The 121,896-nt window shown below is 55.0% G+C and overlaps 12 protein-coding genes across 30 annotated transcripts; 7 read left to right on the plus strand and 5 right to left on the minus strand.

Moving 5' to 3' along the window:
• Positions 1 to 13,878: 13,878 nt before the first annotated feature.
• Positions 13,879 to 24,638, plus strand: DNTTIP1 (deoxynucleotidyltransferase terminal interacting protein 1). 6 transcript variants are annotated; one of them, XM_065566382.1, is made up of 13 exons: positions 13,879 to 13,949; positions 14,791 to 14,861; positions 16,028 to 16,124; positions 16,648 to 16,746; positions 19,466 to 19,534; positions 20,076 to 20,132; positions 20,451 to 20,512; positions 21,725 to 21,770; positions 22,290 to 22,348; positions 22,599 to 22,659; positions 23,102 to 23,173; positions 23,710 to 23,765; positions 24,148 to 24,638. In XM_065566382.1, the coding sequence occupies exons 2-13, from the start codon at positions 14,806 to 14,808 to the stop codon at positions 24,284 to 24,286; spliced, it is 873 nt and encodes a 290-aa protein (XP_065422454.1). In that variant the 5' UTR covers positions 13,879 to 13,949; positions 14,791 to 14,805; the 3' UTR covers positions 24,287 to 24,638. The 6 variants fall into 6 exon arrangements, with proteins under 6 accessions (XP_065422454.1, XP_065422455.1, XP_023964648.1 ...); XM_065566383.1 differs by lacking the exon at positions 13,879 to 13,949 and adding an exon at positions 14,345 to 14,369; XM_024108880.3 differs by lacking the exon at positions 13,879 to 13,949 and adding an exon at positions 14,375 to 14,508.
• Positions 24,639 to 26,137: 1,499 nt separating this feature from the next.
• On the plus strand, positions 26,138 to 30,167 carry UBE2C (ubiquitin conjugating enzyme E2 C). 2 transcript variants are annotated; one of them, XM_005304850.4, is made up of 6 exons: positions 26,143 to 26,304; positions 26,569 to 26,596; positions 26,748 to 26,834; positions 26,952 to 27,156; positions 29,490 to 29,549; positions 29,945 to 30,167. In XM_005304850.4, exons 1-6 carry the CDS (start codon positions 26,207 to 26,209, stop codon positions 30,001 to 30,003), a joined length of 537 nt encoding a protein of 178 aa, XP_005304907.1. In that variant the 5' UTR covers positions 26,143 to 26,206; the 3' UTR covers positions 30,004 to 30,167. The 2 variants fall into 2 exon arrangements, with proteins under 2 accessions (XP_042698502.1, XP_005304907.1); XM_042842568.2 differs by lacking the exon at positions 26,748 to 26,834 and having other exon boundaries at positions 26,138 to 26,304.
• Positions 30,168 to 30,690: 523 nt separating this feature from the next.
• Positions 30,691 to 32,704, minus strand: LOC101938769 (regulator of G-protein signaling 9-binding protein-like). The gene is made up of 2 exons (XM_024108879.3): positions 32,175 to 32,704; positions 30,691 to 31,335 (listed from the first exon to the last, which is right to left on the minus strand). The coding sequence occupies exons 1-2, from the start codon at positions 32,413 to 32,415 to the stop codon at positions 30,821 to 30,823; spliced, it is 756 nt and encodes a 251-aa protein (XP_023964647.1). The 5' UTR covers positions 32,416 to 32,704; the 3' UTR covers positions 30,691 to 30,820.
• Positions 32,705 to 34,304: 1,600 nt separating this feature from the next.
• TNNC2 (troponin C2, fast skeletal type) lies at positions 34,305 to 38,126 on the minus strand. The gene is made up of 6 exons (XM_005304849.4): positions 37,990 to 38,126; positions 36,202 to 36,256; positions 35,707 to 35,850; positions 35,506 to 35,620; positions 34,981 to 35,117; positions 34,305 to 34,618 (listed from the first exon to the last, which is right to left on the minus strand). Exons 1-6 carry the CDS (start codon positions 37,990 to 37,992, stop codon positions 34,587 to 34,589), a joined length of 486 nt encoding a protein of 161 aa, XP_005304906.1. The 5' UTR covers positions 37,993 to 38,126; the 3' UTR covers positions 34,305 to 34,586.
• A 2,675-nt stretch (positions 38,127 to 40,801) lies between these two features.
• On the plus strand, positions 40,802 to 45,600 carry SNX21 (sorting nexin family member 21). 3 transcript variants are annotated; one of them, XM_005304847.5, is made up of 5 exons: positions 40,802 to 40,944; positions 41,410 to 41,595; positions 42,391 to 42,639; positions 43,257 to 43,414; positions 43,887 to 45,600. In XM_005304847.5, the coding sequence occupies exons 1-5, from the start codon at positions 40,887 to 40,889 to the stop codon at positions 44,556 to 44,558; spliced, it is 1,323 nt and encodes a 440-aa protein (XP_005304904.2). In that variant the 5' UTR covers positions 40,802 to 40,886; the 3' UTR covers positions 44,559 to 45,600. The 3 variants fall into 3 exon arrangements, with proteins under 3 accessions (XP_005304904.2, XP_023964646.1, XP_008170374.2); XM_024108878.3 differs by having other exon boundaries at positions 40,804 to 40,944; positions 42,391 to 42,684; XM_008172152.4 differs by lacking the exon at positions 40,802 to 40,944 and having other exon boundaries at positions 41,347 to 41,595; positions 42,391 to 42,684.
• On the minus strand, positions 45,490 to 51,553 carry ACOT8 (acyl-CoA thioesterase 8). Its single transcript, XM_005304933.4, has 6 exons — positions 51,342 to 51,553; positions 50,850 to 50,986; positions 48,279 to 48,504; positions 47,794 to 47,951; positions 45,949 to 46,140; positions 45,490 to 45,873 (listed from the first exon to the last, which is right to left on the minus strand). The coding sequence occupies exons 1-6, from the start codon at positions 51,515 to 51,517 to the stop codon at positions 45,755 to 45,757; spliced, it is 1,008 nt and encodes a 335-aa protein (XP_005304990.2). The 5' UTR covers positions 51,518 to 51,553; the 3' UTR covers positions 45,490 to 45,754.
• Positions 51,554 to 51,799: 246 nt separating this feature from the next.
• On the plus strand, positions 51,800 to 57,388 carry ZSWIM3 (zinc finger SWIM-type containing 3). Of its 2 annotated transcripts, none has more exons than XM_005304846.5 (2): positions 51,800 to 52,563; positions 54,531 to 57,388. In XM_005304846.5, the coding sequence occupies exons 1-2, from the start codon at positions 52,409 to 52,411 to the stop codon at positions 56,554 to 56,556; spliced, it is 2,181 nt and encodes a 726-aa protein (XP_005304903.2). In that variant the 5' UTR covers positions 51,800 to 52,408; the 3' UTR covers positions 56,557 to 57,388. The 2 variants fall into 2 exon arrangements, with proteins under 2 accessions (XP_005304903.2, XP_042698500.2); XM_042842566.2 differs by having other exon boundaries at positions 51,826 to 51,938.
• Positions 57,389 to 59,381: 1,993 nt separating this feature from the next.
• On the plus strand, positions 59,382 to 62,288 carry ZSWIM1 (zinc finger SWIM-type containing 1). Of its 3 annotated transcripts, none has more exons than XM_005304844.4 (2): positions 59,382 to 59,515; positions 60,119 to 62,288. In XM_005304844.4, the coding sequence occupies exon 2, from the start codon at positions 60,292 to 60,294 to the stop codon at positions 62,158 to 62,160; it is 1,869 nt and encodes a 622-aa protein (XP_005304901.2). In that variant the 5' UTR covers positions 59,382 to 59,515; positions 60,119 to 60,291; the 3' UTR covers positions 62,161 to 62,288. The 3 variants fall into 3 exon arrangements, with proteins under 3 accessions (XP_005304901.2, XP_065422449.1, XP_065422450.1); XM_065566377.1 differs by having other exon boundaries at positions 59,384 to 59,515; positions 60,116 to 62,288; XM_065566378.1 differs by lacking the exon at positions 59,382 to 59,515 and adding an exon at positions 59,770 to 59,831.
• A 4,101-nt stretch (positions 62,289 to 66,389) lies between these two features.
• NEURL2 (neuralized E3 ubiquitin protein ligase 2) lies at positions 66,390 to 70,966 on the minus strand. The gene is made up of 2 exons (XM_005304843.4): positions 69,834 to 70,966; positions 66,390 to 66,887 (listed from the first exon to the last, which is right to left on the minus strand). Exons 1-2 carry the CDS (start codon positions 70,615 to 70,617, stop codon positions 66,772 to 66,774), a joined length of 900 nt encoding a protein of 299 aa, XP_005304900.1. The 5' UTR covers positions 70,618 to 70,966; the 3' UTR covers positions 66,390 to 66,771.
• An 82-nt stretch (positions 70,967 to 71,048) lies between these two features.
• CTSA (cathepsin A) lies at positions 71,049 to 78,824 on the plus strand. Its single transcript, XM_005304842.3, has 15 exons — positions 71,049 to 71,183; positions 71,434 to 71,597; positions 72,784 to 72,895; positions 73,189 to 73,239; positions 73,706 to 73,792; positions 73,911 to 74,066; positions 74,512 to 74,603; positions 75,524 to 75,608; positions 75,928 to 76,019; positions 76,334 to 76,412; positions 76,686 to 76,834; positions 76,925 to 77,000; positions 77,203 to 77,292; positions 77,511 to 77,612; positions 78,038 to 78,824. The coding sequence occupies exons 2-15, from the start codon at positions 71,434 to 71,436 to the stop codon at positions 78,119 to 78,121; spliced, it is 1,419 nt and encodes a 472-aa protein (XP_005304899.1). The 5' UTR covers positions 71,049 to 71,183; the 3' UTR covers positions 78,122 to 78,824.
• A 1,234-nt stretch (positions 78,825 to 80,058) lies between these two features.
• PLTP (phospholipid transfer protein) lies at positions 80,059 to 92,915 on the minus strand. Of its 3 annotated transcripts, none has more exons than XM_005304840.5 (16): positions 92,654 to 92,915; positions 89,828 to 89,949; positions 89,362 to 89,461; positions 88,891 to 89,019; positions 87,923 to 88,078; positions 87,705 to 87,768; positions 86,636 to 86,699; positions 86,118 to 86,209; positions 85,717 to 85,887; positions 85,065 to 85,124; positions 84,696 to 84,860; positions 84,431 to 84,498; positions 84,260 to 84,302; positions 80,804 to 80,867; positions 80,649 to 80,725; positions 80,059 to 80,413 (listed from the first exon to the last, which is right to left on the minus strand). In XM_005304840.5, the coding sequence occupies exons 2-16, from the start codon at positions 89,934 to 89,936 to the stop codon at positions 80,168 to 80,170; spliced, it is 1,608 nt and encodes a 535-aa protein (XP_005304897.2). In that variant the 5' UTR covers positions 89,937 to 89,949; positions 92,654 to 92,915; the 3' UTR covers positions 80,059 to 80,167. The 3 variants fall into 3 exon arrangements, with proteins under 3 accessions (XP_005304897.2, XP_065422451.1, XP_005304898.2); XM_065566379.1 differs by lacking the exon at positions 92,654 to 92,915 and adding an exon at positions 90,734 to 90,918; XM_005304841.5 differs by lacking the exon at positions 92,654 to 92,915 and adding an exon at positions 90,450 to 90,671.
• Positions 92,916 to 101,874: 8,959 nt separating this feature from the next.
• On the plus strand, positions 101,875 to 121,222 carry PCIF1 (phosphorylated CTD interacting factor 1). 6 transcript variants are annotated; one of them, XM_005304838.5, is made up of 17 exons: positions 101,875 to 102,029; positions 102,378 to 102,781; positions 105,606 to 105,744; positions 105,988 to 106,112; positions 106,512 to 106,649; positions 108,554 to 108,684; positions 108,902 to 109,056; positions 109,988 to 110,135; positions 110,322 to 110,405; positions 111,801 to 111,900; positions 112,977 to 113,139; positions 114,299 to 114,471; positions 115,751 to 115,837; positions 116,336 to 116,520; positions 118,587 to 118,680; positions 118,911 to 119,086; positions 120,110 to 121,222. In XM_005304838.5, the coding sequence occupies exons 3-17, from the start codon at positions 105,621 to 105,623 to the stop codon at positions 120,363 to 120,365; spliced, it is 2,139 nt and encodes a 712-aa protein (XP_005304895.1). In that variant the 5' UTR covers positions 101,875 to 102,029; positions 102,378 to 102,781; positions 105,606 to 105,620; the 3' UTR covers positions 120,366 to 121,222. The 6 variants fall into 6 exon arrangements, with proteins under 6 accessions (XP_005304895.1, XP_005304896.1, XP_023964643.1 ...); XM_005304839.5 differs by having other exon boundaries at positions 102,378 to 102,744; XM_024108875.3 differs by having other exon boundaries at positions 102,378 to 102,490.
• Positions 121,223 to 121,896: the final 674 nt, after the last annotated feature.

The following is a 121,896-nucleotide window of genomic DNA, read 5'->3' on the forward strand; positions in this document are numbered from 1 at the left end:
AGCAAAACTCCAACTGAAGTCAATGGATAGAGAAAGAGCCAAGACAACATGGAAGGACATTCAGTAACAAGCATTATCCACATTCACCTCAGCAGGAGCCTACAGGAGATTAGATCACTCTGGCATGTACCAAATTGGTTTCTGCTAATAATTCCTGTCTCTGCAACCTCTTCCCTCCACCCAACCTTGCTTATGGTCTCTAGAGTTTTCCTGACAACTGAATTTAGATTCACAGACCTGTAGTTTCCTGGTTTATATTCTTTCCTTTTTTTAAATTGTGAGGCAATATGAGCCCTGCCCACATGTTTAGGTCTTGCACACAGCACACTGTACCAGGAACAGGCTTCCTACTACAAATGCGTCTAACAGAGGGGTCTGAAGACACTTGGATGGCAATAGGTGCACCATCAAACCTAGACCAACAGGGCCATTCATAGCGACTCTGCCTAGCATTCCATGGTGCACCCAGACAACCATGCAGGTCTCCGAGTTTTAGGTGTGTTTCTTCCACTCCCTGAGACCATTCGGGGACAGACGGGAGAGGTGACCCGTTCAGAGCATCCACAGACTTGACCTAACAGCGCAAAGAAAGTGGTATTAAAATACTAGGAAAGAAAAGTACTGAGAGAATCCAGAGGCCAGCCAGGTTAGACTAACCCCCAAAGCGGAGTCCCTCCTCAGCGCTGTCCTCCTGCAGTGGGAGAACGCAGTAATCAGCACTCAGACATGCACACACCTTGCCTCACCAGTTATGGTATGCGGTTGTATTTTAAAACAATATACAGAACTCTGAGGAAAACATCAGGAGTCCACGTCCCACAGAGAGCAGATGGTACCTCTCTTTCTCCAATCTGACCAGCTTCTTCTCTGTTGATCATGTTCACTCACTGCCTCAAAGTGGCTGCGAGCGTGGAGTGAGAGTCTGGTGTCTGGATAGAAACGTTGCGCACGTCCCCCAAGACCCGAGCTTGGAGTTGGGACATTCGAGGCAGACACCGTGTTTTCCAAAAGGAAATCCTAAAAGCAGACTTGCGGCTATGGGTAAAGTTAGCTGACTTCAAGTCATTCAAAGCTACTGGAGCCACTTAAGCTCTGACCCTACTTCCAGTGCGAAAGGTTCAAGCTGAAAACGCAGCTGTTCCTAGTTCCTGCAAGCAAGTTCCAAGTCCTCTGTCAAAGAAGCAAATCTCTCTCTTTCCATCGTCTTCTCACTTCTCCATTAAAGGCTTTCTCCTATTTTCTTCCTTCTCTTTCCTTGCAGAATGACGACAATCACCTAGAGAGAATCATTAAAGCCGAGAGGTTATTAGCTCCTGAAATGACAGCTTCAGCCTTAAAGGCTACACTTTCAGCTGGCCTCCACTCACCCTCAGATTATTTGCACATCAATGAGCATTTGCACAGGCAGATCCGGAAGCTGAAGCCTAATTCTCCAATTTGCAAATGCAAGTCCCCTTTGCATGTATGTCGTTGTTCCATATTCAAGCAGCTATTCGCATAGTTTTGCATTTACAATATTTTAAAGGACACTTTGGAAAACAGGGCTCTCCATCTGAGACTCGCCTCAGCCCATCCATACCCGGAGTACTCCAGGCTGGGTGATGCTTTGCTCCAGTGTGCTGTTGGAACCCACTGGGTTTTGGAGTCTGGATTAATGAGGGCAAAAGTTTCACTGCTGAGTGGGAGTCAAGATTATTCCACAGCACCCTGGACTCCCTCCCCACTTGTTCTCTCTCCTCTAGGCTTGTCCTCTGTCTGACCCGCCTTTGGCTGTAGTGTAACTCAAAGGGGATAGAGACCTTCTCACACAGAGGAAAGCAAACTGAATTCAGGATAGCCATTCTCCCACCCCTCTCCAGGAGGCACCATCTCTGGTTGGCTGAGCAGTTCGCTCTGAAGTTGCTCTTGGTCGATTCCAAGTGCAGCCTGTTTATTATTTTCTCAAATCCCATCAGTAAGCAGCTCCCCTTGCATCCTCCTCTTGCCCCAACCAACTAGTGCAGGGGGTCGGCAACCTTCGGCACGCGGCTCGCCAGGGTAAGCACCCTAGCGGGACGGGCCAGTTTATTTACCTGCTGACGCGGCAGGTTCGGCCGATCGCGGCCCCCACTGGCCACGGTTTGCCATCCCGGGCCAATGGAAGCAGCGAGAAGCCGCAGCCAGCACATCCCTCGGCCCGCACCGCTTCCCGCCGCCCCCATTGGCCCGGGACGGTGAACCGCGGCGAGTGGGGGCTGCGATCGACCGAACCTGCCACGTCAGCAGGTAAATAAACTGGCCCGCTAGCTAGGGTGCTTACCCTGGCGAGCTGCGTGCCGAAGGTTGCCGACCCCTGAACTAGAGACTCATTCCCAGGGGGGCTTCATGTCATTTGGCTGGGACTCCCTCTGAGAGGGGGTGAGATGAGCGCTCTCCCTCACAAATTGCAGCCTTGAACTCCCATCTTCACTCCCAGGCCAGCTGACCCTGTAAAACCCTCCTGGCTCCACAGAGACTCACCAGAGCAAAGGCAAGGCTGAGCAGCCCTTTCCCCAAGTTGAGAGCCAGCAGCCCCAGGACAGTAGCAAGGACAGGAACCGGTTTCCCCCAGCAGCAGGTGGAATTCGGGCTCACGCTGCTCCCGTGCTCTGAATCCAGCAGCAGAGTCCCCCTGGGTAATGTGACCGGCGGGAGAGTTGAGCACTCTGAGAAGACAAAAGGCCAGGGACAGGCAGTGCTAGCTCTACCCCAGGGCCGAGGTCAGACCAAAAGAAAGTGACCTTCTCCAGCCCCTACTACTGACAGCTGGACTTCACGCTGGGGGAGAAAAGGGGTCACAAAGCTGGGATCTATGTGGGGCTTCCACACTCAAGTTACAAACTGCCACAATTGGTATCTGCGGCCCCACCGCTGACTGCCGCGAGGGGATCTGGCGGGTTGTTATTCATGAGAAAATTAAAAATTAAATATATTGTCACCAAACTTACCCTCCTTTTCCTTGGGTGTGATTTCAGGCTGATGGACTGTCTCCAAGCTGCACCAGTTAGTGGGTCAGACCATGGCTTCCATTACTGGGACATTAACGGATTTACATGGAGTTACTCTGGATTTAGACAAGTGTGACTCAGGTCAGACTCTGGCCCAGAGCATTTGAGAGCAGACAAGTAGAGAAAACCTCCCTACTCAATTAACTGGCCAACAGGAGGGTGGGTGAGGGAATGGGGGTGAAGCATGGCAGGAGGTCCTCACGATCAGCCTGCACAGGACACAGCTGCACCAGGCACGAGGAGGAGAGGAGATACCAAGCCCAGAAATGGCTGAAGTTTGAAAGCTGCAGCTTGGCCGGGCCATAGTTCTTATTCCCCCGACCCCCGAGGAGCAAGGTATGGACCTGGACATTATTTCTATACCTCCGAACCAGTCTGTGGCTCTTCACAGGAAACCTAGAAAGACAAGATCCCTGCCTCAGAGTGCTTCCAGTCAGACGCAGTGAGAGAGACAGCGATTCAGCGTGGGAGGCTGCTGAGGAAATCTGTGTGGGAAGGCTCCTTGCAAGAAGCAGGTTTTAAGTACAGGTTTACTCCACTCTTCCCGGCTGTGGCTCAATTCTGATGCCAGCACTGAGTGATCCACCTTCTTCTATTGCATTTCCAGTATTCCACACCTCGCAGCTTCATGGCTTTCATCCCACAGTCAGTTGTTTATCCTGCATCGTTGTTAGACTGAAAACACCATTGAGTTAATTGCTCCATCTAGGTGGCTGGTGCCCTGGGAGGTGAGAACTGCAGCAAATAACAGCTCACTCTGGACACACCCAGCTATTGATCTGAAATATCAAACTACCCCAGCAATAGCACACAGTGATCAGGTTGCAATGTACTGAGACTTCCCAGCCCCAAGCCACACTACTGAGGCATGGTGTTAGATCTCAGAGCTAAGTAGGACCAGGCCAGGTCAATGCTTAGATGAGAGACCTCCAAGAGAAACCCAGGTGCTGCAGGCAATGGCACGGGTGATAATCTTCCTTCTGAGGCAGTTCAGAACCCATGCTCCATCCTTAGAGGTCCCCGGACCCTTTTCTCAAGAGCAGGGGTGTTTGCCTTGGTTTCTTGGCCAGATTCCAATGCAGGAAATCACAGTCTGGCTCCCTAAGTCCCCACCTGGATTTTCAGATGAATCCAATATTTGTTGTGCAGTGTCACTGGTGAATAGAAAGTTGTACAGATTTCTAACTCAGACATGGCTGCATATAGATCCTGGGGAAAGTGACATCTGTCTAAGTTCCTATACAGGCCTAATCTGTCCGTCAAGTATGTTGTCTGACAAATAGTATAGGAATTCAGGGACTGGTGGTAATAATTAGGCAATCATTTCCATAACCTGGAACCCAAATCCAATTCCTCCTGCCTGCCCCAGGGCACTTTCACAAGTTAGCAATGCAGCAAACAAACACACTGGGCCAAATTCAGCCCTAAGCACATGTGACTCACTGATTTCAATGACGTGGCACACACTTACAGCAGGGCTGCATTTGGTCGCTTGGTGGACAGTCCCACAAAGGAGTCCAAAAGGCCCTTCTCTGGGAGGGCACAGTCCTGCAGTGCTAGGAGCCAGTCACAGGCTTCTTGTGTTTGGCGACAACTCACCATCTCTAGCCTACATCCTTTTTCCACTTTTGTACATGTTAATAGTTTTGAACCTTTGTAAAATGCTTTTCTTAGTGTCAGTAACTCCATAATTTTAACAAACATTTCTTTATTGAAATGCACACACAGAGGTGAATCTAGCAGCACTTCGATTTCATAAACACAGGGCAAGATTGTACCCTGGTCCTGTGTGACTATGCAGGAGGGCAAGGCCTCACACCCTATGGGTGACCTTCTTGGGTCCAGGGCAGGGGCAGAGTAGAGGCAGCAGCCTCCCCCTGGGAGCAAGTGGGCAGAGTCATGGCTGGCCTGGCCAGGCATGAGGGGGGAAGTAAACTGCATGCTCAAAAGGTGTCACAGCTCACTTCCCCCGCCCAGGTGCAAGAGGGGGAGCAGGAGAGGAATGGTGACTCTCCAAATCACAAGTCCTTCCTGGGCAGGCACAGCTCTATACTGCCTCCTACTCAGGGCTGAGGTTAAAGGCTCAGTCCAGCCCTTGGGAATTACAATGAACTGAACAACGTACTTTCTGCCCCTGTATCTGGGTTATCACTCCAAATCTCACTAGTTTCTTTAGCCCATTGCCTTTTGCTGGAGGAGGCCAAAAGCTCTGTGCCACGTCTTTTTTGAAAGCTCATTTGTATCCCTGTGATGTTTGGCATTGGCTGTGATTCCAGCCCTATTAATATTGTGCTGCCAACTCACCTGATACCTGCAGGATAATGTCTGCCTGCTGATTGAAATGCCCAACTCTGGCCCACAGGGAACAGCGGTACACAGCAGAGTCCTCCAGCTGGACCTCAGGAATGACCAGGGATTGCTGCACATCCATCAGGAACTCCCTCTGGGTCCCTGAATACACATGCGTGCTGTTCTCATGTCTCCGAATCAGCCCCGTTTCATGACTCTCATTGGCTACCTGCAGTGCCCCAAAAGAAGCCCCATTAGCATGTCAGATGTTGAACAGGGATGAGCAGTTGCCAGAGATCTTAGATCCAAACATGCTGACTTCCATTTTTGTGCCAACATTTGCATGTACAGCTGACTGTGACCATAAAAGTGGGTGACGCCCCATTTGCTTGTATAAATTAGGTAGTAGGTCACCCAGCTAGCAGAGCTGCATGTGCAAATGAATGTTTCTTTCATATGAAACAGGTGCAGCCCAACTGAGACAACGTGCTAAAATGCCCCCTCCCCCCCAAACCTGGAAGCTGGACATGAAGATGAGGCCTTTAATATCACTGAAGGGAGAGCCCACAGCAGCTACATGGAGGAGCTACCACCTCCTCCAGGAGTCAGGAGGAATAAGACAGAAGGAGCACTGCCACAGTCCCTCTCTGGGTCTATTCTCCTATCTGCCCAACAATTCACGGCTTGTGAAATAATGTAGGGAGGGCAGGATCCCAGGGAGACATGCGCTGGGTTTGGTGGCCATGAGAAGCTTATAATGAAATTTGTTGTGGATCAGAAAGGTTGTGACTTTCCAGGATGGTTAATATGGTTACCTTGTACCAGCCAATGGCCCAGTAGTTGTGCAGCCCTCCAGCAGCAGTGGGACAGGGTAGGATTGCTGTTTCCCCACACTGGACTCTTATGGACCCAGCTGCCACAGCTGTTCTTTGCAGGAGAAGCCATAGGCAACAAAGAGCTAGAAATGAGAGGAGAGAATCAGGGGTATTAGCAGCCTGCTACCCCAGACTTAGATCCAGGAAAGGCCGCCAAAAAATCCGCTTCAGAATTCCTTATAGCAACATGAGCTGCTTCCACCGGGGCTGGAAACCAGGTCACTTTGGGAGGATTTCTTGTCAGTTCTGTGCCTGCCCACTCACATGCCTCTTGCACCTACTGGCGCTTACAGGTTCCAGCACACCTTCTCCATCTCTACGTGATACACGCCTTGTCCCCGAGTCCTTTAGCTGAGCTGTCCTAGGAGTTACAGAACGGTGACTGTTATTTCTCTGAGTTGCTATGAATTTATGTGAAAGAGACTTATGACATTTAAAGCACCTTGGTAACAGCAGAATGAGACCGAGGTCACTCAGTCGCCTTCAAAATGTGTTTTTAAATTTTACAACTATTACAAAAATCACTGTTTGCCTTTGTTTTACGTATTGATCAACATGTTCAAACCTGGCTGCCTAAAGGTAGGCCCCTACCTCCAAAATTAGCCACTTAAATTAATTCTAGAGGAACTGAGCACCTGCCATTCCCACTGGCTTCAAAACAAGTTGTGCATGATCAGTGCCTCTGAAAATCAGGCCAATTTTATTTAAGCGCCTAACTTGATTTTTGTTTTGTTTTCTTCCTTTTCTTACCTGTATCAAAATACTTATTAAAATGCTCTCAGCATGGCCAGTGTCCCATGGACACTTATTCACTTCTAGGTGGGCTAAGAGTTTGGGTCTCTTGACCCAGTCTAGTCTTCTATGTGGCAGCCACGAACAGCTGACATGTACTTAGGGCTGGTCTACACTTAAAAGTTTTGCTGCCTAACAGAACGTTGGGAATCATGAAGAGATAGATAGATAATAAGACAGAAAATATCATATTGCCTCTATATAAATCCATGGTACGCCCACATCTTGAATACTGTGTGCAGATGTGGTCGGCCCATCTCAAGAAAGACATTAAAATTGGAATTAGGGGTATGGAACGGCTTCCGTATAAGGAGAGATTAATAAGATTGGGACTTTTCAGCTTGGCCAAGAAATGACTAAGTGGTGATATGATAGAGGTGTGATGAAGTGGGAATGTTCTTAATGTTTTCTCTGAGTGCTGTGTGGGTGCCTCAGTTTCCCCTAGGCATTTCTTGCATGTCTAGGGGTGTGTGATTGTTGCAGAGCCCTAGGGGGCCAGTGTGATGCTGTCTGCACAGAGAATGGCCGACACCCTGTCTCCTGGCAACTGATGGCCTGGGCCCCTCCTCTGCAAAGGTGCCAACTGAAGGTGTTGGAGAACAAAAAGATCAGGTGACCTCCTGGCCCGGGAAAGAGACAAAGGGAGAGGAGGGGATGGAGAGTTTGCAGTTTGGAGCTGGCTGGTAACATGGAGGGGAGCCCAGACAGGGCTCTGGCCTCCCTGGCCCTCCAAGATCGACCTAACTGATCGGGTCCTGTTGTCTGTACCTGCAAGACCTGTCTTGGACTGTGTTCCTGTCGTCTAAATAAACCTTCTGCTTTACTAGCTGGTTGAGAGTCATGGTGAATTGCAGGAAGCCGGGGGTGCAGGGCCTTGTCTCCCGCAAACTCTGTGACAAGAGGTCTATAAAATCATGACTGGTGTGGAGAAAGTAAATAAGGAAGTGTTATTTACTCCTTCTCATAACACAAGAACTAGGGGTCACCAAATTAAATTAATAGGCAGCAGGTTTAAAACAAACAAAAGGAAGTATGTCTTCACACAATGCACAGTCAACCTGTGGAACTTGTTGCCAGAGGATGTTGTGAAGGCTAAGACTATAACAGGATTCAAAAAAGAACTAGATACATTCATGGAGGATAGGTCCATCAATGGCTATTAGCCAGGATGGGCAGGGATGATGTCCCTAGCCTCTGTTTGCCAGAAGTTGGGAATGAGTGACAGGGGATGGATCACTTGATGATTATCTGTTCTCTTCATTCCCTCTGGGGCACCTGGCACTGTCCACTGTCAGAAGACAGGATACTGGGCTAGATGGACCTTTGGTCTGACCCAGTACAGCCGTTCTTATGACATAGCTATGTCAGTTAGAATTGTGAAAAAAATCACACCTCTAACTGACATCGCTATGCGAGCAACAGCTCCAGACACAGTTATGCCAGCAAAAAAGTCATTTTGCTGATATAGCTTATTTTGTTCAGGGACTAAATACAAAGTATACTGGCAATATACTGGCTTATATCTTTTGCCAATATAAGCTGTATGTCCACTAGGAGGGTTTGCTGATATAGCTAAACTGGTATAGCTATACTACACACACCGTCTAGTGTAGACAAGGCCTTAGTAAAACAATAAACAAAAAGGTTCAAAACTAGTAGGAAAGAGAGCCGTTGCATCCTCTCAAGCCAGAGGTATGGAATTCTACATAGTCCTTCAGATGCTCTGCTTCAATGAATCTGTTTGAGTCACACTATAGGATCATAACACAGGAGTCTCAGATGCCGGGGAGAATGAGCGAGAAAGCAATCACTTCTCTGACAGCCCTTGGAAGCACTTCATAGAAGCGAGTATCTTCGATGGCCCCTATTGCCGTAGTCTCTGAGCACGTCTCAATCGTTAAGTGATTTATCCTCACAACATCCCTATGAGGTACGCAAGTACCATTATTCTCATTTCACAGAGACTATATGACATGCACAAGGTCACATAGGAAGTCTGTAGCAGAGCAAGGAATTGTGTCTTGGGTCTTGTCTACCAAGAGGCTTAGAGTATGTCTACACTTTGAGCTAGAGGTGTAAATTCCCAGCTCAAGGAGTCAGGCCTACACTAGCTCAGAGCGAGCTAGCGTATGAAAAATAGAGCGTAGCCACAGCGGAACAAGCAGGGAGTGGGGTTAGCTACTCGGAGTATGCACCTAGTGTCTCAGGAGGATCACATTCAGAGCAGCTAGCCCTTCCTGACGCTCACATTTGGTTTTAAGAATAAATTCCACTCCCAAATTACAGCCACTCAGACAAGTAATAACTTTCCCCCTGGAATGTACAAATAAGCCACCCGACTCACGATCCCGTAGGGCAGCGGTTCTCAAACTGTGGGTTGGGACCCCAAAGTGGGTCGCGGTGACCCCGTTTTAATGGGGTCACCGGGGCTGGCTTAGACTTGCTGGGGCCTGGGGCCAAAGCCCAAGTTCAACTGCCCGGGGCCAAAGCTGAAGCCCAGTGGCTTCAGCCCTGGGCAGCAGGGCTCAGGTTACAGGGCCCCCCTCCCCGGAGCTTCAGCCCTTGGGTTTCGGCTTTGCCCCTCCTTCCCCCGCCCCTGCCTGGGGCGGTGGGGCTCGGGCTTTGCCACCGCCACCCCCTTCCCACCCCCTGGGCAGCAGGGTTTGGGTGAGGGTCCCCCCTCCTGGAGCCATGGAGTCATTTTTGTTGTCAGAAGGTGGTCATGGTGCAATGAAGTTTGAGAAACCCTGCCCTAGGGAATTCTACCTAACATTGGCCTGGTCTGCTTCCCTGTCAGGCCCTCACGTTGCTGGAACACACAGCCTGTTGCGGGACACACTCCCCACCCTCCTGCGGGACACACCCCCACCCACGGAACACTGCCAACAAGAGAAAGAAATACGAAGGTGATGAATAAATACCTAACGAGGACTCACCTAAGTGCAGGACCTCCATGGTCTGGGCAGCTTGCAGTCGCAGGAGTACTTGTGCCCTCTAAGCTTCCTGTTCTAGTAAATGGAAACAAGTGGGCTTGGCTTTGCAGAAAATGAAAGCTGGCTCTTCATCAAACCCTGCTACACAATCTGACGTACTAGCTAGAACCCTAAATGCCACACTGCCTAAGCACAGGGGCAGAGGAATGAGTCACAAGTTCATCAGATTGTGATAAGGAATTTATTAAATTGTAACCGAGCATCTCCCCACTCACACTCCTAGGGCCATTATTTCGTCCTTTCAGACTTGGGCAGCCATTGCTCTGCTCCTCCCACGAAGGGTTTCATGCTCCCTCCATGTTGCTCACTACATACAGAACTGATCCGTAAGGCCAACACATTCTCCTCTCTCGGACTCCTCATCCACACTTCTGCTGGGATATCGTCCAGCAACCAGCCAGTCAACGATGACCATGTTGAAGGGTGCTTAGGAAGAGCTGATATTATTGACTGATTGAAATAATTAGAAAGTTTTCCCCCCACAAACAATCACATTACCCACGAAATGCCTAATCCTGACCCAGTTAAGTCAAGGACAACACTCCCATTGACTTCAATGGATACAGGCTCAAACCTCCAGTGAACCTATGTACCAGTATGAGCTTATTACTAGCCTTGGCTTTCCTTCCCACTTCTCTCCTCTTGTTCATCACACTCACTTCCTGTGTCTTGTCTTAGACTGTAAACTCTTCAGGGACAAAGACAGTTTTTTCCTGTATGTATGAAAAGCGCCACAGTACACGGGGGTGCCAATTCTGATTGATGTCTTTGGGTGCTATTTTAATGCATGCTGATAGATAAAATATAAGCATAGGCAGATAAAATCTGGCCACAAATTAGTAAATCTTTGTCAAACAATATAATACAATATAATACACGGTAATGTTCCTTTATATTGTAGGCTGGAGGCTTTGGAGAAGTCCACCATCTGTGAACTAGGCCTGAATGAAGAGTCTGAAAGAGAGAATCCTCCCATCACTTGGCTCACTTTACTAGAAGAAATGGTAAAGTTTCACCCAACCAAATCAATAGAAAGGGCTTTTGTTTGCCTATATCCAAACCTTTATTGAAGCAAAAAAGTTTAGTTCATAAATGCATATGTTGAACCCTTCTGACTGTGCTCCGCTTTGTAACTGATCAAGATGAAGTTTTAAATCAGATTACAAAACAGAAGAGAAACATCTTTCATGTTCATCCGGTTGGTGAGGGAGGTGCAGAAGAGATGACAAGCTCCAGCTCCCAATGGAGGATTGGAGCTGCAACAACTTTTTTTCCCAGTTAAATTCCAGCTTATTTTAGATGGAATGAGGGAAATATTTACTGATGATATGATGAAGCAAATGGGTTAATGTCTACAATTGTGGTCCCTCTGACATCCATAGGGTGAACTGAGTTAGATACCAAATCCAATCTTTACAAGATCCCTCTATTCCCGATTTGGAATTAATAGTACAATTTTTCTTGTATTTTTCAAGTTTAAAGCTATCTTAATGGGGAATATTTTACTAGACAAAACATCCCATTGTTCTTGTAAATTCAGCAGTTACAGCTGTGTACAATTTTGGACATCTAAGTTTTTTTCTTTGTATATACTTAAGTTTTTAAAGGTTTAGTACAAATGACCTTGTGGAGAAAGACTGTTTCTTCATGTAGTATAAGATTTAAAATATTTAAATAGTCAGGCAAGTTCTAAGGGCTGGACTTCCTCTTCATTAACTCCCCATGACATATTTTTGTTTCATCTGCACACTAAACTGCAGTTTCAATCCACTTTTCTCTCTTCTTGGTTTATTTATTTGTATTTTGCTGCTTTAGCAAATACATATTTCAAGGACAGTAAATGATTGTAAAGGTCTCTGCAGCTGCTCTAAATATGGGTTATACTATCATGCTCCTCTGAGCAAATCTATAGGCAGTTTAACACCTAGCTGCTTTATGGAACCAGCACCAGACAGGAAGTGGGAGAGATGACAAATAACCACAGCACACATTCTCCAGTTCATGTTGTCTTCTTTATAAGCCCCTTTTGGGTTGACAGAAAGAAGACCCTGGTAATTTGCTTGATTTAAAAATAATCTTATGTAAATTTCAAGTGCCAAATTTCCCCCAGACTGATCTGTGGGGAGCCTGTAAGGATGATCTTTGAATGGCACTGGATTCCAAGTGCAGCAGCTTACGCCGTGTCCAAAATCCTTCTTGTGTCCCAGGATAGATCTACAATATCTGCTGCCAAATGTGTGCCTGCAAATTCTGATGCAAAATCCTGGATTTTCATGCACACACGCATACAAAACAGGCAGTGCCGCACATACATTTGAAAATCAAGATCTGTGTTGTTTAAAGGGCATCCGGAGGGGTTGAGGTGGAGCCAGCTGCTTCTCATTAGCTGCCCAGCATGCTGGGCATGGGCCGTGGCACAGTAACACAGACTGCACCCTGGCTGCCTGCATTTCCAGATGTTAACAAGAAGTTAGTTAGTAGGAGCATTGCCAGCAGATCGAGGGAAGTGATTATTCCCCTCTATTCGGCACTGGTGAGGCCACACCTAGAGTATTGCGTCCAGTTTTGGTCCCGCCACTACAGAAGGGATGTGGATAAATTGAAGAGAGTCCAGCGGAGGGCAACAAAAATGATTAGGGGGCTGGAGCACATGACTTATGAGGAGAGGCTGAGGGAACTGGGGTTATTTAGTCTGCAGAAGAATGAGGGGGGATTTGACAGCAGCCTTCAACTACCTGAAGTGGGGGGTTCCAAAGAGGATGGAGATCAGCTGTTCTCAGTGGTTGCAGATGACAGAACAAGGAGCAATGGTCTCAAGTTGCAGTAGGGGAGGTCCAGGTTGGATATAAGGAAACACTATGTCACTAGGAGGGTGGTGAAGCACTGGAATGGGTTCCCTAGGGAGGTGGTGAAATCTCCATCCTTAGAGGTTTTTAAGGCCCGTCTTGACAAAGCCCTGGCTGGGATGATTTAGTTGGTGTTGGTCCTGCTTTGAGCAGGGGATTGGACTAGATACCTCCTGAGGTCTCTAATATTCTATTATTCTAAATCCAGCATAACATATGGATTGGTAACTGGTTAAAAGATAGGAAACAAAGGGTAGGAATCAATGGTGAGTTTTCAGAATGGAGAGAGGTAAATAGTGGTGTCCCGGAGGGATCTGTAGTGGGTTCAGTCCTATTCAATATATTCATAAGTGATCTGGAAAAAGGACTAAACAGTGAGGTGGCAAAATTTGCAGATGATACAAAACTACTGAAGATAGTTAAGTCCCAGGCAGACTGCGAAGAGCTACAAAGAGATCTCACAAAACTGGGTGACTGGGCAACAAAATGGCAGATGAAATTCAGTGTTGATAAATGCAAAGCAATGCACACTGGAAAACATAATCCCAACTATACATATAAAATGATGGGGTCTAAATTAGGGGTTACCACTCAAGAAAGAGATCTTGGAGTCATTGTGGGTAGTTCTCTGAAAACATCCATTGAATGTGCAGTGGCAGTCAAAAAAGCGAACAGAATGATTAAGAAAGGGACAGATAATAGGACAGAAAATATCATGTTGCCTCTATATAAATCCATGGTACACCCACATCTTGAATACTGTGTGCAGATGTGGTCGCCCCATCTCAAAAAAGAGATATTGGATTGGAAAAGGTTCAGAAAAGGGCAACAAAAATGATTAGGGATATGGAACAGCTTCTGTATGAGAGAAGATTAATAAGCCTGGGACTTTTCAGCTTGGAAAAGAGGCGACTAAGAGGGGATCTGAGAGAGGTCTATAAAATCATGAGTGCGGTGGAGAAAGTCAATAAGGGAGTGTTATTTACTCCTCCTCGTAACACAAGAACCGGGGTCACCCACTGAAAGGAACAGGCAGCAGGTTAAAGCAAACCAGAGGACAAGGCGCAGTCGCCCCGCGGAGCTCGTTGCCAGAGGCTGTTGTGAAGGCCAAGGCCGTGCCAGGGGTCGGTAAGGCCGGGATCAGGTCCTGGGGCCGGGCCCATCCATGGGCACTAGCCAGCTTGGCAGGGATGGTGCCCCGGCCTGTTGGCCAGACGCGGCGCCCGAACGGGCCACAGGCCCTCGGTCACTCCCAGCCTGTCCGAACAGGGGTCTAGGGGCCTTGCCCGGGCTCCCGCAGCGAGCACTGCGCTTCCCTAGCCGGGCTCCCGGTCCCCGCCACTAGCGGCGCGTTGGCCGGTCCGCGCTCGGACGGGCCGGGCCGGGCCGGGCGCCTCCGGCTCGCTGCCCCCGCGGGCCGGGGAATGGCCAGAGCCCCTCAGCCCTGACTGGGACTCAGCCCCTCCCCGAACAAGATGGCGGCCCGGTTGCCATAGCAGCCCGTCGCGCTTCCTACTGGCGAGTGCGTCGCAGGTGTGATGACGTCAGGTCAGTCCCGCTCCTTCCGGTGCGGCGGGTCGGGGGCGCTGCTCGAGCCGGGATGGGGGCCGCCCGGGATCCCGAGCAGCAGCCGGGGCCGCCGGGGGAAGGGGGCCCGGAGGAGGGGGACGGGCAGCTGGTGAGCACGGTGAGAGCCGGCGGGGCGGAGCCGCCCGGCCCGGCCCCGCTCCCGCCCGGTTGGCGCCGTAAGGCAGAGCCCGGGGCGCCCCGGGCCGGGCCGGGCGGGGCAGGCGCTGGGCGGCCCCCGCTCTCGGGGCGGCCTGTAGGATTTGCCTGACAGCCCAGAGCGCCCCCCCCCCGATCTAGGGGAGGCATCTGTGCCCCCCCCCGCCGGGGCCCTGAGGTGGGCGGGGGGCCCCTCTCTGGGCCCTGCTCGCTGCAACCCCCCCTCTGCTCCTCCTCCCTGCAGAGCCCCTGGAACATCATGATCAAGCACCGGCAGGTGCAGCGGCGGGGTCGGCGCTCGCAGATGACAACAAGGTACAAGCTGCGCCCAGAGCTGGGACCGTCACTTTGGGGTGCTGACAGGAGGTGCCCAGCCTTGCGCATCCAGACACAGGGCACTCCTGGCAGGCTGGCTGCTGCTGGAGATGCTTGGGCTCCCTGAAGGGTCTCTGGCGTGTCAAGTCACTGCATCCCGAGTTGTGCAGGCACTCGGGGATTATCTTGTCTCAGGCAGTTCAAAAGAGCCTCCTCTGACACCCACCAGACCCGCTAAACAATAGGATTAAACCCAAGCACATGGGGTTTAATACCAGGAAGAAGCAACATTGTCTAGAGGACTGAGCAAAGGCACAGGGTATAGGAACTCGGAAATTCTGATCCTGGCTCTGCCATTAACTCCCTGTGCGGTGCTGAGCAAGGCATTTTGCTGATCTCGGTCTTGGTTTCTCTGTCTGTACCCAGGGAAGTAATGTGCGTACAGTTCTTTGAAGACTGAAATGCTCTACAATTGCTAAGTGGTGGTGGTCACTGTGAGATGTCCTGGGGTCTAGTGGTAGCTCAGGTCACTGGCTCAGCAGCTTGTGCAATCCTGGTGAAGTAGAGGTTCAAAAGAGCATAAGAACGGTCGTACTGCGTCAAACCAATGGTCCATCTAGCCCATTATCCTGGCTTCCAACAGTGGCCGATACCTCTGGGGTACCTGGCAATGAACAGAGAAATCATCAAGTGATCCATCCTCGTCATCCAATCCCAGCTTCTGGCAATCAGAGGTTTAGGGATATGTGAAGTTGGGTCCCTGACCATCTTGGCTAATAGCCACTGATGGACATGTTCTCCAGGAACTTATCTAGTTCTTCTTTGAACCCAGTTATACTTTTACATCACTTGCAAACGACGCTCCTCTCTAGCTGATGCTTCAAGCAGTGATGAATTCAGAGGGGTATTGTATCCAGCACTTCTTTTCTGTTGGGAGATCTAGGTTTGGAGTCAGTGGGTAATTCTGCTGCTAGGTTTGGAGTGGAAATAAGCTTGCAGCCTGTGTTGTTAGAGTTGTGTCCTTTGTAGAGGTCTGTAAACTCTGGTGGACATCCATGTGGGTGAGAACATTTGGGACAGCATTGTCGAGTGGGATTCTGGGCCTGGGGATTTTCTGAGCTGGGTGTGGCAGTAAGGGTGGGTGGAGTAATTTATCTCGTGTTCAGTTTTACAGATCCTGCCGTCTCCATGGATTTGCTGCGAGCTGTTCTGCAGCCTAGTATCAACGAGGAGATCCAGATTGTCTTCAATAAATACATGAAGGTAAAAGCTCATTAGGAAAGGGAAATCTCTTGGGCGGACATCAGCCTTCTACCTCCAGCCTGTGCTGTTAGGCACTGACCCAGTGAAACCCCAGCCCTGTAGCCCTCTTTACATACACAACATAACCTTGTGAACTGGGTAAGAAGGGCAGGTGAGTGCTGCTCAGTCTAATCCTGAAAGGGTCACACTCGGAGAGCTCCCAGTCCCTTCTGGAGGAGTCGAAATGCACACAGGTAAGATGAAACTTTAAAAATGAGTTCTGCTGGACAACAGCGAGTGACCAGAGAGGATGGAGTCTGCTACCAAGGGGTATGGAACTTCCTAATGGGATTGCATCCCTTGTGCTCAGTGCTGACCCTGATGACCATACGGTATTTGGTTGTAGCATGAGCAGAGGTGGCTCCAGGAGTCACCAGCCCCTGACTTTGTGCAGATGAGAGCCTAGTTCCAAGGAGGCAGCCCCCTGTGGAAAGAGGTTAGAGCAGCCAGCATCATTCTAACCGTCTCTTGGGCCCCTTTCCAGTTTTTCCAGAAGGCAGCAGTTAACGTGAGAGAGAACGTCGGGGAGGAGGTGGACCCAGAGCAGCTCATCCAGGAAACATGTCGGAGCTGCCTAGAACAGGTAGGGATGTGCAATTGCCACACGCAGCTGGGGTCACCGCCCTCTGGGAGTAGCCTTGTAAGAAAGAACCCAGGGATGGAAATATCTGCCCCACAATCTCCTGAGGATACAGAGCATCGCAGGCTGGGTGCCCAAAACCTCACAGGACAAAATGTCCTTGCTAACATGCCTTTGTATCTAGGTCAGTGATACTCAGATTGCGGCTCGCCAGTCACCAGTGGCTCCTTAATGCGTCTCCTGCAGCTCTTTGCAGTACGTGATATTAAGACGTGTGTGATTTAATTATTAACCAATCAGGGTGCTTTTACTGTGTTGTTAAGCAGTTGTAGTTAATAAAATAATAATACATGGTCAGTCATTTTGCTCTGAGAATTATACAGTAAATGAAACAATGAATTCACACTCCTGTGGCTCTTTTGGGTAATGTTGATCGCTAATTTGGCTCCTGAACCACTGAGGTCTGAGTATCCCTGACCTAGGGAGAGCTGGTTGTATGGATCAGCCAGCAGAGGGCTCTGGTGGAAGGAACTTCATGCTCTTCTCCAGCTCATGCACACTGTGGTGATGTTGGCCTCATAAGCATGACCTGGATGAGGAGCCAGGGGTATGGAGCCAGCTCTGAGCTGCTTCTCCTTTCCCTAGTTCTGGCTGATGCAAAGCCAACTGACAAGGAATTTCAGGGGTGATTCTAGGCCCCCAGCAGCGTTGGGATGATCCCATCACTGCTGTAACCCAGTCAGCCTGGCCTGGAGGTTGGGACCTTCCCTTTCCCGTCCCAACCGTGACACTGTTCTCCAGGCCTGGGGCACCTGCAGGTCAGACTATTGCCGTGTGCTCTGCATGGGGCTGCCCCTTACGGCCAGCCAGAGTCTGGCGCTGGTGCAGAACGCAGCACTCGCTTACTGAGCGGGGCACTTCTCTGGGAGCACATGACCCCATGCGCCGGGATCGGCACTGGCTGCCCATTGGTTTCTGCAGCCCTAAATAGCCTGGGACTGGCCTTACCTCAGAGATCAACACCTCTCTCCCTGGCCAGGCCTCCACTGCCTCTGTTGGAGAGGCACTCAAATTGGATCCCTTAGTTGTAGAACAGAGAGGGTGGCTGGCAGGGCACTCCTCTGTGAGGGCCCCAGGACTCTGGAACTTGCTCTTCCTGGGCTGAAATACCCAAATGTGGTGACCTGGGCACAGTGCCCAGTCCTCTGTTTGATGCAGGTTTGGAGGGGCTGAGGTTTTGCGGCTCAGAATGAGGAAGTGGCAGGGAGGAGCCCATTGTGTAGGTGGCTAACTGGCTGAGCTCCTGTCTGCAAGATTATTCTAATGCTGCTGGGGTTTGGTTGTAATACTAATGATCTGTTGGGGCACCTACATTCCGGGAGAGGCGTCTCTCATCTTAAATTGAAGTAAATAAACCTTAATTGAATTTCACAATTTTCTGCTCGTTAATAGAGAGGCGCTGCAAACTCCTAGTGAATGATCAGCTTCGCCTTTCCTCAGCCAGAGTTTGAACTATGGGAATGATTAAGGGATTGGAAAACCTGCCTTCAAGGAGCTCCATTTATTTAGCTTAAAGAGAAGGTTAAGGGGTGACTTGAGCCCAGTGTATAAGTACCCAACTGGGGCACAGAAATTTGATGGGGACTTTTCAGTCTAGCACAGGGGCGGGCAAACTTTTTGGCCTGAGGGCCGCATCGGGTTTTGGAAATTGTATGGAGGGCCGGTTAGGGTCCTCTCTGGTCACTCGCTGTGCCTCCCTAAACAGCCAGGCGTGGCCTGGCCCCCACCTCCTATCCACTCCCGGCCCCCCTCAGGACTCCTGACCCATTCAACACCCCCCCCCCCCGCCGCCCTCTGACCGCCCCGACCCCTATCCACACCCCTGACCGCCACCCCAAATTCCCCTGCCCTCTATCCAACCCCACCTGCTCCCTGCCTCCTTACTGTGCTGCCTGGAGCACCGGTGGCTGGCAGCGCTACAACCACGCCACCTGGCTGGAGCCAGCCAGTCCACCGCACAGCACAGAGCACCGGGGTGGCTGGGCTCTACAGCTGCGCTGCCCCAGGAGCTTGCAACCCCGCTGCCCAGAGCATTGCGCCAGTGGCACGGTGCGCTGACGCTGTGGGGGAGGGGAAGAGCAGGGGAGGGGCCAGGGGCTAGCCTCCCGGGCCAGGAGCTCAGGGGCCGTGCAGGAGGGTGCCGCGGGCCGTAGCTTGCCCACCCCTGGTCTAGCAGATGAAAGTCTAACACAATCCAACGGCTGGAAGTTGAAGCAAGACCAATTCAGACTGGAAATAGGGTGCAAATTATTAACAGCGAGAGTAATTCACTATTGTGACAATGTACCAAGGGTCATGGTGGATTCTCCATCACTAGACATTTTTAAATCATACGTGTGTGTTTTTCTGGAAGATCTGCTCCAGTTCAAACAGGAATTAATTCAGGGAAGTTCTCTGGCCTGTGTTATTTGGGGGGTCGGGGCAGTATCAAACTAGATGATCAGCCAGGTCCCTTCTGGCCTTTGTGACTCTGCGTTCATGTTAGTCCAGTGATCTGAGCCAGATATGCCGCGTGTAAAAGCTGTTATAGGAATCAAATTAATCTGTGAATGCCTCTTGGGGAGAGAACCTGTCCCACAGCTAGCCTCCTTCCTGGTCCTCTTGGGGCCCTGAAGTACAGCAGCTTCCTGGAGGCAGATAACCCTTTCCTCTCTCCCCACAGGCTAAGCTGCTGTTCTCTGATGGCAAGAAGGTGATACCCAGACTGATCCACGAACAGTCAGTGCCAAAGGTAGAGCTGAGCTTCAGGGACCTGGGCTGGGAGTCTGGGGTTGGGCTTCTAATTGCTTTTTCTGTAGCAGTGGCTTGGCAGAAGCTAGGAGAGACCCATAGCAGTATTCGATTCTTATCTGCTGATAGTGATGATCAAGAAATGGAACCAGAACCTGTAAGGGGGTGGAGCAGGGATCTCCTAGCCAGTCTGTCCTTTGTAAAGCCACCTGGCTGCAGAGGAGACCTCTGTGTAAGTGGATTTCTTGCCTCTCTGTCAGTCCTTCCGATGAGGAAATGGAATTGGGGAGAGTGAAGGCTGGGAGAGGAGAGGACTTGGACAGAGCAGTGAGGGGCCCAGACCTGGTCTCTGCCTTGGGCAGGTAGAACCCCATGTGCCCATCTCTAAGGATCAGGCTGGGGTGGCTCCACCTGCTTGAGTGGCACGCATTTCTAGGTGCAACGGAGAAGAGGGTAGTTGTCTGGGTGGCTAGAGTGCTTCCATGAGAGAGACTGGAGAGGGAGAAGGGCTGTGTTCATTCCATCACCAATTTCTTTGCCAGCGTGCCCGGCAGATGGAAGAGGAATCGAGTCGGCGAGGAAGCCCTGTTCCCAAAAAGGTAAGGACCATGCAAGGACTCCACCCCGACACACTGCCTCATGGGGAAGCTTGGCCCTCGTTTCTCGTGCAGGCCTCACTGGCTGCTCCCTCCCCATCCCTGAGAGAGGGTTAGGAAGGGGGCAGCCTCCAGGGCAGCCTGTGGCCCCCACTCTACTCAGCAATGCTAGCTCCTTTTGCCCAGTCTCAGCATTTCTTATAGCTGCTCTTAACCGTTTCATCATGTGGTTGGGAGAGCCGCCTTCCCAGCAGGGAATGCACGTGTGCTTCTCAGGTGAGTGCTGGATGAGTGAGCAAATGAGGGATTTCTCTCTTGCAGAGGAAGGGGCGACCTCCAGGGCAGAGCCTGCTGAATGATCGTGGAGCCCCAGGTGTGGCCACGTAAGTGTGGAGATAAAAGGGGGGAGACACAAGGCTGGCTGAGGAAGGGTAGGGCAGCCCAGCTATCTTTCTCCTGGTGTGTTTCTCACAAATGGATTGCCAAGTGGGCAAGATGCTTTCAGCTGAGGTTGACTCGTCCTCTCTCTGAGTCCAAGCCCTACAGGGAGGCAGTTCCAAACACGAGAGCTGCAGGGCAGAAGGTTTTTGGCTGTGGTGAGATTGTGCATTTGGGCAAACAGGAGGCTCAGGCGAGGGGAGTGAAGACACACGTGGTCGGCTGGAGCCTGGCCACGAAGGGGTTTAAATGCAAGCTCAAACAAGCGAATGAGGAACCTATAGATGGGAGTGCTGTGGCCCCACTCCCTGCCAGTGAGAAGGCAGAAGCATAGTGCATGTGCTGGAGACAGGAGGTCAGGGACTCAGAAGCCATAGAGAAGGAAATTGCAGTAACAGAGGTGACGAAGATCTGCCGAGAAGATGGAGACCTGTGTAGGATTTGGGCCAAGTCAAGGCAGCTGCACATAGGGGCAGTGAGCCACGCAGGTGGCAATGACAGATTTTCAGCCATATGGGATGTAGAGGAAAACTCATGGCCAAGCGTGGCATTCAGGGTAGGGCCTCTGGAGGGAAATGGAAGGTCTGAGTCAAGAAGGAAGAGGAGTGTCTGGAGCTCAACTTGGGGGCGCCTCCTGGCTAAGAGAAGCATTTCTCTGTGTGAGACCTGCACAGCTTTTCTTCAGCTAAATGAGCCTGGTCAGTGAGGCCGGGGGGAGGGTCACTGAAGGGCCTGAAATATGTGTGGCTGAGTATTGTCAGGGTAAGGTTCAAGGCAGGATCAGAGGAGCCAGGGGCCATCCAAGAGAGCAGAGGCCATGAGTCTTGTGGGACTCAGAGAGGAGGGGTTGATGTGGAAGAGGATCCAGCACCAGAGAAATGGGGGGGTGGGGGCGGAGGGATATTCAGGGGTGCTCTGTCTGTCTGGAGAGGGGGAGGGGATGTATGTCCTGATCAGGAGAGCAGAATCGTTTCAGGCTGTAAGCAGCTTGGATTAGTAAAATCTAGGGCTGGCAAGATGACCAGCCCTCCCCATGGGGTCTGCTCCTGACAGGCCCTTTCCTAGTGCTTTTTATCCAGTGTTGATTTAAATTCTTTTGTGGCTTCTTGGCATGAGTCCTCTGGGAATTCAGGCCTCTTCTGTGTTTTCCCCGTCAGGTGGAAGCTCAAATCCTGTGAGCCAGTGCGCCGGGAGGGACCGAAGGTACAGTGTGCAGCTGGCTGCCTTTCGCTGGGCTTGGCTCAGTAGTGCTCCACGCAGCCTCCCTTCTCCCCATTGCCTCTGGCAGTGATCGTCCTGCCACCCACAGGAACAGAGGCTGATTCTAGGCCAGGCTTTACCCAGCTCTGCCACCTCCCTGCAGTGGCAAAGTAGGGAGAGCAATGGGCTGGGTGGAGGCCCTCATCTCCTGCCTCCCTACCCACTCCCCGGTGCAGCCCAGCAGCTTGGAGGACATAGACTCCTCCTGGCTATGGATGATCTGTCCCAGGGCAGCACGTTCTGCTGGGAAGGCCAGAGAAACTCCACTGCCTGTTCGATCAGTCAAGGTATGAGACGTATTTTCCCCTCCATGGAGCCCACGAGCCTGCAGCTTGTCAGCCCCACCAGAGCCACTGGGGCCCCTGCAAGAGTTTGCCACAGAAATCTGAGGCTCAAAGGTGGGGTGCTGGATCTGGATCTGTTGGGTTTCTAATCTCTGCCCCTTTCCCAATCGCTCTGTAGTGGGATCCAGCCCGGCTGACTGAGTCCACAACCTTTGTGCTGGGATCTCGAGCAAACAAGTAAGGAATCGTCCTGTGGGGTGCTGGCTCTGTGCCCTGTAGTTCTGGGTGAGGGGAAGAAGGGGGCAGCGGCACTGTCTCTGGGGCTGGAGCCCATGGTTCTCCTCTCACTAGTTAAATATCTCTGCACTCTGAAGCAGAGTGGGAAGGGCACGGGCTCTGGGGACGGAAGGAAGCCTCCATACATCACACTTCAGCTGCCCCTGTGCACAGGCCTAACCCCCCTTCCCCCACCATGTTCCTGTTTCAGGGCTCTTGGAATGGGAGGAACCAGAGGGCGACTCTACATCAAACACCCCCATCTCTTTAAGGTCAGAAACCTCAGCACAATGCTTCCCTTTTTGGGGTTTGCTCAGAACTTGCTTGTGACGGGGGTGGGGAATATATCCTTGTGCTTGTATGTTCTGTCCCCTCTCACACCCTGCTGACGTTGCTTGTCGTCTCCTGGGGCAGGGATGTTACCTCACAATAGATTTAAAAATGCTGTTAAAGCTAATGTAATACACTAGACTTGCTTCCCGTGGGGTGATGAATTTGCCTGGCACAGGAGGCTTTGCCTTGAGGAGTAAGCAGGATGGGACTGAGTCCTCATTCATAGACGATCTCTTACTGGGAGACATGGGGTTACCCCTGGGTTTCCACAGAGGAGGACGGGCCTGGGCTCTGAGTCCACACCCAGAAGTTGCCCCATGATGGTGGCTACAGATGTTGGTATGTCGCTTGTGGTGTTCTCACCTTGCTGCTCTGTTGCAGTATGCGGCTGATCCTCAAGACAAGCACTGGCTGGCAGAACAGCAGCACATGAGGGCCACAGGGGGCAAGATGGTGAGTGTGGCCAGGCCTGGCTCCTGCCACAGCCTGGGATCTTGATGGGGACGGGGAGAGAATCGTAAAGTAAACTGGTTCAGAATTAAGTGTGCAAATAAGCAGAAGCCAGTGTAGTAAGCAACGGATTCCAGGGGCCCGGGTTTGCTCGTCCATACTGCAGCCCCTTCAGAGCACCGTCTGGCAGGCCGCTCTCTGCACCTCGTCACTTGGGGCTGAGATTTGGCAGCTGTTGCTTCAGCCTAGGAAGTCATCCGCTTTGATGCGACTGTTATGATGATGAGGGTTTGTAAGAGTGAGCAAGGTGGAACCGTGAGATACAGAAAACCACTTCCCCTGGACTCTCAGGAGCAATTCTGCTCACACCTGACCTGGTTTCTTTGAGGTATTGGGGGATGGGTGCTATTTACAAAGCTAGCACCGCTACTTCATGCCAGCAGATCTCATTTCTGAGTAGCCAAATGGAAAATCTTCTTAGCCTGTGTATGTTCAACCCGAATGGCTCCTAACCATCTCTCGTTTCCCAATTGCTGCAGGCGTACCTCCTCATAGAGGAGGATATTCAGGATCTGGCAGCCAGTGATGATTACAGGTGAGGCAAGGAACCAAGACTTCAGCTGTGCTGAAATCCCTGCCCTCTCCCCTTATAAAACAAGAAATGACTGGGGGAGGGGATGGGGGAGTCGTCATACCCACAGGGCGCAAGAGAGCGAGCAAGGTCAGGAGGCAGAGTGGGTCCTGCCTAGTATTGTGCTCTACCGATGATCTCAGCACCCACGACTGGGATGAGACTTCTCAGCACCCAGTGTGTGCCCACCATGCTGCACTCTCCTGAAAATCAGACTTCTCCTGGGAGCCCTGCTGTCTGGACAATCTTACCTCAGTCGTGGGTGCGGAGTTTTCCTGAAACTGTGACCAGACAGTGTCTGTGTCCCTCCCCACATGCTCACTCCTGTCTCCCACTTGCTCACCAGGGGCTCTCCTGATTTGAAGCTGGAAGAACTAAAACCTTTTATCCCACCTGCATGGATGACTGAAAAGATGCAGAAATATATGGAGACACTTCGCCATGAAGGGGACCCACAGCCTCCAGAGGGAACCCATGAAACATAAGAAACCTCACCCTCCCTGCCAAGTGGCGCCCAGTCACAGCCTGTCACAACATGGACTCTCACGGGAGTTTCCCTATCTTTCCTTCCTTTGTGTTTCACTGGACATGTTGGGGCTTGTGCTTTTGTTGGCCCAGGTACCAGAATGCTGCCCACAGGGAACAGCAGTGCAGAGCTGTGATTAAACCTCCTGAGAGTTGTTTGGGCCATTCCCCTTAGTCAGTGGTGGCTGGCAGTAAACAAAGTCACTGGCTGCTTCCTGCTTCTCTTCAGAGCTGCACTTTTCTATTTGTGTGAACTTCCTGTTTCAGATCCTCTGTGTACAAACAGATTTGTAATAAATGCTGCTGCCAGAACCCGCTGTGCCCATGCAAAGGCAGTTACCGTGGGGGGAAATAGCTGTAGTGGGAAAGAGGGATATGGAGCTGTTCCTTATACAGAGCTAATCAGGGAAGGAGTGAGAGTTTCTCCCACTTCTTGGGGCTAGGGAAAGAGGACATTTGAGCTGCTACTCCTGCCTCCTTATGGAGAAGGTTCTTTAGTAGTGCTCCCATTGCTGATAGGGCAGAGGGTCTAGAGTTTGAATTCCTGTGCTGCCATATTCCTCAGTGCTTTGGCCACAGCCAGCCTGCTGGCATCCATCAGCTGCTATCATTAAAGCTGGGCCCTGCTTCCTCTGTGGAGCTGTGATTTTACAGACAGAAGTGATGACTTATCCAGCACCCCAACCTGCACGTTGCTCCACAGAGCCAAGCTGGGTAAGTTACATCTTTAGTTGGAGGGGAGAGAGATAAGCTTTCAGCTACACCGAGCTCTCCTGCAGGTCCCTGCTAGGGTCACCATATGTTCTGATTTTATAGGGACAGTCCTGATTTTTGGGGTCTTTTTCTTATATAGGCTCCTATTACTCCCCCCCCCCCCCTGATTTTTTACATTTGCTGTCTGGTCACCCTCGTCCCTGCCCAGGCAGCGTGGGGGGTCTCTGCCTCGTGGAGCTTGCTACCGAATAGAGAACTTAAGGGCTGCCCTGGAAAACAAGCTGCTTGTGCCCCAGAGTCTGGGCTCCCTGGCACGCAGCACATGGTGTTCTGCTTGTTACATGTGTGTGTTCCCCAAGGCTGGGCTAGGCTGGCTGCACAGGGCGGGGGAGGCTGTGGGTGCAAAGGCCTGTGCAGCTGCCTAGGCCGGGTGGAGCAGGCCGGCTCTGCAATGCGGAGGCCCGGGCTGGCTTGACCCTCTCCCAGCAGCCGGGCCCGTCTGCCCTGGTCCCTAGGTAGGGTGACCAGCTGTCCTGATTTTATAGGGACAGTCCCAACATTTGGGGCTTTTTCTTATATAGGCTCCTATTACCCCCCACCCCTGTCCGGATTGCTGTCTGGTCAGCAAGTGTCGGGGGTAGCCGGGTTAGTCTGTACCTACAAAAACAACAAGGAGTCTGGGGGCACCATACAGACAAACAGATTGATGGGGGCAGAAGCTTCACTGTCAGTACAGAATGCCTGCCTCTGTCCCCTTCACTCCCTGCAGCTGCAGAAGTGGGGTTTTACCCACGACAGCTTCTGCCCCCATCAATCTGTTCGGCTGTAAGGGGCCCCCGGACTCCTCCTTGTTCTTGTCTGGGCACCGTATCGCTCGGCTGGGGCTGCCCCCAGAACTGCTGGTTACTGGTCCTTTAAGAGCCCTGCCCCGCCCTTCTCGGCCTCGGCCACCGTCACAGCCAATCCCGGGTAATTGACATTCCACCGGGCCAATCCTGAGGCCGATGGAGCCGGAGGCCGGTTGCCTGGCCGCCCCCGTCGAGCCGCGATTGGCTGGATCGAAACAAAACGGGCCGCTGATTGGCTGAGGAGGCGGAGGTCCGTTTCAAACGCCGGAGCGGGAGCGAGCGGCCGCGGGAGCGCGGGCGGGGCTAAGTAGCGCTGCGATGGCCTCGCAGAACGCGGACCCCGCCGCCCGGCCCAGCGCCGCCCGCAAGGGGACCGAGCCCGGCAGCAGCGCGGCCCGCGGCTCCGTGGGGAAGCGGTGAGCGGGCGGGAGGGTCCCGTCCGGGCCGGTCCGGTCCGGTCCGGTCCGGTCCGGCACCGGGCGGGCCGGGGAGCTGCGGGCCGGTGGGTTGGGGCGGACCGGCGGGAGAGGCCGGGCGGGAGGGACCGGCCAGTGGGTTGGGTGGACCGGCGGGAGGGGAGCTGGGGACCGGCGGGCGGACCGGCGGGAGGGACCGGGCCGGGCGGACCGACCGGGGAGCTGCGGGCCGCGCCCCCTGACCCTGTCCCCTCTGTCCCGCAGGCTGCAGCAGGAGCTGATGGCGCTGATGGTGAGTCGGGCCGCCGGGCGCTGGGGCCGGGCCGGGCCGGGGGATGCTCCCTGGGGCCGGGGCGGGTTGGCCCCGGGCCCGCCCTGGGGGCTGCGGCGGGGGGTGGCCGGGCCGGGCGCTCGCTCCTAACCCGTGTCCCGTCCCCGCTCAGATGGCCGGCGACAAAGGGATCTCCGCCTTCCCCGAGTCGGACAATCTCTTCCGCTGGATCGGGACCATCGACGGTGCCGCTGGGACGGTGAGCGAGGGGCCGAGCTGGGCTGGGGGGACTGGCGAGCCCGCGGCTCTGGGGAGCAGGGGGGCACGGAGGGGTCAGGGTCCGCCCGGCTAACGCCTCCCTGCCTGTCTCCCCCAGGTGTACGAGGAGCTGAGGTATAAGCTCTCCCTGGAGTTCCCCGACGGGTATCCCTACAACGCCCCCACCGTCAAGTTCCTCACCCCCTGCTACCACCCCAACGTGGACACGCAGGGCAACATCTGCTTGGACATCCTCAAGGACAAGTGGTCGGCGCTCTACGACGTCCGGACGATCCTGCTGTCCATTCAGAGCCTGCTGGGAGGTGAGGCTGCCTGGGCATCGCCCCCCGGTGTCCTGCGGCTCTGAGTTCCTGGGCTCCCCTTTCCCATCCCAGCCTCCTCCCGCTCCCCTTGCTTGCCCAAAGCATGTCCTTGCCTCCGAGTGTGCACCGTGATCAGCCCATCACGCTGACCAGTATTGCTTCATCATTCCCTTGTGCTCCTCCATCTGCTGTCTCATCCGATACTGGGACCGTCACGGCAGCTCTCTGGGGCAGGGACGGAGCTTTTGTTAGGTTTGTACAAGGCCTGGTACGATTGCGGCTTTGTCCGTGCCCGGGGTTCCTAGGTGCTACCATGATACAAATAGAATAACTGCTACAGCGGACAGCGATCAGGCTGGGGTGTGAGCCAGGGGAGGAAGGCATCATGGCGGGAAGCATGTGACCAGACGCTAAACAACCAGTGGGGCCAGGGGACGATGGAAGGGCCAAAGGAGCACTCAAGGAGATGAGGCCATTGCGGAGAAACTAAATGAATTCTTTGCATCAGTCTTCATGGCTGCGGATGTGAGGGAGATTCCCAAACCTGAGCCATTCTTTTTAGGTGACAGATCTGAGGAACTGTCCCAGATTGAGGTGTCATTAGAGGAGGTTTTGGAACAAATTGATAAACTAAATAGTAATAAGTCACCAGGACCAGATGGTATCACCCAAGAGTTCTGAAGGAACTCAGATGTGAAATTGCAGAACTACTAACTGTAGTCTGTAACCTATCACTTAAATCAACTGCTGTACCAAATGACTGGCAGATAGCTAATGTGACACCAATTTTTTAAAAGGATTCCTGAGGTGATCCCAGCAATTACAGGCCTGTAAGCCTGACTTCAGTACTGGGCAAACTGGTTGAAACTATAATAAAGAACAATATTGCCAGACATATAGATGAACCTAATTTGTTGAGGAAAAGTCAACATGGTTTTAGTAAAGGGAAATCATGCCTCATCAATCTACTAGAATTCTTTGAGGGGGTCAACAAGCATGTGGACCAAGGGGATCCACTGAATATAGTGTACTTAGGTGTTCAGAAAGCCTTTGACAAGGTCCCTCAAAGGGTCTTACGCAAAGTAAGCTGCCATGGGATAAGAGGGAAGGTCCTCTCATGGACTGGTAACTGTTTAAAAGACAGGAAACAAAGGGTAGGAATAAATGGTCAGTTTTCAGAATGGAGAGAGGTAAATGGTGGTGTCCCCCAGGGGTCTGTACTGGGCCCAGTCCTATTCAACATATTCATAAATGATCTGGAAAAAGGGGTAAACAGGTGGCAAAATTTGCAGATGATACAAAATTACTAAAGATCATTAAGTCCCAGGCAGACTGCAAAGAGCTACAAAAGGATCTCACAAAACTGGGTGACTGGGCAACAAAATGGCAGATGAAGTTTAATGTTGATAAATGCAAAGTAATGCACATTGGAAAACATAATCCCAACTATACATATAAAATGATGGGGTTTAAATTAGCGGTTACCACTCAAGAAAGAGATCTTGGTGTCATTGTGGATAGTTCTCTGAAAATATCCACTCAATGTGCAGCGGCAGTCAAAAAATGAACAGAATGCTGGGAATAATTAAGAAAGGGATAGATAATAGGACAGAAAATATCATGTTGTCTCTATATAAATCCATGGTACACCCACATCTTAAATACTGTGTGCAGATGTGGTTGCCCCATCTTTAAAAGATGTATTGGAATTGGAAAAGGTTCAGAAAAGGGCAACAAAAATGATTAGGGGTGTGGAAGGGTTTCCATATGAGGAGAGATTAATAAGACTAGCATTTTTCAGCTTGGAAAAGAGACAGCTAAAGGGAGATCTGATTGAGGTCTATAAAATCATGACTGGTGTAGAGAAAGTAGACAACACAAGAACTAAGGGTCACCAAATGAAATTAATAGGTAGCAGGTTTAAAACAAATAAAAGGAAGTATTTCTTCACACAACCTGTGGAACTCCTTGCCAGAGGATGTTGTGAAGGCCAAGACTGTAACAGGGTTCAAAAAAGAACTAGATAAATTCACGGATGGTAGGTCCATCAATGGCTATTAGCCAGGATGGGCAGGGATGGTGTTCCTAGCCTCTGTTTGCCAGAAGCTGGGAATGGGCAACAGGGGATGGATCACTTGGTGATTACCTGTTCTGTTCATTCCCTCTGGGGCACCTGGCATTGGCCACTGTCAGAAGACAGCATGCTGGGCTAGATGGACCCTCGGTCCTACCCAGTAGGGCCGTTCTTATGGAGTGGGGTGAGCGTGTTGCTGTGTAAGAAACAGGAAGCCTACTCTGTCCTCACACTGACCCTCCCGTCTCCCAATCCTCAGAGCCGAACGTTGAGAGCCCCCTGAACACACATGCGGCCGAACTCTGGAAGAACCAAGCAGGTGAGTGTCTCCCGTTGGGGTCCGTTAGGCACCGTGGCTCTGGGTTACTCCTGGCTGAGCTGCCTACAGGCCCAGCGCAGGGTTACAGCTGCCCTCCAGTGCCTGGGCATGGAGAGGAGGACAGCTGCCTTCAGACCTGTTTGGGTAACAATCCCCGTCCCCAGGGACGGTACCTGATTGGGGGGCCTGGGACTTGGGCACTCACTCGGCCTGGCTTCGTTGCCGAGCTCTGGCCCAGTAGAGGAGGGTGTCTTCCTTCCTAGCCTGTCCCAGGGTGACTTCCTCTCGCCAGCTGCAGGAGCTGGAATAGCCTGAGTGGAGAGAGCCCCGGGTGAACCCCCTGTGCTCCTCTGCGAAGTCTGCCCCTCTCCAACAGCTCTCCCCTCCCTCCCCAGCCTTCAAGAAATACCTGCAGGAAACGTACGCAAAGCAGGCCAAGAGCCAGGAGACCTGATGCCTGTCCAAGCCGCAGCTCTTTGTCTGTCTGTCCCTATCTGCTCTCTGGAACTGTCCTCTGACTGCTCTGTACAGGACTCTGTATCATACGCTGGTTTTAAATTAATTCTGCAGGTGGAACCCACGGTTACTGTATAAATAAACTCTCGTTTTTTAACTTTGGTTTTGCACAGATCATGGTACTTGCATTGGGCTGGGTGGTGTCTTGGGCCGCGGTGACCCCTTCTGGCCGGGCTGCCATGCACAGCAAGAACCGAGCCCAGGGCACTTGGAGCCAAGAGGGCCTGGCCTTGCCTTGAGGCAGCTCTCGGCTGCTGATCTGCCACCGCCTGGGGCCAGTCACCCCAGCAGATGGGGATTCAAGCACAGATCTCTGTGACCTCCACGCACCTCCATCACCACCACCACTGTGGGTGTGGAAATGGTTCCCTGGGGCAGGGGCACTTTGTAGGCTCTACAGGGAACGAACACAAGTGGGAGAACGACATTTATTAATCCCCCAGCAGTCTCCTCTGCCACGACTCCCTCCAGTGCCGGGGGGGTGGGGGCTCTTTGCCACCCTTCCCTTGGCCTGCAGTGCCCCCCCACCTTGCCACCGCTATCCCACATGCTCCCTGAGCTGAGTGCCCTGCTGGCAGGGGAGCCCTCAGCCAACCTGTTCCTACCCCAAGCCAGAGCACCTCTTCCTGCTTCTCCCAGCTGGGCGCCATGTGCTCAAAGAAACTTGCCTTTCTGGGCTGCTGTGGCCAAGGGTCCCTGTTCTGGGTTTTCTCCTGGGGGGAGCAAAGTCCTGCCCCTTTGCAGGGGGGCGCTAGTCATGACAATGTGCAGCAGAGTGCAGGCCAGCCCTGACGCTGCCCGCAGCACCCTGGGCCACCTGCCACCTCTGCAGCCTGTCTCTCGCTGCACGACCCCTCTGCCTCACAGGCCAAGCTGCTGCCCGGCCCGGCCTCTTCTGTGGCCTCCACTGTCCAGACAGGGACATTGACTCTGGTCTCCATCTCCAGCAGCATGGTCCCCACACGCTCAATCTGCTCCTCCAGGCTAGGGGCAGCACCCAGCTGCTCCGTGCTCCTGGCGCCCTTGCGGCTTGGCCTCCTCCACGGCTTGTGCCCTCCATCTGTGGCCTTCCCCGTGAGGCCAGTGCTCACCAGCGGCCCCCCCCGCCCCTGCAGGGGGAAGAGTTGGAGGAGATGATGGGCCCTGTGCAGGTCTTGGTGGAAGAGCTCCAGAGCGGACAGGGACAGCACCCACAGCCTCTCCAGCTCCTGCCGCTCCTCGGGGCTGGCCAGCGGCTGCCTCAGCCCGGCTAGGAGCACGTTCCGCAGCCCTGCAGGGAGACGTGCATCCAGTGTTACCAGCCCGGGGAGGGAAGCTAGCAGAGCACAGCACTGGGCGGGCTCGAGTGGAAGGTAATGGAACAGCTGCGCTAGCAATGAGCCAGCTGGGATGAAACAGCCTGGTGACGGAGGGCCAAACTGTGAGCCGCGCGCCAGCCGTGGGCTTGTCCAGCAGGCTTGCCCAAGACATCTGCCTGGTGTATTCTCACCCAGGGGTGGGGTCCCATGCACACCCTTGCAGGTGCAGAACTCTGCCCCCAGCGGCCAGGTCTAATGGGGCGAGGGGCAGTGGGAGGAGATTAAATATTAACTGTCCCAAGGGGTAGCAAGCAACCCCCTCCCCCCATGGCTCGCAGAGGGATGAGCCCTGGATCGATGCCCCACCTGAGCTCAAGTAGCTCCCTTACCTGGCAATGCGAGCGGGCTGTTACTCGCCATGGGGACAAGGCACTGGCGAGGGCTGCCAGCATTCGCTCTCAGAACTGCCCATTACTGCCGTGTGTCAGGCCTGGCTCTGGGCAGAAGACGCAGGACAGGAGGGAGGCGGACATGGGGAGCGGGCTCCCATTCGAATGCAGAGGAAAGCGGGAGCTGGCCGCGCGCGGGCAGGGTGGTCTGTGCGCTGTTAGACCAGCCCAGGCTGTGAGCGCTGTAGCCCCAAGCCTGGGGAAGAGCAGGTGCCCAGCGCACAGCCCCTGTGCAGTGAGCACCCAGGGGCTGGACTGAAGGGCATTGGCTGTGGGGCAGCCCCAGGCAGGGCAGCACAGCATCATCTCCCCCCCTCTCTAGCCCTGTTCCTGGCAATAACAGGCTGGGCTCAGTTCCTTACCCTTGCTGAGCTCGTGCACCTCCTTGCTCCGCTCCTGCAGCTCCTCCCGCAGCCGGGGTGAGTCAGCCGTGCCCCCCAGCTGCAGCGCCAGCTGTCTGTGCCACACAATGACTTTGCTCAGGGAGGTGTGGGCGGCTGCACACTCTCCTCTCACCTCCCCCATGTTGTGGGAGTCAGGCACATGGGACATCTGCCAGGGCAGGGACCCTGCTGCTGGGTGTTCCCTCTCCAGCGCCTGCATGCAGCCCAGGGCCTCAGCTGTGCGTGGCTTGCTCCAGTGCCTGCTGGTGGATGGGGAAGCGGCACCAGCCAGTGCGTTGGGGTGCACAGCAGGCTGGTGCTGGGGCCTGCTGTCGAGGTGGGGTCCTCCACACCTGGGTGTAGCCGGTGGGCTGTGCCACAAAGGGCTCTCACACCCACTTGGGGCCTCGTGCAGGCTGGGGCCTGCTGCTGTCCGTGATGCAGAACCCCTCTTATCAGCTCCAGCTGTTCTCCCAGAGGCAGGCACCAAGTGGGAAGGCGGCCTGGGCCGAAGCTGTCAGTGGAGTGACCTCCCCGGGGCAGCAGTCTGGAGGAGCCGGACTCTCCCACACGCCAGCACCGCCTCCCTGCTCCAGTCCTGTCACCGCAATGCTATGCAGTTCTCTTGGTGGGAACGGGCCTGAGCCGGCGCTGCCAGCCCTGCAAACTGGCTGTCGGAGCCCCTCGGCGTCCCGGTCCCGGGAGCGGCTCCCTCGCTCTCCTCTCCGCTGCTGGAGTCTCCGCTAGCCGGGCCGAGCCTGAGGCAGATTGTTAGGGGCGGGCTCTGGGGTCCCAGGGGAGCTGCGGCAGGTCTAGGCAGGCGCTGCCTCGCTATTTTCCGTGGGTGGGTTTAACCCATGAGGCCCGGGGGGGAGTCCTGGCCTGTGGGGATCCCAAAGTTGCATCTTCCCCCTAGCTGGAAATGTGTCTCCGGGTGCCATGGCCTGTGGTTGTGGCTCCGGGCTCCCCGGTTGTGGGATCCCACCTGCTGACGGGTCCGGGGGGCAGATCTATGGGCAGCAGGGGGTGATGACAGGCCCAGGGTCTGCCCCGGTCTGGCTGTCTCCCTCCCCACCTGAAATGATTACGGGGCTGTTTGAAAGTGATCCTCTAGCATGACCCCCCCGGGGGGGGGGGCAGTCCCCCGCTGGCGCTGCCTGGGCCACGGCCGTGGATGTGGCCCTGCATCCCAGGGGCTGGCCCAGGGCCCATTGGGGTGGGGCCGGCAGCCTGAGCTGTGATGGCTCTGGTGACTGGAGCAGAAGCGGTTCCTGGAAGGGAGAGCAGAGGGGGCCCTGACATGGGGTCACCATGCAGCCTCTCTGCTACGCCAGGCTGGTGATGGCTGCCAAGGTCCCTGGCTTGGAGGGGCTCAGTGTGACTCAGCCTCCCCAGAATAAGAGCACCCCCATATTCCCAGCCCCTGTGGCCTGTGGGCCAGCCCTGCCCTGAGGTAAAGGGATTCCTCAGTGGTGCCCTGGTCCCGGTCCCAGGCCCTGCCCCTCCAGCTGACCCTGCAACCCCACAAGGGAGGGCCTGGGTTGCTGCTTGGTTCCTGCACCACAGCCCCTGTGAGGTGCAGAGAGCTGCCAGCCAGCCAGCGAGCTCCTCCCCTGCGGAAAATCTGAGCTCACTGCTGGCCTGGTCCCCAGAGGCCATGTGGGAAAGGCAGCCCAGAGCCCAGAGTGCAGCCCCCTGGCCCCACCCAGTCGGCATCAGCCCAGCTGAGACCCATGCCTGCCTGGCACTATCCCAGGCTGTGAGCATGGGGGCAGGAGCTGCTCAGCCGTAGATGGCCCTGCTTGCTGAGTGGGGCACCAGGGGCTGCTCTGAGCAGTTACCAAGTGCTGTGAGCAGGGCTGGACCGGCCACATGTGGTCATACCCACCCCAGGCCCTGGCAACACTCCCCCCCTTCCCTGCCCCAACTCCAGTGACATGCGCCGAGGCCCGGGCACCTCCTTCAGTGTCATGCCCCTGGGAGGACCTCACATCCCCCCACCCGCTTCCTGCAGACTCCTCCCTGGTTGCCTGTGCTAGGGTCTCTGGCCAGAGGGTCCCCCACCCGCCCCACTCCCCATATCAGAGCCAGCTAGAATCCAGGCTCCGGCAGGTTCAAACTTTTGACCCTTTTAATGAGGCTTCAATACTATACACAGCGTTTACAGACGGGGGAAAGGCTCTTTCCAGCCGTGTGAGAGGTGAGTCCACAGCCCACCAGCCCCGGGGCGCGGCAACAAGGGAGCAGTGGAACTGTACAAAGCGAGCACTTCACGGGGCAGGGGAGGCCAGGCCCTCTGGCTGGAGGCTGCTCCCAGAGTGCGCTTGGCTTTGCTGTGCGGAGATGGAGCAGGGCTGGAAGCAGGGCCTGGCTCGCAGGAATGTCGGTCCTTTACTGCACACCTTCCATCATCTTCAGGAACTCTGCAGGCACAAGCAGCCAGACACCTGGTCAGTGCTGGGGGGCTGGGAGCTCAGGGGCGGGGTTGGGAATGGGGATGGGGATGGGGAGGGTGCACCACACCCGTCATGCAGCACAACTCTCACAGACACCCCCAGGCGCTGGGCTATCAGGGTTCCCTGGCCCCGGCACTCTGTACCAGGCATCCCTCAGCTCAGTGGAGAGGTTGGGAAGGTGGAGCTCTTGGGGCTTAGGAGAGCTCTGAGCACAGATCCTGCTGGGCTCAATGTGGAGTGGGGAGGGGAGGAGGCCGGCTAAGGGTGGGGGAGTGAGAGCTCCCCTGGGCAGCCCCACAAAGCCTGGGTGAGGGAGCCCTGGGCCTCACCATCAAAATCGATGCGTCCGTCATTGTTTTTGTCCCCGTCTTTCATGAGCTCCTCGATCTCCTCCTCAGTCACGCTCTCCCCAGAGGCTCGGAAAATCTCGGTCAGCTCCTCGGCGTCGATGTACCCATCCGCGTTCCTGTGGGGACAGGGCATGCGGCTCTGAGTGGGGCTGGCCGGGCGGGCGGAGAGCAGGGGCAGCAGGGGACTCTGGGCCCCCAGCCTGGCCCCTGCTCTAGCAGCCGACCCAGTTGGTGCAGCTGTTCGGGAGCCAACCCAGGAGCCTGGATGACTCAGGCTCAGAGGGAACTTGGGGAGAGACGGGCGTCCCCTGAGCTGAGAGGGAGGCAGCAACGTTACTCTGGGGACAGAGGTCTGTGGCCACGGGTGAGGCGGCCTGGTCAATGGCCACTGGGCCAAGGACCTTCCTGCAGCCCGGGGGGGCAGCGGGACTCAGAACCCCCCACGCTGAGCTGGGCTCCCCCGAGCCAGGCCGGCGGAGCTGAGCCCATGCCACGCTGACTCACTTGTCGAAGATGCGGAAGCACTCTGCCAGCTCCTCCTCCGACTTGCCCTTGGCATCCTCCTTCATCTGCCGCACCATCATGACCAGGAACTCTTCGAAGTCGATGGTGCCGCTGCCTGCGGGAAGAAGCCGCCCCGAGGTCAGGAACCGCCAGCCCCTGCCCCCTCCCCAGGGATTGTTCCAAGAGGAAGACGCTGCTCACCATCTTCATCCACCTCCTCGATGATGGCGTCCAGCTCCTCCTTGGTGGGAGTCTGCCCCAGCATGCGCATGACGGTGCCCAGCTCCTTGGTGCTGATGTCCCCGCCGCCGTCCGCGTCGAACATGTCGAAGGCGGCCTTGAACTCTGCAGGACAGGGCCGAGTTAGCAGGGAGCTGAGAACGCTCCTCAGCTCTGCCCAGCGCCCATCGGCATGGCCAGCGCTGCTTGGCTCTGAGCCCCGGCATCCCCCAGGTACCGAGGGGTGGGCACAGCCGTGCAGACAGCCCAGTGCCCTCCCAGGCTTGGGAGTAGGATGTGCTGGTCGGGTCTATCGCCCTCTTCCCTTCCCAGGAGAGAGCAGGTCCTGGGGGAGTCCTGGGGGCAGGTCCCCCTTCAGAGTCACCTTGGGCCAGCAGCTCCTGTCCTTTCCCCTCTCTGCGGGGAGCTCTGACAGCCCCTCCTGCCCTGTGCCCAGAGGGGCTCGGTTACACTCACCCGCAATCATTTCCTCGCTGAGGAAGGACCGCGCTTCCGCCTGCTGGTCCGTCGTCTGCAAGGCAAACAAAACAGCTGCTCACCCAGAGCTCCAGCCCGGGCCCTGCCGTCTCTTCTCGCAGCAGGCGGGGAGCGGCCAGCTCTGTCCCCTCTCTGCAGCAGGGTGTAGGTGAGGCGGGTCCCTGAGCCACCCAGACCCCAAGGCTGAGCACTGCCACCCCACCCCCAGCACAGCCCAGCACCTGAGCTCAGAGCCATGCAATTCTGGGCTCAGTCGCACGTCCCAGAGCCCTGCCCCCTGGGCCACTGCCCACCATGGCCCCTGGCCACTGCCCACCATGGCCCTGGGTGCAGGGCGTGCAGGGAAAGGCAGGCGTGGGCGAGTTACATATGTGATTTACACAGATTATCAGCACTTCACAAGCACTGTCGGCTGTGCACCGTCCTGGGAGGTCCCCAGCCAGACCTGCCAAGCGTCTTGTGAGCTCTGTGGCTGGCTCCGAGATCCTGCAGGCCACGGGGAGGCGCCTGTGTGAACAGACCACTCATGGCCAGTTGCTGCTGCTGGAACCCGGGTCCCTCCCTGCCATGACCTGCCCTCAGACTCAGCTCCCCCACTTCCCACAATCCTCTGCCCTGCTGGTGCACATGGTCATCCCCCCCCGGACGCCTCTCCCTCTCTGGGTCATTGGGATTGCGGGGCGCAGCCTTGAGGCTGGGCGTTAGCCTGAGCGGCCGGCTCCCAGCTCTGCTGGGTGCCCGGTCACTAGCCCAGGCCAGACTGCTCCATCGACACCTGCAGCAGGACCTGCGTGCTGGGCGTTCCCAGCCCCGGACGTGCGCGGCTATTCTTAGCAGAGACTCGGCTCCCTTGTAGGGGAGCAGCGGGACGCCAGGCCCACGCACCTGTTGGAATCGGATTGAGTTACTCCTTGAGGGCCAGGCCCACGCAGCTGGCGGGAGCTTGCGGGCCTGCAGACGGGTGTCTTATGACCCAGAGCTCAGCTTACTGGCCAGCCTGTGCTCAATGCTGCTCCTGAATCCCAGCCAGAGCTCCGCTTCCTTGGAGTCGAGACGCAGCCTCCTGCCCCCCAGTGCAGCACTGCCCCACCCCAGCGGATGCCAGGACACCAGGGTCCCTGTGCAGGACAGGGGCTGCCTCAGGGCTTCCTCTCCCAGCTGAGTGAGATGGGAGCAGCCCCTGCCCATTCCTCACCCAGCCCTCCTGGCCCCTTAGTACCTGTGCCCTGTTCTACACCCCTGGGTCGGCGCCATTCGGGGGCTGGGGGTGGGGGGTACAGTATGGGACAAATCTGCAAATCGCAACATCATCATCTTGTTTTCCTAAATGCCCCAACACCCCCCCACCACACCCCTCGCAGGGACCTTGGCCCTGCAGCCCCGATCCTCCTTCATCTCACACAACCAGCCCAACCGACTTCACCCCGCTAACGCTCTGATCAGGAGCCGCCCTGCGCTCGGCGCTGTCGCCCGCGTGCACGTTCCCATGGGCAGTGGCTCCTCCTGAAGCATAACCTCTGCCCTGCAGGACCTGACCGTCCCAGGGCTCCTGTACCAGCCTCTCCAATGGGCCTGAGCTGGTCATCTCCCACCGGGGGAACGCGCCTGCACCACGCACACGTGCCCCCCAGTCCAGCCGGCTCCTGCTCCCCGACGTCAGACTCTGCAAGCACAAGCCCTTGGCCACTGCTGTAGCGGGGGCCTCCGGCCGGCCCTGGCCCCAGGCCGCTCCATCTGCTGCCAGGCCGTTCTCGCACAGGCTCTTACCATGTTGGCTGGTCACCCCGCAGTGCCCACAGACCAGAGTCACCGTGACCTGCAACACACAGACCCCAGGAGCTTCCCCTCAGCCCCTGGCCCCCCTATTTGTACTGTCCTCGACCAGCACGCTGCAGCCAAGCACCACGCCATTGGGTGTCACCAGGTGCCGCTCTCGCAACAGCCTATCAGCTGCCTCCCGTTAGCCCTCGCCCCCTGATTGGTGGCAGGGCCATTTTACCTAATTTAGCAAAAGCTTTATTGGCCGAGCCGTGGGGATTACGAGCAGGTCAGGGAGTCGCGCGAGGAATTCGACCCCTCCAGGGAGCAGGACACTGGAGACACGGCTCCTCCCTCCCGCATCGGCTGAGCACCTGCCGGGGGCTGGCCCAGGAGGGAGAGGGCTCCAGCTAGAGCCAGCTGGCGTCTGGGGGCCGGGGCCGGCCGGCCAAGGAAGAGCCCACGGCCCCCGAGAAAGGGGGGCGAGGGGGGGACTGACCTATTGCCTTCAGCACGGCAAGGAGGGTGATTCCATCTGGCCCCCAGGCTGGGGCTGGGCTGGGGAGGACAGAGGGGTGGGGCAGGGGAAGGCGAGGTAGAGTGGGGGAAGGAGGATGGACAGTGTAGTCCCAGGCCGAGAACGGCTCCTGCTTTTGTGCTATAAGCTGAGGAACCTCTGTGAGCTCCAGGCCCCCGAGTGGCAGAAGCAGCCGTTCCGCACCAGGGCAAATCACGCCACACCATGCCACATGCTCTGCCCCTGCCCCTGCCCCTGCCCAGCCTTCAGCCCGCCTCCTTTCCCAGGTGCCACTGTCCCATGGCTGGCTCATCTCCAGCCCAGTTGGGACATGCGGCTCGGCGTGTTTATCTCTCTTTCCAGATGATCTGGGGTCCCTGCCAGCCAATGTCTACAGCTATTTGGGGGGCTGAGTTTATTCCTTGTTTCTAGCTCCAGGGGCGGCTCTAGCTTTTTTGCCATCCCAAGCACGGCAGGCAGGCTGCCTTCGGCGGTGCGCCTGCGGGAGGTCCCCGGTCCTACGGATTCGGTGTACCCGCTGCCGAATTGCCGCCGAATCCACGGGACTGGCGGACCTCCTGCAGGCATGCCGCCGAAGGCTGCCTGACTGCTGCCCTTGGAGGGCCCGGCAGGGCACCCCCCGCGGCTTGCCACCCCAGGCACGCACTTGGAGCACTGGTGCCTGGAGCCGCCGCTGTCTAGCCCCCTCACCCCCCAGTTCTCAGATGTCCCTGCATTGTCCTGTCTTTCCCCAGCTCCAGCACTTCCTCAGCCCCATGGCTCCCTTTCCTGCATTCCTGTAACTGGCCCCTCAGGCTGGGGCCAGAGCCCATCCTGACTGTCCGCCAAACATCTCACCCCAAGAAGCCTCCAGCCGGAGAGCACCAGGAGTAGCAGGGACTACCTGGCCCTGCGCCCGGGGAGTGGAACGCCCTGCACTGAGAAGACTGGCATGGAGAAAGAGGGGGTGGGACCAGCGCGACTCCAAGAGGCCCCAGCATGGTGGCCGAAGGGCCGGGCATGACACCTGCCTAGCACTGGATTCTGCCGGAGCACTAGCTGTGCCTGGAGGCACTGTCACAGCACCATGGATGGCAAGTGCCAGCAAAGTGCCCAGGGCTCAGTCCAAGGAGGGGAGGAGGGTGACATGGGACTACCAGATCCTAGGTTTGCTTCTGGCCTTGCCAAGCCCATCCACTCCACAGCTGAGCCTCGGAGCTGGGCACGGCCCTGGGGAGACGAGCCAGGCCTGGATTTTCTCATCCACGCAGGGAGCTGCATTCACAACATCTTCCCCATCCTTTCTCCATGAGGGGGCAGAGGCACAGGCCAGAGGGGAGGGCAGGACATGTCTCCCCATGTGCAGGTTTGCTGGGGGAGGGGAGCCGCTGGAGACAGGCTGGGAGCCCCGGCTAGATAGCCCTGTCCTGCATGGAGGCTCAGATTCCTGGCACCCTCTGGAGGTCTCCTGTCATCTCTCCTGTTTACATGGGGATCCTGTTCCCCACCCATCTGGGATCTAGGGAAGGGTGCTGTCCTTGGGAACACAGCAATAGCAAAAGAAGGGGAACCCCAGTCCCACTCCAGCCCTGGGGGCCCATGGGATTGCCCTAGCCAGGCCATTCCAGACCCTGGAGTGGATGCCATGTTTACAGCCACGACTGAGAGTGGAGTGGGCAGAAAGGGTCCGTGTGCTGGCTGAGGGGAACATCCAGGGGCATTGCAAGGCTGGGAACCGGCACAGTCAGTGTCCAGGTGTGTGACGCTTTGGGCATCAACAAGTATGTTACTCTGGAAGCAGGGTCGTCATCAGCGAGAGTCCATCCCCCTTCCCTCTGTTCCCGCTCCCCATTCCCCCTTTGCATGCACAAAGCCCCGTGGTTCCTGGGGGAGGGCACAGAGCTTCCCCCTGATGTAAATCAACCTGCGTCTGACATGGAACCTGGGCTTGATCCCTGCCGGGTTAGTGTAGCCGGGGCCAGTTTGCGCTGTCTCATTGCCTAGGGCCCCGCCCTGCTAAGGGCAGAGAAGGGCACGGCCTCCTTGTGGGAGGGAAAAGTGGCTCCACGACCTCTCAAACCAGCAGTGGTTCTCAGGCTTTAGGGTAGATGCTGCCTCAGGGCTGAGCCGCTGAAGCCAGAGCCCATAGCCCGAGGAGGCAGGAGTGGGGACAGAGCCCGGGGGCGCACTGGGCCCAGCTCCGACTGATGGGAGCAGCTGGTCTGGGCTCCCTCGGATATTAATAGACATTCCTAAGAAAAGCTGCGAGGAGGGAGCGGGCGCCTCTCTCTAAATAAGGAAGGGAAGCAGCCGGGCCCCGGCGGGAGCTGGGAAGGATGCCCAGGCTGTGGGAGACGCAGAGCCCTGGGGAGCCAGCAGCTTCTCACCCATGCCAGGGACAGGACCCAGGGGGCTCCTGAAGGCCTGTGAGCCCCAGGAATGGGGGGGTGAGTGTGGCCCCAGGACAGTATGTCTGCCTGACCCCTAGGCACTTGCCCTCACACTGCCAGCTGCTCATGCCAAGTACTGAAACATTCATGTCCCTGTGGGGAGAGTGGGGGGGGGGTGTCCCAGGGCTGAGACCCCGGTGTGTGGAGCTCCCTGAGATAAACCCACCCTGGGGGGCTACAGACCAGCTGGGCTGGTTCTGATTTGGTGCTGTGCGCTCAGGGATACTTTGATCCGGGTTAGGAGTATGTGTAGAGAGCCCCTGGGGCTGGATCCAGATCTTGGGCATGGAGCATTGAATCCACACACTGGGTTCGATCTGGATTGACTCTGGATTCGCTGGGTGGTCGGGGCCGGGGAGGAGAAGGCTGTTGCGGTTGGGTGCTCTGCGCACGGGGTTCCGGGACATCCGGAGTGGGAGAGAGGGATGGATCCGGATTGGTTGGGTGCTGCTGTGTGTTCAGGATTAACTCCGGATTGGGCGGCGGAGGCGGATCTAGACGAGGCACCGCGCACAGAAGGAGCCCGGTCGGGATCAGCCAGCCCGGGCTGGGCAGGATCCGGGTTCCCGGGCGGAGGCGGAGCTGCGCAGGGAGGCTCCAAGGAGGAGCCGCGGCCGAGCGGCCATCGCAGCCTGGACCGCGGCCCCGGTGAGCAGCTCGGGGGGCCGGGGAGCGGCTCCGGGATAGTGCGGCCCGGCCGGCCCTGCGCTCCCGCGGGCAGCCCGGCCCTACTGACCCCCAGCCCCCGCCCCACTGACCCCCAGCCGCCGCCCCCGCCCCACTAACCCCCAACCGCCGCCCCCGCCCCACTGACCCCCAGCCGCCGCCCCCGCCCCACTGACCCCCAGCCACCGCCCCCTTCCCATTGACCCCCAACCGCCGCCACCCCACTGACCTCCTGCCCCATTAACCCCCTAGTTGCCTCTGCCGTCTCTGATTGACCCCTGCCCCCTCCCCATTGGCCCCCGCTCCCTCCATGGGGCACTGAGCTCGCTGCCCCCGCAGCCTGGCAGCTCGTGGCGGGTGCCAGGCAAGCAGAGGGGGCAGCGACCCCGCTGGGGCTGGGGGCAGGCTCGGTGCCGCAGGGAGTGTCTGTGTCCTGGGGCCTCGTTTCCCTGCAAGTTTGTAGCGAAAACCACAAAGCCCTTGGAGCGGCTGAGTGGGAAGCTCCTGACTGCCCCTGTCCCCCTCCCGAACCCTGGCCTCAGCCTTGGCCCTACCCCCCCCCCCCATCGCTCAGCCTGTGCCCCCTCCTCTGGGGTCTCCCTGGACTGTGGCAGGTGCCCCCAGCTCTGACTGCTCACCCTGGTCTCAGCATCTAAAGCGCTATTTCCCTTCTCCCTGCCCGCCTCTGGGTGCAAGCGCCTGCTCCCACGCAGCGCCTGCTCGCTGGGCAAAACCAGGTTCATTGCCCCCCTTCCTGACCAGCCTCTCCTCCTGCAGCTGCTGAGCTGAGCCCGATGGCCTTCCGCTTCATGCACCGCCTGCGGCACGCCCTGGCTGGAGAGGGTGACCTGGAGGGACAGGGTGGAGGCGGCTCAGAGGTGGAGGAATTCCCGGAGAGCTCCGAACTGGAGGATGACACTGACGGGCTGTCCACGCGGCTCAGCGGCACCCTGAGCTTCACCAGTAACGAGGAGGAGGAGGAGGCAGAGAATGAGGAGGCCGCTAGCCAGGAGCTGGGGGATCTGGGTGAGCTGGGGCTGCCCAAGAACCCTGGAGCCATGGAGAATGGAGGCAGGTGCCGGGTCCCCCGTTTACTAGGGTCTGGGGTGGGGGTGCTGGCCCAGCCAAGATCCTTTTCTGCTGGGGTGGGGATGGAGGCTCTTTTATTCCAGTGGTGCTTGTGAGGCCCAGCCACGGCCCCCTGGTGCTAGGTGCTGTACAAACCCAGGGCAAAGGCAGCCCCAAGGAGCTTCCAGTCTGAGTGCAAGAGGAGACAGCAGCCGGCGGGGGAGCACAAGGAACCAATGAGACAATCCAGGCCAGCCTGATGGGCAGTGGGCTCAGGTTGGTTGTGGGCCTCACAGCAATGCACCTGGGAAGGAGGAAGGGAGGGGCTGCTCTGAAGGGTGAGGGCAGCATGGGAGAAAGCACCAATGTGACACGTATGTGATGTGGGTTGGCATGAGGGGCCAGGGCCAATGGACTGCACGCGCCTGCACCAAACAGGGAGCCCTGCACTCCCCAGGCCTCTCTCTGCAGGAGGAGAGCCTGGCCCACTGGAGGCGAGTTCTCTCCCTCCCTTAAGCAATGTGGCTGGCCTGCGCCGGCCTGCGCGGTGAGTGCTTGGCTTGTCTCCGGCGCAGATCCGAGCCCCGCTCCAGCTGAGCGCCAGGGCAGTAACCTCCTGACACGCCAGCTCCAGGACTTCTGGAGGAGATCGCGCAGCAGCGTCGTTCCCCAGCGGCTGCTCTTCGAGGTCACCAGCACCAGCGTGGTCAGTGAGCGCTCCTCCAAATATGTGGTGAGTGACATCTCCCGGGGGCCAGGCTGGGACTCTGGAGGGGCTGATGGGGTACAGGCTGCTCAATCCTGCGGGGTGCTGGATGCTTCCCGCTCCTCCCGCAAAGGGAGAAGTGCTGGGGTCCCAAGCCCCTTGGGAGTGTGCTGCCCTGGGGGCGGAGAGGGAGGGAGGGCGACCGGGGGGGCTGGAGCTGATTCTTGTCTCTGTCTCTCCTTGTGCTGCTCCGATGGCGCTGGTGGCTCAGACGAGCCTCAGGTAAGTATTGATGCTGTTCCCCAGCCTGCCCCCCTCCCCCTGCTTCTGCCCACCCTCCCCTGCCCCCCAGGCAGTGGGTCTCTGCTGCCTGTCCCCTTCCCCAGCATGTGCCCACAGGTGCGATCGGTTCGCTGAGCTGCTGTCCCCAGCATTCCCCTCCCTCGGGCCGAGTCCCGGGCAGACCCTGTGCACCCTCACCGCTCTGCTCCCCCCACAGCTCTACACCATCTACCTGATCCGCTCCGGCCAGTTCGACAAGGCCCCTGCTGCCATTGCCCGGCGCTACTCGGACTTTGAGAGACTGAACCGGCGCCTGCGCCACCAGTTCGGCTGCGACATGGCGGGCGTCTCCTTCCCCAGGAAGAGGCTGCGCAGGAACTTCACGGCAGAAACCATTGCCAAGCGGAGCCGGGCCTTTGAGCAGTTCCTGTCCCACCTGTACTCCATCGCCGAGATCCGCCGCTCCTCCGACTTCCTGGAGTTCTTCTTCCTGCGCGACCTGCAGGCAGCGCAGCGCCTCACCTGCACCGGCATGTACGGCGAGGCCCTGGCCACCTGGAGCAACGCCTACCGGCTCCAGGACAAGCTGGGCGTCTACAGCTCGGGCCGCTTCCTCCTCACTCTGGCTGGCCTGGTGGTTTGCCACCAGGAGCTGGATGAGCCGAGTGAGGCTCATCACTACTGCGAGCGGGCGCTGGTGCTCCTGGAGGCCCAACACAGCCACCCCTTGCTGGAGCCCTTCCTTCAGGCCCACATCCACCTGTCCTGGAAGGTGGGGAAAGACAAGCGCCAGTCGGAGGCCAGGCTGCAGGGGCTGCAAGGAACGGGGGTGGCTCTGCAGCAGCAGCCCACCCTGAAGGAGTTCTTGATCAAGGAGGCTTTGGACTGAGTGCCCAGACCCCCAGCACTGGGGCTGTGTGGGGACTGAGCAGCGTGGGTCTCAAGGAAGGAGGCTGCATTGTGCATTGGGACTGGAAGAGCAGCAGGGATGGGGTGTGTCTTGAGCCTAGGCCTAGAGGGAGAGCTGCAGGTCGGGCTAAGTGTGCAGTGGCAGGGCTGTGTCTGGAAGGCGCAGCGGGGAGAGCGGGACGCTGGTGGTGGGGTGGGGTCCTGCACTGGCCCAGCACCTGCCTGTCCTGGGAGCTGGTCTCTGTACTGCTGACCTGTTCTCTTGGCAACGGCTCGACTCCCGGGGCTGGGCACGCAGCCTCCCTCGTGCCAGGCCGACTCCCCGCAGCCCTTAGGGGAGGGAGCCGCTGGAACTCGCCAGGCCAGCCTGATACCGTACTAAAGGGATTCGCTGGCTCCAGGCAGAGTCTGGGGCTCTCGTTGGGAACTTCTAACAATACTTGAAGACTTGGTAGGAAAAGGGGCCGAGACCCCCCAGAGCGGGTTCAGATTAGCCCTCCCCGGCCCCACTGCAAGGAGGCAGCTCTCCAGCCTGGCCCAGGGCAACAGTGGGGGCTGGGAGGAGAGATCCCCAGGGTGCCCCCCCCCCCCCGTGCCTTGCACTTTGGCTGAGACGTGAAGACACCCAGTCTCTCCCCCTCCCCCTCTGCCAGGCCTTGCCGTGCTAGGCTACCGGGACTCCCCGGGGCCCCTCGTGGGCCTGCGGCTGGGGCGGGAGAACCGAGAAAGGGAAGCTGCAAGGGCTCTGGCTGCGCCAGGGAAGAAAGCTGCTGCAGAGACTCCCTGCAGCCTGAGCTCCAGCCCCTCTGGGTCTCCGCCCTCCTCCAGTCCCCCTGGGCGCCCCCTTCGGCATAGGTCATGGCCACCCCAGGGTGCGGCTGCAGGCAGAGGTATCAACGCCGTGGAGGGGCTGAGTCTCAGTGGGCCATGGAGGCTTTATTAGGGGTAGGTGGGGGAGGCTGAGGACAGCATCTGACAGGAGACTCTGTAACTAACAGTCAATAAAGCTGATATTCCCGCGGCTTGTGTGTGACTGCGTGATCCCAGCGCTCACAGGCTGTGCCGAGGCTCCCCACAGCACTGAGATCCTGCTGCCTTGAGGCTCCCAGAGCCTGCTCAAGCCCCTCTCTGCACCCCCAGAGCAGGGGGGGGATGTGCTGCTGTTGACTTGTCCAGCTACAGTTTGCTCTCAGCTGGGCTCTGCGTCACCCTGATGACTCCTTCCTGTGCGCAGGTGACAGCCAGGACTCCATCCCTGCGCCACAGCCGCCCATGCACCAGCCCTCGGCACCCACCTGCCCGGGAGAGAGAGCAGCCGTTACCCTGTGGCCCAGCAGCTCCCCAGCACCTGCAGCAGGGGGAGGACTTACCGGCCCAGGGGCTCTCACACTCGTACAGCATCCAGTGGTCAGCTCGGAAGGGGGCGTGGAACCACATGGAGTGGTCGAGGGACACCATGAACTTGACAGGATGCTGCCGGTGCGGGAGCAGAGCTGTGCCCAGGAAGGCGTAGTCGGAGATGTAGGCAGCCACGCAGCAGTGCAGCTTCATATCGCCCTCTCCTGCCAGGCAACCAGAACCACAGCCTTAGAGTTCAGAGGAGCCCTGTCGGGCCATGCTCCTCCTCGCGGAGCGGGGCCCTTGGGGACACAGCTGTGGAGCTGCTGGGGCCCAGCTCCCTGAGGAGAGTGGGCCAGGCCCCCCTCCGATGCTGCGCTATACCTGGCCGCTGAGCTGAAGAACATGGTGACTGAGCCAGCAGCTGCAAAAGGCGAGTCCCTGCTGCACCCTGAACTGTCGGCCTAGCCTGGGTTAGGGAGGCGGTGGGGATGTGCACACGTTTCTGCCCACGGGCCATCACTGGCTTGGGAGCGAGAGGTAGGAGATCACTGGCAGCTCCCCCCCCAGGACAGGGACTCAGCGGTGAGGCTGCACCCAACCCAGACACAGCGCAAGGACCGGGCCTGCCCCTCCATGCCAGGTGTGGCCAGGCAGGCTCAGCAAGGCAAGGGGGGGGGGGGGGGAATCCAAGTGTGGGTTGAGAGGGTTCTGTGGGGCAATCTGGGTGCGGGTGGCTCAGTGCGGGATCTGGATGCACAGGGGCTTGTTGAGGGGCTTTGAATGCAATGGGACTCTGCAGGGGGGGTCCAGGTGAAGGTAGTTAGGGCTCAGCGGGGGAAGGGGGGGTCTGGATGTAGGGGTGATAGAGCTGAGCAGTGGGGGGTCCAGGTGAAGGTAGTTAGGGCTCAGCGGGGGAAGGGGGGGTCTGGATGTAGGGGTGATAGAGCTGAGCAGTGGGGGGTCCAGGTGCTGGGGGTGTGGGGCTCTGAGTGGGGATCCAGGTGAAACTGACTGGGGCTTAGTGGGGTGGGAATCCGTGTGGCTCGTCAGGGTGGTCCAGGTGCATAAGGAGTGGGGCTCAGTGGGAGGGTCTGGCAATGAGGGGGTCTGGATGCACGGGGGTTGCGCGGATGCGTGAGTACCTCCTTGTACAGGGATCCCACCCCCTACAGCTGAGAAGCGAGGGGTGCAGGAAGCAGTGGGGGGAGTTTGTAGAGCTTCCTGCACCTGGGGGAGAAATCTGGGAGTGGGTCTGACCCGGCCCCAGATGCCCTGTAGGGGAAGAGGAAGTCCCGTCCTCCCCAGCCAGGACTAGGAGCTGAGCCCACCAGCTGGATCTTCCCTAGTCCTACCCTCTGCCCTACAGTGATTTACCTGGGCACTTGAAACATATGGCTGGGGAGAGTCACATGACCACTCTTGTGGCTTCCCTTTGCTTCCCCATCAGAAAGTCATTTTTCTGCAAGGAAACAAAGAAATCTGCAGGGAACATAAATTCTGCACCTGCGCAGTGGTGCAGAATTCCCCCAGGAGTAGGCTTCTCTGTAAAACTCTAGACCTACATCTTGGATATGTGGCCAAAGGGCTTCAGACCTCTGCCAAGGTAGCCGCAGTTACCAATTGCATTGCGGCACTTGGCCCTTAGGATGAAATCCAGGATCATTATTCCCACGTTACAAAGGGGGACACTGGCAAGTGTTGACTAGAACTTGCCCTCAGCCACAGAATGAGTCAGTGGTAGAGCTGGGCATAGGCCCCAGGAGTTCTTAGCTACCATTCCCGGCTCACCTTGCTGGGAGCCTGGAGTAGGTCATGGGGAATGCCCTGGGGGTGCATGCTGGAAGCAGTTACCTAGTCCTTGACACAGGACTTACCAATGTAGCCTCGTGCTCGAACCCAGAACAGCTGCTTGGGCTCCTGAGACAGCTGACAGAGTATCTCCGGTGGGTTCACAGGCTTGATCTCAATTGGCACCTCCTGGGCCAGAATCTTGTTGAGTCCCAGCCTGTATTTCTCCACCAAGTTGGGATCCCTTTAGAAAACAAACACAATGACACGAGTGCTAGATTCCCAGCAAGGGCTGCTGCTGTGAGGTCAGGGCTACAAGGGCAGCCCAGCTGCTTTGGCGGGGAATCCCCACATCAGCTGCAGTAGTGTCAGCTCACCGCCCCAGGACGCAGGTGCTCTGGCAGAGCTCTCAGGGAGCTCCCCATTGCCAGACAATCACAGTCGCTCTCCTCCGCTGCTGCTGGACCCCTCCCTCTGGGCTGAGTCCGCTTAGCAGGCTATGCGCTGCCTCTCCCCAACCATTCCCCAGCACAGCAAATGAGGGCAGAAACTGTCCTCTCCATTCACTCACTGCAGGTATTTCTGAATTAGCTCTTCTTGAGTCAGCAGCTCCTCCGGAGGCGGCACAGTGGGCATGGTGAACTGGTGCTGAACGGGGCTTTCCTGGGTCTGCTGGAAGGAGGCCTGGCAGATGAGGATTGGCTTCCCATGCTGAATTGCCTTCACTGAGCGAACAGAGAAGCTCTTCCCTGTGCGTGTGCGCTCCACCTGGTATAGAACCGGCACCGTGGGATCCCCTGGAACAGAGTAAGGCTGTGTGGCATGGAGCAACATCTCTGTCCTGGCTATCCAAGGGCAACCTTGAGAGAACTACCACCACATGACAACCACAGGGGAGAGGGATAGCTCAGTGGTTTGAGCCTTGGCCTGCTAAACCTAGGGTTGTGAGTTCAATCCTTGAAGGGGCCACTTAGGGATCTGGGGCAAAATCGGTACTCACTTCTGCTAGTGAAGGCAGGGGCTGGACTCTATGACCTTTCAAGGTCCCTTCCAGTTCTAGGAGATGGGATATCTTCATTTATTTATTGAATACAAGCACCTGAGCCCTGCCAGCTGCTGTCCGAAGGGGATTACATTTACAGGAGACAGGACCCTCTGCCTGGCCCCCTCATCTGCATTAAGGTCAGGATCTAATCCAGAGCTGCCCTGGAAGCTATCAGCTGATGCCTCCTCAGGTGAGTTTCCTACCCAAGGATCCCTCAGTGAGGAGTAGTTTCTATGAGGACTCTTTGCTGCCGCTTCTACAGAGGCAGCAATGTCTGCTTCAGGCTCGCAGTCCCTGGAGGGGACTAGCTTTGCTGGGTGACTAACACAGAGCAGTGCACTAATTCCCACCACCCCTGAGCTCAGGCACTTGACCCATTTTACAGCTGTGTAAAACAAGGCAGCGAAGTGCTGTGCAATATGAAATCCCAAACCCCCCACAGATAGGTGCTGTTCCTCCAGGCAGCAAAGGCCCCCAGATCTGGATGGCTCTGAAGATCATGCATCAACCTCAGCTTACTCTGCATGTACCAGCAAGAGAAGCTCCCTCACTTTACCCCAGCAACAGCTGGGCACTGCACCGTGATGGGAATATCCAGGGGACTCCACCAGCTCCTACTACAGACCAACATCCTCCCCACCACACTACAGAGACTCCGGGTGAAGTGTTGGCTGGAGCATCCTTGGCAGATTAACCAGGCAACCCTCTATTCTATGTAAATTCTTATACCGCGCTTGTCACCACAGTATCAGAGCACCTTCCAATCCTCCATTAAGTGACATGACTATTATGTCATGTGGTGGTAGTTCTCTCCTCCTCTGACCCAGGGGCGAAGTGTCTTGTTTCTGCAGCTACATACAGTAACTCCTCGCTTAATGTTGTAGTTATGTTCCTGAAAAATGTGACTTAAGCGAAACGATGTTAAGCAAATTGAATTCCTCCATAAGAATTAATGTAAATAGGGGGGTTAGGTTCCAGGGAAATTTTTTTTGCCAGACAAAATAAATATTTTTATATACACACACAGGAAGTTTTAAACAAACAACTGAATACTGTACACAGCAATGATGATTGTGAAGCTTGGGTGAGGTGGTGGAGTCAGAGGGTGGGATATTTCCCAGGGAATGCCTTACTGCTAAATGATGAACTAGCACTTGGCTGAGCCCTCAAGGGTTAACACATTGTGTTAATGTAGCCTCACACTCTACAAGGCAGCATGAATGGAGGGAGGAGATACAATAGACACATGGCAGTGGCTGCAAACATTCCCTGCGGAAACTGAACAGTGATGAAGAACCCATGTTATCCCACGGGAGCGCACCACTCCCTCCACTTTCCAAAGTGCCAGGGGGAGGGGGGCATATGTGTGAGAGACAGAGAGACACTATGTGTGTGAGAGAGAGACATGCATTGCCCCTTGAAGTACGGTGACCTCACTGTAAGTACATTGCCCTTTTAAGGAGATCAGCAAGTTGAGACAGCAGCTGCTGACAGCAAGCTCCCTCCCTCTTGAGCCCTGTTGTGTCCTCCCTCCCCCCTGCTCTGTGGAGATGGGGTACAGGAGCAGCAGGAGGGTGACACCCTGACATCAGCACCCTTCTCCCCCTGCTGCACAGCAAGCAGGAGGCTCCCAGGAGCCACTCCAAGGCAGAGGGCAGGAGCAGCACATGGCAGTAGGAGGAGGGACAGTGGGGGGAGGCCCAGCAAGTGATAGCCTGCTGGATGGCTGCCGCACAGGGTACTTAGGGGAGCTGATAGGGGGGCTGCCTGCCCACCGTGGTTCCAAGCCCCCACCACTAGCTCCAATGGGCTGCTCTTCCTGCAAGCAGTGGACAAAGCAGTGGCTGCCAAGTTATATGGGAGCATTGCACAACTTTAAATGAGCATGTTCTCTAATTGATCAGCGACAAGGAAACAACCTTAACCAGGACGACGTTAAGTGAGGAGTTACTGTATCCCACTCCATGCACGTCGCTCTTTGTGCTATGATAGCACAGTCAAGATCAAAGAAATGCCCCTTGGACCTGGGCCAGCACCAGCCCCCCCTCCAAACCACCCTCCTGCGGGGGGCGGGGGATTTCCTGACCTTGTGTTTACCTGCTCGCACAAAGTAACAGTGCAGGGAGTGCGCATGGACGTCCTCACTCACGGCCTTGGCAGCTGCCACCAGAGCCTGCCCCACTATCTGCCCGCCAAACAGCCTCCGGGTGACAGGGACCCAGTAGTGCCTCCCTCTGCAGGAAGAGGAAGGAGGCAGAGATCAGTCCGGGGGGCACTGGGACCACGGCATGACTCTGGCTTGGGGCTTCGCGGAGCGTCTCTCAGTGCCGGGGTCACTGACCTGCCGTCCACCCGGGGCGGGCGGGGGCGCGGGGATCCCCCCCACCCCCCGCTAACGAGCTTGTGCAAAGCGCAGCTCGACGCGAGCTCGGCGGGCGGGAGCCCCGGGGGAGACGCCGAACGGCGCCCCCGCTCCCCATGGCCCTGCCCCGGCAGCAGTGCGGCCTGCGCCCGGCCGGGGGCCCCGATCCCGCGGAGCTGCGGGGGGAGCCGGGCCCGGGGGCAGCGGGGAGCGGGGCCGCCCGGCACCTGAACAGATCCAGGTCCAGGGGCTCCAGGCTGAGGACGCTGGTGACCAGGACGCTGCGCAGGTCGCCGGGGGGCGCCGGCTGCTCCCCCTCGGGCAGGTCCCCGCTCCCGGGAGACTCGGCTCCCGCCCCCGCCGCTGGAACCCGCAACCCGCCGGCGCTCGTGGAGGCCGCCATCTTCTTTAGTCACGTGACGCACAGTCCACCAGTAATGGCCTCGCTACAAACCGGAAACGACCTCTAAGGCGGGCTACTAGAGGCTTTAACATTAACACACCCGCTGATTGGCTGTAGGTCCTGCCCATCATCCTGTACATCCGGTATCTTCTTGAAGAAGCAGGAAGTACCCGCCTAAGAGATGAGGGCGGGACGTGCGATCTGATTGGACTGATCAATTGTCCGTCACTAGTCACTTGATTCCCAACGTGTGTGTTGATTGGTGAGGCTGCTGTCAGTCCAGGATCATAGCCTCTGATTGGCCAATTAGCTGAGGAGGGCGGTGGCTGTGGCTGGGTTAATATGAGCTGAGCTGGCTCACGGACCGTCTCCATCTTCATCATCAGCCGTAGAGGCAGGTGGGGTTGGTCCCGTGCCCAGGGTGAGCCAGAGGCAGGAGCCCCAGTGGGGGGAGGAAGTAGAGGGGCCAATCTGCCTTCCCAGCCCTGGGCTGGTTCCAGGCAGGGGGGAGCAGGGCTGGTTGAACTGCAGTTGGCCTGGGGCCTGCCCTGGGAGCGGGTCTCCGAGGAGGAGCCCAGTGAAGGTGCTGCTGGGGTGGCAGGGGGAGCAGAAAGGGTTAAGTTCTGTTACAACTTGGGATGCCCTGTAAAGCTGGGGAAAAGATGGGGGTGGCTACTGGGGCCAAGTAGAAACCCAGGAATCTGCGATGGGGTTACAAAGGGCCTGGTTCTGAGACACGCAGGACGTTGCCTATAGAAGTTGAGGTGTGTGGAATGCTGTGCCACGAAGCTGGAGTTCTTCTATCCAAGTCGCATTCCAGCTCTAAACTCAGGGTGAGGCTCCAGAGAGCCTAGAAGTGGCAGTAGAGCACATGCAGGGGACTGAGTAGCCATGGAAGTTGGCTCATGCTTTAGAAACTATGATGACTTCAAGGAGTGTTTCAACACTTATAAGAAAGAGAACAAGTGCCACTATGGCTTAAAGAACTGCGTCTCTGTCCGCTTTTACAACCGGAAACATGGGACCAGCATCCGCGAGGACATCACGTAAGGCTGCTTGCGCTCTGGGGTGGGAGGGAAGAGGGCCTCAGGCACTTATGAAAATACTCTCCTGTTTCCTGAGGTACAACCAAGATCCTTCCTGACCACTTGTGGTCATTAAAGATCCTGGCCTTCTACCAGGGATAGGATATTAACCTTGGTGCCCGGCCAAGTCCCAGCATGGAGTCAGTCTGTGCTGCCTAACTAAATAGCTTCTGCAGTCTACATTGGAAATGGGGTTCTTTTCACTTTGTGTCTGAAACTGCCATGCAATGTTGCCATATGTAGTTAAATAGCTGCCTTGGTCCATCCCAGAGGTGGGTGTGCTTCACTGGGGAAGAAGTGGGTCCTTTGAGAGGTGTTTTGGGATAATGACAATACCAAACTGTTCTCTAGTGCTTATTAGTAGATCTCAACATGCTTTACAAAGGAGGTCAATGTCACTATCCCTGTTTTATAGAATGGGAAACTGAGGCACTGATCAAGAAGATATCCTACCCAAGGGTCAACCAGCAGGGGGGAGGGATAGCTCATGGTTTGAGCATTGGCCTGCTAAATCCAGGGTTGTGAGTTCAATCCTTGAGGGGGCCACTTAGGGATCTGGGGCAAAAATTGGTCCTGCTGTGAAGGCAGGGGACTGGACTTGACTTGATGACCTTTCAAGGTCCCTTCCAGTTCTATGAGTTAGGTATATCTCCATATTAAAAAAGCAGGCTATTGATAGAACCAAAAATGGAACCCAGGTCTCCTGAGTCCTAGTCGGTGCTCTAGCCACTAGGCATGAGAGTTATTTGTACCTCTTTGAAGTGATCAGTTGTGGCGGTCTCACTTCCTACTTAAAAATCATGGGCCAGACTTTCAAGTCAGATGGGTACGTTTGTGCGTGCCTAACTTAGATGCAAATACCTGGTATGCAGGCACTCATTGGGTATGTGTCACACTTGCCAGTTTCAAACTCATCCTGTTTGAGTCCATATTAATTTCACATCTTCACCTTTTACTAATGGCTAGTACCCATCTTCTCCCATAATGTACTCTCTCACTTTCCCCTTAGCTCCTCTGGTGGTAGTCCCTCATTTTGCATTTTTGTTGTTCATAATTCTTTCCCTGCTGCCTGAACTGACTGTTTATTAGTTTGAGGCCCTCTCCTTCCCCTGCCTACCTTTCATTTCCAGGACAGGTTTTTTAACCTTGATCGGTGAGCTGATGACTTGAGACCATACTTGCGAACTTTTATTTCTTGCAATATTCTTTTTCCAAGGAACTGTCTGTTGTGTGCCTTAATTAGTGTCTATTAGCATTCCGCAGTCACCTTCACACTAATGGATTTTAGTATTGCCTTCCATTGCACCTTACTTAAGATCTGATTATGCAGGTCTTACTTATTTGAGCAGCCCTATTGAAGTAATGGGCCCAACATGTGAGTAAAAGGCTGAAGGATCAGACTCCAGTTTTTTAATTCCTCCAAACTTGCATTCTTTAAACATAAATTCCTGGTGCATGATAGGAAATGCTTCCTTACTATGTTGAACTAAAGTAACTTGTCATCTGCTCCTCTTGATGCAGAAGACCGCTGTAGGAGTGATTTGGGCTGCAAAGGAATAGTATAATAGCAAATAAAATGTCCTGAAGTGATCGTGTCAGTGATATGCTTTGACCTTGCCACCTCTGAGGACTGGGAGGGTCTGAGACCAATTGCAGAGGCTTTGTCAGAGATGGAGATTTCAGTCCAACCTGACAGTGATCAAACATAAGTATCACGTTAGCCTCTTCTCTCTTGACTTGTGTGTAGAACATTTGCCATATTTGGTGAAATCTTTTCATCCTAACATCTCCTATTATGATGGTATGTGCTTGTCATGCAGTCCTTGGCTACAGTGTTGGCATGTCAGAGAGGGAGATGGCTCTTCACCAGTCCTGTTTGATCAGACTACATCCTGTTCCTTGTTAACTGTCTCTCTCCACTTCCCCAGGTTCATCCAGGTGAAGTTTGGCTGTGTGCGGACACGGGAATACAGTAAGAAGAGGAAACCACAGCCCAGCTTGTGCCCAGCTTTTTTTGTCCTGCAGTATAACGAGGAAATAGACCGGCTGGTGATTACTGAACTGAACAGTAATCACATCCATGTAGACCCGGGGGGAACGTCCTTGGCCCGTACTAGCTCTTCTCTAGTGACGAGAACCACACCCAAAACTGCAAGTTGCATGGCAGATGGCAGCAGCCCTGCAACAAAACTGCGTAGACAACAATCAAGAGAGGCAGAAGCCACTGTAACAGTCAGTGAGGAGTGTGTGATGGCTGACATGACTTTGAATGGATCACCTGCTCCACTCAACAAGGTTGCTGTGCAACCTGAGGCAGTGAAGGAAAGTGTCTCAACTTCAGCTTTAGTCAGAATTGCGGAGGTCATGAAAAACTTCCTGAGGGTGGACATGGGCTCATTGGCCTCTATTAGTGTGGGCAGCAACCAGGACCTAGACAGACTGAACTTCCAGACCAGCAAGATGAGGAGCCTGTTTGTCAAGTTCCCTGAGAGCCTGTTGCTGCACAGGGTGCAGAGTGAGAGAGGGCATGTACTTTATGCCTTCCTCGTGGAGAGTAAGGACCGAGTAGGGAAGATGGTGCACTTTGCTGTCCTGAAGGAGGACACTGGTGAGAATGTAAGCAAAATGCTGACTGTCTTCAAAGAGTTCAATCCTGAGTGGCAGAAGGTCAAGGTGGTCTTTGTGGACATGTCTTTCCTTCACAAAGCCACCATGCAGGAGCTCTTCCCCTCAACCCAGGTGCTTCTCTCTGTCTACCACACTGTCCGATTCCTTGAGAAGACAGTAAAGGAAACGGTGGCCACTGTTTCCTTCAAGCATAAACTGAAGTTGGCTTTGAGGGAGGTGGTTTTTTCCACCTCCAATGCAAATCTAGACATCTTGTCTCAGCTGGTAAAGCGCTTGGTGGACAAAGAGTTGTACGACTATCTTCAGGCCAACTGGTTCTCCTGTGAGATGCTGTGGTACATGCATGCAAAGAAGGGTCTCCATTCCTGCAGCACCTATGTAGACAGTCTGGATCTCATCACTCATAAAATATCCAGTCTCTTCAACAAGCAGCTGTCTCTGGAGACCAGCATCCTTCACTTTGTTGAATATGCCGATTGCTTCAATACCAAAGGTCTGGAAAACCTGAATCAGGGTTTCTCAAGTGTTGAAGAGGAGAATCAGAGCAAACATGTGGAAAAGCCTAAGGTGCGTACCCGTGCCTCCATGAAGCGTACCACTGTTGCTGCCTCACAGCCCCAAAACAAATGTCCTGAACTGCCCAATCAACTTGCCAAACAGAAACCTGCAAATCCCCCAGGCACCATGTTGGCAGCAATCAGAGAGAGTTGCACAGACCTAGGCTACCAGCTGTGTCTGAATGAGTGGGAGGTGGTGCAGAAGTCAACTCAGCTCATTAATGTCATGAAAGACAATATTGTGGTTCAGCTGCTAGAAGACACACACCAGGTCAGCAAAGACTGCAAGAGCTGCAGCTGTTACTTCCACTGCCGGTACCAGCTCCCCTGCAGGCACATCCTGTCTGTGCTGCATGCCAACAAGAAGGCTGTGGAGGAAGCTATGGTTTGCAAGCGTTGGCAGAAGAAGTACCAGCACCTTTCAGTCTTAGGAGATAACCTCCTAGATGATATTGGGCCCTCAATGGGTAACCAACCAGCAGCAGCAGAAGAAAGATATGACAAAATCCAGTCCCTCAGCAAGGAACTTGCTAATCTCCTGATGCAGTGTGATGGGGAGGAGCTAGAGGAGCGCAGCTCCACACTTAAAATGATTGTGGACATCTGGGCTAAATCCTCAGAGCCAGTGGAGGAGGCTGGGAAATGCTCTACCTTCAGAAATGTGGGGGACTTGCCATTTCTTTGGGTAAAGCAGGAGGAAATAGAAATGGAGGATGCAGGTGCAACCTCTGAAAGATCACTGACAGGTACCAACATGTTCCTGATTTGAAATGCCAGAGGTTCTGTAGTCAAACTTGGAGATTCGACAAGCTATTAATGGGAGCTGATGGTTTAATCCTCTCCCAGCCTCTTATGGTTCTCTCCCCATTCCCAGTCCCAGGAGACTCAGGGTTAACTGTTAACTTCCAAGACTGTTTTGATGATCTCAGTAATAAACTTGAGACTTTCCTGTGTGCTCATGTGTCTTCTCAGACTAGCCATGTTGTGGGGTGGGTTTTTGTTGTTTTTTTGGGGGGTAAGAGATTATAGGTGGTTAGAATATGGCAATTCCCACTTGCCAAGTACATGCTAGGTGCCTGTGTGAGAACCTCAGGGCTGCTGCTATCAGGCCAGTAATGCTCCCTGTGGGATGATCTCCTTAGCCCAGTCATCTGCCACAGAGGCCTGAAAACTCAGCTGAACCTGGTATAGAGGCTTTACACTCAAAACCTGGTTATAGTGATGAAGTTTCCTAACTCACTACTTTGGTTTCTGAAAACTAATTCTTGGTTTTTAAATTTGGAGTGAACTTGTTCTCATTGCTTGCTGTGGTAAGACTTTAAAAAAAAAAAAAAGTATTTGGCTTTGAACAGGCAGAGAGATGCAAGTCCAGCTGCCTTCCTCCCTACATTCTCTGTTGTGCACTATTTAAGGGCTGTGCCCTGCTCTCCTCTAAGTAGCAGCTGGAAGAAAGTGCAATAATGCGTTTATGGTTTGTACGTTGCTGTTTGTGCTGAGACCACTGCTAGCAGTGGTCAGTTTGCTGCTTTGTATTTAGACCAAATTAATTGTTAAAATATGGTTCTGACTTTGTTTTGTCATTAAATTTGTTTTCCATTTTGTCTTGGGCCATAGCCTGTCCTTCATGCTTGGCTTAAACTGCTTCTTTTGCTTATAGTCCCATAGTGGTTTCTAACCAAAAGCATGTGAAGTATTGCTGAGGCAGCTGTCCTCTGCAGTCTTTGAACTTCAGCCCTACAAACATGAAATATGTGCCTTCCTCAATTGTATTCAATGTGGAAGTGTCCTAAGGGGAAGTGGTTTGGGAGCTCTGAGTGGAAGGGTTGTTTTAATATTTTTGTATACAAATAACTCACTTAGCTGAGGATTTTTGTTTGCTGTAATAGAACCAATGTCCATCCTTGAAAGGAAAGATAAACAGGCCCTTTCTCTTCAGTTGATCAGGATTTCCTGCTTTCCTTTGCATACTGCCAGGGGCCTCTTTTCAACTGGGAAACTTGGAATAGCAGCGTGGGGCAATGCCACAGGAAGCAAAACTAAATCCCCAGCATGGACTCTTGTCTGCACTAAACTGCTGCTAAGCTATTATCACACTCCAGACCCTATGTTAGTCCATGGTGGCTTTAAGGAGAGCTTTCCCCATTGTGCAAGTGTGTGCATGCATAATAGAGGTTATTTTGCCTTTCTGAAAGATCAGCTAAGCTCAGTTTTTGTCCGCTGAAAGTAACAGAGGAGAGAGACCTAGCTGTGTCATTTGATCAGAGGAGCCCTATGAGTCATCTGTAATGACCCTAACATCAGACTGGGATATTGGGATGGAGTGGGCCAATGCTCTGAGGTGGTAGAGAGTTCTTTTTCCCAAGTGCTTGGCTCATGGGTCTTGCTGAGGGTATAACTGATTTCCCTATTCCAGAGTGGGAAGGAATTTTTTCCCCCAATCAGATTGGCAAGAAACGTGGGGGTGGGTGTCACCTTCCACTGCAGCATGGAGTGGGGGGTTGCTGGCTAGGCTCATCTGCATATATCAGTAAGTCAATTCCCTGCTATTTGCAAGGGCCTTGGCCAGTGGGGAGCCTCACTCCCTCCAGTTCTCTGTGGCACACTTTAGCTTAGTGTTCTGAGGGCTGCAATCCATGGGTCTCATCCTGTTGGTTGATTTGGGCTTGGTGCAGGGGGGGGCTGGGTGCTAGTGAGTAGCCTGTGGTATACAGGAGGTCAGACTAAATGATTGGGTGCTGCATGCTAACCTTAAACTGTGTGACCTTGAGGCCCATTTTAGGTCAGAGATGAGCTTGTGTGGAGGTGCCCAAATCCATGTGTCACGTGGCACCATATCTCTTGCACAGGGTCTAGTTTTGGGCCTCCCTGAAGCAGCAGCTGCATGGTAGGGGTTGAAGCAGGGCCAGTGCAGCCCAGGGCCATGCCTTGGTGGGACAGTAGCAGATCAGCTATTGGGATGACTGGGCCCAGGGCCTGGCCAATTGGGCCCCCTAATGCCCGGCAAGAGAGCTGGGCAGGAGTGGAGCAGAGAGAGCCCCCCATGCCCCACCCCTGCTTCCCAGCAGCAGCAGTCCCCAACTGGAGTGCTAGGTGGGCGGGGAAAGCCCCTGCTCGCCGGCAGAAGTACCGGTGGGGGGAGCCCTAGACCCAGGACTGGGGGAGCTCTAGCGCCCTGCGGGGGCCGCAGGACCAGGGCCGCTCTCGCAGCCCCCTGGGGGAGGGAATGACCGAGCTGCTCTGGGCTTGGAGCCATGGTGGGGGAAGGGGCGGAATGGAACGCTCTGGCCTCCCCAAAACCTGAACCCGCCTCCAGCCCCCCCTTCCCCAGCTCCCGGGGGGCGGGGCCTGGGCCTGCAGGCTGTCAACGCCTGGGGGGTCACATGACCCAGTCCACCATCGTCACGTGACCGCCCTGCGCTGCCGGAGCCCTCTTGCGCCGGATCCGGGAAACGTTGCTGGGACCTTCTCGGCCGCTCCCATTGGAAGACGTGTAACCATGGAGCCCAGACTTCCGCTCCCGGCCATGCTATACTCTGATTGGTTAATCTGTCCGTTCTCTCTGTACTGTGATTGGTGGATTAGCCAGCAGAGAGCGGGATCTCTTCTGATTGGCTGGGGGGGGGGGGGTCAGGAACAGCCGCTTTATGATTGGTGGTTTGGTTGGCAATCAGTCAGTCCCCCGGGCCAAGCGAAGATGGTGGCGATGACGGGCCAGGCGCCGCGTTAAGGTGAGAGGGGCCCGGACGGCTCCTCGCGCGGGGCGGGCCCGGGGAGTGGGGCACGCCGGGACCTTCTGTCCCCGTGCGGAGGCTCCTGCAGGGTCCGGGCTTGGCGGGCTGGAGCTGTGCATGCCGGGAGTGGGGGGCCGCCCACCCCCTCCACACACACTAGGGCGGGGCTGGAGCAGTGCATGCCGGGAGTGGGGGGCCGCCCACCCCCTCCACATACACTAGGGCGGGGCTGGAGCAGTGCATGCCGGGAGGTGGGGGGCCGCCCACCCCTCCACACACACTAGGGCGGGGCTGGAGCAGTGCATGCCGGGAGGTGGGGCCGCCCACACATCCACACACACTAGGGTGGGGCTGGAGTAGTGGGTGCTGGGACCTCTCCCTTCCCTTGGGCCCCACCTCACATAGTACAGCTCCGCGGGCTGCAATCTGTCCTTATGCCAGAGAAGTGCTGCCCCCTGCAGACTGCACCCACTCCGTTGGGCAAAGTTTGGGCATCGCTCTGTTAATCTCTAGTCTTGTGTCTGCTAGTGTGGGAAAGTGTTGCATTTCATTGCCCTGCCCGCTATCTAACTACTCATCCTTCTTCCTCCTTCCCAGTAGGTCCATCCCCATCCAGTACAGCATGAATCTGGCTGAGGCAGTGTGGATGTTGTGATGGTAACCAGGTCGCTGGCATTCCCAACGTGGCTGGATCATAGGGAATCGCCCAATCGCAAAGAGAATCAGGTGGTGAATGCTGTAACAAAAGGGGGAATAGACCCCTCATATTAACAATGGCCCTAGTTACTGTGAAGGAACTGCTGAGCTTTGATTGTGGTTCGCTGGTAGCTTACCAATTAGATAAAAACTCTCAGCTGGACTCTATCAGCTTCCAGACTGTCCTCATGAGAAACATATTTGTGCATTTTCCTGATGTCATATTCATCCACAGAACCCACAATCCCAGGGGCAAAGCTCTGTATATGTTCATGGTGGACAGACCTTTCCTGAAGCTGCAGGGTGAGATGACTAAGGTAATTCATTTTGCTGTCCCAGCTAAAGAATCTGCAGAAAGCCTGGCTCACATGTATAGGACCTTCAAGGCCTTCAACCCTGAGTGGAAGAAAATTAAGACCTTTCTGGTAGATCCACACTTTCGATTGTTGCAGACTCTTTCTGAAGCATTCCCATCTGCAGAGGTGCAGCTATCTGTTTTCCATGTATGCAAGCACCTGCAGCAGAAGATTCATCAGATGTCTTTGGAATGCATCTCAGAGAGACTGATCTTAAATGCCTTGAGGAACACTATGTGTGCAGCCACTGAAAGCAACCTGAGAATGATGCACACAATCCTGAGTGACTTTGTGAAACCAGACTTGCTTCCCCAGCTTCATACTCACTGGCTTCTCAATGACAAGATATGGGCTATGCATAGATGGAGGAATTGGATGGAATGCAATCAGTATTTTAAAGACTTGGAGATCATCACACGGGGCTTAAGCCAGGTCTTCTGCACTGGACTGTCTCTGGAGATCTGCATCACTTCTCTAGCGAAACACTACCAGAAGTGTGTTTCAAAGAGGCCCCCTGATGCTGTGTTGTTCTCTGTTAACCCTCTTAACAGTACCATGTCTACTGAGACAGTTTTTCAGAGCCTGCCAGCTCAGGACTCGCCACCAACCTCTCACAACCCCCAAATAGCTCTTCAGAATCAACCAGCTCAGAGTTCTCCACCAGTTTCTCCCAGTCTCACAGCAGCTCATCAGAAATGGCCAGGTCAGAATTCCCCTCTAAATCCCCTAGTGGTTCTTCCGCATCCCCTGCCAGCTCCTCCAAGCCCCCTGCTTCTTCAGAATCAGCTGGCAGCCCCTCAGATCTTCCCTTTTCAGAACCAGCCAGCTCAGTATTCTTCACCAGTTTCTCTCAATCTCACAGCAGCTCATCAGAAATGGCCAGGTCAGAATTCCCCTCCAAATCCCCTGGTTCTTCAGAATCCCTTGCCCGCCCCTCAGAGTCCTCTGCTTCCTCAGAACCAGCTAGCAAACCCTCAGAGCCCCTTGGATCCTTTCTCCCATGACATTAAACTGGAGATCATCACTGAAGACCCAAAGGGTGACCAAGATGTGGAGTGTAACCAAGAGACTGAAGACTGCATCAGGCAGTCACTGAGAGACATTTGCACAGAGCCGGCAGCCAGATTATGCTTGAACGAGTTTGCAGTGGCACAGAAGTCTGTGCAGCTAATAGGCACCAATGAAGACATAGTCAATATACAGATCCTCGAAGACACCCACAAAGTGAACCAAAGGGGCCTGAAAAGCTGCACATGCCACTTCAGTCAAGCTTTCCAGCTGCCCTGCAGGCACATCCTGGCTGTGTTGAACTCTGATAAGAAGATCTTACAGCCGGAGATGCTGAGCGAGCAATGGCAGAAGGAACCTAATATCTCTCAGGCAGGGCAAAATGGCACTGATGGCCTCTTGGAGGTTCTGAAAAGCTCCTGGAATGAGTCCCTGGATAAATCCTTAGCAGTGTCCTTTCTTACAGCGGAGATTAGCCGGCTTCTTACCCAGTGCAGCAGTGAGGAGTTTGATCGGAGATACAACACCCTCCGAGAATTGGCCGATAGCTGGATTGGACCTTATGTTCAGGTGAAGCTGTAGTTCAGAACTGAGAGCTCCGTGCCTCTGCTCTCAGCCTCTTCGAGGTGTGACTCTCCTGCTTTCTGGGCCTCTGGGAGAAGTGAGGTGTGAAATACTATAAAAACATCTGATTAAATGTAGTTCCTCCAGTGGTATGTCTTCCACTTTATTCTCCTTAGAAACTGTATAAATGTGGGCCTTAAATCTGCATCATGGTAGTTTCCCCTTTGGCTTCAGATCCTAAATGTCTATTGGGTGAACACTTCCTCTTGCTATGAGACCTAAGGAGGTGGACTTAGGTAGGAATTCTGTCTCTGACCCAGCCAACAGGAAACCCAGCTGGGAATGGAATGGGGGAGGAGGGTAATAACCTGGGACTAACTTGCCTGAACCATAGTTCATGCATTCAGACACTCATGGGATCCTTTTGCTATCTGTTGTTGCAGCTGGGTTCATGTGGGTTAGTCCCAGGATGTGTATCTGAGCCAGCCTGTGGTTCCCTTCCCTTTCCTGTCATGGTGACATGGGGCTTCCTACTAGTCTGGTAGAGCAGGATTTGCTCATGTGAAGTCAGACCTTTGTTTTGAAACCATGTCTTTTGTTTTTCTCTTCTCACTTCATTGCCTCTAATTATTTAACTGAACCTGGTTGTTAAGGAGCCACAAACCCCGGAGGGTAGCAACCCATGCTACCAGGGAGCTGCTGTCTGCAGCCTCTGCTAGGAGCACTGGAGTGGTTTGGCTGGTTATGGCAGCTCTTAATTCCACATAAACTTGCCCTCTATCGTCAACAGGCTTGTGTCACTGACATGGGAGGAGGGAACAAAACAGTGTTACCATAAATCTGTAAAAAGCAACAAAGAATCCTGTGGCACCAATACATCTGTTAGTCTATAAGGTGCCACAGGACTGTTTGTTGCTTTTTACAGATCCAGACTAACACGGCTCCCCTCTGAAACTAGAGTTACGGTAAGACAAACAGCGAAGTGGAGAAATCGGAGATTTAAATGTACTGTAGTGGGCATGCAGAGGAGAGAGCAGTCCCAGTCCCAGTCCCAGCCAGTAAGAGCTGCTGCACGACATGGGGATATATGGATGGGTTGGTGCGTGGACCCTCTCTGGCACCTTCAGGCAAGGAGACCCTGGGGGCAGGGAGATGTAGATATAATTTTCTGTACCAGTCAACAGGGAGTGGTGAGGGAATAGGACAGAAGGTGCTATTTAGGTCAGTAATTTGTTCCACCCTGGGTCAGCCTGGTTTATTCATGTCATGTCAAACTGTTTGTGGTTTGTTTTGTTTTGTTTTGGCTCAATGGTTCATTCACAGTTTTGTTAACATCAGAATCCACACTCCATTCACAGGAACAGAACTACTGTATGGTCAAAGATTTCCTTTTGTGCTAGAGTTCTGTAATATAAACTCCTTTATGTAAATATAGCATCAAATATTTTCCTAAAAGCCTTTTGCTTTGAATTGTGAATTTCTCCTTGGCTTTACTTCTCAAAGTGTGCTATGGAAGGGGGCTGGAAGCCTCTGTCTACTGGTCTCTTCCTCTGTCTGTCTGTCTTCCAGAACTGTGCATTCCCTGTCCTTTCTGGAGTTCTCTCCCCCTGTACACCTTGCTCTGGATTCTCTGCCATGAAGTTCTGTGCAGCTCTGATCAGATCCTCCTCTTTAATCCCTGGCACAGGCACTGTGGGGATGCCAGCTATCATCATGGCAAGAGTGAGGATGCAAATGTCTGGAGGAGGGTTCTGCACTGACTGTTGACCTCTGTTCTTACTGAGTTTTATGGGCATAAGAAAAGCACCTCTGGGAGGAAATCCAAAGGTAGCCAGTGGGAAGTCTCCCCCTGGGCTGCCCAGCTCACCAACGTGCTGCCCATTCCTTTGCTGGGTTGGAGGATATCCTTTCACAGAGGCACTTGGATACATGCCAGAGGGGCCACATGGCTGCTTGTCTCTGACCCATTCAGATGGATAATCCCATATAGAGATCTCATCCTGTTTATGCTGGGGAAACTTTCTAGAATACCTTCCACAATAGTGTCCACTATAAGGCTCCCACCTTATGTCCCTGTACCCTGATCTGCTACTGAGAGGGAACCTTGGACTCTGCTGGGCACCACTACAAGGCTGCTTTAGTGTCTTCTGATACACAAGGGTTGCTTCTACATGTGAAGGAGCTGCAATTTCCTGTGTTTTCCTTCTGAGCACTCCTGGAACCAAAACCCCAGCAGGAAGAGATGTCTCCCCACACTGATAAACACTTAGTGGATTGCTCTTTGCCACTTGGAGCTGTCTGCTGGCATCTGTGAGGGGGAAGGAAAAGAGAAAACGTAGGAGCAGACTGATTATTAATAGCAGATTGTGCTTCTGCCAATCCTCAATAGGTAGGCTCCAGGGCTAAGGCAGGTCTCTGCATAAACAGCCTTTCAACCACTGAAATCAAGGGGCCATGCTTTCAGAGGGGTCTTGCTGTGCTCTAACTGAGCACATTAACATTCTGTGGTGTGCCCCAGCACTGGGCATTGCAAATCTGAGGCCTAGGTTTGAAAATGTTGTCCTGCATGTTCCTAGATAGGTGCCCGAAGAGCAAGAAGTCAGTGTGTGGCAGAATTGATTTACAATCTACATAGTTTGTACCAGGGTTTCCGCTGCATTCATACCACATGGCTGTCCATTTCATCCACCTTTCCATGTGCAACACTGGAAATAAGTCACCACTATTTTTGAGTAAACATCTTTCCTAAGAGAAATTACACCAGTGGAATGAGAACTAGGCTGTAATTTTCATTCCAGGTGCAGGGCTCAGGAGAACTCTCCTCCTGCATCCCACTCCACCCTGTGAGCTGGAAGCCGCATGGGTTAGTGATAGCACGTTGCACTGGCAGCTGCATTCCAATCCCAGCTCTTCTGTACTTTTTCTTAGTGAGCTAGGGCCCGATTTTCAAAGAGAGGCTTGCTTTGTGTGTGCAAACACCTGCCCTGCCATTGGTGGGATTGACAGACATAGTCTGCAAAGAACTGATCCTCACATGATGCTGGCTCTTTGTTTCCAGCTAAAAGAAAGGAGTCCGGCTTGAGACCTTTAGCCTCTCTTTTCAGCCCCCTCTCTGTAGTGTGGTGAGAGTCAGTTCACATTTGATCAGTGCTTTGAACATGGAGAGCGTGCTCTTAATTCTAAGGAGTATGAGGCAGGCTTTCCTGCGGAATTGAATAAGGAAGGTCCTGCAGACTTGGACGTTGCTGCCCTACTATGGGACAGAGTGATGCTGACCCATCAAGAGTGTATTATCTGTAAAAATGGACCAGCTATACTACAGCTACGTTGGGGGCGGGGAAGGGGGGGGGGTGGAATCACCTCCCATCCAGATTGGGATGGAGGATTAGAGCTCAGTTACGGGGAGCTCCAACACTAACTGTTCCTGGACCATGAAAAGGCCTTGTACAGAGCACCGATTGTTGAGATAATTATGATCTAGTCGTGTCCTGTTTACGTGCCACCTCGGGATGGCATTTTATTTGGGCCTCCGTATGAAGTGTGGATTGTGATATAACAAGCCCTTAATCCTAAATCTCCTATTTGATGGGTAAATTTGCCATGCAGCAAACAGATCTTTGAGTCACCTTCCAATCACTTTCTGGTTTCTGTACAAAATGCTTCCCTATTGGAAGGAAAAGCAGTTACCTTGGATAGAAGTTAAAAAACCTGAAGACGCTTTTTCCTTCCCAAAATAAGACATTGCCAGTGTAGGAATCAGGCTGGTGCCTCTTCTCCCCATAATGTACCAGCACTGACCTCTCCCCATTCTAGAACCAGCATCACAGGCCCTGACCTTACCTCACACTGGAACCAGCAAGCCACTGACCTCCCTGCCTGCTTATGCCACAATTCTAACTCTGTCATCCCCCATTGAGATCCTACAAAGCAGGGAACTATCCCTCTGCTTCATCTATTCCGGGTCTAATAGCTCTGAGTCCCTCTGTGCCTGGAAGAAGCAGCCAGGCCTCCACGTTTACCTGGATTGTCCCTTCGGAACCTTCTTGTGCAGGATGCTGATGGGAAATGAACCTCCCCCAACCCCTTTGGTTAGGGCAAGTTTATCGTCACTGAATTATGTGACTCTGAAGTAGCTGACAGCAATTGACACAACCTCAGGGGGATATTCTGTGCTACCCTCTCTCCATTGCTATGTGGAGGAGTCTGAGACTAGGCCACACCAGTCAGTACTCCCAACAATTTGCTTCTGTTTTGAAGCACTTTATTATCCTCTCATTTCTACAACAATCTGGCACATGCACCAATCCCTCGGTGTCCCTTTGTGTGCAGGGAATCCCCCCATTGCTGCTATTGACTGTCTGTGCTGCAAGGCTCTGCCATTCCCGTGGTCTCTGTGCCATTTATGGCACTGCACACTTCCACGGCACAGTGGATGTCAGGATGGGTGTAACTGCTGAGGTTCCAGTCAGCTGCTGTGAAGTGGGGGGACCACCTCTGCTCCTGGGGCTCCTTGAGTGAAGATGGAAGAGCGGTTCTGGAAGCATGGATCCCTTTCTGGAAGGCCATTCTTGGTCACTCACAGGGGCTTCAAGTTTGAAGGGCCTGCCTGCTGAGGGAGATCTTGCCATCTCATTCATATTTGCAGAAGTTCTTCAGGAGCGGAGGCAGGTCCAGCCCATCAATGGCCAATCGGTGGACAATGTGCTTCTGGATGACCAGTCGACAGAGGGTCTGCAAGGAAGGGACTGAAAGAGGAAGGAAAGGAAAAAGCTGAGGTTGCTGCTCTGAGGCAACCTTAGGAGGCAGGTGGCTCTGTCACAGAAGAGAAGAGCCACTGGGCCAGTGGCTCCTGGAAGGCAGTTTGTTCTGGGACAGCAGCAGATTAATCTGCTTCAAGGACACCATTAATTCAGCCTCACAAAGATCTGCCTGCTGATTACGCTGGGGCAAGGCTCTCCTGCTTTCCTTGGGAGAGCTACTGCTGAGAAGCACAACATGAGAGTGAAGGATGGAAGTACTTACTTTTCTAGCCTCCCAGTAAAGGCTAGGAGAGCAGTTTATGTGCCTGTGCTGGTGCATTTGCATGATGGATTTTGAAAAGGCCCTATTAATTCATCTAAAGGCTGCGTGAACTTCCGATCCCCTGCCCTCCTCTCTATCTCTTCCTGTCCCTGAGTTAGCAGACACAGCAGGATTGAATGTTGGATCCCTCTGAGGTCTGGCTGGGGTTTCCCAGAGAGACTGGTTTCACAACAGTGTTACGATTAACTGGTTAGAGCTGGTTTAGTGAGTGAGTTCTCTGTTCCCTTGCAGCAGTGCTCCTGCTGGGCCGCAGGCTCTGATCCCACCCCCCACATTAGGGTGTCCAGACAGCAAATGTGAAAAATCAGGACAGGGGGTGGGGGGTAATAGGAGCCTATATAAGAAAAAGACCCAAAAATCGGGACTGTCCCTATAAAATCGGGACCTCTGGTCACCCTATCCCACATAGTCCCAGCGGATTTCTTGTAAGGCTCTCGACACTCAGCAGAAAAAATAAAATCTCCAGCGTGCTTCTAGACCTTTTCTTTCTGAATTCTTTGAGTTAGTGGGTGCTGGTAAAAGTCTCCAGAGAATCCTGGAGAGTGAATTCGCTATCCACCGTACAGCCCAGGCAGCAGCAGGGCCTGCTCCCCCCATGTTATCCTGCTACAGTGCCCCACCCCTGACTACCTCTCGGGGAGGAGCGATGGAGAGTTCAAAGGGTGGAATGGTCTGGCCATTGTGTCAGCCCTGTGGTTAAGAACCCGTCAGCTGTGATTAATCTGAACTCTTGCTCAATGTCTCTGTAAAATGGCTGCCTTAAGTGCTGGTGACTTCCAGGAATTTGAGGTGCAATCTGAGGCAGAGATAGAAGTAGAGCAGTACTGAGTCCAAACGTGTTACCACTGTTTAGAGGATGTGTCTGACCTTGGGAGTATTTTCAAGTAGTTTGTTTACCTTAACTTGGAGGCACTGGGCTCTCGGGTTGTTATGACCAGGGGACTAGGTAAGAAGTGTCCCTGTCGCTATCTGCAGCAATCTCTTCCTCCCCATGTCCACTTGCCCTGAATCTCCCTTGTGACCCACAAGCATCACCAGTGGCCGCAGCTTGTTCTATGTTTCCTCTGCAAACTGTCTCCTGGCCAATAAACAGTAAAACTTCTCTTTAGATGCTAAGAAAGCTTTGCAGAAATAGAAATCACTGAAGCCTTAAGTGAGAGAAGAGCCAGAGTCTGCCTCCTGCATCAGTTCCAGCCATCTTACGAAGCCCTAGTGAACATTCTGAGGCAACTTGCCTGGTACTGCAACTGCCCCCAACAGCTTCCAGCCTAGAGGGCCGACGGGGAAAAAGATATTGATTCACATTCTGAGCTGGACACAGGCCCTCCACAAAAGGTGTGGTCCAGTCCAGGAATAACATGAGAGGTTGCTTGCTACCAAAGTTGCTCATTAGAGCATTGGGGTCCTGTTAGATCAAAGTAGGTTTAATGATTGATAATTGCACATGCAAACACATGAGTCAGGTTCAAAATATCATCCTAGGACTGAAAAGCCTGCACAGCAGCGCGTATCTTATCTCCCTGTGTTTGGACATTCACAGAACTAACTCAAAACAACTAGCAGAGAAACCACTGGATTTTAGCCTTGGTACCAAAATAATCTGAACTTTAAGCCAGTGAAACAAGGGAAGGCTTCCCCTACATCGATAAGTCACTCTTCTGCCTGTTCCATAGTTACAGTTGTTCTTTGGTTTTACTGTAGTGCTGTACATGTGGCCTCACATCTAGAATCCAGGTATCAGCCAATAAGCACTGATCCATTACAACAAATGTGGCATGTTAGCCAGCATAGCAATTCTTATGTTACTAGCCATTAACATGTCAGGAGTTCTTCCACAGCCTCCTTGTCTCACTTAGTACTTCGCCTCTCTAAGGTAGTCAATGAGGTGACTAATTAGCGATGGTGGATTTTGTGACATGGCCACCTGTCCCATCAGGAATTTGACTGAGACACCAAACTGATTGCACACCTCGTCCACTGAACAGCTTTGCGATGGAAATGACTTTACCACTACTGGAGTGGGCTGGATGGCCCCATACCCACTATCCCTATCTATGAACATCTTCACCAGAGGCCGTAACACAGGAGTCCCTGGATGTTCTGCAGGACATAAATGGCAACACACTGTTTCTGCTCCCTGCACCCAAACCTCAGCCCAGAACTGCCTCTCCAAGCTGATCCCAACTTGGAAATGTCACAAAAATGAGAGCAGGCAGGAGCTCAGAGACGATAGGTGGGCAGGGCAGGGCAGGGAGGCAGAAACTAGAGCTATGGAGATCAGGACACAGAGGTGAGAGCCTCAGGAGTGTAGAGAAAAGAGGCTGGAAGGTCAGACAAATGAGTGTTGGGGAACCTGAGCTAGGTTCTGATTTTCAGGGCTGAAGCTGTATCCAGCAGGAAATGAGTGCTTTCTCCCGTCTAATCTGTCAGTCTTGTGCTCAGCACCATGGGAGCTGAGCTTGTGCCCCTGGGAGACTGTGACATTTAATCTTACTGGATTTAAGTAGTTTTTTTGAGCCCCACCGCACTCTGATCTCCCTGAGCTCTGATCCAGCCAGAGGGGCCTGTCCAGGATGGTTCTACAGGGAGGGGAGGAAACAGATACCTACAGCCATATTCCACTTGGATGACACGGACGCTCTTGGTTGAAGCAAAGACATCGATCACTGCATAGAGTGGGCGGGAGGCAGGGAGGCTCCTGGCACTCGGTCCCATGTCCTCTCCATTGATGATGATGTGCATGTCTGCCATCCCGTCAGACCGGACGGCATACAGCACCCCAATCCTGCTCCTCCGGGCTGTCGGGGGCAGCACATTTGTCTTGTACAAGTCATCCAGCATGTGGCTGTACTGGCTGGGCCTGCTTCGTCCCACCAGCTTGTCTCGGGGAATCCTGACTTGTTCTATGAGCAGGTAGGGGTCTGAGAGGAAGCCTTGGACCCGAGCCTCCGAGCCATCTGGAATAACACGGTTGTGATGCCTGGTGATGGCAAAAACCCAGGTGTCCCCCATATTGACCAGGTCTGGGAGCGAATACTCGGGCACCACATCCAGGCTTCTTGGGTCATGTGCTGTTAGCCCCACCCGCAAGTGGCCACACCAGCCCAGCTCCTTCTCCTCAATCTCCACTAGGAAGATCTGCCCAGGCTCCAGGGGCTCCTGGCTGAAACATAGCCCGTTGGCAAAGCTCTCCACCCGGGTGGCCTGAGTGTGCGAGGGGTCGATGCAGATGTTGGTGCCATGGACGTGGTGGAATCGGGTGGGTGGGTGGCAGGCAGCGGCAGCCATCTCTGTGGCATTCCCCCAGAGCACGGGGTTGTGGCTATTTTTAAGCAGGCCAGTCAGGCTCGAGCACCTGGCACTGTACAGCTGTTGTGGGGAGAGTGGTGACATTTGTACACTCCTAGTAGGGAACGCAGAGCCCCAGTGAAGCGCTCAAGGGTCCTAGTGCTAGTGAGAGCCTGAGCGAAGCTGGAGAAAATGAACCAGCCTCGTGTCCTGTCAGCCTGAGCAGGGGGGCGCTCACCTCCCTCCTGGGGCTGTGGGGGGCTCTGCCGGGCTCCGGGCTGGCCCAGGCTCGCTGCACCGGGGAGCTCAGCGTGGGGCCGGGCCTGGCGAGCTGTGCCCGGGAGCTTGGGGCACAGGCCCAGCCCCTTCTGCGGCCAGAGGGAGACCTGGGCAGGTTGCGCTGGGCCCCCCCCCCAGCCGCCCCGTGTGTCTACCCCGGCCAGCGCCTGACTCCTCCGCCAGGCGGCGCTGCTCCCGCAGGGCCTCGCGCGCCGGCCAGAAGCCGGAATTGAGGGTGGAGACTGGGAGCCGCTGGGCTCTGATTGGCTCTATTCGGGATTGGCCCCGCCCCTCCGCGATCAGCTGCGCCCAGCGTCACGTGACCGCCTTGGTTCATATGGACGGGAGTCACGTGCCTTGTTCCCTACTCAAGGGGAACCTGCTGCCGGGAGGTGAGAGCCGGGCGGGGCTGGGGAGCTCGGGCCGCGGCAGCCTGGGCTGGGGGGTCCTGGGCCGGGTCTGGCTGGGCCGCGCTGGGGGGTCCTGGGCCGGGCCGGTGGGAGCGGGTCTGGCTGGGCCGGGCCGGGCCGGGTCTGGCTGGGCCGGGGGGAGCGGGTCCTGGGCCGGGTCTGGCTGGGCCGCGCTGGGGGGGTGCCAGGCCGGGGCTCCCCCCGCCGGGCTGACTCTCGTCTCCGCCCGCAGATGGGGCCTGTCCTGCTCTGCGCGCTGCTGCTGGCGGCCCCCCGCGTGGGGGCTGCGCCCTCCGCCGACGAGGTGAGCTACCTGCCGGGGCTGGCCAAGCAGCCCTCCTTCCGGCACTACTCGGGCTACCTCCGCATCGACCCGCACAAGCGGCTGCACTACTGGTAGGTGCGGGGCGAGGGGCCGCCGCCCGCTGTGGGGCCCCGCTGGTCAGAGGGGTGCGTGGGTTGGGGCTGGGCTCAGGGGGACTCTGGCCATAGCAGCGCTACTCCACTGGGGCGGCTCTTTCCAGCCGCTGATCCTAAAACACTGCGGGATTTAACTACTAACTAACCAGGCTGCGTTTACTATGTTGTTAACGTGGGTGGCGCTACCCGTTGTTGGAGGCTAGCCCTTCTTTCCCCCCCCCCAATCTCCTGCTAGAGCCCAGAGCCCCCCACCCTGGCTGCTGGGGAGGGGGGAGCCGCCCCGAGTGCTGGGCCATGGGGGGCAAGAGCAGGAAGTAGGAGGGAGCCTTGGGGTGGAGTTTGGGCAGGACCTGGCCTGTGATACCTGCTGCCTGGGGTTGTTAGCCAGTTGATAAAATATGTGGTCAGTCATTTTGCTGTGAGAATAAGATCTATACAGAAAAGGGCAACTAAAATGATTAAGGGTTTGGAACAGGTCCCATATGAGGAGAGATTAAAGAGGCTAGGACTCTTCAGCTTGGAAAAGAGGAGACTAAGGGGGGATATGATAGAGGTTTATAAAATCATGAGTGATGTGGAGAAAGTGGACAAAGAAAAGTTATTTACTTATTCCCATAATACAAGAACTAGGGGCCACCAAATGAAATTAATGGGCAGCAGGTTTAAAACAAATAAAAAGAAGTTCTTCTTCACATGGCGCACAGTCAACCTGTGGAACTCCTTGCCTGAGGAGGTTGTGAAGGCTAGGACTATAACAGCGTTTAAAAGAGAACTGGATAAATTCATGGTGGTGAAGTCCATTAATGGTTATTAGCCAGGATGGGTAAGGAATGGTGTCCCTAGCCTCTGTCTGTCAGAGGGTGGAGATGGATGGCAGGAGAGAGATCACTTGATAATTGCCTGTTAGGTTCACTCCCTCTGGGGCACCTGGCATTGGCCACTGTCGGGAGACAGGATACTGGGCTGGATGGACCTTTGGTCTGACCCGGTACGGCTGTTCTTATGTTACATGAAATACTTCCATGTCCTACTGTTTCAATATGAATCGATAGTGCTCTAGTAAACGAAGCAATGAATTCCCACATCCTTGACTCTTTCGGGTAATGTTGATTGCTAATTTGACTCCTGAACCACTGAGGTCTGAGTATCACTGGGTCTCCAGGTTTACAGAGGCTCAGAACAACCCTGAGAGCAGCCCTCTGGTGCTGTGGCTGAACGGGGGACCTGGCTGCAGCTCCATGTCTGGCTTATTGACCGAGCATGGCCCCTTCACGGTAAGTCACCACCATCCCTCTCCTTGGCCTGAGCCACCCTAAGTCCCCCACCCCACCCTTGCCCTGGTTTGCTGGGAACAATGTCCCTCCAAGGGTTGGCAGTGGTGACTGGGCTGTAACTGCAGGGAGGGGGAGCCTCACAGTCTCCTGAACCTTGCTGGTTCAAGCCACCTAGGCACTGGGTTCAGGGATGGTTCCCCTGCTTCCTCCAAGGGGGACAGGCTGGCCAGCCTGACAGTGCATCTCCTGCATTGGCTCTTCTGTTACGGTAACTGAGGCTTCTCCTTTATTAGATCCAGCCGGATGGGACCACCCTGCAGTATAATGACTATTCCTGGAATAAGGTATGGACTCCACTTCCTGAAAGGGACAGTGTTCTCTACCCACCCCCACCCCCTTGCCAGGTGCACAGGGCAGGCCGTTCCAATGGCAACAGCTGTGCTGGGGTGTAGGCCAAGGAGGGTGCTGGGCCTTATATGCATTGGGGGGGGGGGGGGCACTAAGCCCTGCCTTCATTTTTCCCATAGAAATGAAGCCTCTGTCAGGCTTCTCCCTTATTTACCTCCATCTTGCCTCCTAGGCTGTCTAGACTAGGACGTGCTAGGGAGTTAGCCAGCGTATTGTAGCCAACACCGGAAACAAGTGAGACGGAGGTTTTAACCTGACCATGTTAGCAGGTGCTACAGTTAGATGCTGCCTTGTCCTGATTGGCTATCGAGCTAGTACCATGATCTGGCACCTTCGGGGCCTCAGAGTGGAGGGTCTTGGCTGTTACCTGTTCTCCCTGAGTGATCTGGGCTGTCTCTGCAGATTGCCAACATGCTGTACCTGGAGTCCCCAGCAGGTGTTGGCTTCTCCTACTCTGATGAGAAAGACTATGCCACTAATGACACCCAGGTGAGTGAGGTTCTGGGGCTGCTGGCAGTGACACCTGCCCGTCTCCAGCAGCAAGGAGTTGGTTCCAGAGCTGGGGTGCCTGCCACACAGCCTGCCTCAGCCTCCTCTCTGATTGCAGGTGGCCCACGATAATTACCTGGCGCTGAAGGAGTTCTTCCGCCTCTTCCCGGAGTACAGCAAGAACAAGCTCTTCCTCACTGGGGAGAGCTACGCTGGCATTTACATCCCCACGCTGGCTGAGTGGGTGATGCAGGACTCCAGCATCAACTTGAAGGTAAGGGACATGCAGGCTCTGACCCCTTCCCTGGAGCGTATGGTGAGGAGGGGGCAGCCATGTGAATCCTCCTAGCCCCACAGTTTCTTCCTGCTGCTGCACATTGTAACATGGGTTAGTCCTTGAGCTGATTGGGGGGGAGGGGTGGACGGGACACCAGGTGGCCTAAGGGGAGATGCCTTCTGGCAGAGGGAAGTGTGTGCCAAGGGGCCAGCTCTCTCCATATGGCTTTGCATCATACTACGTCCATGCTGGGGGGTGTTCAACTGTGCTCCGGGCTATCCATCTCCAGTGTGGGGTTTGTGGAGACCCCATTGTCCAGGCCAGCTCGCCCCCCCTTCCCCGCCCGAAGCAACTGCTTCCTGCTCAGCAGGTGCCTTGGTCCCTGCTCTGCCTGGCGTGGGGAATGCACCGTAAGTTCTGACTGCTGCGCCCTGTTTTCTAGGGACTCGCCGTGGGAAATGGCCTCTCCTCCTATGAGATCAATGACAACTCCCTGGTTTACTTTGCCTATTACCACGGCCTCCTGGGAACGGGGTAAGAATGTGCAGATACTGGGGCTGTGGACTATTGAGTTGCAGCTAGAGGGCGCTGGCCTCTAGCATGCAGGCTTGTGGACTGGGACTCGGGAGCAGAGTGCGGATGGGGGAGTTGGTGGCCATTCTCTGCTCTGGCCCAGCCTCCCTGGCCAGGGTGCTGCCCTTGAAGCTTGGCTACCCCAGCACAGCTGGGGCCCCAGCAGGCCAGTTCCTCGCTGTTGCTGGGGGGCTGCAGCCTTTCCAGGGAACGGGATCTGCTGCAAAAGGGTTTGGAGGACTGGCCCACGCCCCTCAAGACTGTGCTTGCTGGCTGGGAGTGGGAATTCCATTCTGTTCTACTTGGGGTCTCCTCCCACCCTCCTCTCTGCAGCATCTGAGCACTCTCCAGGCACACAGTGAGTGACAGATGTCAGTCACATGGGGCTTGTTCTTCCACTCCTCAGGGGGAGGGTTGTGCGCAGTGGAGGGGTGATTTGATTTCTGTGCTGGTGCTGCTCTGTTATACTGGAGAAGACTGGTTAGAGCAGCATGCCTGGCACTTGGTGCAGGAGGTCTGGAGGTTTGGGGTGGTCCCTTGTCCCACAGTCTAGAGCCACTCCTGAGGCAGGTCTGTCACCTGCTTTTCCCTAATCGGGACAGCTCCATTGTGCCTGAGGAGTGGAGTTACCCTTCATGATTGTCAGCCCAGAGCCTTAGGTTTGTAGGTGTTCTGCATGCAGGCCAGTGAGTGCCTTGAAGATAAGGACTCTCCTTGCTGTCCTGTGGGAGTAGAGGACAGGGGTGATGTGCCCATGGAGCCTGTGTAGCAGAGAAGTGCTACAGTGCTTGGTAGTCACTGGAGTTTCCTACGGGTTGGTGGCTTCATGTCCTGGCCTATTGCATTGCTGTTTCCTGCACTCACAAGGGTCTCTTGCTCAGGCTGTGGACAGATCTGCAGCGCTTCTGCTGCTCCCAGGGAAAATGCAACTTCCATAAAAACTCCAACCTGAACTGCACACTCAAGGTGAGTATGGGCCAGGGAGTGTTGGGGAGGCCCCTGTTGTAGCAGTGCTACGTTCCCTAGGGCAGAGCAGAGTCTGGCTGATCCCTGTACCTTGTGTTGGGTTCTGCACCAGCAGCAAGGTCCTTTCCCTGGCTGTTTGAACAGGTGTAGTTCCATGAGGGATTGGATCCAAGGGCAGGGTTTAAAGGGGCAGGTGGCTGAGCAGATGGGGGCCCATGGCAGCTCCTCGAATCAGTCAATGCCCTGCAGACCATGGTAGCCCCTGAGCCATGAGTTGCTGTAATGCCTGCTGGATTCCAACCCCCATGGCTTGTTCCAGATGCAAGAGATGATCCAGATCGTGGAGGAGTCGGGCCTGAACATCTACAATCTCTATGCCCCATGTGCGGGCGGTGTCCCTGGAAGCTACAGGTAGGAACAGCTGGCTCCAGCCCCTCCAGGTGGCTGACTTGAGGCTGGAGAGATCGGCACCACTCCAAAGTCCTGCGGCCCGGGAGCAGGTGGGAGGAGGGCAGCCAGCCTGTTGCAGATAGATCCTTGCTGGCCATCTCGGCAGGGGCCCTGGAGAGGATCCCTCCAGGAAGGGGCTTTGGGTTGGGGTTTCCCGGCTGCTGTCTGGGGCTCTCCTTCCTCAGCAGGATTCTGAGGCCAATGGGGGCAACCTGAGCAAGTGAGGGTTGGGGGTGGAGCCGCTTATTCTCAGGCTGCTCTCGCCCTGGCTGCAGGTATGATCAGGACCAGCTCATCAGCCATGACCTGGGCATCTCCTTCATCCAGCAGCCCCTGAAATACTCCTGGAGGCAGGTAAGAGTCAGGGCTCCGGCTCCTGGGGTGTGGGGAACGGGCACCTGCCTGCCCCTGTCCTGCTGTGCTACCCTGCTGTGACTGCAGGGGCAGGCAGTGTCTCTCAGGCTCTGGGGCTGGCTCTGGCTCTGGCCAGCCTGCAGTGCTGCCCATGGTGGGCCTGGGCAGAGGCGGTTAACTCTCCCTGCTGCATTGGGCAGGGGGCTTGAGGGAATCGGGTCTCTGCCCCACAGCCGCAGCTTTTCTCTCTCCTCATAACTCTTCCTCTCCCAGAATCTGCTCCGGATGCCAGCAGCCAAGAAAGGGGTTCGCCTGGAACCCCCCTGCACCAACTCCACAGCCTCCACCATCTACCTGAACACCCCCGAAGTGAGGCAGGCGCTGCACATCCCTCAAGAGGCGCCTGAGTGGCATATATGCAGGTGGGGAGGTTTCTGGCCTGGCGAGGACCCGGCCTCCTGGCCAGAACTGGGTGGGTCTCTGCCGGTGTAACTCTGCCTGTTCCTTCACAGTTCGGAGGTGAACCACAGCTACAAGCGGCAGTACATGACTGTGAACGACCAGTACCTGAAGCTGCTTGGCACCATGGTGAGTTTGGGGGATCCCAAACCCCAGTCTGGCCCCTTTGGGAGAAGTGATACCTGAGGCAGGGCACCCCACCAGCCTCACCTGACCTGTCAGCTGCTGAGCCCTCCCTGCCCTTGGCTGCCAGCTGCTCTGAGCAGATCCCGAGCTGAGGCGTGGAGCTGCTGCCCCTCCAGCCCAGGTGACTCCCTTGTGCTCTTGGCAGAAATACCGGATCCTGGTGTACAATGGTGACATCGACATGGCCTGCAACTTCCTGGGGGACGAGTGGTTCGTGGACTCCCTGGACCAGAAGGTAGGCAGGGGAGGGGGACTTGCTGGGCAGTGAGGTGCTGATGGGGCGCAGCCCCCTGGGACTGCTGCAGTGACAGGTGTCAGGGTAAAGACATAGCCAAAGAGCCAGTACTGGCGGGAGGAGGGTCAGGGAATGGCCTGCCCTGCCCAGAACTGTGGTCAGGTGACACCTGGAGAGAGCGAGGGGCCGGCTCTAAGGGTGTTGGGCTCTGGTTCCAGGTGCAAGTGGCTCGCAGGCCCTGGCTGTACAACGATGGGACTGAAGACCAGATCGGGGGCTTTGTGAAGGAATTCACCAACATCGCCTTCCTCACCATCAAGGTAACTAGCCCCCGGCATGGCAGGGTGGGAACCTGGGCTGCAGAAACGTGTTCATAGCAGCAGCCGGGAGCTGAGCAGCTCTACACGTTCCCCGACTGACAATGAGGGGGCAGGGCCCCTTCCTCCTCATGCCGGGGTGGGATTCAGCAGCTCCTCTGTACTTTGGCATGAGGCCACGCCATCCCGCAGAGCTGGCCTGGGAGCTGGAGCTGTGGCCTCTCTCTGGGACCTAGTGTCCTTCAGCCCTGCAGGCAGGAGGGAGGCTGGGCCAGTTGCAGAGAGTCAGGATCTCCTGTGTGGGGGTGGGACTGGCTGGGCTCTGGCCGAGGTTGCGAATCACTAGCCCACCCACTGAGGCTGCTTGGATGCTCCCTCCAGCCCTGCATGACTGGCCTTGACCTGGTGCCTTCCCCTGTCTTCTGCAGGGAGCTGGCCACATGGTGCCCACAGACCAACCGCAAGCCGCCTTCACCATGTTCAGACGCTTCATTCAACAGCAGCCCTACTGAGAGCCTGGCAGAGCAGGGCCTGCACTACTGCCTGGGGCAGCTCCCCACCCCTTCCCGGGCCACAGGCCACTGCCTGGCAGGACCAGGGCCTCTCACTGCTCAGCGACTGCACTAGATACGGGTTTTCCACAGTGCTGAGTGCACTGGGTGCTGGCACAGGCCAGTGGGTGTCCGACTGCTCCCTAGCTCCTCCAGCGGGGGAAAACTGACCTGGGTTTCCATGCTTCTGGGGGGGTGGGGGGTGCTGCCCTTCACCTCTAATGGGGACCCCTGCCTGTAGGCCGTGCAGGCTTGGTGTCAGTGCACTGCAGGGGTGGGGGCTAGAGCTGAGTGGCTGGGCAGCTGCTGGTTTTGCTCCTGCTGTGGCCTTTACCTCCTGGGGCTCTCCTGCCTCTTGCCCTGGGCCTTGGAGCTGCCATCTCACCTTGGGGTGGAACAGTACCCACCCCATGGCCTTGTTTTGCTCCGAGGCTCCCTGCACGTGTCCCCTGGGGCTGGCTTAGGCATCACCCTGTGCCTGCAACAGGCCTTGCTGTAGCCAGCAGCCACCTGTGCTGTGTCTCAGGTCTGCCCTGCGAAAGTTCTCAGGTGTCCTGATGAAGGAGGTGTGAAATGAAGACATTCCCAGCCCTGCCCCCACTCACTCCCTAGGGCATGGGCTGCTCCCTGGGCCTTGCAATAAAATGTCACAGCTGAACCTGGATCCTTGTGACTGTTGCTCATTTCCCCCCAGCTCATGGTGCCTGGGCTGGGAGCCTGGATGTTTAGGGGCCCCTGTGGCTGGGGGAGACCTTCCTGGTCCCCCACATTTGCCCTTCCGGGAGGGACTGTGCATGAGGAGGCTGGGAGGGCCTCACCTGTACCCCAGCTGGGCCCTGTCCTGCTACTAGCAGCCGGGCCATACAATGCAAGCCTCTGCAGCAGCCGAACGGCTCGGAGGGCCCCGGCGTGAAGGGGGCAGCCTGCAGCAGGGCTGGGGTGATGCCATTCCAGCCAGTGTGGGGAGGGAGCAGCTGGGCTCCTACTACTCACTGCCCAGAGCTAATCGCTCTTCCCTCCAGCTGGGATGGGGTGGCAATAGTAGGGTTACCATACGTCCGGATTTTCCCGGACATGTCCGGCTTTTGGGGGCTCAAATCCCCGTCCGGGGGGAAATCCCCAAAAGCCGGGCATGTCCGGAAAATCGGGAGGTCGGCCGGGCCCGCGGGGACCCCGGCCGGCGGGGAGCTGCGTCGGCCGGGCCCGCGGGGAGCTGGGGGTTTGCCGGGCCGCCGGGGGCCGGCAGTGCTGGGCGGGCCGGGGGTGGTCGGCCGGGGCCGGCACCCCAGGGCCCGAGCTGACCCAGGCTGGAAACGCCGGGGGCCCAGCCTGGGCCGCGCCTCCTCCCCCCACACCTCCCTTACCTGCTTCAGGCTTCCTGCGAATCAAATATTCGTGGGAAGCAGGGGAGGGGGCGGAGACTTTGGGGAGGGGGCGGGGTTGGGCAGGGGTGTGGGCGGGGCTGGGGGCGGGGCCGTGGGCCTTGGAGTGTCCTCCATTTGGAGGCACAAAATATGGTAACCCTAGGCAATAGGGGCTGGCTCCAGAGGCCCTGGGTTCAAAGGAACGCCTCCCTCTGGAATCTGAGAACTCCCCTGCCACTGCAGCTATGCTCCAGGGGGTCCTTGGGGCCAGCATGGAGCTGAGCTGGAAGGTTGGGGGGAGGGGAGGGAGGAGAGAAGAGCCCTCTGGGGAACTCTGGGTCTCCAGTCCCCAATCACAGGGGGGGGCTTGGTTACTGCAAGGGCTGCTTCAGCTGCTGGGGCCTGCAGGTGCACGGTCTCCCCCAGCTGGCTCTAGCACCAGTTCCCAGGCCCCCATCAGCTGTACGGGCAGGGGGAGCAGTCTGACAGCTGCTGGGAAAGGCCCCGTGGCCAGTGATGCCCAGACAGCCCAGGCAGTGTCTAACCCTGTTTATTAGTGTCACAGTGCAAGTGCTGCCATGCCTCCCCGAGCAGCTACAGCCAGGGGCTGGCTCCTGGCGCAGGCCGAGCAGGTGGGTGCTTTCTAGCGAAGGCTGGCCTGGGGCTCCGTAGTGTTGAAGGAACTCGGCAGGGGAGGGTCAGAGCCACTTGGCGCTGTTTCCGGGCTTGGCAGGCTCGTGTTAAAGGAACTCGGCAGGGGAGGGTCAGAGCCAGTTGGGGCTGTTGGTTGCGGGCTCGGCAGGCGGCTGGCCCGGGCAGGCTGGTATTTCTCAATCACCTCCCGAAGTCCCTGGGAGAAATGGAGATCTGCCCCCACCGTGATGAATCCCTGCAGAGTGAGAAGGGAAGGAGCGTTAGCCCAGCAGGGGCCTCACCTCTCCCCCCATCATCCCTGAGCCAAAGAGTTGCAGGGGCCTGGCCCTCTGCCACTTCAGTGCCTGAACTGGGCTGGCCTCGGGGGCTGCAGAGAGCTCAGGATAGCACTGTGGGGCCCTGAGCTCTGCATGGTAACTGGGTCCCCTGTCTGGGGCAGGTGCTGGGCCCCTCCTACAAGGCACACGTACCACATGGCTGGTGACTACCTCCTTGGTGAAGTCCATGCCCTCAGGCAGGGGGATCGGGACACCCTTCTTTGTCCTCTCTGCAGAAAAGAAAAGGGAGCGTTTGAGTGTGTGTCCTGGGCCAGTGCCCCACCCCCGCCTGCAGCACAAGTCCCTACCATTAAGGATGGGCATGATCATCAGCTGCAGCAGTGTCTTCAGGGGGGCCTGCAATGGGAAGAGCTGGGGGAGAGAGGAAGAAGCGTTAGAGCTGCGATGGGCCCCATGGCTCCCCCTGCATGCCCACCCCGGCCCCTGGGAAAGGCCAGCTGGTTTGGCCCAAGCCGAGTCTCCACAAAAACAGGAAACCCAAGAATAAGGGGGGATTTCAACTCTCCCCACAGTCCCGGGGAACATCTTGCCTCGGGGGGGGGGGATAGAGACCACATTTCTAGCCTACCGGCTAGTCCAAGAAGTCACAAGGGGGGGCAATTCCAGTAGTGCCCAGATCTAGTCCAAGAGGTGACTCTAACAGTTGCCCAGTAACAGCACTCCTCATGTCATTCAATTTATTATCCGGGGGGGGGGGGGTCAAAGAAACCCATCCCTGTAGCATTAACTTCAGAAAGGGGAACTACACCGAAATGAGGCAGCTCGTTCTATGGAAATTAGAAGTAACAGTCGGGCGTGAAACGACTGCAAGCTGCATAGAAACTCCATAATAGAGGCTCAAACGAACTGTAAATCCCAAATAAAAACAGGCAGAGGACCGAAAATGCCCCCTGGCTAACCAGAGGAAGACGGGGGGGTAGAGAGGAAAAGGCCCCTTTCAAAATTAGAAGTCAAATTCTCCTGAGGACCAGAGAAAGGAACAGAAACTCGGGCATGTCAAGCGTAAAAGTAGAATTAGGCAAAAAAGACTTTGATGAGGAACTAGCAAAAGCTGCCCAAGCTGACAGTTCAGTACATCAGAAAGGGGAAGCTGCCAACCGGCCCGCGGGACAGTCCAGGGCCTGACGACACGGCTGCTGCGGAGAAACGACATGAATTCTTTGCTGCAGAGCTGGGAGGAGATTCCCACACCTGAGAGAGTCTTTTGAGGTGACAGAGCTGAGGAACTGTCCCGTAGAGGAGCTTTTGGAACATATTTTTAAATTCAAGGGTAATAAGGCCTGGGACTGGTTGGCATTTACCCACGAGTTCTGAAGAAACTCAGCTATGAAATTGCAGAACTACTGACTGCTATGCAACCTGTTGCTTAATTCAGCCTCTGTACCCCTAGGCGCTGACTCCCCACTTTCCTGGGGGTGCTCAGCTCCCCCTCTCTGCCCCTGGCCCTGCCTCCACGCTACCCCTTCCATGAGGCCCGGCCCTGCCTCTTCCCACCCCTTCCCCAACTCTGCCCCCTCCCAGCCAATATTCCAAATCCCCGCCTCCTCCCCTGAGCGCACCACGTTCCCACTCCTCCCGCTCCCTCCCGGAGCCTGCTAACACAGGCGGGAAGCGCTGGGAGGTAGGCGGAGGAGCGGGGACGCAGCACGCTCAGGGGAGGAGGTGGGGTGGGGGTGAGGGGAGCTTGGCTGCCGGTGGGTGCAGAGCACCCACTAATTTTGCCCCATGGGTGCTCCAGCCCCGGAGTCAGCGCCTATGTCTGTACCAGATGATTGGTGGATAGCTAATTTTTTTTTAAAGGCTCCAGGGGTGATTCTGGCAATTACATGCTGGTGACCCTAATTTCAGTACCAGGCAAACTGGTTGAAACTACAGTAAAGAACAGAATTAGCAGACACATAAATTAATACAATATGTTGAAGAGGCACATGGATTTTGTAAAGGGAAATCATGCCTCCCCCATTCATTAGAATTCTTTGAGGGGTCCACAAATGTGGAAAAGGGTGACCCAGTGGATATAATGTACTTGGACCTTCTGAAAGCCTTTGACAAGGTCCCTCACTAAAGGCTCTTAAGCAAAGTCAGCAGTCATGGGAGAAGAGGGAAGGTTCTCTCATGGACTGGTAACTGGTTAAAAGATAGGAAACAAAGGATAGGAATAAATGGTCAGTTTTCACAGAAGAGGGGGGAAGGGAAAGTGAAACTAAACCCCACAGCGTGACGGAGGGGAAAGGGCTGGCGCAGGTGCCGCTTCCAAACGCCAACCCCCCTGGTGGCACTGTGCCAATGCGGGGAGCCGGCCCTGATCCCCAGGGAGATCCCTACCTGCTCCCTGGGAGAGCCCGGCTCTGCCCTCCTTGCCCCTGAATCCCTCCTGGAGGGCAAAGTACTCAGAGCCTGGGAATGTTTAGAGACCCTGCGCGCTGGGGGCATTCTCAGCCTCCTCCTTGCTCATAGGTTCCCCGGGCCAGAAGGGACCGTTGTGATCATCTCCTCTGACCCCCTTGTTCTAATGAACAATGCCACATTATGCAGTATGCATTTTTGAAAGTTTATAATAAGCGATGCTCTGGGGGGAAAGGAGGGTGGCACAAGGTGGAAATTTCGCCTCAGGTGCAAAATATCCCTGCACCGGCCCTGGTGGGAGGTCTAGGTTGGATATTAGGAAACACTATTTCACTAGGAGGGTGGTGAAGCACTGGAATGCGTTACCGAGGGAGGTGGTGGAATCTCCATCCTTAGAGGTTTTTAAGGTCAGGCTTGACAAAGCCCTGGCTGGGGTGATTTAGTTGGGAATTGGTCCTGCTTTGAGCAGGGGGTTGGACTAGATACCTCCTGAGGTCCCTTCCAACCCTGAGATTCTATGATTCTATGACTAGGACTGTTCAGCTTGGAAAAGAGACGACTAAGGGGGGATATGATAGAGATCTATAAAATCATGACTGGTGTGGAGAAAGTGACTAGGAAGCATTATTTACCCCTTCACATAACACAAGAACCAGGGGTCACCTGATGAAATTACTAGGCAGCAGGTTTAAAACAAGCACAAGGAAGTACCACATCACAGAGTCAGCCTGTGGAATGCGTTGCCAGGGGATGTTGTGAAGGCCAAAACTATAACTGGGTCCAAACAAGAACTGGATAAGTTCCTGGAGGACAGGTCCATCAACGGCTTTTAGCCCAGATTGTCAGGGATGCAACCCCATGCTCCGGGTGTCCCTAAGCCTCTGACTGCCAGGCGGGATGGATCACTCAGTAATTGCCTGTTCTGCTCATTCCCTTTGAAGCGCCCGGCGCTGGCCATTTGGCCAGGCAGACTGCTCTTGTGCCCTTTGTGCTTGGCCTGGGTAATAGGTTTGCTGGACCAAGGCCTGCGGTGGGGTCAGGGCACAAGACATAGCAGTTTAGGGCCAAGCAAGGGCAGCTGCAGGCCTTGGGCTGGGGGTTCTTTTTTTAAGTGAGAGCCCCCCCAATCTTTTCCACACGCTGCCCCATTTTAGGCATCCCCCCCACCCACACCTGGACGTTTCCCCACTCCCCCTTCTTTCCCCTCACCACCGCAGGGGCTTCCCATTGCTCTCCCCAAAGCCCTTGGTGGATTTTCCCTGGGGATGGAGGGAGAAGAGCTGGTCCCCTGTGGCTGTGCCACAAGGCCAGGGGCTCCCCGCCCAGCCCGGTTCTGCTGGATCGGGCCCATCTGTTTGATGCCCTGGGCTCCATGCAGGCTGTGTTGCCCCACTCACCGCCAGGGACTCCAGTGCCGACTGCTTGGAGTAGATCCGGAACCTGCCCGGGGGAGAGAGAGAGCACTGTGAGCACAGCTTCGAGGTCCAGCCCTGGGACGGCTCTGCAGTCTGGCCTTGGGATGCTGCCCAGACGCTCCAGCGAGGGGCTCCCAGGGACAGGGGAGTTACCTTCGCAGATCCAACTGCACCTGCAGCGCTTTCCCTCGCAAAGACATCTTGGCACTCAGCTTGGCATCCTGGAGGGGAGACAAGGCCACAGCCCCATTACTGCCTACCCCACAGAGCAGACAGCCCTGCCCCATGCCACCCTGCCGTTCTGCAACGGCAGGTTCGCTGCTGGCCATGGGCTCATGGGACCAGGTTCTGCACAGCTGCACGAACTGCAACAGGTGGGGCTGGGCTCCCTGCTGCGCCCGCCCGGGGAGCAGCTCACCATGGTCATGCTGGAGAGCTGGATGGCGGGATGGTCGACGGGCACCAGGGAGATGTTAAGGACGGCAATGACCGAGACGGAGGTGCCCGAGGGCTTGATTGTCCAGAGTGGAGGAGCCGACACCTGCAGCACCAGCTTCAGGGGCGCGTCCACCACAGCGGGGCTCTGCCGGGAGAGAGCAGGGTCAGGGGAGCAGGGGGCAGGCAGCACAGGGCTGAGCCGGGGCCCTGAAGGCAGACGGCTCTTCTCACTAGCAGCCCCATTGCCATCCTCCTGGGCCCACACTGGACCTCCGGTCCAAGGAGCTGCACCCCCTCCACGGAAACGGCCTCCTCCCAGGGTCGCCCGCCCCATGGCCACCGCTCTCACCAGCATGATGATGCTTCCGAAGAACGAGGCTCTCAGCAAAACCTCCAGATCCTTGGGCACCTGAAAAACATGCAACCGTCCTGGGTAAGGAGATTGCCCTGCAGTACACTGCTGTTACCCCGCCCCTCCCCCCACCTGCGCTCCTAGTGTCCCTGCCCCTCCTCCCCCCATCAGCCTGCCCCTCCCCCATCTGCATGCCCCTCCCCCCTCCACGCCTGCCACCTCTGCCTCTCCCCCATCTGCATTCCTAGTGTCCCTGCCCCTCCTCCCCCCATCAGCATGCCCCTCCCCTCTGCACACCCAGCACCCCTGCCCCTCCCCCATCTCCACACCCAGCACCCCTGCCCCTCCCCCATCTGCATGCCCCTCCCCCTCCACGCCCACTACCTCTGCCCCTCCCCCATCTGCATTCCTAGTGTCCCTGCCCCTCCTCCCCCCATCAGCATGCCCCTCCCCTCTGCACACCCAGCACCACTGCCCCTCACCCTCACCCGTCTCCACGCCCACCACCCCTGCCCCTTCCCCCATCTGCACTCCTAGTGTCCCTGCCCCTCCTCCCCCCATCAGCATGCCCCTCCCCCTCGCCCCGCTGCACACCCAGCACCCCTGCCCCTCCCCCCATCTGCACGCCCACCACCCCGTCCCTCCTCACCTCCTCCCCTGCAATCTCCATGCTCAGCACCCCCGCCTGGTAGTAGGCATCCATGGCAGAGTTGAAGAAGTACTCGGAGAAAGCCACGTAGACCATGCGCTCCGTCTCCTTGATCACTGGTGCCACCGCCTGGTTCGGCAGCGTCTCGTTCCACCGATAGTAGAACATGCCCTGGGCAGCACAGAGCTAGTGAGCGCCGGCCCCCGCCCCGGCCCCACAGAACAGGCTCCCCTGGGCACTCAGCCATTGCAGCCCCGGGCTGGGGCCCGGCGTCCCCACGCACTGGTATCCGCGTGCATGGTGGGCCGACCCCGCGCACCCCGGAGCCAGGGCATCACAGACGTGGCCCAGTGGCTCCCGCGGCCACGCTGGAGCTCCTACCCCCCCCCCCCCCCCGTTACCTTGAAGTCCAGATCGAGGGTGTCAGGGGAGACGACGGGGTTGCTGAGGAGGGAGTAATCGATGCTGATGTGCTCGTCCACCGGGCTGCGCACTGTGCCCAAGGAAGGCAGAGTCAGTCGCCCAGCGAGGCCTGAGCTTGGCCCAGCCAGGCTGACGCCCCCTCCGCCCCGTCTCTGGGCCCCTCAGTCCTGCCCCCGGCTTCTCGAGCAGAGCAGCCGCTGGGCCTAGTCTGTTACCACGGCTGCAGCCCACTGCCCCCCAGCGTGGACCTGCCCCCCAGCATGGACCTGACGCCCCCTCCGCCCCATCTCTGGGCCCCTCAGTCCTGCCCCCGGCTTCTCGCGCAGAGCAGCCGCTGGGCCTAGTCTGTTACCATGGCTGCAGCCCACTGCCCCCCCAGCACGGACCTGCCCCCCAGCACGGCAGCACAGTGCAGCTCTGCACCCAGGCTGAGCTGGGCCCAAGTCTGGTCTCGTCAGCCCAAGCCCCCGTGGCGGCCGCAGGGCCGCGGACTCACCCGACACGGTGTCCAGCAGCGAGTTCAGCTGCACAAGCCCCGCGTAGCGCAGCGCTGGGCAGATCTGAAACAGACACCACAGGCTGGGTCGGGGTCGGCGGGACGGGGGCCCCAGCACACAGCCAGGGAGCGGGATCGCCTGACGGGTGCCCCTGCAGCCTCCATGGGAGCCTCTCCCACTCCCGGGGCCCAGCCACCGACCCCCATGGGAACTGGGAACATCCTGCTCGTGGCTCCAGGAGCTGCTCGTCCTAGTGCGTCAAAGCCACAGCACAGGACAGGACTCGCTGCTGCCCCCCAGCACCAGCTCCTCTGAGGCTGCTCCGCCTGCGCCCCACCACCCCGACCCACAGCCCCCTCCCACCCCGACCTGCAGCCCCCTTCCCCCCCACCTGGCCCCCGCTTCACCTGCGCCCCACCACCCCGACCCGCAGCTCCCTCCCCGCCTGCGCCCCACCACCCCGACCCAGAGCCCCATTCCACCCCGCCTGGCCCCACTCCACCTGCGCCCCACCACCTCGACCCGCAGCCCCCTCCCACCCTGCCTGCCCCCGCTCCGCCTGTGCCCCACCACCCCGACCCATAGCCCCCTCCCACCCTGACCCACAGCCCCATTCCACCCTGCCTGACCCCTCCCCGCCTGCGCCCCACCACCCCGACCGGCAGCCCCCTTCCACTCCGCCTGGCCCTGACTCTGCCTGTGCCCCACCACCCCGACCCCAGTTCCCTTCCATCCCGTCTGGCCCCCGCTCTGCCTGTGCCCCACCACCCCGACCCGCAGCCCCCTTCCACTCCAACCCACAGCCCCATTCCACCCCGCCTGCCCCTGTTCTGCTGACACCCCACCACCCTGACCCCAGTCCCCTTTCACCCCGCCTGCCCCCGCTCCGCCTGCACCCCACCACCCCGATCTGCAGCTACTGCCCTCATGCTGACCACAGTTCATGATTTGGGGCTGGGGGCCTGCAAGGGGGAAGTACCCGCAGTTGATACCACTCCCTGCCTGCTGCAACCCCACTGTTTGACCCCTGTCCCGGCCCCAAGGGGGATGTCTCTGCCCACAGCGTACCTGCCGGTTGACAAGGAAGCGTATTCCTGTGGTGGCGAAGGTAGACAGGAATTCATAGACCTTCCTGTGGAGACAGAATCACAGTCCTCAACCCCCTGCCCTCCTGCTAGGGGACCCGAGAGCCTCCTGGCCTGGGAGCAAAGGTGGCCTGGGGGGCGATGGGGCTGCTGACCAGTGGTTGGGGGCAGGGCACCGTGGGGTGGTCCCCCAGGCAGTACCTGAGTGTGCCTGTGAAGCCAGTCTGCATCCTGGCAATGGAGGCGTTGCAGGAGATGTTGGAGATCTTGAGGCGCCCGACCTTGTTCATGGACAGCTTCAGCTGGGTGCGGATGTTGACGCCTTCGGCAGAGGCGTTGATGGAGCCAATATCGTAGCTGGGAAGCAAACGGTTAAAGCAGGTGAGCAGCACCCAAGCAAACAGGCACCTCCCCAGGGCGCCGCTGCCCCAGAGCCTGTGTGAGGGGGAGAGAGCTGAGGGGTGGGGGGCTGGCCCAGCCAGAGCCCAGTCACAGGCCCAGCACGGTGGGCATCGAGAACCTGAAGGCAAACGTCCGAGTGAGCGTCTGATCCCAACAAGGGGGAGGCCTGACCGCCCCTGGGGGGGAATGGGGAGAGGACCCAGGACCGAACCCCGCGCGGGGGGGGGAGTGGAGGTGGAGAGGCCTGACCCCGCGCTGGGGGGGCAGAGCGGAGGGGGGGGACCTGACCCCACGCTGGGGGGCAGAGCGGAGGGGGGGAGGGGACCTGACCCCGCGCTGGGGGGACGAGCGGAGGGGGAGGGGACCTGACCCCGCGCTGGGGGGGCAGAGCGGAGGGGGGGAGGGGACCTGACCCCGCGCTGGGGGGCAGAGCGGAGGGGGGGAGGGGACCTGACCCCGCGCTGGGGGGACGAGCGGAGGGGGAGGGGACCTGACCCCGCGCTGGGGGGCAGAGCGGAGGGGGAGGGGACCTGACCCCGCGCTGGGGGGGCAGAGCGGAGGGGGGGAGGGGACCTGACCCCACGCTGGGGGGCAGAGCGGAGGGGGGGGGGACCTGACCCCACGCTGGGGGGCAGAGTGGAGGGGGAGGGGACCTGACCCCGCGCTGGGGGGACAAGCAGAGGGGGAGGGGACCTGACCCCGCGCTGGGGGGGCAGAGCGGAGGGGGTGGGGACCTGACCCCGCGCTGGGGGGGCGAGGCAGCTCACAAGAACCAGTAGAGCAGCTGGCGCCGGAAGCGCAGGCTGATGGAGGCGTTGTTGATGTTGAAGGCGAGGTGCTGCGGGGACCGGAAGTGCAGGTTGGAGAGCGCCAGCTGCAGGTCCGTCACCTTCACCCTGCGGGGGCACAGGCAGCGTCAGGCCCACGCCCCAGCCCGGTCCCCAGCATCTCTAGCTCGTGCTGAGCCATGTCGGAGTCACTGCCGTGGGAGAGGCCCCTGCACCCCTGGGCGGTATCACGCCCTAGAGCCTGGCTCTTCAGGGCTGCACCTAGTCCAGTGCTACCAGCCCCTCCCTGGCACCTTCCCTCCACCCACCTCCGCCCATCCCGCGAGTCACACCCACCTGCCAGCTCCTTGCCCCTTGGCAGGCCCAGCCCGTTACACACGCTGCTGTCTCGGCCCCTCCAGCCCCAGGTCCTGCCTGTGCCTGCCCCCCCCCCCCCCCGCCCTCACTTACCCGCTGATGTTGTACTGGAACTGCCCTTCCTTCCCGTGCAGGTCAGGGATGCTGATGTGCTCCAGCTCCTGCTCCACAAAGCGCAGCCCTTCCTGCTTCACTGCAAAACAACAGCCCTGCTCTGCCCCGGCCTTGGCTCCACGGGGAGGAAAGGAGGCCCCGGCCCTTCCCCCCAACCCACCCTTCAATCCCAGGGCACTGGCCAGGCCAGGCAAGTCCTTTTCCTGGCAACCCGGATGTATGTAAACAGCCCAGACTTGCCCCAGCCCCGCTGGGCTCCTTCCCTCCCCAGGGCGGGTGGGCTAAGGACAGCGAACCATCCTGCTCCACCCCGCCGGCTCAGCACCAGCGGCAGGGAGCGTCAGAACAGGGGGCACGCCCTGATCTGCTGCCACCCGGGGGTGCTGCTCCGGCAGCTTGTGGTTCCTGACCAGGCCAATGGACTCGGGCTCCCCCAGCTCCTTACCCAGCTCCAGGCCCTTGGAGGTGATCCGGATCTTGCACCCAGGGGTAGCAGCTCGCCCTGCAGTGACCAGCCAGGGCAGCAGCAGGAGCAGGAGGCTGCACAGAGCCATGGCACGTCTGGTCCTGGGGGAGACCAGAGCAGGGCTGTGAGACCGGCTGAGCAGGCAGCCGGGCACCATTCTCAGGCGCCGCGTCACTGCACCTTCCCGCTGATGGGAGATGCCAGTGCGCCCGGCTCCCCAGTGGGCGCGGGCGGCCGGGGTGAAGGAGGCCTCCTAGCCCATTACCATCCATTGCTAACAGACTCTCGCCCAGGACCCTGGGAGCCCCCCAAGCGCCGTGGTTCCCTCCCCCTGGCAGGGAGCCTTGGCCAGACCCTCCGGCATCCTCCCTTGGTGCCCCCCTGTGACTGGCTCCCCTTCCTCCCATGCAGGTCACTTGGCTTCCCGGGCCGGGCCGGGCCCCCTGGGCCCCCTCGCCAGGGGTCTCAATGCGCAGCCCAAGAGGGGCCCGGGGAGGGACAAGGGCAGCCGCAGCGGGGCGGGGTGTGTGAGCTGCCCCGGGGGAGCCCGGCCGAGCTGGGGGGGGGGGGGTGCTGTGCGCCGCCGGCCCTGGTGCCGCACCCGAGTCCCGGGCACGGGGGTCCCCGCCTCTGGCTGCGGGCTCCGGCAGGACGAGCCGCGCTCAGCCGCTGCCCCGATCTCCCGGCCGCCTGCGCGGGGCGGGGGCTCGGCTCGCCGGCCCCTTCCCCGCCGCGGGGCCCGGCGCTGTGCCCCGGCGTCCTGCGCCCCCCACCCCGGCCTCGCGCCTGCCGCGGGGAGCCAGGGCCCGGGGCCGCGTCCAGCCCGCCCCCCCCGGCCGGCTGCAGCCCGCCCCTCCCGCGGCCTGCCCCCCCGCCCGCACTTGCCTCTGTCCCCAGGGGAACCGGCGCTGGGCTCGGAGCGCAAAACAAATGGCTGGTGCCAGCCAGCTCCCCGAAGCAGCGCCGGGAGGGCCACGGGCACCCCCGGGGGGGATGATGGGCACCCCATCCCACAGGGGGCTATGGCCATGCCCAGACCGGGAGGGAGAGGCCATGGGCACCCCACAGGGGGCTATGGCCATGCCCAGACCGGGAGGGGGAGGGTATGGGCACCCCACAGGGGGCTATGGCCATGCCCAGACCGGAAGGGGGAGGGTATGGGCACCCCACAGGGGGCTATGGCCATGCCCAGACCGGGAGGGGGAGGCCATGGGCACCCCACAGGGGGCTATGGCCATGCCCAGACCGGGAGGGGGAGGGCATGGGCACCCCCAGAGGGGGGAGGGGATGATGAGCACCCACAGCGGGCTATGGGCATGCCCAGACTGGGAGGGCATGGGCACCCCCAGAGGGGGGCCTGCTCTACCCACAGGTGTCCTGGATGCAATTGAATCAGGTTTAAAAGTGGAGCAGAGAGGGTGGGTTCCGCCCACCTGCGCCACCCAGTCCATTGGGCTTTGTTCCCGCGAGGGGCTGCGCATTGCGCTGTACGTATCTGGGGTCGATCAGGACTGCGCGGAGCAGCTTGGAGCTTTGCCCTGGCCAGAGCTTCCCACACTCTGCCCCAGCGCCCCACGCCTCCTCATTCCCTGTCCAAGCCGGCCCATCACCCCTGCCTCCCCCTTGCTGCCTCACGTGCTCCTGGCTTTAACGCCAGCGGATTTGGGCAGATTGACATTCTTTGAAAATCCCCTTGAATCCTTGGCCCCCTCTGGGGGCTGATTATCCACAGCTGCGACAGGCCAGAGTTGTGTCAGCCTGCCCCCCAGGCACTGTGGGCAGGTCGCTTGCTCTTCCACCAGAGCTGCCAGGTCCCTCCCCAGCCCCTGCACCCAGACGTGCTCTGGAAACCAGGCTGGGGCTGGAGCAGGGGCCCCGTCCTGTAGTGCTGGGCACACTCAGAAAGCAGAAACAGGGCAGGGGGAGCTGGCTGAGCTTGGTCTCCAGGCATAGCTGCTGCGTAACCCCTCTCCATGCCCGTTTGCTGGGCCGGGAGCAGCCAGCCAGTCCACACACGTGCTTGTGAATCTGCAGGATTCAGCACACGCCATGGCAAGCAGGAGAGTGCTGCAGCCATGGGTGCCGTCACCATACCCGGCACCGGCACCAGGCTGGGCTGGCCACTGGCAGCAGCGCAGAGAGATCCGTCCCATCCCCTGCCCCGTGCTGGACACCTGATGAACAAGTTCTCCCCCAGATCCGCCTTCTCACAGCCTCACCCCCACTCATTCCAACCCGCACCTTAGCAATCGCAGCCCCAGCCAGCGCTCTCACGTCGGGACGAGGTGAAAATCTCAGCTCTCCAATGAGGAATTCCCCCCATCCATCCAGACACCCCCGGCCGCACAGCCACCCTCCAACGGGGCGCCCTGTGCACACAGCACCTTCCACAAACACCCCCAGCTGCCCCTCTTGGGTTGTAACAGGAGCGGGGTCCTTAGCTAGCACTGGCCCTCGGGATCCCTGCAGGCACTGTACAGGGACCCCCCCTCTAGTGGGGCCCTCTCCCTCCTCTCTCTCTCACTGGTCTCTACAGCGTCTACTGGGCTCTGGCCATGGAAAGAACTTTGGGACACCCCTGTAGCCCACAAAAGCTTATGCTCTAATAAATGTGTTAGTCTCGAAGGTGCCACAAGTCCTCCTGGTCTTTTTGCGGATACCGACTAACACGGCTGCTCCTCTGAACCCCCCCCAGACACACACACTTCCCTATCTGCTTACAAAGGGCTGTCTGTGCCTGCCCCCTTTGTGTGGGCCTGGGGATTTGCCTGGCTGCACAATACCAGCTTAATTTCTTGTACTTACAGTCCCCTGGGGTTACTTTTTCCTGGCTCTCCCCGTGCTGGGAGGCTGAATCACGTGGAGGGAGGCAGGGCAGAAGAGAACCACTGGCTCCAACAGTTTCTCAGGGGCTGGCTGTGCTTCCCCTTCCTTTATATATCCCACTGTCTGCCACTCCTCGTGAGCCCAGGGCTGGGAGGAGACAGTGGCCTGGGAGGCAGTGAGAGGCTGAGAGGATGCAGGTCTCAGGCATGCCGAGACCAGACTCTGCAAAGCCACTTTCCCCTGCCCACGGGCTGCCTGCCCAGGGCACAACGGGCCTGGGCTCACAAACATCAGCTGCCTGAGCTGCACATGCAGCCGCCTGCCCTGCTCCTTGGGGCACACAATTGCTCAGCGTGTGTGTGCAATGGCTGTGAGCACGTGTGCAAACCACAGGGCGCGGGCTCCCGAGGCCACAGCAGCACTTGCTCTGGTGCAGGGGGTGTGAAGCAGCCGGGGGTGAGGGTGGGGGCTATGTCTGCACTTAGGGGTCAGACGCGCGTTACGCTCCCCTCTATTCGCGTGTCTGAAGCGAATTCAGTGCTGGGGCCGGGTCCCTCGAGCCTATCCCCAGAGCAGGCCCAGCACAATCAGCGTCCCACCTCCATGCATCAGGCCTGACCTGGGGCCACCTCCAGGGGCAGAGGCGACCACCGATGGGCTGGGCCCCGCTGAGGCCAGCTTGTGCTGCTCGCGAGGCAGGAGCCCGCTGGGAGCAGCCTGGTGCCCAGTCGATTGGAGCTACGCATTCAGCTCCCTAGGGGCTCTGGACACACTCCTCTGCCCAGCCCCACCCCTGCCTGTTCCCCGTGAGCCCAAAGGGAGGTGCCCAGGGCAGAGCTGAGGTTCTTAACCCCGCAGTCACCAGGGCTACCCCAGGAATGTCCATGCTCCATGCCAGAGCTGCCCCACACCCGGGTCTCACAGTCACAGGGAAAGACTCCCCAAGTGGGGTTTCCCTGGGATGGCTCCTGCTGGTTCCTTCAGTGACACTAGTGCAGATGCCACAGACTGTACGGAGAGAAACAACCTGTTGGGAGTTCTGCTCCTGGCCACACTCCTGTCCCTGCACTGCACACAGTCACAGACTGCCAGGCCCCCTGCTCTCTCGGCTCCGTACGGTCCCTGGAAGGAACCCCCCTCAGGGTGACAGCCCTCCGTGGGGGTTAGACCCTCTGCCCAGGCCACCTCCTGGGACTGCAGCACCTCTGAGCCTTCTGCACGCCCAGCTTTCTCTGTGGGCCTCCACGGGGAGTCCCTCACTCTGGGGCCTCCCCACCCAGGGGCAGCAATGCCCCCCCGCTCTCTAGCCTGCAGTGGCCCTCAGCCAGCGTAACACAGGAAGGTTTCTTGTACATCCGAACACAGCACAGGAAGTTCTTCGGGCCTAGAAACTCTCAGCACCATCCATCTGGGTCTGCCTCCATCCAGCAGCAACCTCCTTCCAACTGACCACCCTATATCCCCTTCCCTAGCCCCTCCTCCACCTGGGCCCGCTCTCTTCCCTCCTTTGTTCCCACTGGCCAGAACCAGCTGCCTTCCAGATCCCCAGGGTCCTCTCTCCTCAGCCCTTTGTCCTCCCACTGGCCAGAACCGGCTGGCTTCCAAGGGGGTGGGCCTCTGGGTCACCAGTTGCTACGTTCCACCCACCTGTCTAGGCCATTGTCCGGGGTCCAGGCTGCTAGGTGAGTCACAGCTGGTCCTCTGTAGCAACAAACACCCTCTCCCACCACCTCATTACACACACAGCACATGGGGCAAAGTGAGACACACACAATGTTCACGCAAAACACTAAGAAAATCCCCCTCCCTTCATCTCACACACACACAATTAGAACAATTGTGCAAGCAAATGTCCACATGGGTCTGTGTCTGATCTGCACACGATTATCACGTGCAGCTGGATAAGTGCAGGACTAATTACGAGTCTTTGTGGTAACATCACAGTAATTGCTTGTGCGTTAGCACAGCTCATGTTGCCTAAAATCTGATCCTAAGAGCCTAATAAACAAAAGGAGAATTAACAAATAAACAGCAAACTGCTATTTGCCAGGTCTGGTGCTGCAGGAAGAGCTCAGGGAATCCCATTCCCATGGAAAGCAGGAGGAAAACAGTGACTTCCCAGGTTGTTGCAAGGTAAATTTTACTAATTTCTGTTCAACTTTAGGTGCATTTGAAAGTAGCTAAACTGGGGAACCCACTGGGAAACACCACAAAAAGAGCAGTTCCCAGCGACAGGGCTGCCAGAAGTGCTGAGGGGTATTCGGAAAATCCCTTTAGGATATTTGTATGTAGAACGTCTGACTTTCCAGAGGGATGTAATGACCAGTGTGGGCATCCGAGGGCTCGGGAGATGCTGATGTGGTTTCCTGGCGCAACTTGGCCTAGCCAATGGTGGAAAGGCTGCCGTTTGGTGTGACCCAGAGGAGACCATTAACAGTGCTTTGTCTCACTCTCTCCATCTCCTTGGCTGGCAGCCCCAGCTCCCTCCTACAGGCTGGCTGTCAGGACTTCAAAGCTTCTTTGGTCAACTGGCTATTTGCAGACTAACCCTCTGTTTATGTGTGTGTGAGGGGAACCACCCATCCAGGCAGCAGGAGGCTGAGACATGTGATGAAGCCCAGCGGCTTTTGTGCAGAAAGTCCAGCGGAGCAGCAGCCATGGGTGGGCTCAGCCTCCCTCTGCAGGGAGACTCAAGGTGCGGGAGAGGACCACGTTTTAATTCTAGACGTTAAACTACCAGGGATCTAACAATTAAATCCCGAAAAGAAACCAGCCCATTGAATGTGACCACAGGGACGGAGCAAAGGGCGCTCGTTAGCTAAATGAGAGGTTCCACAACCCTAAATAGACTGGAGTGCTGCCGCAGGAGCAGCTGGCTGTGGGTTCCCCAAAGAACACCGCACTCTGCCCCCACCTGCAAAGTACATGCTGCAGTTCCCTCTAACCACGAGGGCAGGGCAGGCCCGTACTGGGGTGGCACTATAATCCCAGGTCCCCAGGGCCAGGTGCACACCAGCGTGTCCAAACTCTCCTTTGCTGTGAGGCCTACACAAAAATTCACAGAGGCTGGGCTGCTTGTGAGCTGAGCCCACTGCCCATCACGCAGCCCCATACTGTCTGTTTCCTTGGGCTCTCCCATCATTCTACTCAGGGTGTCTACACTTAAACTGCTGCAGCAGTGCCACTGTAGTGCTTCAGTGTAGACACTATGCGGATGGGAGGGCTTCTCCCATCGCTAGGTAACCACCTCCCTGAGGCGCAGCTAGGTCAGCGGAAGAATTCTTCCATGGACAGAACGCGATCTACATTAGGGCTAGATCACTCTAGCTGGGTCTCTGGTGTATGTGTGTGTGTGTGTATTTTTCACCCCCCCCCAGAGTTGTAGCTACACCAAGGTAAGTTCCTAGTGTAGACAGGCCTTAGATCGTAAGCTCTTTGCGTCAGGGACTGTCCTTTGTATTTGTACAGTACCTAGCCCCTGGGGGTGCTCTGATAATACAAATAAATAATACTGTCACCCAGCCAGCCCCACTCCTGGTTTTTTGGGTTGCTGAGCTAGCCTCACTCTGCACTATTGCATTAAAGTGAACCTTCATCTGCTTTAGTAAATGAGACACTGGAGAGGAAGGCCTCGTCCACACTAGGCATTTACTTTGGTATAGCTACATCTCTCAGGGGTGTGAAAAACGCAGCTATACCGACCTCATCCCCGGGGTAGCCCAACGCTAGGAGAATTCTCCTGTCAACCTAGCTACTTCCTCTCAGGGAGGAGAATTACCTACGCCGACGGGAGAACACCTCCTCGTGGTGTGGGGAGTGTCTACATTGAAGCTCTACATAGGGGAGTTGCACTGTTGCAACGTTTTAAGTGTAGACAAGCTCAAAGGGTGGGCTAGTGGTCCAGGCATGGGTCTGGGGTCAGGATGCCTCGGTTCCATTGGCAGGTTCAGGAGAAAAGTGAAGTAAAGTGTTTAGAGCAGGAGCACAGAGGCAGTTGACTGGGTTTCCCATCTGACAGGCTTGCTTGGGCATTTCACAACTCTTTGCCTCAGTTCCCCTCTCTCTGAAATGGGGCTGATGATACCACTTAAGGGTGGATTTATGGGATTAATTAATGTTTGGGACATGGGTTCTCAGGGTTGATTCTGGTGTACAAGGACCTTCACAGGGAGGAAATATTCAGTAGTAAAGGGCTCTGCAGTCTAACAGAGAAAGGTATAACAAGAACTAGGGGCCGGGAGATAAAGCTAGGCAAATTCAATTTAGAAATAAGGCACAGGTATTTAACAGTGAGGGGGATTAACCACCGGAACAAACTGTGACACTGTCAGACCAGGTGCCAGCTCAGGCCAAGGTCCCCATTCCTCAACTGAACCCTGACAGACACCTAGCTGGAGCCAGTCCGGCCCGCCTGGGTGTTAGTAATGTTAAAATAGGAAGTATAGGAACGTGTTGAGAGTTTAGTCTATTGAAGGCTGGAGCATTAATCTCACATGTAGCATCTGTATCCCATAGTGTAAGGAAATGCTTGAGCATTTGCATTGTAAGCCGTTGTAACTGTAACTCTCCAGGTAGGAGAGGGACAGGAACCAGTGTGAAATGCTGGTCTCCAACACGTGTTATGTCCTGCCTGACAGAGAAGGCCCAGTAACACCTAGGGTGACCAGACAGAAAGTGTGAAAAATCGGGACGGGTGGTAATAGGTGCCTATATAAAAGAAAGCCCCAACTATCGGGACTGTCCCTATAAAATCAGGACATCTGGTCACCCTAGCAACACCAGATGGACTGAAGTGGAATGTTAGAGAGGATACAGAGTTTGCTGTTTACTCTCCCCCTTCCCTCCCCCATGAAGATGAGTCTTGCAAGCACGGCTTAAATTCAGCCGGAGCCCACCGCAGCAGGAGCTCTGGTAAATATTTTCAAACTCCCAGGAGCCCTGGCACCTCCCACAGGGTTTCAGCCTGCAGAAGGCCCCAGGGCTTGTGGCCTCAGCCCTGCAGTGCGTGCTGGGACTCAGGGCTTCAGCCCCAATGTGAGCCCCCCCCCACTCCCCCCACGGGGCTCCAGTAAATAATTGTCGAGAACTTAAGCCCCACTTGCAAGTGAATTCCTCCCATCAACTGAGCTTGCAGTTCAAAGCAGAAGTGGAAAAGGGAATAAAAACCCCTGACAAGGAGTATCTTTATGCTGCTTGGACTGTGGGGACAAGATTTCTAGGCATAAGCAAAAAATTCCCAGTGCTTTGCTTGGGTTAGCCCTAAAGGACATCTAGAGCTTGCTTATTGTAGAAGTTTCTGTTATTTTTGAAGCTTGAGGTTTGTGTGTGTTTGCCTGCTTTAACCTTGTAAATATCTCCTATTTCCTTTTCCTAGTTAATAATCTTTAGCTAGGTTATTATAGTATTGACTACAAGCAATGTCTGTGGTGTGAGATCTAAAGTACAATTGACCTGGGTAAGTGACTGGTCCTTGAACCCAAATGTTGCTGTGATACTCAATGTAAGGGACCATGTCACAAAGGCAGGGTCCCCTGGGTGGCGAGACAGACCAGAGTGCCCACGGAGACGCTGTGATGCTCTGGTTAGGCTGTTACGGAGTTTGCACTTGATCGCTGGTTGGGAACAGTCTGCCCTGAGCTTAGTACTCACTCTCTTGAGCCTCTGCAGGACAGTTTGCCACAAACGACTAAGGGAAGTGCAGGATTCTCCACTTCCTGACACCTTCAGAGCCAGACTAGAGGCCTTTCGGGAAGATGCTTTAAGGTATGTCTCCGCTGCATGCCCAGCTAGCATGGCTATAAATAAATGCTAGAAATGGCAGTGTGAACAGGGAGGCTTAGCTTGGGCAAGTAGAGCACCCTACATGCTTGAACCCTAGTGTATACATCCCTACACGGCTCCCTGCACACCCACGCAGCACCTCCCATGGCTACACTGCTAGTGTTGGCAGCAGAGCATTCTGCTGCCAGGGCCTGACCCCGTGGCAGGGACGGGCAGAGGGGGGAGGCTCCGGTGGGTCCCTGCTGTGGAGCTTCTCACCACTGCATCCAGCCTCGTGTCCCACCCAGGCCAAGCCCCAGGGATGCACAAGTTCCCATGTGCCATGCAGGGGCGCAGGGATCCAGCTCCACGACCCAATGGGGCTTGCAACCTTCGACTCTACGAATCACTAGCCCAGAGGAGAACCCAGGAGTCCTGGGCAGTGCTTCTATATCCTGATGCCAACTTTTCCCAACCTAGCGCTCAAAATATCCTAAATCTGGTGAAAAATTCCCAGATAAAGTTTTTTATTTCAAAATGTGAAAGGAACGTAATATGTGTGTTTTTAATAACTATATAATATATATTATATCCAAATTCTTCCTATTCGTTCAAGATATTTCACATTTATTATAATTTTTATACAGATAGACGTGTTTTTAAATTTTAAACTTATAGAATTAGAATGAATGAAGATATCCCATCTCCTAGAACTGGAAGGGACCTTGAAAGGTCATCGAGTCCAGCCCCCTGCCTGCACTAGCAGGACCAAGTACTGATTTTGCCCCAGATCCCCAAGTGGCCCCCTCAAGGACTAAACTCACAACCCTAGGTTTAGCAGGTCAATGCTCAAACCACTGAGCTATCCCTCCCCCCATGTTACTTATACAGTAAATAAAATATTTAACACATGAGTAGGATTGAAATGATAGAAAACAATGTATTTTACACAAATTTCACAATTTTAAAAACAAAAGTATTAATAAGTACAGTATGTGCCCTACAGTGTACTGTACATCAAAGTTACTTTGAAAAAATAAAAAGTAAACATATGATTATAAAATAAGATAAAAAAGCAAACAGAACAAATAACACTCTTTTATATAATTTTCCTTATTATTATAATCTTTGAGTTTTATCCATTTTCTGACTCATGGTCTGAGTCGTCACTAGGAACATCATTACCATCATTAATATTTTTATCACTATCATTTTTACTGTACATATTTTTACAATGTAAATACAAGTGCTTAATAGTAATTACAAAATTAAAACATTGATCTTGCTTTGCTTTCCAAGCTGACCTTATAACTACACTAGAATTGAGTGTTTTGGTTGTCATACAGTTTCTTGTTGTGGTTTTTATGTCAGTTACCATGGAAAAAAATCTTTCACATGCTGCATTTGAATGCGGTAATGTGAAAACCTGTTTTAGCCAGTTCAGATATATTTGCAAACATGAATTGACCTGAATAATCTAAATTCATTAACTTTCAATTTTTCTACAAGTTCCTCAGTCTAAGTTTGCGCCAAAACATTGCTAATTATAGCAGTACATTTATCTTTCTTTAATGTTACAGCCTCAGCAATTTTGGAATCAGGGAAACATTTTTTAGCTACTTCAGTCAAGTGTTCTACAGATTGAACACTGACATTATGTTTGGCAAAGTAACAGGCCATTCTAATCTCTGCATTTTTAACTTGCTCTTCAAAGTTTTGTGCTTTTTTATTTTCACAATCTTGTTTATTAAACATATCATCAATTTTCTTTGTATTAGATACTGTCTCAACCTTTTGTTTATGTTTTTTACCATTAGCATGCTTATCTAACTCACTAGTACAGGGGTCGGCAACGTTTGGCACGTGGCTCGCAAGGGTAAGCACCCTAGCGGGCCGGGCCAGTTTATTTACCTGCTGACGCGGCAGGTTCGGCCGATTGCGGCCCCCACTCGCCGCGGTTCGCCGTCCTGGGCCAATGGGGGTGGTGGGAAGCGGCGCGGGACGAGGGATGTGCTGGCCGCGGCTTCCCACCGCCCCCATTGGCCCGGGACGGCGAACCGTGGCCAGTGGGGACCGCGATCGGCTGAACCTGCCGCATCAGCAGGTAAATAAACTGGCCCGGCCCGCTAGGGTGCTTACCCTGGCGAGCCGGGTGCCGAACGTTGCCGACCCCTGCACTAGTACCTGCCTGGATTTTTACATCACAACATTTGCAATAAGCTAAAAAACAATTGTTTTCTATTTTCTGCAGCCAGTCTTTGTATTTACCTTCTTGAAGCCACAAGTCTTGAAAGGCTTTTTTGAAAGTAGATGGCTTCTCTTCTGGTGTAAGTTCACCCCGAGTCCTCAATACGGGGGGGGGGGCTATCCCATTGTTTTCGTTTCGACGTGGACGGATCTTTGTCTACTCCTGCAGTCCTCTTCCTCTTCTCACCAGCCGTACTGGTCCCTTTAGTCATTTTTTATGTTAGATAAAAAATGGAAAGAGATCTCCGAAATAATGGAATGCGATAATTAGTATAATGTATATTTCAATTTATATTTAAATCAAAGAAGGGAACATATTATATATTATTACCCAACACAGTAGGCGAAGATATTTAATATTTGCCTGGAGGAAGGTGCTGTTACAAATTTATGAACAGCCGAACGCTCTGGTCCACATTCTCTATGCAACTGCAAGCACGAAATACAAAATTGTAGGGATTTAATGACAGATCAAGAAACTACTCATAATCAGTAAGTATTGCAATATATTTAATTATTGGAAGAAACCTTACCTAGAAGATAAATTTGATAACCATCGTCTCATTACCTGCCAGCCAGCTGTCGCTGAGGTTGGTTTGTTGCGAGTGCATGTGCGCACTTGTCACTTCACTTGTGCCGTCATGATATAGTACGTTGAAGCACCACCAATAGGAGAGCGGCACGGCCCGATTATGAATATCACGTGACAAATATTCACCAATCGAAGAACGTATTTGGGGGAAATTTAAAAGAAGTGCAAATATTTTACTTTTGATGAAAACTTCCCAGGATTGTTGAGATTTGGAAAGTTTTTTACTTTTTATGAAATTTTCCCAGGATTATTTAGGTTTTGAATGAAAATTCCCAATTTCCCAAGTTGAAACATTTTACTCAAAAATTCCCAGAGTTTGGGAAATTTCCCAGGCTATAGAAGCACTGGTCCTGGGGACTAGCGCTCCGCCCCCCAGCCGGCCTCTGTGCCTGGCCCCGCCCAGAGGGGAGGAGCCTCCCAGGAGTTCCAATAAGGCCACACTAAAGATGGCGCCAGGAAGGCAACAGGGCGCTGCTGGATTAGCGCATGCGTATTGTTGGCATCTGAAGCGCGAGTCTAGCTTCTACCCATGCGCATTGCCTGAGGCTGGGGCGTGGAGAAAGTCACGCCTGCGCAGTGTCTGAGTTCGACAGCGGCGCCTGCGCAGTACCCGGGGCGGGGCGGCCCAGCGGCTGCGCACTGGCTGCTCCGGGTCCCGACACAAGATGGCGGCGGAGGGGAGGGCGCGGTGGAGGCGGGACGGTAGCAGGAAGCGGAGCGCTCTCCGGTGCCCCCAGCCCCTGACCTCACACGCAGGTACCGGCCGCGCCCGGGTGGGCAGGGGCCGCGCCCCGGGAGATGAGGCGGGGCCGGGCCGCGCCGCCGGGAGGGGGGGGGTGAGGGACCCGCGCGGCTGAGGGGGAGGCGGCCCCGGGTCCTCGGCCGCCATCTTAGAGTCCTGCGCGCCCTGCCCCCGGCCGCCGCTGTCCGCGCGGGGCCCGGCCGCGGGCTCCCTCTGCCGCCGCGGCCTGGGGCCCGGGAGCGCGTCCCCGCGCCTGCGCACTCCGGGAGCCGGGCAGCAAGCGCGGGCGCGTGAGCAGGCCGCGGGCCCCCGGCGCGGGCAGGGGCGGGCGGGCACTAACGCGGCCTGTTCTCGCCCCGTAGCGCCCGCCGCGGGCCAGGCGCGCCCCCGCCCGCTGTGAAGATGCGGCCGCAGCCCCGCGCAGCGCACGGCGTCGCTGGAGAGGAGCGCGAGGCCCGCGACCCAACCCGCAATTGTAAGTAGCTCGGCGGCGCCCACGGAGCTCCGCGACCCCGGCCCGGCTGGAAGCCGCCCGGCAGCGGGGAGCCGGGCCCTGCTGCTCCGCGTGTCCTGGCCGGCGAGGGACGGCGCCTCCGAGCGCGGGATCTCCAGCCTGCTGCCTCCGCCTCCGGGTATCGCCGCCTCCGCCGCCGCCTGACCCTGCACCAGCCGCCCCGCGCCGCGCCGCCGGCGCGCACTGCCCCTGGCTGTAACGGGCCCTTTCAGACTGTACGTTAGGCTCGTGTCATTTCTGTTTGATGTTCATGTGAGTTAACACAAGCGCATTCTTCTGCTTCTTGCCAATGACCTTCCCATGTGTTACCCATTAAAAACAACAACCAAATCATTAGTTTGTCAGTGTCGTTCTCAATAGAAATAGCCCGGGGGCCAGGAGGTACACACTCTGGTATTGAGCAATTACAGTTCCATGGGCTGTGCGGCCAGACTGACACCCAAAAGCAGTGCAGGGATGAGTTGTGATGGTGTTCGACTTTCCCAGCCCCAGCGAGCAGCCCTGCCTTTGGGATGACAGGAAATATCTCCAAAATTTCTCCCCCCTCTGCTGCTCATTCCTAATGGTTGCATCCCTCCTGTCTGATTATAGAGCGAAACATGTAAAATCCCCTATTGATGAAGTGGAACAAATCATGCTCCTTCTGGCTGTACTCCCTTGCTGTGTGTCTTCTTCCACCTTACTGTACTCTGTTTTGGTAGTTACCACTTCCAGGTTATAAGTCTTTGGGGCAGGGACCAGATCTTATGTCTGTAAAGTACTGTACACAACACTGATAACATAACCAATATATAATGGTTATTTTGGATCCATTTTAAGTCCAAGCATTGGTGAGATACAGGCCAAAGTGCTCCTCCAAATATTCCCATCAGCATGGTCCACTGGAGAGAGAAGGGGACTGGGTATAAGGGACCTGGGTTTATAGTCTACTCAGCCACACTTTCTTCAGTGAGTTGGGAAGAATCACTCTCTCTGCTTCCATTTTCCTGTCTGTAAATGGAGATAGCACTTCATTTGTTAAGTACTTTAAACTCTATGGATGAAAAGCATTAGCTAAATATTATATACGCCACATTTCAAACCTTGCACCAACTTCTGTCATTTTATTGAACACTTTGTAGCCTGTAAATAGCTGTAGCTTCTTGAAGTCCACACCTGGTTTATTTTGGGCCTTACCCCACTACATTTAAGTATAATGCACACAATCTATAACCGAGGACACACCAGCAATCCTATTGAATAAGCATAGGCTTGGGTCTTTTACATATTTTTCTAAAGAGGAAGGATTAAAAGCTTTTAGAAGTCAGACAAGATGGGTGATTAATGTAATGGACGATGCAATGAAGCTTGTGAGGCCGGCGCCCTGTGAAACACAGATTCCAACTATGGGCTGGTGCATGAAAGTGACTTTAGCGCGGGGCTGAACTGTTGCTTTTCCAGTTTTGCAGCCTCTGCTCACTCCTGGTTAGGATGACTGTAGAGGTCACCCTGGGGTTAGAGTGGAGGAAACAGCACAGATATGCAAAATTAATAGAACTTCTCCACTTGCTGAAGGGTACAAATATTTGTATGTTGTGGTGCAGGCTAATAGGTGCTCTCGGATAATATACAGCCTTTCAGCTGTGGGCTTGTCTCTTGCCTGGCTCTGGAGAATCAAGACTTCTAGAAGACCTGCACACTTCCATTAACCCACTATATTGCCTTTACTGGGAGAAGGAAGGAGGGTGGTTCCCTCTTTGTGGCACCTCCCCCGCCAGGCATGCCTACCAATACACTTCAGTTCTGACCTGCACCACATTCTCCTTTTGTAGTTAGCACCACAGGCAGCCAGTGCTCATTCCTGATTCATAGAACTTCCTTCTATTCCACTTCTGCTGAACGTACTGCCTGTTGTGAAATGTGCAGGAAGGGAGTAGACTGAGTGACCACCAGATTTATCACGTGACCCAGGATTTTAACATGGATCTCTATAGATGAAAGATGAGAGCATGGCCACTTTGCACTATTATTTTATATTAGTGCCACTTAAATAAACTTCTTTAATGGCAAAGAGGTGCCACTGTCTTAGATACTGAATTGGGGGGGGGACAGAAGGGTGGTGAAATACAAAGGCACCTGCCCAGTTGGAGTTGGAAAAAGGGGGTAACTGCTGAAAACTCCTTAACATTCATCCCTTTTTCCTTGCTTCACTGTAGAGCCAGCATGTTTAGGTTTGATAGAGAAGCCATCTCTGATACTTGACCCAGGATAAGTGTTTTGATCGCTTCACAGGGAGGGTTGACTGAGAAGAGAAGAGCCTGTCTCTCCAACTGACAACATTTAATAATACTTACAGGATGCTTTAGCAGTATGACCTAATTAACCTCCACGTTCCCTTTTGTGGATAGAGATAGGAGTGTCACCCCCATTTTGCAGCTCAAGAAATTGAAGTACAGAGAGGTGCGGTAGCTTGTTCAAAGCCCTGGAGCAAGTCAGTGACAGGACCAAGGAGTTCTTGCCTCCCAGCCTGTGTTTGCTTGTGGATCTCACAGGTTGTTTTTCTAAGAGCACTGGAGTTATTTTATGTAGTACTTGAATGTTTAATAGATGCCTCAAGTTTAAAGCTAACAAAGTTTGTGTGTGTATGTATTGTTTTAAGCCAATGCTATCTTATAAAGATTACGGGAGCAGATGAGGGTGCACTCTGTTCCTGGTATGGTTGAGATAGGGGAGGGCTGCATATGTTCTCAGGTGAGAAGTGGTTTCTCTTCCAGGTAGGCCAGTAGGGTATCAGACACTTGACCTTTCTGATGAGGTCTAGTTGTAAGTTGTGTGTTTTTTAATGCTGCTAAGTGATTCCCCTCTTGTGTGCTGTTCAGAGTTAAAAGTTCCTATTAATCAGTGTGTAATTAGGTTAACAGCCATCTGTAACAGCGTTCTGCCGTGGAGTCAGGTGCTCCCCACCCCGTTTCAAGCCCTCTGTTGTTGCTGATACAGGATTGTATTGCTAGAGCTAAGCTGTTGATCTGGCTCTGGGCACAGGGCCAGCCTTGCACAAATCATATTTTGATGTGCTGTTTGTGTATATTTTCTCTAGTGCATGTTCTGAGAAATGGCCAATGAGAATCACGGTAGCCCTGGGGAGGAAGCTTCTCTGATGAGTCACTCACCTGGTACCTCTAACCAGAACCAGCCCAGCTCCCCGAAACCCATCCGACTGGTGCAGGACCTGCCAGGTACTTGTTCTGCTGTTTAGGGGGTCAGGGATATGATTCTGGAGCCCTGTGGCAGCAGAGAGGGAGAGGAGAAAGTTTAGGGTAAGGAGCCTCTCGGAGCGGTAGAGGGGATTTTGGGATGATATTTCCCCCTTCCCAGCCCCCCACCCCTAGTTTAGCATGTGCTGTGACAGTGATGGGGACTGGAGCAGCAGGGTTGCTGTCCAGGGCTGCTCTTGTGCTGATACTTTTCCTGTCTCCTAGATGAGCTGGTGCAGGCTGGCTGGGAGAAGTGCTGGAGCAAACGGGAGAATCGCCCTTACTACTTCAACCGTTTCACCAACCAGTCTCTGTGGGAGATGCCTGTCCTGGGACAGCACGATGTCATTGTGAGTAACTGTTTGCCTCAGGTGGTCATAGTGGTGCAGGGATGCCCTACTGGGATTTATATGGCACTCCTGTTGGAGTGGTATTATAGAGAGAGAGCTCCTCTTCTGAGGGTCTGCTCCTCTCTTGGGATGAAGGTGTCTGGTACTGGCAGGACACTGTGGGGAAGCAGCTTACCCTGCTACAGGTGTCTTTTCTGGCCTTGGCTAGGCATTTCTCTTTTTGGGGTGGGGACACTGCTGGAATTACCTACTCTCTTCATGTGTCAACCTATAATGCCCCAGTTTCTCTCCACTTGAGAGATTGGGGCAATGAAATGGGGAAGACGAGAGCTTGTTCTCTCCAGTTGGAGTTGTGGAAGGCTTGTGAACTAATGATTCTTGTTGTAACTATCCTCTTAGTCGGATCCTCTGGGATTGAATGCTGCTCCAATGCCTGCGGAAGGAGGAGTGTTGGAAACCACTCCGGAGAGCAAGCCAAGGAAGAGGAGACTCTCTGAGGAAGTTCAGCCCAGTGGTAACAGCGTGAAGAAAGCTAAGGTGGGTCCTAGTTCTCTGTAAGGTGTCCTTAAGCACATCCAGGTTGGACTAAACACTAGAATTAATGTCAAATATAGTTTAAGATTAGACAGAAGGAGGGCGGCTACTAAAGAATTGGCCAGCAGATGACAGAGCTGAGTTACTCATGGAAGCTCCTACAAGAACTGAAGATTCTGTGGCGACACATTTTGAATATTGAGGAAAAACCTGGGTTGCTGAGGGAAAAGGGAGTGGAACTGAGGCAGTCTGCACTGGGCTAAGGCTGCTGAATGCCTGGGGAGCAGAGAAACGCTTACAAAAGGGATTAAGGTGACAGGATGACTCCAAATTTCTGACTGTCTCATACCACAGATAATGTGTCTAAGTACAGTGCAGCAAGTGGGCAGAGCCGTGTGTATCAGCCTGCTGGGCCTGCGAGGGGCATGCTCAGGATCTAACTGATCCCCATATGTGGCATTGGGAAGGAATTTTCCCTCTAGTCATGTTAGCAGTGATCTTGGGGAGGGGTAGTTCGCCTTTTTCTGAAACATGTGGGTGTGGGTCACTTGCCAGGATTATCTGGATATATCTCACTTAATCATTTCTAAGCCATTGCAGAGGCCTGGGGCACTTGTGCCCCTAGTTCCCTCCTATTCTTTCCCCGTGCACAGAACAGTCTGGTCTCCTGTGGGCTGTGATACTTTAATCGAATTTTGGTTCCTGGGTTAGTGTGTGGGTGCTGACTGGTGTTGGTGGCCTGCGATGTACAGGTGGTCAGACTGGATGATCTGGTGGTTGTTTCTGGCCTTGCATGCTGTGCCTCTAAAGGGAAGGTTTCCTGTCAAACCAGCCTGAAAGTAACCACTCCTACCAAACCAGGAAGTCAACTGAAAGGTGCTTCCAGTAATGAAAGGCCAAAAATATCCGATTCCGTAGTGCACAGCAGATGGGAGGCTGTGTCCCAAGAGAGTGAGGCATTCGTTTGAGGGAGGTGATGAGGGCTGAAAAGCACAGGCCAAGGTGAGAGAGAGAGCACACAAATCTTGCTGCTGTTGATCAAAACTGCAGCAGCTGAATCTGGGAGCATTAGCAAGCACAAACCAGTTGGCAAAGAGAAGATTCTTCCTAGCTGTTGTTTTTGTGAGATGGTGACTGGGCTGTGAAAGAGAACCTGTCAGGGAGGTGTCCTGGAGGACTTTACAGCCAAGAATCTGTGAGTGAATCTCTGTGAATTGCAACATTCTCTGAGGATTGAGTAAATGGGAGGACTAAGGATAGGAATACGATGGGAGGATAAGCTGAAGGTAAGCTTTGAGATCATTGTGTTCAAGTGAAAGATGTTCAGTTGTTGCTGATGTTAAGAGTTAACGTTTCTGTTCAGAAGAGTTTTACAAAGTGGTGGTCGCGGCGCTGTGACAGGAAAATTCCTAGAGTGGCACAGAGTAAGTAACCCTAAAGGAATGGCTGTACAAAGGCACTGTCTTCACTGTGTGTCCCTTCCTTCCATGGGTGAGACTTGTATTAGAAACCGAAATCAAGGGGGCCTGGAACTTGATCTCAGAGTCACCTGAACTGTTCAAGGTCAGAGGACAGCCCCAGTTACTGTCTAGTAACTCAGCCCCATGTCGCTTGGCACCCAAAGAACAGGAAAATCGGACTCAGACCTATGCCCAATAGTTATTGTACTTGTGGCGGTGAAGGAATTGTGTGTGCCTCTGTGCTGGGAGCTGGGCTATGACTGAACAACGGGGTAATGTAGGTGCCCATATTTGTGTATGCCAGAGGCAACGTGAACATACTCTGTCTCTAGCCATCAGCTGGGCATCCTGAGTTCTGCACTGTTGAGGGAGTGATTTGGGGGATAATCGGCATGGTGCCCCAGTGCCTTATTTTCTAGGGTAATGACTGGCATTTCTCACTCTCAGGTGGATGTTCCAGCGACCCCTACTGCCCAGCCAGTCCCCAGTTCTCCCAGTATTCCGGGAACCCCTATTTTAAAGTTGTGTGGTATTACACCCGAAGATAAACAACAGGCAGCTCTTTTACGACCAACTGAGTGAGTTGTCTCCTCTTTGCTTCTGCTCTTTCCTTGTTACCAAGTTGGGGACAGCAGACTTCCCCCATGCCTGTGAAGGGGAACTTGGCAGGCTCCAGGTTGGGGAAGTCTGGGTGGTTCAGTCTTCCGACTGCTGGTACGTCCCAAGGTGACTTCTTTAAGGGGAGACAATTGGTTAAATATCTGACCATCCTGACGACCGTTCCTTCTGCCGCAGAGTATACTGGGACCTGGATATCCAAACAAATGCAGTGATTAAGCAAAGGGCACCCTCTGAAGTGCTGCCTCTGCACCCCGAGGTGGAACTGCTTCGATCCCAGCTCATACTGAAGCTGCGGCAGCATTACCGGGAACTCTGCCAGCAGCGAGAGGGTAAATTCTTGTCTCTCTCTCTCTCTCTCTCTTTCCCCTACCACTGCAGTGCCTTGTTTTCCTTCCTTCTGTCTCATCTTCATCTGCCCCTCTAGTCTGTCTCTCCTCTTCCCTGTTCTTTGCCTTCCTTATGTGGCTCTCTAAAATTGTGTCAAAGAGCATAAGATTGTAGACTCCTCAAGCAGAGCTTGCACGCAGCAGGATGAGACCCTGATCCAAGCATCTGGGCAGTGCCATAATTAGGGCTCTACCAAATTCATGGTCCATTTTGGTCAATTTCATGGCCGGAGGATTTTAAAAATCAAAATTTCATGATTTCTGCTATTTAAATCTGAAATTTCAGTGCGTTGTAATTGTAGGAGTCCTGACCCAAAAAGGAGTTGTGGGGGCAGTCGCAAGGTTATTGTAGGGGGGTTGCGGTACTGCTACCCTTACTTCTGTGCTGCTGCTGGTGGCGGCGCTGCCTTCAGAGCTGGGCAGCACGAGAGCGGTGGCAGCTGGCCAGGAGCCCAGCTCTGAAGGCAGAAGTAAGGATGGCATGTTGTGATATTGCCACCCTTGCTTCTGCGCTGCTGCTGTTGGGGCACTGTTTTCAGAGCTGGGTGCCCGGCCAACAGCCGCCGCTCGCCAGCCACCCAGCTCTGAAAGCAGTGCAGAAGTAAGGGTGGCAATACCGCAACCCCACTAAAATAACCCTGCGGCACCCCCCACCACACCCTTTTGGGTCAGCTCCCCCAATTTGAGAAATGCTGGTCTCCCACGTGAAATCTGTATAGTATAGGGTAAAAGTACACAAAAGACTAGATTTCATTGGGGGAAGACCAGATTTGACAGTCCGTGACGCGTTTTTCATGGCTGTGAATTTGGTAGGGCCCTAACCATAATACTAATATTAAATAGTAATAAGCAAACTTTTTTTCTTTTCCTCTAGGGATTGACCCTCCACGGGAATCATTTAATCGCTGGATGTTGGAGCGGAAGGTAGTGGATAAAGGGACAGACCCTCTGTTACCAAGCAACTGTGAGCCAGTAGTCTCTCCTTCCATGTTCAGAGAAATCATGAATGACATTCCCATCAGGTACTGCTCAAGCAAAGTGCACCTGTGGCGTTTCTGTTCTTAGGGGATTTTTTACTGCTGAGTTTCACTTTCCCCAGTGGAGAAGCAGCAAGCTTGAGTGAAGGGTGGGAGCTGGCCCTGATGCTTCCTGCTCGGCGTGGTAACTGGGAGCTGACTGGGATACGTGTGTATTTGTATTTGTTTCAGATTATCCCGAATCAAGTTCCGTGAGGAAGCCAAGCGACTGCTATTCAAATATGCCGAGGCTGCGAAACGGCTTATTGAATCCAGGTTGGGATTGTCTCTTGCAGTTTGTATTATTAGCTTCTGAGAGCAGAGAATATTCTAAAGCCTTTCTAGAAGTGGCAGTTGCATCCCCACCTTGAATTCTTCTCAGTATTGGTCACCTCTTCTCAGTAAGAACGAAGCAGGACTAGAAAAGACCCCCAAGAAAGGCAATGAAAATGATCGGCAGCATCCTGGGGGGAGCAGATCAGTAGGGCATGAGTTTGGAAAGATTTATGCTATTGAGATAGTGAGAATCTGTGAAATGCCTGGCACAGAGAAGGCCAACTGGGTGCTGTGTATCCTTGTGATAAGACAAGAACAGTAGCACCTATGGTAGGAAAAGGCAACCAATTTAAAATGGATAAAAGGTAATATTACACAGCGTGTGAATGCTCTGTGGAACTCTCCATTACAGGATAGTATTGCGACAAATAGGTCAATCCTTTATTTTTGCTAGGCTTTCTATTAATGAGGATAGTATGTGCACAAGTTAGGTTAAAAATGATAAGAGCTAAAGATACTTCAGGATCAGGAAGAAAGAACAAATTCCTGGCTGAGGTACAGAATGGCACAGTGAGATGCCATATTACTTTTCATTGAGCAGCATTGGTGGCTGAAGCAAGGCAGAGCCCTGCCCCAAGGAGCTCAAAATTTAAACCCTATACAGATAGTCCAGTCCAGACATGGTAGAACAGTGGTCCCCAATCTTTTTCGTCTGGCGGGTGCCAGACGAGCCACGGAGGACCATGGCGGCGGATGAACATCCGCCGAAATGCCGCTGACAAGCGGCAACATCAATAGGCGTCGCTGCCGAAATGCCACCAAGAAGCAGCGTCATCTAGAGGCATCACCGCCAAAATGCCACCGAAAATCGGCGGCATTTCGGCGGCGACGCCTCTGGATGACGCTGCTTCTCAGCGGCATTTCGGCGGATGCTTGTCCGTCGGCCAGTATGCTGGTGCTCTTAGATGCCCCAGCAGGTGCCATGGGGCCTGCGGGCACCGCGTTGGGGACCCCTGTGGTAGAAGGTTGCAGCTCCCATTGATTTAGTTTTAGTTCATTGGGGAGTGGAGGATTTTATGCCTTTCCTTGAAGCTTCCAGTAGTGGACACCTTTGGAGATGAAAGGACTATTAGTCAGTTAGGACAATTCCTTTACTTACCTCTCCTGTTGCAGAGAGGAGAGCAGCCATCTACATTGTCTTGGAGACAGCATGGCAGGTCCTGATCAGGCAGGCATCTGAGAAACTGCCCACAGGAATCCTGGATGGCAGTGAGAGGGCACTGCATTGTGGAAGACACGGCTGCCACATTTCCCCCACTGATAGGGGGGCCTGTGTTGGGAAGGGACATGTCACAGCAGCTGTGGGGTAAATTCCTATTTCCCCATTGTGTGCAGGAGTGCGTCACCAGACAGTAGGAAAGTTGTGAAATGGAATGTGGAGGACACCTTCAGCTGGCTGCGACGGGACCATTCAGCCTCTAAGGAGGACTACATGGTCAGTATCCCCTTTCCAGCTCGGTACAACTGAATGCACTGAATTGAAGAAAAGGTAGAGGGCAAGGAAAAGCCCCTCGTTGGATAGTTTGTGGTTGTCTTCTCACTTACAGCTGCTTTGTGAGATAGAAGTGTTACCTGCACAAAATTCTCTGTTACTCACATACTCTAGGGGCACTCACCCTTACCCTGTTCCTAGGGCTCTGGTGTAACCCTGCAGTCTGTGGGTTTGCAGGGTCTATTACCAGTGAAAGAGCCTTACACGGTAATATCCTGCTTAACCTCTATTTATTAACAGTCACCAAAATAGAATGCACCCGCTATGCAGACAGTGCTCACCACTCCCAATAAGGCAGATGATGGCCAGTCAGGATCAGGCCATCTAAGGGACTCCAGCTTCTGCACGGTGTGGTGGTTGGCAGCGTGTTGAGGTCTGGCAGCTGATCTTGGGACTGTGTCCCGGAGTTGCTCATTTTACTAAAATATTACTAAACAATTTTCTAACCAATCCTAACATATCAAAGAACTAGACACAGACCATACAGATTAAACCAGAGAAATAGGGGCCAAAAGGCAAAACAATAAAGTATAGATTTTACAATCACAACTGTTAAGTGATTTCTTGCCCGACAGAACGCCATCAAACCAAGTTTTCTGTAACCATCTGAAGCTCTGTTTCTGTATCTGGTGATGGTGGCGCTATTAGGACAGGAGCCTTCTTAGCAGCCCGGTATTACATTGATTTGAGGCCATTTAGATGGAATGTGAGGATGTGACTTTCTGCTTCTTGGCTAATGTCTGCTGCTCTCCTAATATGGCTGCAGACAAAGGCCTTGTCCGTACAGAGGAGAGAGCCTTGGGGGGGAGGGGGAGGAGCGTAACCCCGAGAGAGAGTGGACCCCCAGGAGAAGGACTGTCACAGTGAAAGGGGCACCCCCACACACCGCACGGGGCCAAGAATGGGTACGATCTGTGAGTCTGAGACACCTTGTTAGAAGCCCGTGTGAATTTGGTGAAAGGCTGGTGGAGAGGTGGTGATGGTGGTGTGTAAGGGCCTCTCTCTCTCTGACCCTGCAGGACCGCCTAGAGCACTTACGTAAGCAATGTGGGCCCCATGTGTCTGCTGCAGCCAAGGACTCTGTTGAAGGCATCTGCAGTAAGATTTACCACATATCGCTCGAGTATGTCAAGCGGATCCGGGAAAAGCATCTTGCCGTCCTCAAGGAGCACAATATATCTGGTAGGCAGCAAGCGCTGAAGAGGCACAGTACAGTGCAGCACATGACAACAGAATGATGGAATGCAACCTAGCCTGTCCTAGTCAAATGCAACTCGTTGTAGTGCGGGGCGGTGTGCTTTCTGAATCCTAGGGGCCATGTTCGATTAGGGTAGACCTGGTGGGTCCAGTGGTAGCTCAAGTGACAATAGCACAGTAGGAGAGCATTGTCTGGTTCTCCTTCCTTCCCCGCCACCTTCCACCTGCATCTTGAAGACTAGATGGCCAGTATCCTCTAATGCCTCCCAGATGTCTGCTTCCCGCTCCACCATTTCTCCATCCCCTCCTCCTGGCCCCTACTTCCTCCCTTACAAACCTGCTATCTTATTTCTGTTAGGCTATGTCGACACTAGTGATCTTACATGCGGCACAGCTGTACCGCTGCAGATGCACTGCTGTGGGGTCCCCCATGTAGCCGGTCTATGCCGACGGGATAATTAAACTACTCCCAATGAGTGACAGTAGCGATGCTGGCGGGACATGCTCTCCTGCCAAGTCACTCGGGTATGGGGTTTGTTTTTGTTTTTTTTCCCCACCCCTGAGCAATAAGTTTTTTGCTGACATAAGTGTTAGTGTAGACATGGCCTTAGACTCCAGTTTATAATCTTCCCTGGGCCCCACAGCAAATTAAGCAGCTGTTGCTGATCTGCGTAGACATCAGCAGGGGGCAATAGAGAGATTCTTCTTGCAGCACCAGCCTGGGGGCCTTGATTTTCCTCTTAATCTGGCTTGTCTAGTGTTCCAGTTTACATCAAAAGCCATAGCTTTGTGTCTATGGATGCCCAGAACATTCCCTGAAATCTTGGGATTGATTGGCTACAGTGTCTAGAGTTATTGTGTTACAGGCAGAGGAGTGCCATTGAGGTGAGTGTAGGGACTTGCTTCACTTGGCCAACAAGTATTTAAAATAAGCTGCAGGTTCAGCTCTTAAGTGGGTGCCTGAGTGGACTGCCTGGTTGACCTGTGATGTGGCCACCCCAGTCCTGTCTCCTTATGTGTTTGGAGTGGGGGCCTACTGCCGTCGCTCCAGACCCATCACTCCTGTCTTTGGGGTGGAGGTGGGGCCTGTCCCCTTAGTGTGCTTGGGTTCTAATGTGACTGTCTTTCTCTGTCTCCCATATAGCCGAGGTAGAAGCACCAGAGGTCCAGGACCGGCTTGTATACTGTTACCCAGTGAGACTGGCCATCCCTTCCCCACCAGTCCCCAATGTCGAAATGCACGTGGAGAACAATGTGGCATGTGTTCGGTACAAGGGGGAGATGGTGAAAGTGAGCCGCAACTACTTCAGCAAGCTGGTAAGGGCTGTACTTCAGTCCTGCTGAGCAAGAGAAACACTCACCCTTGTGAATTGCCTTTTAATGGGAGCGGTCTGCCTTCTCCTTGCCGTCTGAGAGGGACTCTGAAACAGCCTGGTCTCTTTCCACACTGCCAGGGGAATTCTGCCCAGTGGTGGTTGCTTGACTTTGAGAGAGAGTTTGAGAATTCAGAGATCCAGCGGGGAGTGGGGGGAAGAATGTAGAGGCCAGAGCAGGCCTCAGTGTATGACAAGGAACTACACAAACAATGAAGTATTTATGGACTGGCCTATGGGCTCCGAATGCCGAAGGGTCTAAGTGAAAACTGATCATTGCCTGCTGTTACCCAGCCCTTCAGTATTAGGCCACTCGTTAAAAGGCCATCCATTAAAACTTAGAGTGCAGGATATTTAGAGCCAATAAAAGGCAGCAATTCCTCCATGTGTAGGCATCCTGTGAAACACGTGTCATTACTGGTCACCGAGTGAAGGACCATGGCTAGGTCATTTTATGACCACTAACATGGAATAATGCAAACTAAAATCACAAGTTCACCCGTTTCAGGGTGTTAGCTGATCAGTGGTGGGGTCAGAAAGGAATCGCCCTCCCCATATGAGCAACGTTGCTCAGTTGGCCGGGTGCCTCATTAGCTTTTTGCCTTTGAAGCATCAGCTATTGGCTGCCTGTGCTGGACTCGACGGGCCAGTGGTCTGATTAGAGATGATCGGCCTGCACAAATGTATAATGAGGGACAGTCCATGCCCTGAGGGAGAAAAGAACCTGGAGCGGGGCCGGCTCTTCGTTACATGTTTGTCCAGTGCCTAGCGCAGTGGGCCCCTGACCTGGCAGAAGCCTCTAGCTGCTACTGCAACAGGAGTGTTAAATAATAATACCTGCTGAAGTCAGGACAGCTCCTACTGTCTGTGGGGAGGCTTATCTGAAGAGTGGTGTTAATAGGCCCCCAGGGTCCCGATTTGTGTCACATGCCCACCCCACAGCAAGCCCCACTCTGGATGTGGGGTCCGTGGTGAAAAGTAAGTTCCCTCTAGTGTCTAGCCTGCAGTGTGCCACATTAAAAGTTGGAGTTCCTGAAAAATGCTACAAAACTCTCTAACATCTCTACCTCTCCCATCACCTCAGTGTCTGCTTCGCTCAATGGATGGGATTGTACTAGCATCCACCATCTCTGATTCCTTATAACTTCAGTCAGCATCCTGTGGCTCTCTAACTCTCCTGCTTCCTTTACTGCTAGTTTTAATGACCTGGGTTTCTCTTCCAGTGGCTTCTCTATCGGTACAGTTGCATTGACGACTCTGGCTGTGAGAGGTTTCTGCCCAGGGTTTGGTGCCTTCTCCGTAGATATCAGGTACTGGTTCCTTCTCCGCTTTTGGGCAGCAGGCAGCTCTGGTGGAATTGTAATACTGACACTGTGAGCAGTGCTCTGGGAGACCCAGCAGAAAACTATGAACAATCGATCCAGAAGTGGAGCAGAGTTGGGCTAAAACAGTGTTTTCTCCGAGATTTTAGGGTAGGGTGCTACGCTGGGGAACAATCATGTTGTCTTGACATTAGCCCTCAAGCTTGGAGAAGTGCACACATTTACCAAATGAACCTGAGTTCCAGGTGAGGGGAGCTTCCTAGGAAGGAATGTGTGGTGATTGGTGATGTGTGATGGTGGGGCCCAGTTGGACGAAGTGTCTAGAGGGCAGTCTTGACTGGAGACTTGAGAGTGTGGGGCAAAGAAGGGGTGCTGTCAGCCTGGTGAAATGGGGTATGTGGCCCTGGGTCAGAGTGCAGTGAGAGGGAAGCAATGGTGGTGCTCAGCTCTTATGGGAATCACTCACAGAGGGTTTGCTCTCCTCAGATGATGTTTGGTGTTGGTCTGTATGAAGGAACTGGCCTGCAGGGGGCACTCCCGGTGCATGTCTTTGAAGCCCTCCACAAGCTCTTTGGAGTGAGTTTTGAATGCTTTGCCTCGCCCCTGAACTGCTATTTTAAACAGTACTGTTCGGCCTTCCTGGACACAGATGGGTATTTTGGATCCAGGGGGTGAGTCTTGCATTCTGTTGCCCTTGCCATATGTATACCTATGTGCATGCATTTTTGGCTGGGGTGGGAACTCTATCCTGAACTTAAATTCTCATTGATGACATCAAAAAGGCTGAGTTGTTCATTGCTATTTTGCTTCAGTCGTCACTTAAAAAGATGAGTGGTGACCAGATATTCAAATAGTTAATCTGGACAGCAAGAGGGGAAGAACACAAGCCAAAGTCTGGAAAGAAAAGGTAAAGAATCTGAAGCAATCTCAGAACTTTTAGCAGTTCTCTTTGAGAACTCATGGAGGACAAGTGAGGTATCACAGGACTAGAAAAGGGCAAACATTGAACCTGTCTTTAAAAAGGAGAACAAAGAGGACCTGGGAAACAGTGGATTGCTTACAATTTGATTAATAGTGTCAAAATTAGGCTATTAGACGATAATAGCAAATCTATAGGAATAGCTAGGATAGATTTGTCAAGAACAAATCATGTCAAACCAACCTAATTTCCTTCTTTGGCAGGATTACTGGCCTACTGGTTGTGGGTGGTGATATATGTTGATTTTTAGTAAGGCTTTTGGCACGGCCCCACATGACATTCTTATAAGCAAACCAGGGAAATGTGGTCTAGAGATGGAATTACTATAAGGTGGGTGCACAGCTGGTTGAAGGACTGTACTCAAAGAGTAGTTATCAATGGTTCGCTGTCAAACTGGGAGGATGTATCTAGTGAGTTCCCACAGGATTCAGTCCTGGGTCTGGTACTAGTCAATATTTTCATTAATGACTTGGATAATGGAATGGAGATGTGCTTATAAAATTTGCGGATGACTCTAAGATGGGAGGGGTGGCAAGCACTTTGGATGGCCAGGATTAGAATTCAAAATTAGCTTGATAAATTGGAGAATTGATCTGAATTCAGCAACATGAAATTCAGTAAAAACAAGTGCAAAGTACTTCTTTTAGGAAGGAAAAATCAAATGCACGGCTGCAAACTGGGGAATAACTGGCTAGCTGGTAGTACTGCTGAAAAGGTTCTGGAGGTTCTAGTGGATCACAGATTGAATGAGAGTCAGGAATGTGATGCAGTTGTGAAAAAGGCTAATATCCTTCTGGGGCGTATTAACAGGTGTGTCGTATGTAAGACACAGGAGGTAATTGTCCCGCTCTGCTCAACACTGGTGAGGGCTCAACTGGAGTCCTGTCCCCAGTTCTGGGCACCGCACTTTAGGAAAGATGTGGGCAAATTTAAGAGAGTCCAGAGGCAAGCAACAAAAATGATAAAAGGTTTTAGAAATCCTGTTGTATGATGAACGGTTAAAAAAAACTGGGCCTGTTTAGTCTTGAGAACAAACAACTGAGGGGGGACTTTTTAGAACAGCCCTTTACAGATGTGAATAATGTTATAGACGACGCTGACCAATTGTTCTCCATGTCCACTGGAGCTTGGACAGGAAGTATCTGCAGCCATGGAGAGTTAGGTTAAATACTTGGAAAAACGCTCTAATTCGAAGTGTAGTTAAACTCTGGAATTGGCTTCCAAGGGAGGTTGTCAAATCCTCATAACTGGAGGTTTTTAAGAACAGGTTTGACAAACACCTGTCAGGGATGGTCTAGGTTTACTTGGTCCTGCCTCAGTACAGGGGGCTGGATTTGATGACTTTTTGGGGTCCCTTCCAGGCCTACATTTCTGTGATTTACTCCAGGCCTGGTTGTGAGGGTATATGGGCATGGATTGGCTATGAAATGAACAGGACTGTGTTGCAGGCCCTGGATTTGGCTTGTTCATTAGGTCTGTGGATATATGCCCCTCTCGTTCTGAAGGAAGAGGGAGCCTCAAACAAGAGATTGAAAATAGTGAACTTGGAGCCAAGGAATGTCGGCCTACAGGTTCCCAGGTGAAGTCTCTCTCCTTGGTGACCGTTTGTGCCACAGGGGAAGTAAATGTGGCAGGCCCTGCCCTGCTAGGAAGTCAGGTTGCATGTGGCTGCCCTTTCACAGATGCTGATGGTTTCTAAGATGTTTGAATTAACAGTTGGTCCTCCCTAACTGGGATCTTTTCCCTTGTTCCCTTCAGCCCATTCCTGGATTTCATCCCCATAAGTGGCTCTTTTGAGGCAAATCCTCCATTCTGTGAGGAACTGATGGATGCCATGGTCTCTCACTTTGAGGTACGTTCACTTATCCCTGTCACTGTGCTTGGACTGGGACAGTCCTCTCTCTCCCCTCTGCTGCTATCCCGCATCCCCATGGCAGGGTTACAGATCAGCAGGCCACCGAGGACTGGGGCAGCTCTTATGCTGGTCTCAGAGAAGGGTGCGTTTCCTTCTCACAGAGCCTGTCGTGCTTGTCGTTACTTGATCAAAAATAAGAATCTTCTTTCCTTTTCCTTGTGGATTAGAAACTGCTGGAGAGCTCCAATGAGCCCCTCTCCTTCATTGTCTTCATCCCTGAGTGGAGGGACCCTCCGACACCAGCCCTGACCCGCATGGAGCAGAGCAAGTTCAAGCGGCACCAGCTCATCCTGCCAGCCTTCGATCATGAGTACCGCAGCGGGTCTCAGCATATCTGCAAAAAGTAGGTCTTTCTCGCAAGTCTGGGTTGGGATGCTCTTGAGATGTACTGCATTTTAGAGAGGCCCTTGGCAGGAATCCCCTTCTCCGAGGTGACATTGGTTGGGGTATGGAACAGGCTAAGAAAAAAGCAAAGTGATGTATCCAAAATGAACCTCGAGCACATCTCAGATTGGGCTCAACAGACAGTATCAAGGCTCACCGTATTTGTGTATATTTCCCAACTATTAAAAATTGACGTCAGCCTCTCCCTCAGGGACATGTCTCTGACCTGTGTATGTCAGATCGCACTGTGGAGAAGAGCCATGTGCCACTCGCCAGCATACAGTCTGAGGTGCGGCTGGCTGAGCAGAGTAACTTTCTGGGCTTGTCAAGGTCCTGTGGCCTCTGCCATTCAGTAACAGTTAAAAAGAAGCAGAAGCTTGGGCCAGTTTTCACTATTGGCGTCTGTATGGCAGGCTAACAGCTTGCTTGGTGGGCAGCAAGTTGGTTGGCCCAGGATGTCTGACAACATGATTTTTCGTAGCTGGGATGGTAGGAATTCCCAGCTGTGTATGTTGGAGTAGGAGCTGCGCTGCAAGATCTGTACAGTGTTCCCTCTTCTCTGACTTGTTGAGCTTCTTGCAATCTTCCTGTTCCCCAGGAGCTAATGGTACTGCAGTATGTAGTTAGCCAGAGCAGCCCTTGTAGTGTCCATGGGAAGTAACACACACTGATTCTCTGAGGTTCTCCTTTGGAAGCCTCTTGACCCCATGTGGGCACCACAGAGCTCGCAGTGGGGTCCTAGCTATAGAGCTGTATTGGCACGTCAGGACAGATACCTCCCAAGTGAGGGGCTGTGTGCTGCATCTTTGAATTTTAACTCACCGGTATGGCTTTCTTTTAAGAGAGAATGGCTGTTCCTCAGTACGACACAAGGGAAGGGAGATGGGGAGGACATTAGTGTGGGAGGATCCAGGTGCAGCTGAGCGACTGGTTGGACAGGCCCATGAAGCGAGAACTAAGCACCTGTCGTCTTCCCTTGCAGAGAGGAGATGTACTACAAAGCCGTGCACAACACTGCTATCATCTTCCTACAAAACAACGCAGGCTTCACCAAGTGGGAGCCCACGCCAGAGCGGCTGCAGGAGCTCGTCACAGCCTATAAGCACTCGGGACGGACCCTCAGTTCCACAGGTTCCTCCTCCACCTCCTCTTCCTCCTCCACCTCTTCCTCGACAGCAGAGAAAGATCGGGAGACGGGCGGAGAGCAAAGCACCAGCCGGGAGACCAATGCCAATTAATCTGCAGAGAGCAGTGTGTGGGGACAGACAGCAGGGGGCGAAGGGAACAGTGCTCCAGAGGAGGGGAGGTTTGATGTGGCAGGTGGAGAGACTGCTGGCTGTGTAGTGCCAGGCCTGGGGGACTCTCTTCAGGCAGCTCCACACTGCTTGCTTTCCTCTGTAAACCTGCAAGGCCACTTTCCTCACCCGAGTGGAGGGAGATTCCCTCGCCTTATGCCCCGTGGGAAGAAGATCGGCTGCTGCCCTAGACGAGGGGCAAAGAAGCCAAACGTCGCAGTCATAGGAAGAGTCTGTAGCCCCTTCAAACACTAAAGCTCTGAGGAAGAGGCAGCTGGAGCTGGGACGGATGAAGGAAGGACGGACGGACTGACAGACAGAGCTGTGGCCTAGCAGGTCCCTGGCAGCTGGCTGAAGCCTGTCGTTTCCAAGAGAAAAGCCGGCAGGGGCCAGAGGCTCTTCCTGCTGGCCGGGCACAGAACCCAGCTCCGTGTTCACAGTGTAAATAGTTCTGTCCGTGGCGACCAGGCTCCCTGCAGGGTTTGTTTCCGTAGCGTCCATGTTTCCTTTCCACATGTGCGAGTTCCGTGTTTGCCGAAGCTGTTTACCATATACAAGAAAAGCAGAGAAAAGGAATTTCTTTTTGTGTGTAAAAACGTCTTTGCAGCTGTTTTGTAGTCGTTGTGGTTTTTACCCAGAGCCCACTGGGCTTTATTTAACCTCCTTGGGTTTTGTTTTTTAAGGATTAATTTAACACCGCTAACCGTTTTATTACTTTTATCAAAGAAAGCAAAGGAAAGTCTATTTTTGATTTTTGTTTCCTAGTTCTTAGGGACATTAAAAACCAGCATTACAGCTCCCCTTGGTGTCGGTGCTATTCCTCATCTGGGGGGCTGGGGACTGTCTGTGGGAGGCAGGGCCTGCCCTGCCCGCCCTCAGATTCACTGCCTTCTCCTGTGCCCCTGGACTGGGTGAACTCTAGGAAAATGATCATTTCTTACGGAATTACACTTTGAATCTGTTTATCTGTAGGGTTTGTGCGTTGAGTTGGGCAGAGTTGTGTGCAGCATTGCTAAAACACAGTATATCCAAAATGTCTGGGAGTTAAATAAAACTGGTCCAACGATAAATAGCAGAGACTGAGGGATAGGCAAGGGAAAAGAGACCATTTTGCTGAGATTTAAAATGGCACGTCAGTGAGAGGGAGAGATGGTAGGCACTCTAATACATCGGCCATAGGCTCCTTAGAACCACACCAGAGAGGGGCTTTCACTCCAGTAATAGAAAGAATGTTTCAGAGGACATGGAGGGGGAGGTATCAGCGTTCTGTTAGTGAAGTCGAGTAGGGAAAATTTGAACTGGCTCTTAGAATAACGGGGGAATCAGCTAATAGTGCTGAGGATTGTGGGTGACATGAGCTCCCTTCTTTGTATTTGAGGAGAAAGGGGCAGAAGCACTCTGCATATGCTGGAATCTGAGGTACTGGGACTTACAGAGGCCTTGGAAGAGGAAATTGCTATAGTTCAGGCAAGAG

Source organism: Chrysemys picta, chromosome 13, assembly GCF_011386835.1.
Source record: "Chrysemys picta bellii isolate R12L10 chromosome 13, ASM1138683v2, whole genome shotgun sequence".
In the NCBI taxonomy this organism is placed as follows: Eukaryota; Metazoa; Chordata; order Testudines; family Emydidae; genus Chrysemys; species Chrysemys picta.

Bases quoted from the DNA above. Each gene is read 5' to 3' on its own strand.
- LOC101938769 (XM_024108879.3), bottom strand. From the start codon at position 32,415: ATGCAGGCGCTGGAGAGGGAACACCCAGCAGCAGGGTCCCTGCCCTGG. The intron at 31,336-32,174 runs GTAAGGAACTGA...GTCTCCCTGCAG, and splicing joins GGTGCACGAGCTCAGCAAGG to GGCTGCGGAACGTGCTCCTA.
- PCIF1 (XM_005304838.5), top strand. From the start codon at position 105,621: ATGGCCAATGAGAATCACGGTAGCCCTGGGGAGGAAGCTTCTCTGATG. The intron at 108,685-108,901 runs GTGAGTTGTCTC...CTTCTGCCGCAG, and splicing joins GCTCTTTTACGACCAACTGA to AGTATACTGGGACCTGGATA. The intron at 116,521-118,586 runs GTGAGTCTTGCA...TGTTCCCTTCAG, and splicing joins GGGTATTTTGGATCCAGGGG to CCCATTCCTGGATTTCATCC.
- NEURL2 (XM_005304843.4), bottom strand. From the start codon at position 70,617: ATGTCACCACTCTCCCCACAACAGCTGTACAGTGCCAGGTGCTCGAGC. The intron at 66,888-69,833 runs GTAGGTATCTGT...TTCCTCTTTCAG, and splicing joins CATCCAAGTGGAATATGGCT to TCCCTTCCTTGCAGACCCTC.
- TNNC2 (XM_005304849.4), bottom strand. The intron at 35,118-35,505 runs GTGAGTCAGCGT...CTGTCCCCACAG, and splicing joins TGCTTCCGCATCTTCGACAA to GAACGCGGATGGGTACATCG. The intron at 34,619-34,980 runs GTGAGGCCCAGG...TTGTGCCTGCAG, and splicing joins CGGACGCATCGATTTTGATG to AGTTCCTGAAGATGATGGAA.
- PLTP (XM_065566379.1), bottom strand. From the start codon at position 90,903: ATGGCCTCTCCCTCCCGGTCTGGGCATGGCCATAGCCCCCTGTGGGAT. The intron at 85,125-85,716 runs GTGAGGAGGGAC...CATGTTTTTCAG, and splicing joins TGGAGATTGCAGGGGAGGAG to GTGCCCAAGGATCTGGAGGT. The intron at 84,499-84,695 runs GTGAGCTGCTCC...TCTCCCCTCCAG, and splicing joins AGCTCTCCAGCATGACCATG to GATGCCAAGCTGAGTGCCAA.
- ZSWIM3 (XM_005304846.5), top strand. From the start codon at position 52,409: ATGGAAGTTGGCTCATGCTTTAGAAACTATGATGACTTCAAGGAGTGT. The intron at 52,564-54,530 runs GTAAGGCTGCTT...CCACTTCCCCAG, and splicing joins AGCATCCGCGAGGACATCAC to GTTCATCCAGGTGAAGTTTG.
- ZSWIM1 (XM_005304844.4), top strand. From the start codon at position 60,292: ATGGCCCTAGTTACTGTGAAGGAACTGCTGAGCTTTGATTGTGGTTCG.
- DNTTIP1 (XM_024108880.3), top strand. From the start codon at position 14,422: ATGGGGGCCGCCCGGGATCCCGAGCAGCAGCCGGGGCCGCCGGGGGAA. The intron at 19,535-20,075 runs GTAGAGCTGAGC...TTTCTTTGCCAG, and splicing joins ACGAACAGTCAGTGCCAAAG to CGTGCCCGGCAGATGGAAGA. The intron at 22,660-23,101 runs GTCAGAAACCTC...GCTCTGTTGCAG, and splicing joins AACACCCCCATCTCTTTAAG to TATGCGGCTGATCCTCAAGA.
- SNX21 (XM_024108878.3), top strand. From the start codon at position 40,887: ATGCCAGGGACAGGACCCAGGGGGCTCCTGAAGGCCTGTGAGCCCCAG. The intron at 40,945-41,409 runs GTGAGTGTGGCC...CTGTGTGTTCAG, and splicing joins TGAGCCCCAGGAATGGGGGG to GATTAACTCCGGATTGGGCG. The intron at 42,685-43,256 runs GCAGGTGCCGGG...TCTCCGGCGCAG, and splicing joins TGGAGCCATGGAGAATGGAG to ATCCGAGCCCCGCTCCAGCT.
- ACOT8 (XM_005304933.4), bottom strand. From the start codon at position 51,517: ATGGCGGCCTCCACGAGCGCCGGCGGGTTGCGGGTTCCAGCGGCGGGG. The intron at 50,987-51,341 runs GTGCCGGGCGGC...CTCTTCCTGCAG, and splicing joins CTGGACCTGGATCTGTTCAG to AGGGAGGCACTACTGGGTCC. The intron at 46,141-47,793 runs GTAAGTCCTGTG...GTTGCCTGGCAG, and splicing joins TCGAGCACGAGGCTACATTG to GAGAGGGCGATATGAAGCTG.
- CTSA (XM_005304842.3), top strand. From the start codon at position 71,434: ATGGGGCCTGTCCTGCTCTGCGCGCTGCTGCTGGCGGCCCCCCGCGTG. The intron at 71,598-72,783 runs GTAGGTGCGGGG...CTGGGTCTCCAG, and splicing joins CACAAGCGGCTGCACTACTG to GTTTACAGAGGCTCAGAACA. The intron at 74,067-74,511 runs GTAAGGGACATG...CCTGTTTTCTAG, and splicing joins ACTCCAGCATCAACTTGAAG to GGACTCGCCGTGGGAAATGG.
- UBE2C (XM_005304850.4), top strand. From the start codon at position 26,207: ATGGCCTCGCAGAACGCGGACCCCGCCGCCCGGCCCAGCGCCGCCCGC. The intron at 26,305-26,568 runs GTGAGCGGGCGG...TCTGTCCCGCAG, and splicing joins CGCGGCTCCGTGGGGAAGCG to GCTGCAGCAGGAGCTGATGG. The intron at 26,835-26,951 runs GTGAGCGAGGGG...TGTCTCCCCCAG, and splicing joins TCGACGGTGCCGCTGGGACG to GTGTACGAGGAGCTGAGGTA.